The sequence below is a fragment of the Mercurialis annua genome, linkage group LG3, assembly GCF_937616625.2.
Source record: "Mercurialis annua linkage group LG3, ddMerAnnu1.2, whole genome shotgun sequence".
Taxonomy (NCBI): domain Eukaryota; kingdom Viridiplantae; phylum Streptophyta; class Magnoliopsida; order Malpighiales; family Euphorbiaceae; genus Mercurialis; species Mercurialis annua.
In genome coordinates, this window is record NC_065572.1 from 6,844,919 (window position 1) to 6,968,115 (window position 123,197).

At 32.7% G+C, this 123,197-nt stretch overlaps 17 protein-coding genes, 4 long non-coding RNA genes and 1 other non-coding gene across 37 annotated transcripts; 13 read left to right on the top strand and 9 right to left on the bottom strand.

Annotated features, from left to right (window-relative positions):
- Window positions 1-5,717: 5,717 nt before the first annotated feature.
- LOC126673548 (ketol-acid reductoisomerase, chloroplastic) lies at window positions 5,718-9,514 on the top strand. Its single transcript, XM_050367737.2, has 10 exons — window positions 5,718-6,125; window positions 6,227-6,319; window positions 6,849-6,914; window positions 7,035-7,175; window positions 7,569-7,796; window positions 7,888-8,005; window positions 8,096-8,235; window positions 8,341-8,508; window positions 8,610-8,765; window positions 8,878-9,514. Exons 1-10 carry the CDS (start codon window positions 5,805-5,807, stop codon window positions 9,241-9,243), a joined length of 1,797 nt encoding a protein of 598 aa, XP_050223694.1. The 5' UTR covers window positions 5,718-5,804; the 3' UTR covers window positions 9,244-9,514.
- A 117-nt stretch (window positions 9,515-9,631) lies between these two features.
- Window positions 9,632-16,652, top strand: LOC126673549 (putative disease resistance RPP13-like protein 1). Of its 3 annotated transcripts, none has more exons than XM_056104924.1 (4): window positions 9,632-9,725; window positions 9,871-13,972; window positions 14,171-14,293; window positions 16,109-16,652. In XM_056104924.1, exon 2 carries the CDS (start codon window positions 9,894-9,896, stop codon window positions 13,911-13,913), a length of 4,020 nt encoding a protein of 1,339 aa, XP_055960899.1. In that variant the 5' UTR covers window positions 9,632-9,725; window positions 9,871-9,893; the 3' UTR covers window positions 13,914-13,972; window positions 14,171-14,293; window positions 16,109-16,652. The 3 variants fall into 3 exon arrangements, with proteins under 3 accessions (XP_055960899.1, XP_055960898.1, XP_050223699.1); XM_056104923.1 differs by lacking the exon at window positions 9,632-9,725 and adding an exon at window positions 15,679-16,025 and having other exon boundaries at window positions 9,732-13,972; XM_050367742.2 differs by lacking the exon at window positions 9,632-9,725 and adding an exon at window positions 15,679-15,717 and having other exon boundaries at window positions 9,732-13,972.
- Window positions 15,734-16,307, bottom strand: LOC126672189 (senescence-specific cysteine protease SAG39-like). Its single transcript, XM_050366135.1, has 2 exons — window positions 16,085-16,307; window positions 15,734-15,945 (listed from the first exon to the last, which is right to left on the bottom strand). Exons 1-2 carry the CDS (start codon window positions 16,305-16,307, stop codon window positions 15,734-15,736), a joined length of 435 nt encoding a protein of 144 aa, XP_050222092.1.
- Window positions 16,653-24,585: 7,933 nt separating the features above from the next.
- On the top strand, window positions 24,586-28,971 carry LOC126673550 (uncharacterized). Of its 7 annotated transcripts, none has more exons than XR_007639316.2 (5): window positions 24,586-25,380; window positions 26,022-26,130; window positions 26,782-27,339; window positions 27,571-28,330; window positions 28,435-28,971. It is a non-coding gene; the product is annotated as an uncharacterized LOC126673550 (long non-coding RNA). The 7 variants fall into 7 exon arrangements; XR_007639314.2 differs by having other exon boundaries at window positions 24,594-25,380; window positions 27,571-27,943; window positions 28,042-28,971; XR_007639312.2 differs by having other exon boundaries at window positions 24,595-25,380; window positions 27,571-27,943; window positions 28,055-28,971.
- Window positions 28,972-34,420: 5,449 nt separating this feature from the next.
- Window positions 34,421-36,741, bottom strand: LOC126673552 (uncharacterized). The gene is made up of 2 exons (XR_007639317.1): window positions 35,591-36,741; window positions 34,421-34,743 (listed from the first exon to the last, which is right to left on the bottom strand). It is a non-coding gene; the product is annotated as an uncharacterized LOC126673552 (long non-coding RNA).
- A 1,298-nt stretch (window positions 36,742-38,039) lies between these two features.
- LOC126673554 (uncharacterized) lies at window positions 38,040-47,252 on the bottom strand. Of its 3 annotated transcripts, none has more exons than XR_008790265.1 (6): window positions 47,132-47,252; window positions 45,866-45,956; window positions 45,503-45,654; window positions 44,769-44,872; window positions 44,475-44,564; window positions 38,040-39,519 (listed from the first exon to the last, which is right to left on the bottom strand). It is a non-coding gene; the product is annotated as an uncharacterized LOC126673554 (long non-coding RNA). The 3 variants fall into 3 exon arrangements; XR_008790264.1 differs by having other exon boundaries at window positions 45,866-46,007; XR_007639319.2 differs by having other exon boundaries at window positions 45,866-47,252.
- Window positions 47,253-49,178: 1,926 nt separating this feature from the next.
- Window positions 49,179-49,264, top strand: LOC126676054 (small nucleolar RNA snoR114). Its single transcript, XR_007640229.1, has one exon. It is a non-coding gene; the product is annotated as a small nucleolar RNA snoR114 (small nucleolar RNA).
- A 6,475-nt stretch (window positions 49,265-55,739) lies between these two features.
- LOC126674815 (uncharacterized) lies at window positions 55,740-56,107 on the bottom strand. Its single transcript, XR_007639628.1, has 2 exons — window positions 56,042-56,107; window positions 55,740-55,962 (listed from the first exon to the last, which is right to left on the bottom strand). It is a non-coding gene; the product is annotated as an uncharacterized LOC126674815 (long non-coding RNA).
- Window positions 56,108-56,724: 617 nt separating this feature from the next.
- Window positions 56,725-57,815, bottom strand: LOC126672190 (protein FAR1-RELATED SEQUENCE 5-like). Its single transcript, XM_056104993.1, has 2 exons — window positions 56,792-57,815; window positions 56,725-56,738 (listed from the first exon to the last, which is right to left on the bottom strand). The coding sequence occupies exons 1-2, from the start codon at window positions 57,813-57,815 to the stop codon at window positions 56,725-56,727; spliced, it is 1,038 nt and encodes a 345-aa protein (XP_055960968.1).
- Window positions 57,816-57,934: 119 nt separating this feature from the next.
- Window positions 57,935-59,794, bottom strand: LOC126672191 (protein FAR1-RELATED SEQUENCE 5-like). The gene is made up of 3 exons (XM_050366137.1): window positions 59,767-59,794; window positions 59,132-59,570; window positions 57,935-58,157 (listed from the first exon to the last, which is right to left on the bottom strand). Exons 1-3 carry the CDS (start codon window positions 59,792-59,794, stop codon window positions 57,935-57,937), a joined length of 690 nt encoding a protein of 229 aa, XP_050222094.1.
- Window positions 59,795-62,009: 2,215 nt separating this feature from the next.
- LOC126671234 (U-box domain-containing protein 7) lies at window positions 62,010-65,502 on the top strand. Its single transcript, XM_050364985.2, has 2 exons — window positions 62,010-62,524; window positions 64,477-65,502. Exons 1-2 carry the CDS (start codon window positions 62,115-62,117, stop codon window positions 65,336-65,338), a joined length of 1,272 nt encoding a protein of 423 aa, XP_050220942.1. The 5' UTR covers window positions 62,010-62,114; the 3' UTR covers window positions 65,339-65,502.
- Window positions 65,503-66,794: 1,292 nt separating this feature from the next.
- Window positions 66,795-78,947, top strand: LOC126674858 (uncharacterized). 3 transcript variants are annotated; one of them, XM_050369386.2, is made up of 5 exons: window positions 66,795-67,079; window positions 67,187-67,262; window positions 77,946-78,045; window positions 78,117-78,351; window positions 78,425-78,947. In XM_050369386.2, the coding sequence occupies exons 3-5, from the start codon at window positions 77,950-77,952 to the stop codon at window positions 78,874-78,876; spliced, it is 783 nt and encodes a 260-aa protein (XP_050225343.1). In that variant the 5' UTR covers window positions 66,795-67,079; window positions 67,187-67,262; window positions 77,946-77,949; the 3' UTR covers window positions 78,877-78,947. The 3 variants fall into 3 exon arrangements, with proteins under 3 accessions (XP_050225343.1, XP_055961214.1, XP_050225342.1); XM_056105239.1 differs by having other exon boundaries at window positions 66,795-67,262; XM_050369385.2 differs by lacking the exons at window positions 66,795-67,079; window positions 67,187-67,262 and having other exon boundaries at window positions 77,768-78,045.
- Window positions 68,208-75,600, bottom strand: LOC126674856 (uncharacterized). The gene is made up of 9 exons (XM_056105237.1): window positions 75,455-75,600; window positions 71,262-71,377; window positions 70,428-71,176; window positions 70,269-70,356; window positions 69,796-70,191; window positions 69,324-69,710; window positions 69,144-69,242; window positions 68,971-69,063; window positions 68,208-68,894 (listed from the first exon to the last, which is right to left on the bottom strand). Exons 2-9 carry the CDS (start codon window positions 71,373-71,375, stop codon window positions 68,289-68,291), a joined length of 2,532 nt encoding a protein of 843 aa, XP_055961212.1. The 5' UTR covers window positions 71,376-71,377; window positions 75,455-75,600; the 3' UTR covers window positions 68,208-68,288.
- On the bottom strand, window positions 71,532-74,423 carry LOC126674857 (uncharacterized). The gene is made up of 3 exons (XM_056105238.1): window positions 73,083-74,423; window positions 72,546-72,992; window positions 71,532-72,454 (listed from the first exon to the last, which is right to left on the bottom strand). The coding sequence occupies exons 1-3, from the start codon at window positions 74,233-74,235 to the stop codon at window positions 71,616-71,618; spliced, it is 2,439 nt and encodes an 812-aa protein (XP_055961213.1). The 5' UTR covers window positions 74,236-74,423; the 3' UTR covers window positions 71,532-71,615.
- On the top strand, window positions 76,205-77,144 carry LOC126672192 (uncharacterized). The gene is made up of 3 exons (XM_050366138.1): window positions 76,205-76,310; window positions 76,449-76,525; window positions 76,611-77,144. The coding sequence occupies exons 1-3, from the start codon at window positions 76,205-76,207 to the stop codon at window positions 77,142-77,144; spliced, it is 717 nt and encodes a 238-aa protein (XP_050222095.1).
- A 422-nt stretch (window positions 78,948-79,369) lies between the features above and the next one.
- LOC126672262 (UBP1-associated protein 2C-like) lies at window positions 79,370-82,294 on the top strand. The gene is made up of 2 exons (XM_050366212.1): window positions 79,370-80,624; window positions 81,945-82,294. Exon 1 carries the CDS (start codon window positions 79,454-79,456, stop codon window positions 80,621-80,623), a length of 1,170 nt encoding a protein of 389 aa, XP_050222169.1. The 5' UTR covers window positions 79,370-79,453; the 3' UTR covers window position 80,624; window positions 81,945-82,294.
- A 6,691-nt stretch (window positions 82,295-88,985) lies between these two features.
- LOC126671082 (uncharacterized) lies at window positions 88,986-91,951 on the top strand. 2 transcript variants are annotated; one of them, XM_050364781.2, is made up of 5 exons: window positions 88,986-89,132; window positions 89,912-90,084; window positions 90,312-91,014; window positions 91,120-91,202; window positions 91,307-91,951. In XM_050364781.2, the coding sequence occupies exons 2-5, from the start codon at window positions 89,974-89,976 to the stop codon at window positions 91,727-91,729; spliced, it is 1,320 nt and encodes a 439-aa protein (XP_050220738.1). In that variant the 5' UTR covers window positions 88,986-89,132; window positions 89,912-89,973; the 3' UTR covers window positions 91,730-91,951. The 2 variants fall into 2 exon arrangements, with proteins under 2 accessions (XP_050220738.1, XP_050220739.1); XM_050364782.2 differs by having other exon boundaries at window positions 89,933-90,084.
- Window positions 91,952-93,334: 1,383 nt separating this feature from the next.
- Window positions 93,335-99,258, top strand: LOC126673879 (uncharacterized protein YNL011C). 3 transcript variants are annotated; one of them, XM_056105186.1, is made up of 14 exons: window positions 93,335-93,613; window positions 93,685-93,801; window positions 93,886-94,018; window positions 94,265-94,361; window positions 94,708-94,751; window positions 94,891-95,047; window positions 95,311-95,382; window positions 96,018-96,101; window positions 96,670-96,771; window positions 97,444-97,491; window positions 97,635-97,760; window positions 98,196-98,288; window positions 98,755-98,856; window positions 98,955-99,258. In XM_056105186.1, the coding sequence occupies exons 1-13, from the start codon at window positions 93,409-93,411 to the stop codon at window positions 98,764-98,766; spliced, it is 1,290 nt and encodes a 429-aa protein (XP_055961161.1). In that variant the 5' UTR covers window positions 93,335-93,408; the 3' UTR covers window positions 98,767-98,856; window positions 98,955-99,258. The 3 variants fall into 3 exon arrangements, with proteins under 3 accessions (XP_055961161.1, XP_050224148.1, XP_050224147.1); XM_050368190.2 differs by having other exon boundaries at window positions 93,336-93,613; window positions 98,670-98,856; XM_050368191.2 differs by lacking the exon at window positions 96,670-96,771 and having other exon boundaries at window positions 98,670-98,856.
- An 80-nt stretch (window positions 99,259-99,338) lies between these two features.
- LOC126673880 (senescence-specific cysteine protease SAG39-like) lies at window positions 99,339-101,417 on the top strand. The gene is made up of 2 exons (XM_050368193.2): window positions 99,339-100,335; window positions 100,715-101,417. Exons 1-2 carry the CDS (start codon window positions 99,885-99,887, stop codon window positions 101,302-101,304), a joined length of 1,041 nt encoding a protein of 346 aa, XP_050224150.1. The 5' UTR covers window positions 99,339-99,884; the 3' UTR covers window positions 101,305-101,417.
- Window positions 101,418-109,465: 8,048 nt separating this feature from the next.
- On the top strand, window positions 109,466-111,243 carry LOC126673881 (senescence-specific cysteine protease SAG39-like). Its single transcript, XM_050368195.2, has 2 exons — window positions 109,466-109,983; window positions 110,519-111,243. Exons 1-2 carry the CDS (start codon window positions 109,539-109,541, stop codon window positions 111,106-111,108), a joined length of 1,035 nt encoding a protein of 344 aa, XP_050224152.1. The 5' UTR covers window positions 109,466-109,538; the 3' UTR covers window positions 111,109-111,243.
- Window positions 111,244-114,474: 3,231 nt separating this feature from the next.
- LOC126674843 (senescence-specific cysteine protease SAG39-like) lies at window positions 114,475-116,094 on the top strand. Its single transcript, XM_050369366.2, has 2 exons — window positions 114,475-115,087; window positions 115,392-116,094. The coding sequence occupies exons 1-2, from the start codon at window positions 114,652-114,654 to the stop codon at window positions 115,982-115,984; spliced, it is 1,029 nt and encodes a 342-aa protein (XP_050225323.1). The 5' UTR covers window positions 114,475-114,651; the 3' UTR covers window positions 115,985-116,094.
- A 49-nt stretch (window positions 116,095-116,143) lies between these two features.
- On the bottom strand, window positions 116,144-117,542 carry LOC126674844 (50S ribosomal protein L34, chloroplastic). Its single transcript, XM_050369367.1, has 2 exons — window positions 117,266-117,542; window positions 116,144-116,559 (listed from the first exon to the last, which is right to left on the bottom strand). The coding sequence occupies exons 1-2, from the start codon at window positions 117,489-117,491 to the stop codon at window positions 116,309-116,311; spliced, it is 477 nt and encodes a 158-aa protein (XP_050225324.1). The 5' UTR covers window positions 117,492-117,542; the 3' UTR covers window positions 116,144-116,308.
- Window positions 117,543-123,197: the final 5,655 nt, after the last annotated feature.

The window sequence follows — 123,197 nt, forward strand, 5'->3', positions numbered from 1 at the left end:
ATTACATATAAAATCACCACCTTTACACGAAATTGCAAAAATAACACGACCTTTAAAACGTGGCAATTCAGGGCACCACCTTTCATTTTTTTTTCAAAAACAACATGGACACATTTTTAATGGCATTTTTGCTGACGTGGCATGACACGTGGCACTCCCATTGGGTGTCCAAGTCAGCAAAATTTTATCTAAAAACGTGCCCATGTTGTTTTTGAAAAGAAATGAAAGGTGATGCCCTGAATTGACACGTTTTAAAGGTCGTGTTATTTTTGAGAATTCGTGTAAAGGTGGTGATTTTATATGTAATTAACCCTTTTATATATAAACAGCAACAACTAATCAAATATCACCAAACATGTATGATCTATCAGCTATCAGCTACCAGCCAACAACTAACAGCTATCAGCAATAGCTAACAGTAACAGCTACTAGCTACAAGAAACAGCTGAACCAAACAGGTCCATAGTCTTGTATAATTAGCGGAAATTTATCCAATTATCATTATTTATCTTTTATAATTACTCACTATTTCCTAAAAGCTTATTAGATTTTGTCTTACATAAATATCAGTTTAAAAAAACTATTTATGAAAAATAAGGATTGGTTTTTAAAAAATAAGCAAAAAATACAAAACAACCTCTGAGGTTTTTCAAAAGTACAAGACAGCCCTATTTGTTTTTTGGGGTACAATTCAGCCCCTCGGTTTTTTTTATTGAACAAAAACACCCTTCCGTCCATAATCACCGTTAACTGGTGACGTGGCACACATGGAAAAATTTCAAAAACATCCTTAATGTTTAAATTATTTACAGATTTTATAATTAGCTGAACCAAACAGGTTCATAGTCTTGTATAATTAGCGGAAATTTATCCAATTATCATTATTTATCTTTTATAATTACTCACTATTTCCAAAAAGCTTATTAGATTTTGTCTTACATAAATATCAGTTTAAAAAAACTATTTATGAAAAATAAGGATTGGTTTTTAAAAAATAAGCAAAAAATACAAAACAACCTCTGAGGTTTTTCAAAAGTACAAGACAGCCCTATTTGTTTTTTGGGGTACAATTCAGCCCCTCGGTTTTTTTTATTGAACAAAAACACCCTTCCGTCCATAATCACCGTTAACTGGTGACGTGGCACACATGGAAAAATTTCAAAAACATCCTTAATGTTTAAATTATTTACAGATTTTATAATTAGCTGAACCAAACAGGTTCATAGTCTTGTATAATTAGCGGAAATTTATCCAATTATCATTATTTATCTTTTATAATTACTCACTATTTCCAAAAAGCTTATTAGATTTTGTCTTACATAAATATCAGTTTAAAAAAACTATTTATGAAAAATAAGGATTGGTTTTTAAAAAATAAGCAAAAAATACAAAACAACCTCTGAGGTTTTTCAAAAGTACAAGACAGCCCTATTTGTTTTTTGGGGTACAATTCAGCCCCTCGGTTTTTTTTATTGAACAAAAACACCCTTCCGTCCATAATCACCGTTAACTGGTGACGTGGCACACATGGATAAATTTCAAAAACATCCTTAATGTTTAAATTATTTACATATTTTATAATTTTTTGTACCTTTTGCTAAAAAATTATAAAGATGAATTCCTTTTTTTCGAAAATATAGATAAAATATAAAAATATTTATAAAAACGCAATGTATTTACAATTGGTATAATTATAATATACATTGTTATATGGGTTAATTATATAAAAAACCATGATCTTTACACGTAATTTCATTTTAATCATGGCTTTAAATAGGTGGCATTTAAATACACGACCTTTTATTTTGTTTCAAATCTATCACCAAAGTAAACTTCGATGTATTTTTCATGAATAAAAATTTGTAATCCTATATACTACAGTTGAAAGATAATAAGATTTGGTGTTAATTTATAATTTGGGTCTTGAAAGACCCTATGGGGTATGGAAAACCGTGGTTTTTGAATGTGAATTGGAAGTTAAATTTTTTTTAAAGCGAAAATAAGAATTTAATAAGAGTTTAAGGGATAGAGGATTGAGACAAGAGATTTAGAGTGGTTCGGATCACAAATCGATCTTATTCCACTACTCAATCAAGGATTGAGATTTACAATCCACTAAATGAGATTCACAAGAAGTTTTCTAAACTAACTTCAAACTTAGTGCTTTATAAACTAAATATCAACTTGAGATTTTCCAAATCTAATCTCTAACTTACAAAGGTTGAGTTTTTCCAAAACTAAATTCTAACTTACACTTGATTTTTCAAGGCTAATCAAGAACCCACAATGAAAACAATAAATGCTCTAACTAACTAGAACAACAAGCAATCAATATGAAGAATTGATGCATAAATAAATTGGAGAGTTTTTGAGTTGTTGAAAGTTTTGAGTTTTTGTAATAATTGTTCTAACCACACATATGGGTTAGAGCAAGTCTTTTATAGGCTCCTTGATGATGTGTCAAAGTTCCATTGGTCCAAGCCATTTTCTTCACGTTATAATTCCTTGAGAAATTTCTGAAAATCAGCTCCCAGACATTTTGCACGATCGTTTAAATATATGCACGATCATTTATGTCCAACGGCTATGAAGAAATTTGTAATATGAGGATTTACATGATCGTGTAACACTTTGCACGGTCGTGCAAATTGTTTGCACGATCGTGCATTGATCGTTTACACGATCGTTTAGCTCGCAGTTACTGAAGAAGTGCTGAAAAATGATTTGCATGATCATGCAAAATTTGCACGATCGTGTAAATGGCTAAACTCATTTGCACGATCATGCAAAAGGTTAAACTCAGAAAACAATTAAAATCTGCGTAAAAACTTAAGCAAAACGTTAGAAAACGATAAATGCCAATTGATTGAATATATCAAAATAAAAGGTATAAAAACACATGGTCCAACAGGTCTTTAATTAATGTTTTAATGAACAAGTTAGTCAACCAAAATACACTAAAATGATGAATTTGGGAAAAAAATTAAAAGGTCGTGCCTTAATAAGTTTTAGTATATTTTAACACATACTATTTGTACATTATTTATTTAATTCTAAAAATATATCGGAATCAAATTGATTAATTTTAAAATATTTTAAATTTATGTAATATGCCATGAATATTTATATATTTATTTTATGTAAATATATTTATTTTATTTAATATATCATACGATTTCCTCGTCCATTTACATCTACTACACAAGTTATCAGGCCGGGCCCATATACAAGCCCATGGTTACCCAGGAGTCCACCCTTTCCCCAATGATGCTGCAAGTATAATCAAGCCCAATAAAGCGGCACTGTTTTGTATGTCATCTTTTCTTTTAAATAAAAGGCCAATCTCTAGGGTAAAAGCTGTGCAGCATTTTTTTATGGCTAAATCGCAATATGAGGAGCCAACTTAAATGTTTTATTTATACTTTAATATTTTTCACTAAATAATATTTTTTGTATCAAATTTGTTTTGTTTGCCATGTGAGTTTTGTAGTCTAATAGCTGCAATTCTTGACTTATGACCATTGGATTTTCTTGTCTTGACAGCCACACGATTGTAACTATTTTATTATCAATTGCATCAGTCTACGATTCTCCATCTATAATTATAATATTTTGAATTTACTTTATAATAATATAATATATTTTATTTATAAAATTTTACCTTTATTCAAATAAATTTACAAACAAACTATTTGAAAACCGCTTAAACTCTCCCCCTCTTTGCCCCATCCTACACCTTCCCGCTAACCAAAAATCATGTTACTGAGGATGAAGAGACAATGCTATCCGTTTTAATGCCAAAAGAATTGGTATTTTCGCCCGTATATGCATATATATCTATGTTATTTTTATATATTTTCTATGAATAATTTTCTGTTGTAGATATGTTTGTGTTTGATAATTTTAGTTTGTGGGTTTTTTATGATTTTATATTTTTAGTTTGTGCGGGTTGAGTCGATCTTTAATTTTGTTGACCGTTTAGTGTTTATTCGAACTCCAGTTATAATTTTTTTGATAAATCTGAATTGTGATCGTATTATTGAAGAGTATATTTAGAATAAAATAAATTAGAAGTGGAAGTACTCAAATTCTTTATGGATATGTAACGTTACTATTTCATTTTCAATTTTATATTTTATTTCTGTTTATACATTAGTTGTCCGTTTATTTTGTTGTTTTGATTTTTTTTATAAGAGTTGATTTATAATATTCTTCATGATTTTGTCAAGGTTTTATTACTTAAAAACCCATAAATTTTAGGATGTTTTGCAAATTTAACACGAATTTTTAATTTTAGTTATTTAATACATGAACTATCAGTTCTTTTTTGTAATTCTAGACATCAGAATTTTTCCGTCTTAAAAATACTGATGTGTACACCATAATAACATTGTTCTGCCGTTTATGTCAACATTGCGAAAATTGCAAGTTCGTGTTAAATTCGCAAGACACATTAAAATTTGTGATTTTTAAGAAATTATACCTTTTGTCAATATAATCTATCCGATTTAAAAAAAAACAAATAAAATCACGTGATTGTAAGGTAAATATTTACCAAAACATGCAATTACCATTAATTCATTAAATAATAATTAAATTATTATATTTTTAATATCAGTCAAATATATTTATCTTCTTCAATAAAATCTCTTAAAGTTTTATAACTTGAAGATATTAAATTATTATAAAATAATAGTTTAAATATAGGTTTAATTACATATAAAATTATCATCTTTACACGAAATTGTAAAAATAACACGACCCTTAAAACGTGGCAATTCAGGGCACCACCTTTCATTTCTTCCAAAAACAACATGAGCCTATTTTAAGTGGCGTTTTTGCTGATGAGACATGACATGTGGCGTTCTCATTGGGTGTCCAAGTTAGCAAAAATTTGTGTAAAAACATGCACATGTTTTTGAAAAATAAAATAAAAAGTGATGCCCTGAATTGACACGTTTTAAAGGTCGTGTTATTTTTTAGAATTTATACAAAGGTGGTGATTTTATATATAATTAACCCTTAAATATATTATAGTTATAAATTAAAATTTAATTGCTTGAGAGCATGGTTGTCAAACCCGAACCGGACCGGCCGGTTCGACCGGAAAACCCTCGAACCGGTCATATCAACGGTTCGGGTTGCACTAAAAACCCTTATAATCACAAACCCGCGGTTTTTAATCGAACCGGCCGGATAACCGATGAATTGGACCAATTAACCGGTCAAGTAACCGGCAAAACCCGGTCCGGTCAATCACTGAAAAACCAAAGCCCTTATTAAGAAAAATAAGGAATTTAAATGTTATTACTGGGATTTGAGTCTTGGTTGGTTAGTATTTAGTGGAAGCATTAAATACCATCAAGCTAACTTGCTATTTGTGTCTATGTTTCTTATTATATAATATATATAATTATTAATAGTAATAATTTTTATTTTTTTATTTTTATAATACGGGTTTAGTTTCGGTTGAACCCCGGTTGAATCTTTAACCTTTGACCCTCTAATCTCATCGGTTTTATCACCGGGCCGGGTTTGACAACCATGCTTGAGAGATAGTGAAGAGAGAAGCTCAGAGAGACTATGCGGGTGATTAGGGTTTTACACGTCACATATCTAAAAAACAATCAAAGCAAAAAAAAAAAAAAAACAAACCGACGCCGTTTCATGCGCACGTGACCAAATCGCAACAGAACTTAAATTCTCTCTTTAAACAACACATACAGCACTAAGCACTTCCACTTACACATATCGCCTACCTCATCTCTCCCATTTCCACCTCCACACAAAACTACACTCCAACAATGGCAGCAGCCGCCGCCGCCACCTCCGCCGCCACCTCCGCCTCCATCGCCGCCACTGCCAAGTCAGCACTCTCTCCACCCTCCTCATCCCTCAGCAAACCCAACCTCTCAAGATCCTCATTAGGGTTTATATCCACGTCAGCACCCGCTTTAAAACCTCTCCTCTCTAGCCTACCCGCCAAACGAAATGTCCCATCCAATCAAAAGTCTCCACTTGTCGTTCAAATGGTGTCAGCTCCGTCGGCTGCTCCGACGATTTCTCTTGATTTTGAGACCTCTGTGTTCAACAAAGAGAAGATCACTTTAACTGGTCATGATGAAGTAATCATTTTTATTGTTTAATTGGTGAATTGATTTGTTATTTTATTTGGGTATTTGTTATTTTTGTTGGGTTTAATTTGTTGGTTTTGATGTTGTTGCAGTATATTGTAAGAGGTGGGAGAGATTTGTTTCCTTTATTGCCTAGTGCCTTGAAGGGGATTAAGCAGATTGGTGTCATTGGCTGGGGCTCTCAGGTTTGTTTTGTCTATCGATTTGGAGTTTATTTAGCTAATTGCTGCATAGTTTGGCATTCAGCTGATTGTTGCATACTTTGAATTGTTTAGTTAGTCAATTGGAAATGGTTTGAGTATTAAAGATCAGGTCTTTCGCCTTCATTTTAGGCTTTTGAACTTATTAAACAGTTGTTTCAATTAGCTCAAATTTCCCTGTGGACATGGGATATTTGGACACAGAAACGGCAAAAAGGTGTTATTTTAAGATTTCTATGTAAAATATGAAGTTTCTTGTCCGAAATGTCAAGTGTCCGAACCGTTTTTGAAACGGGGCACGTTGATTGAATAAAGTGTCCTACGTAGCATTTAAGTGCTCAAATAAATTGACTTTGCTGAGCTGACTGCTGGAGTCTAGAATAGTTCTTTGTTTATATTGCAGTGGAAAATGCTTGAATCATTTCCTTAACATTATTTCTTTTCTGGGTCTTTTAACTTATTGTGAAGTTATTTTACTGTTCTTTTGCTTAATTTACTTTTTGTGTCTTTGTAGGGGCCAGCTCAAGCTCAGAATTTGAGGGATTCTCTTACTGAGGCAAAATCTGACATAGTAGTGAAGGCAAGTTCTTCTTAGTTCACCATGCATGTGGTTTTAAGTTTTTTACTTTGTTTAAGGTGTTCCCTGTTCTTTTTCTGAATGATTGTATTAAATATGACATTCTATTCTCTTGTGTTGTAGATTGGGCTAAGGAAGGGATCAAGCTCTTTTGCTGAAGCTCGTGCAGCTGGATTCACTGAAGAGAGTGGAACTCTGGGGGAAATTTATGAAACTATCGCTGGCAGTGATCTTGTCTTGTTATTGATTTCAGATGCTGCCCAGGTTGGTAGATAGACCTTGTATATATTACGTCTATTTGCTCTCTTTTCGTGCTGTGGGATAGTTTTCGTTGTTACATCCATTTAACAACATACTTCATTACACTTTTAGAAGGAACTTGTATTCATTTTTTTTTTGAGGTACTGTAGCAGTATAGGCTATAGCTAAATGCAACTGTAGTAGTAGCAGTTACTAGCTACTTCAATTTTTCTAAGATCTTTTTGCTTTTTGATGTTTGTTACCTTTTACTTCATAGCATTGTACTTTGGTTTTTAACCTTGAAATATTAATGTCATTACTCAGTAGCATGAGAAATAACTCTGCATTTATTGTGAAGAAACTTGGGTTCATAATTGATTCCTGATTTCTTATTTTTATTCAAATTGTGTGCAACAGGCAGATAACTATGAGAAGATATTCTCTCACATGAAACCAAACAGCATCCTTGGTCTTTCCCATGGTTTTCTTCTAGGACATTTGCAATCATTGGGACGTGATTTTCCTAAGAACATAAGCGTTATTGCTGTTTGCCCTAAGGGGATGGGGCCTTCTGTACGTAGACTCTATGTTCAGGGAAAAGAAATAAATGGTGCAGGAATCAATTCCAGTTTCGCCGTGCACCAGGTATTTCTCTATCTATCTGTTCTTTGTTCTCCAATTGACTAACAAGATTTTTTTGACAAACTTACTGAAATGCAATTTTTTTGCTGAGCAGGATGTTGATGGTAGAGCTACTGATGTTGCCTTAGGATGGTCAGTTGCTCTCGGGTCTCCTTTTACATTTGCCACCACATTGGAGCAAGAGTACAAGAGTGACATTTTTGGGGAGCGTGGTAAGTTCAATACTTCATTTTGTCTGTGTTAGTCACATACTTAAGAATTAGTGTATAGGTGTCTTATCATCAGCCTCTTGATTGTTTTAGGCATACTCCTGGGCGGTGTTCATGGAATTGTTGAGTGCTTATTCAGAAGGTATACTGAGAGTGGGATGAATGAAGATTTAGCTTACAAGAATACCGTTGAATGTATCACCGGAATTGTATCAAAAACCATTTCAACTAAGGTTGGTTTCATCCTTTCCCCATCTCTCCATCTCTGATGAATTCACATCTAATTGAAATTTAATATTTTCTCCAGTAGTGATTGTTTCCATTTTGTTATTTGATAGGGTATGCTGGCTGTTTACAACTCATTGTCAGAAGAGGGCAAAAAGGACTTTGAAACTGCATACAGTGCTTCATACTATCCTTGTATGGACATCCTATACGAGTGTTATGAAGATGTTGCCAGTGGTAGTGAGATTAGAAGTGTTGTTTTGGCCGGGCGTCGATTCTACGTATGTTGAGGCTACATGCTGGAACCTACATGATTGTTAAAATTGCTGATTCCGATTAAATTCATTTTCTATACTGATGTTTCTCTTTTATTTGTTTATAGGAAAAGGAGGGTCTACCAGCTTTCCCAATGGGCAAAATTGATCAAACACGGATGTGGATAGTGGGTGAGCGTGTCAGAGCAGTACGGCCCAAAGGCGACTTAGGTCCTTTGTATCCCTTCACTGCTGGGGTGTTTGTAGCACTGATGATGGCTCAAGTATTGACCCTTTATAGTTTCACTAAATCTTTCTTTATGCCATTTTTTTAAAATTTTTGCATTATGTGTTCCCATAAACTAACTCACTAACTGGTTGTGTGTTAAATATCAGATTGAGGTCTTGAGAAAGAAGGGACACTCATACTCCGAGATCATTAACGAGAGTTTGATTGAAGCTGTCGATTCGCTGAATCCATTCATGCATGCTAGAGGTGTCTCATTCATGGTCGATAACTGTTCAACCACCGCCAGATTAGGATCAAGAAAGTGGGCACCTCGCTTTGACTACGTCCTTACCCAGCAAGCCTTTGTATCTGTGGATGCAGGCACTCCCATCAACCAGGACCTCATAAGCAACTTCATGTCTGATCCCGTTCACGGGGCTATTAAAGTCTGTGCCGAGTTGAGGCCAACTGTTGACATCTCAGTGCCTGCAGATGCAGATTTTGTTCGCCCAGAGTTGCGCCAGGGCAATTAGAAATGAAGAAATTCAGCGTTGTATGGATTTCATGAAGATGTTTGTAGGAGTGATGCGAGATGAGTAGAAAGTAATCTAGTGTAAGGTTGAGCATCCTATTTGGATGATAGATTACTCGGTTATGGTGTTTGCTGTGTTGTTTTATTTCTTTTGGTCGAGTTATGCAAGAACTTTGAATGAGCTGTACTAATATTAGTCTCGGGTTGCTTAATTTTGTAAGAACTTTTCTCTCAATCTTATGTTCTTGTTGCAGATTAACTGCATTTATTTATATTTTACGTATTGCTTTTTGTTTTTAAAGTAGTTTTTTATTATTTTTAAAAATGTATAGTTAGCTTAAATTTAAACCTTATTGGCACCCCTTAAGAATGAACTCAACAAAAAACAAACTAAATGTTTTTCCAATAAATTCCCTTGAGATACGATGGATTTTTGGACTGATTGCTCATGACCCACTTTGTGAGGTGTGGAATCTTTGACAAGTGAGAACTGACCATTTTCTTTTCGGCTGTTTTTCGTTTGTTTTTATTTGAATTGTCAACTTCAACTGAAGAAATTACCATTGCAATTTCCGCTTCTGTCTGGTTCCTAATTTATCTTTATTGATCTCATTGTTGTGCTTTGCAGTTTGCAGAACAGTGAAATTAACCATGGCTGGGGTATTAGTAGGAGGATCAGTTCTTTCTTCTTTACTTAATGTTTTGTTCGACAGGTTGGCTTCTCATGAAGTTCTGGACTTCTTCAATGCCCGAAAACTCAACGATAGGTTGCTAATGAAGCTGAAAATAACTATGATATCTGTTAATGGATTGCTTGAAGATGCAGAAGAGAAGCAGACAACCAAGTTACCTGTCAAAGAGTGGGTTGCTGAACTCAAAGATGCTTTTTTTGAGGCTGATGACTTGTTAGATGAGATTGCTTATGAGTCTCTGCGATCAAAGGTGGAATCTGGGTCACAGAGTTCGGCCATCACAACTCAGGTATGGAATTTCTTCCCTTTTCGGGATTCATTTGGAAAAGATATGGAAACAAATTTAGAGAAAATCATTGGTAGGCTAGAACATTTAGCAAAACAAAAGGATGTTATTGGTTTGAATTTAGCTGAGGGTATTGGAGAAAAATCTTTATCCCGTAGAATACCGACAACTTCTATTGTGGATGAACATGGTTTTTATGGCAGGGATGCTGATAAGAACACTTTAATTGAGTTGTTGTTGTCTGATGATTTAAATGGGAATGATCTTGGAGTTGTTCCTGTAGTGGGCATGGGTGGTATCGGTAAAACCACTCTAGCTCAGCATGTTTATAATGATACTAGAGTGCAAGATTGGTTTGATCTTAAGGCGTGGGTTTTTGTATCAGAGGACTTTGATGTTTTCAAAATAACTAAAGATATTTTTGAAGAGGTTTCTTCAAAGATTCCGAAGGCTAACTCTTTGAACAAGCTTCAGGTTGAACTTAAAATCAGATTGAAAGGGAAAAGGATTTTACTTGTTTTAGATGATGTATGGAGTAATAAGTACGAAGATTGGGATATTTTACGAAGGCCTTTGGAAGCTGGGTTGAGAGGAAGTAAGATACTTATCACAACTCGCAATCAAAGTGTAGCATCTGTTATGTGCACTGTTCCGCCTCATCATCTGAAGGAGTTAACAGATGATGATTGTTTGGTCTTATTTAAGAAACATGCCTTTAGGGATGGAATTACTGGCTCACATTCGGACTTAGAAGATATTGGTAAAAAAATAGCTAGAAAATGCAAAGGTCTACCTTTAGCTGCAAAAGCATTAGGGGGGGTATTACGTTTCAGAGGAAATGCTAAGGAATGGAAGAAGGTGTTGGAGAGTAGCATCTGGGATGTAACAATTGATAACATTCTTCCGGCTCTGAGATTGAGCTATCATTATCTTCCGTCCCATTTAAAGCCTTGCTTTGCTTATTGTGCATTATTGCCAAAGGATTATCAAATTCGAAAAGAGAAATTGATATGTTTGTGGATGGCAGAGGGTCTGCTGGAACAACCTAAAGGATGCAAGGATATGATAGAAGTAGGCGAGGAGTACTTTGATGAGCTTTTATCAAGGTCATTTTTTCAAAAATCAAAACGTATTCCTACTCAATTTGTTATGCATGATCTAACAAATGACTTGGCTAAATTTGTTTCTGGAGAATTTTGCATCAGATTGGATGATAGTACGTCCAAGGTTACCACAAGAACTCGTCATGTATCATATTTACGGACGGGGTTTGATGCCTTAAAGAGATTTGAGGATATCTATGAAGTTAAAATGTTACGGTCATTCCTACCAGTAAGTTTGTTACACTACTGGGTTCATGAAGATGTTGACAGCAAGGTATTGCATGATTTGTTGCCTAGACTTACACGTCTAAGAGTGCTATCTCTATCTCATTATGATAATGTAGTTACATTACCTAATTCAATTGGCAAGCTGAAACATTTGAGATACTTAAGTTTTGCTGGAACATCCATTAAAAGGCTACCTGAATCTGTGACGAGTTTGTACAATTTGCAAACTTTGATCTTGAAGAAGTGCAAAAATTTAGTTGAGTTGCCAACTGACATGGTGAAACTAGTTAACTTGTGTCATCTTGACTTTACTGATACAAACTTGAAGGAGATGCCACCAAAGATTGGGAAACTTACGAGGCTCAGAAAGTTATCTGATTTTTTTTTGGGAAATTTATGTGGATCGAGCATTACAGAATTGGGTGAACTTCAGCTTCTGAAAGGAAAGCTTAGTCTTTGGAATCTTCAACATGTCATGGATGCTGGAGAAGCTTTGCAAAGCAATATGAAAAACAAGGAGCACCTTCAAGGGCTGCAATTTAGGTGGGATGGTGACACTGGTAATTCATTTCACGAGAGGAATGTTCTTGAGCAATTACATCCTCATAACAACATAGAGAGTCTACTGATTGTTGGTTATGGGGGTACAAGATTTCCAGATTGGGTAGGGAGCTCTTTATTCTCAAATGTAACGTCCGTGGAGCTTGGCAGATGCAAGTTTTGCTCATTCTTACCGCCACTTGGCCAGTTGGTCTCTCTTAAAATCCTGAAGATCAAAGAATTTGATGCAGTGGAGACTGTTGGTCTTGAGTTCTATGGTAATTGCACAGCCATGCAAAAGCCATTCGGTGCTCTAGAAACTTTAAGATTTGAGAAGATGCTACAATGGCGGGAGTGGAATTCTTATGGGGTAGAAGCATTCCCTCTTCTTCGAAAGCTTTCTATTAGAAACTGTCCTAACCTAGTCAATACATTATCCCATAGTCTTCCTTCATTGTCCATATTGGAGATTGAGGGATGCCATCAGCTTCAGGCTTCAGTTCCAGTGGCTCCAGCTATTCTTTCTTTTTCACTAACAGACGAGACCCGTAACTTCTGGTTCAGAAAGTTGTCTTCTGGGTCGCGTAGACTTAAAGCTGAAAGGTTTCATTTATACCCTCTTGATTCTGTACTTGAGCAAATGGGAGGTCTATCAGCTATTTTAGACGAAATTGAGATCTTAAACTGTCATTCATTCAAGTGTTTTCCATTGGAGCTCTTCCCCATGCTAAAAACACTCTCCATCTGTGGCTGTCCAAATATTGCATCACTTTCTACATCTAAAGGACCTTTGAAGAACTTCACATGTCTCAATTCCTTGGTAATCAGTAACTGCCCCAGTTTAGTATCTTTTCCCGTAGGAGGATTAGCGGCGCCGAATTTAACCAAGCTCGAGTTTCGGGATTGCTCAAGTCTGAAGTCTCTACCCGAACATATGCACTCGCTTCTCCCTTCTCTTCTGGATATGAGGCTGTCTCATTGTCCCGAACTTGTTTCCTTTCCAGAAGGAGGTCTACCTTTGAAGCTGCAGATTCTTTGGATCCATCACTGCAATAAAATTATTGCTGGTCGCGCAGAATGGGGCTTACAGAGGCTTCCCTCTCTTTCCGTGTTTGTTTTTGGCACAATAGAAGATGTGCCGGCGTTCCCAGAAGAGAAACTGCTTCCTTCAAGTCTTACCTCTCTCACAATCTCAAGTTATAAAAATCTGAAATCTTTGGACAACGAAGGACTTTTTAGTTTAATGTCTCTTAGAGAACTGATAATAAAAAATTGTCCAAACTTGACAGAGCTGCCTGGAAGCATACATTTCCTTCATTCTCTTGTGAAACTGGTGATCTTCAATTGTCAGGAACTCGAGTCTTTGCCAGCAGGAGGTATGCCTTCCAAATTAGAATCAATTTTGATCCAGCGATGCAGAAAACTAATTGCTGCACGCTTGCATTGGGGTTTGCATAAGATTCCTTCTCTTTTGAAGTTAAATATTGGAAAGGATAAAGATGTGGAATCCTTCCCAGAGGAAATGCTTCTGCCTTCCACTCTTACCTCACTTAAACTCATTGAATTTCAAAATCTGAAGTCTTTGAACTACAAGGGGCTTCAACAACTTTCTTCTCTCAGAAAACTAAAGATCAGGAAATGTCCTAATGTTGAGTCCTTGCCATCAGAGGGGCTGCCTTCATCTCTTACTTCTCTAATTATAACTGGTAGTTCTATGCTGAAACGAAGGTGTCAGCGGGAGAATGGGGAAGATTGGCCCAAGATTTCTCACATTCCATCCATAGAACTGGATGGTGTCTTTATCTCTAATATGACAGAATAGCTTCGTCTGTTCTTTCAATCCAGCAAGAGTAGATATTACATATGCTACTGATGACACTGGTATGAATGACCCTTTAGTATAACTTATTCCAACTACATTTTCAAATGTTCAATGTCTTTCTTTGATTTTTCAATACGTTTTGCTTTGCCCTTTAACTTTCCTGGTCTTGAAATTCAATTTGCATTTTCCAGATTTTTGAGTTGAGTGTCCATGTTTATCAACCTCAGGTGGAAACCTGATCGTTTTTTTTTCAACAGGTTGAGCATCTTTATTGAGTTGATCTTATTCTGAAATCAGTTCATATCACCGCAGAAGAAGTTTTATTGGATACCGCTGGCACATATACTTGATAGCTCAATCCTGTTTGTGCATTACTGAAGGTAAGAATTCTGTCAAACTCACTTATTTCTTTGCAATCTGATAAAAAAATTTATCTTTTCAGTTGAAAATGCCTATCATTTTATCTTTGCTGTTTCTTTTGCCAGTCCTGAACTTTTTACTTAGCATGCAAAATACTTCATGGCTACATTACAAGATGAATAAGAGGAAAAATAGATAGAAGACACCTACAAACTTCACAATTATTTAAGTTTTGTGCTATTGACACATCTTGTCTATAATTTAGAAAGTTAGCAACCACTTCACATATTTATGCAGTTGGATAAGAAGCATCTATGGCAATCCAACATAGGCCCTCCTTTGCACTAATGTTTCTCTTCATCCCCATATACCTGCTTTTGCCCCAGTTGGTACCCCATGAATTCTTTAGCAACCAGTAGTTAGTTTCGTCACTGCTAGTACCATAGTTGTCAAATCGGGATTCGAATCGAGAATCGAAATACTTGGTTAGTGAATCGGTGAATCGAGAATCTCAGCGAATGGTAAGATTCGGTTTATATATGTAGTATCATTTATATAAAAATTATACTCACTAGCTTTAGCCTACATGAATGAAATTTCATATATATTCAAAATATGAACTATATAATTGTTTAACAATAAAAATGTCTTAAGAAATAAAATTAGAGTACTTTTAACAAAAGTGCTTAACAAATTACCTACACTTTATCTTACAACATCCTTTGATAAAATGACTAACTTGAAAATAAAATTACAACATCCTTTGTTCTAAATTACTATGATTAAGCTCCATATGTGTTTCTGTTACTTATTCTGTGGTTTGTTTTGAAGTTTGAAGTCGTGAAATGGTTTTTACTTTTTAGATTCTAATTAGGTAAGTGGAAAGTCTCTTCAAATTCATTTATTTTTTTCCTTTTCTATTTGTAAATATTCTCCTTTTTAAAATGACAAAGTATAAAAAGCACAAGTAACGGTTTTTGTTTATTTTTATCTTTTAATTATTTTTTTGTGAATCGCGGTGAATCGCGCGATTCACTGATTCATTACGATTCACTGTCGAATCGATAGATTCGGCACCGACTCAGGCTACTTAGCGATTGCCTTAAAGATTCGTATCGATTTATAGGTGAATCAAATTGTACGATTCGAATCGCGAATCGTACGATTATGACAACAGTGGCTAGTACCATATCCAACTGCAGAAACAGCATGGTCTGGGCAGGTGCTACAATCCCCATTAAATACACCACTTCTATAGAATCCAATATCTTATCCACTAGCATTGATAGCAACAGAAATTGGTTGGTGTGCCACCGCTTGCAAGAGAGCCTTTTCGCTGGAGGCTGGCACATCTTCATGCCCAGTTATTTTAACTGCTGGAAATGCTCTCTTCTTTGTGTTGCAGGTGCTATCTGTTCCTCGGCAGGGATAATTAGCTTCAGTTGTGAGTCCTTTGTTTCTTATGATATATCAAAAAGTGATGACATGTAGGAATAATTAGCTTCAGTTGTGAGTCCTTTGTCTCTTATGATATATCGAAAAGCGTTGTCCATGTCACCACCATCACAACCTCCATACTCTCTTGTAATATCACGGTCCACAAGCTCTTGTTCTGATAATGACATTAGCTTACCCGTTTTGAGTTTTTTAATTCCTTCTGTTGCTGCTACTGCTGAATAGGCCTAACAACATCCTATACATCGATAAGAATGAACAATAAGCAACGTTTTAGGATCCAAATTGTTTGAAATGGTATGATGTAGATTCTTAACTATTGAGTTGTACTATTCTTATTATCTTCGCTTACTTACCACATGAGCCTTGATCTTTGACAGGGGTCACAACACCCGCCTTTCGCCAATCTATTGTAGCTGGCACAGCAGTTACATTCATATATCTGAAAGAAAATCCGGAGCTGGAAGCAGACATCAACTTAGAGGATGGTCTCATGTTACCGTGATGCATAGAGCGAAATTTGTCATCAGAAAAGTCAGAAACTTGTTCACACCAAGCTTGTATCCTGGTCCACGCCATTGTTAAAAGCTTCTATATGTCGAACATTCTCCTTAAACACCATGTGTCGTTCTGCTTCTCATGTGCATCTTTGCAGAGACGTCCATGTTGAGCCAACCATTCGTCGTGATACTTCAATAAGAATTCTTCATCAGGGGGATGCGGAAGTGTTTTTGTAGCCGATATGGCATAAGGAGAGATGACAAAATTGTAATTTGGCTTTGTTTTCTATCCATTGTAAGCTGGTGATCTGTTCATGTCCTCTTGCCTATATGTTAGAGAAATTCTGACTCAACTCAGACTACAAAAGTTAACAAGAATTCATCATCTTCAGCAATTTTAAAAGATTTAGCATATGAAAATCAATATCTGTATGCATTTAACATGGTAGTGTCACAAAACTAACATCCGTTAATAATAATCATAGCATTTTCTCAATTTCAAAATCTGAAGTCTCTGAACTACAAGGGGCTTCAACAACTTTCTTCTCTCAGGGAGCTAAAGATCTGGAAAAGTCCTAATATTGAGTCCTTACCGTCAGAGGGGCTGCCTTCTTCTCTCACTTCTCTAATTATAACTTGTAGTTCTACGCTGAAACGAAGGTGTCAGCGGGAGAATGGGGAAGATTGGCCCAATATTTCTCACATTCCATCCATAGAACTGGATGGTGTCTTCATCTCTGATATGACTCTGATGACGCTGGTAAGAATGACCATTTTGTATAACTACAGTTTCTAATTTGTTATGCAGAAAAATAGCTCTGAAAATTGGATAGAATTCAAATTATGTCAAAGAGATACTCTGGTGATCAGTGGTTCAAATACTACCGATTTAATTTTTGCTTGGTTATAAGGACAGCTATGTTGAATGAATATTCTGAATGCATTGCTTAAATAAATCAAGTACAAACTTATTATTATGTAAATCAAAATAAATAATAGGGTCACAAAAGTTACCTATTGCTTGTTAAAAAAAAACACATAACTACTAACTAGGTTGAATCCAACAGCTTCGACTTTGTTCCCAAACATTGGGTGAAAAATAATCCATTGATAAATCACTGTCGAAAGTATGATATTTACTTGTATCAAGTGAATAGAATATCATTCTGTCAAGTTTGTCGAATCTTGGAAAGTATATCTTGTTCTCCATTCCTGAAACTTTTGCCGCCATAGAGAAGCATGATGAATCATTAACGAACAACATTTGATGTCCCAAACTTTTTACTTCGATCCAAGACTTCTTACACTGATCCAATCGAAAAACTAGCACTTTTCTTCCCGATTGACCCACAAAAACGGAGAGAATCTCTTTATCACATTCTAAAAGATAGTTACGCTCAGAATCTACGCAAGGGCTATGAGGTTTGATAAGAACCTTCCACTGACAACTATCTTCTTTGATTCTAAATGTAGCTAATCTTCCCTTTTTATCTAAAAAATAGAACAAGTCATTTTGAACAACTGGAGTGTTGTTGCTTGGAATAAAATCTGTACCTATGGGACGGCGATTCCATCTATTATCCGCCATACAAAAATATAAGATAGAGTAGCCATTTTCCATGAGATCAGTAATGCCAACAAATGAGCACCTGGAGGAAGTTGGTGGGTATGAAAATCCCATGGTGTGCAAGAAACCAAATACAGTTCTGTCAGGAAGTTGGTGAACAATCTTTTTGAAAGGATTGTAGCAGAAAACATGTTCTACGCCTTTCGTCATAAGCAGCCATCCATCCTTGGAGAAAACGATTGTGCTACCCGACAGTGAGTCTGGAATTGCATCTTCCATATAGTATGTTTCGGTCCTCTTCATGTCGATGAGGTTGATAGTTCCACTTTTGAAAAACATGAAGCATGGATAAAACATTTGACTGCTTTGTAAATCTATATCATTGGCTGTCCAGTGGAGCGGAGGAGTTACCGACAGAAAAGTCTTACAAACTCGACGGAAGCATATATAATCGAATAGGAAAAGGCGTTCCCAAACAAGTGTTAGCACTTCCAATGGCAAATCAGTAATCAAACTTTTTCCGTCTTCTTCTTCTGCTCTTTGCTCGATGACTGTATTTTCTTCTGCATAATCGGTATTAAGCTCCTCTAGAAGTACTTTGCATCTCTGATCCAATCTGAAATCTTCCGCAACCATCCAATACGGTGCAGATTTTTGCTTTGTTACATCATTGCAATAAACATAAGTTGATCTACGTTGTTTTTCCAAGTTATAGCAAAAGACCTTATCTCGTATGATGCAGTAAATGCATCCTGCTTCAATTCCTTTATGATCGTCAGTCACTGAACACGACGTTGAGTAGTCGTAGCTCAAAAATAAAGCTCTATCCTCTAAACTTTCCACCTCTAGCCACTCCATTTTAGAGAAATCCAATTTAAAAACATCTACATCTTCAATCGCTGTCCAACCTTTTCCACGAAAGTACAAATTTACGTACAAAAGTTGACCACATGATTCCACTATAAAAAATCCATTATACATTATTTGGCGAGTTTTTGGTAGTTTTAGTTCTAAATCCTGTAGAAAAAACTCATCTATAGGGCTTATCCCTATCATGAAGATCTTTTCGAAATAACAAGTGGCAACATATAATATCCCGTCACACATAGTAATATGTTCAAAACCATCTTCACTTTCAGATGGGACCTCAAAATCATGTGTTGTCCACTTATGATCTTGAGGTCCACAGAACACTATGCGCAGATGCAAATCATCAATAAAAATTATCTTGCTTTGGGGATGAGTTGGCGGTAAAGTCAGAATGGCTTTGTGTAAATTTGAATCGTGTTGAAGAAAGGGTAGCGTGATGGTTTCAAGGGAGACTGGATTCCACAAACTATATTGATATTCGTCATCTTCCAACAGCGACCAGCCGAAGTAACTCCCCAGGATGGACTTATAGTGCAATTCTGTAATATTTCGAGCCTGATTTGCGTTGGTTTCTAAATTGTAAAAAGTTTGATTTTCTGAATTTTTGTAATCGATCAAAACGAGCCAAGGGCTTGCTGCTGGCAAAGGAAACGGAATCCTTAAATTCTCTTCTACATCACAGACTTCCTTGTTCTTGACTTTACTGCATCTTCGTACCATGTTGTGATAAAGAAAAAGAATTTATAAGGACAGAAATTTTGTACAACTTTTACTATGAAATAGCAGCTTGTCTTATAAAAGACCGATAGTTTTGTTATTATGAAGCAGCAGCTGATTCGTCGATTTTTATATAAGGCTACTTTGTGTTTCAGTGTCACGATAGGATTTCAATTCCTCCAAGGATAAGAATTTTATTTAATTGAATTAGGAAACAAGTTAAGAGTTTTAATTTTTTTTTTTGACAAGAATTGGGAAGGAATTAGAGTTGCATTAGGCTAATTAAGTTAATATTGGCTGCAATTCATATTTAACCAAGATTCATAATCAAATGGGAAATCCACTAATTTTATATTGGTGTGTATTTGCTTCAAGCCGAATCAAATTAATATTTTTTTATTTTTTTACAAAATCAAAACAAAGTTAACTGGTTATATATATTATTTTAGTATGATTCGTTTATTGTTGAAATTTTTATGATTTTGATTTAATCTTGCTATCAATGATGGCTAGAAACGTAGGCTACGGTGATGGTCCGATGGAGGAGAAAATATGTCTTATCTCTGTTTGGTCTTCAGGACCTGTTCATCATACCATATCTAATTGATGCAGTGTTTTTATTTTTGTTTTGGTGTATTCTTAGTGTTTTTAGGTGTACTTTTCCTTATGGGATTGTTGATATTGAGAATGGATGATGAATGTCTCGCAGGTTTGAAAGTGCACTTCAGCTGCTGAGAAAGCTGGACAGATTTGTCCAAAAAATGTCGAATTAGCTGTTCTACTTAAGAATGTGAAAATGGTGTCTGGAGCTCGTTATTGCGGCAATGATCTGTTCAGATCTGAAAGATACACTGAAGCTTGCTCTGCATATGGAGAAAGCCTCATGCTTGATCCTTGGAATTCTGTGCTCTATTGCAACAGAATAGAGCTTAATTGGATCAACATCGGAAAGATGCTTAATTTTGATGCATTTTTTATTTGATTCTATAGTGTGAATCTAATCTGATGTGTTGTTTCAGATTTGATGTTTTCTCTTTTGGAATAACGTGCATATGAAGTATGAGTTATATTTCCAATTTCTTCTATAATTGTAGCTTAGTAAATTGTATATGTTCCTTTTTGTGCAATCACTACCGTTTTGGCATCATGCAATTCATTTTCTTAGCCTTTTGAAGCTAATTTAAAGTTTCCTACAAGTCTTTTGCATTTTACCTTTCGGATTCAGCAATTGGTCAAGTATACTTGGATTCACATAAGTTTGTATGGAAATCGCTTTATGTTGTTGAACGATAACTGCAGCAAGGGGGGTGGAAAGGGTGGTTTGATGCGTAGCCCGCATACATTGCTTCTATTTACTCATTTTGGTCTAGGACGTGTCAAGGTTGGTTTATCTACTGGTTCTGGTGGAACCACAGGATTAGTTCGAGACAGTTCATTGATTTGAGCTAGTTCAATCAATACTGCAGATGACAATTTCCTACTGCAAGGTTTGATTCAGATTCTTCAAGTTTTGTTTTTTTGTTTATTTTTGTGTTTTACTTTCTTTTTTGTAGATTCTAAAGGTGCGTAATTATATGTTTTCAGGTTGGATGATGATCTTATGGAAGCTCTGTTTGGATATGTTGCAACCAACAACAAAAGATCACCTACGAAAGGAGCAGCAAGTGATTCAAAAAGTCAGTCAAGCAGCCCAGCATTAAAACTAATAACTATCCTTAATGCTCGATAATCGCAGAACATTGCGATTGTGCTCAAATCTCTCGGCATCTCTCGAAGGGAGTTTGCTTCATAGTTGTTTGTTTAGCTGCATTATTATTGATGTTCAGCTCGACTATGACTTGTGGTTTCAGAATAGCAAAGATGAATACTTATGTTTTTTTTTTTATAATTATGATAGAACTTGAACTTTTATTTCTTGCGTTTAAAGTTAAAAATCTACAGTAGGACATTCATTTTCTTTCTTATCATTGGAGACATGTACTTACTAAAGACAATTAATTGATCTCTTCTTATGTTATCATTCACAGTAAGTTCTATTACGGTTCGCTGAGCAAGTTCATCAACTAATTAAGCAATTTGGCTTGGAATCCAACTTTATAAACCTCAGCTTCTGAGTTCTATATATGTCACTCATTATTTTTAAAATAAGTAAGAAGATTTTAATTTAGTAACTAAGTAAAACTAACTAAGAATTTTGTTGCTTTTAGGATTTTAGTGTTTTTCAGGTGTACTTTTAGTGTTATTTGTGTTTTCACAATGTAATTACTCTAGTGTTTTTGGTGTATTTTTAATGCGATTTCAATATTTTTAATATTCTAAATATAATAAATATATGCAAAAGGTATTTATTTAGGAATATATTTATACTAGGTCGATGCCCGCGCGTTGCGCGGGTGATTTTAATAATTTTAAAAAATATTCTCTATATCATAATTTATAAACATGATAAATTTCATAAGTTTTAAATATAATAAAAATTCTTCAAATTTCATATATTTAATACATTAATAAAAATTCGTCATATTTCATACCTTTTAAACGTAAATTAGAACTATGTACTCATAAACTTTAAGGAAATTTTATTAAATTTTAACTAAAATTCATTAAATTTCATAACCAAAACAATAATTTTTTTTATTAACGTACTGTTTTTTTTAAATATAATTAAAAAAAATAAGAGATATGTCATATAAATGAATAAAAAAGACATTTGATGGAAAATAATTGTCAACCTTAAATCAATTCAATGCAAAACATAAAATCTTTTATGTGAAATTGTTTTGATGAACCTCATAAAATCAACATTATCATTGAAATCATATAATTACGATTGTATGGTTCATGTCTAAAATATATATATTCCAATGACATTCAATCCTCGTTTCTTTGAATTCTTTAGCAAGTTAGGTCACATGTCATTAAAATAAATTAAAATACAACAACAACAACAACCGTACACATAAACTAAACAATTTCAAAAAGATAGACGATACTTACTCCAAGCAGGGGCGGATCCAGGGGGGGTCGAAGAGGGTCGTCCGACCCTCCTCACCGGAAAAAATTAAAAAAAAAACAATTTTTTCATCTAGGGGCGGCTATAACCGCCCTAAACACCGCCCCTATAAGTGATAGGGGCGGTTTTTAATCATGTAGGGGCGGTTAACTAATAGTCATTAATTTTACACTGTTTTTACATTTGTTTTATTTCTCTAAATGGCCGAACTCGAAAATTTCGACCCTCCTGACTTGGACTCCTGGTTCCGCCCCTAACTCCAAGCGTACTTCATTATGAATGATTAAAATCTCTTTTATTGCGGGAAAAAGTTGCATGAGACAATATCAAATATGAAAAAATAAAAAAAATAGATATACAAAACTCTAAAAAACCATGTTTGTTTATAATTAAATATGTGTGCATGGATTTATATATATATACACTTATATATTTCATGACAAAGGAGTTGTAATTAATTAAAAAATATGAAAAGTTAGATGTTATACAAAATTTATTTTTAAAAATATGAAAAGTTAAAAAAAATTAATACACTTTGTTTCATAACCTATAAATGTTAATAATATTTAAAAATTCTTAATATTCTGTAACTTATAAACATAAATAGAAACTCTTCAAATTTTATAACCATCATATTTATAAAATTCTATAACTTTAAATTTTAATTAACTAAATTTAGTTTTAAAATTATTTATATTTTTAGCATATAATGAAATAAAAGTATTTTACTTCTCATAATTTAATTTTTAATTCTTATAATATTATTTTAAAATATTTAATATTCAATAGGATGTATTTTTAAATTATGAGAAATGAAATATTTTTTTATATTATTATATATTAAAAATAAAAAAAATTAATTTAATTTAATTTAAATTTAGACTTATAGAATTTTATAAATTTGATGGCGATGAAATTTGAAGAGTTTCTTTTTTCATGTTTATAAGTTATAAAATTTTAAGAGTTTTTCTATACTATTAATATTTATAAATTATGAAACAATTTAACTATTGCAAGTTTTAACTTTTTATATTTTATAATTTAAAAAATTAAATTAATTTTAAATGAGTAATTGCCACATGACAATTTGTAGTCGATCCACTTGTCAAAATTAATTTGGAGTTCAAGATTATATTATATTATAGTATAAATATAGATATAAATATAGATATAGATATAGATATAGATATAGATATAGATATAGATTTTAGATATTATATATATAATATATAAGATTTTATTTTCTTAATAAAAATTTAATTTAATAGAAATAGAAATCTATAAGGTCACATGCATTTGATAGTTATAAATTATCTTTTATTCTATAAAATTTATCTTTTTTTATGTCTAATTTTTTTAATGGTTATATGGTTAAAAATCGCAAAAGCAAAAACTCAAACTGTTTTAAATGGTTAATCGATTTTAACGTTAGCAAAACTTAAATATTTTAAATATTTTAAATGAAGTCTCAGTTTTCCATTAATATTTAATTAGCTAGAGAAATAGCAATAATTTTTTAAAATATAGAGAATAATAGTAATGTTTTAACATTATCTTACAGCTGATAGTAGTTATTCACTTATTTTGATAAATGATTGGTTATAATTGGTTCATTAGTTTGCAAAACTTAAATTTTTTACATGAATTCTTGAGTGTAGGTAATTTTCATTGATCTAAAAAAATTGTCAAAAAAAAAACGCTATAAGAAATACTAAATTTGATTGAAATCCATTTGATCCATTTAAAATCAATTTTTATAGGCTAATAATCACCCACGGCCCTTGAATTTAATCTTACGACAAATCCCCTGATAAAAAAAAACGATCAGTAAACTCCCTGGTCTTTGTGGCGGCGCTCGCTAAACTCCTTTTGGACGAAAATACCCCTGGCGCCATCTTTTGTAGTCAACTGACTTTCAAAAAAAAAAAATCTGACGGCGCCACGTCAGCTGACACGTCATCAGAAATTCATAAAAAATTAAAACACCTAAAATACCCCCATATTTAATTAAAAAATAAATAAAATAACTCAACCCAACTCTATCTAACCCAAACCATTCAGTCAACCCAACCACAAATAACCTAATCACCGCTACCCGACCAACCCGCCACCTGACCACGGCCGGAAATTTTTTCGATCATCTTCTCCGAGTCACCCATAACTTCAGATCTGTTCCAAGAACAGATCCATCGCCGGATCTGTTGAATATCAAGACATTTTTTTTAGATCAATGAAAATAATACATGTCATCCATCCATCCATCTCAGCACAAGTCGATCCGACGGCTGACATAATTCTTGAAAACGACTGAAGCGAGTTGTTAAATATCAAGAAAACATTCCAAATAAAACAATCACAAACAACATTTCGAAAACCTTTTCCTGTTTCAAGAATCAAAAACCTGCAAAACGTTTGATTAATTCTCTTCCACCAAACCCACCGAAATGGCAGACGTGGACGCTAATGATCTTCCACCACCGTCGATCGAATGCAGTCAATGTGGGATAAGAGTTTATACTTTAAACGAATTAATTCAACATAAAGTTTCTGCTCACGCTCCTCCAGTTAAAAAACCATCTTAAAATTAGGGGTTTTTTTAGGTTTTTAATTGTTTTTTTTAACAGTTTCCGTTTCAATTTTTAATTTTCTTTCTTCAACAAATTTCCAAGAAAATGATTGAGTTCATCCAAGGACCGCTCTTTGGATCATACTGGCCAGGGAGTCAGGGACGGTTCTTAGAAGAGAAGAAGGTCACCCGTACCGGCGCTTCTACAATGTACAATACCTCACTCGCTATAACGATGATGACTCGCCGCTGACTGAGGAGGTTCATGTTAGGGTTATACGGCCGATTCCACCGGAATTTGCAGGTTATCGGAGCTTTGAGTTTAATTATATAGTTGATGCTTATAATTACGACGTTGGGGCTCCTTATATCAGGTTTCATGCCGAGTGGTTTCCTCTTCCTTGTTATGTGTTCTGGAGGTACGCACTTTCTTTAATTATTTCTTGCTTTTCTTTAGTTTGTGCTTTCTTTGGTTGTTTTTGGGTAGTTTCTTTAAAATTTATTGTTTAGGTATTGTTTCTTGGAAATTTATTGTTTAGGTACCGTTTCTTGGAAATTTGAAGTGATTATTTCTTGTTCTTTAAACGAGAAAATGAATTGAGTTGTAGAATTGAGACTAAATTGAATGAGTAGGTAGATTGGTTCTTGGATAAAATGATAGAAGAATCAAATCGGACCGGCCGGTTTAATTGGTCAAAAGGGAAACTGGCCAGCTGATCCGACTAAAAATCTGTGCTTTTCTTGCTGTAGTCTGTGCTTTTCTTTATTTGTTTTGGGTATTTTCTTGAAAAATTATTGTTTAGGTTGTGTTTCTAGAAAATTTGAAGTGATTATTTATGTTCATTTGGGTTGAAAGACTGATCTATAAATGAGAAAATGATTTGAGTGGTAAAATTGAGAATTAATTGAATGATTAGGTAGATTGATTCTTGAATAAAATGATTGAAGAATCAAATCGGACCGGCTAAGTATTTCTTGAAAATTTGAAGTGATTATTTGATGTTTAGCTAGGTTGTTTTTCTTGAAAATTTGAAGTGGATATTACTTTGTTATTTTGCAGGCCAACTGATGAATACACTCATAATCAAGTAACTGATCCTCAACCCAGCGGAGATCAAGCAAATCGATAATCTACCGAGTGGTCCTCTTTCTTGTTATGTGTTTTGGAGGTACGTATTTTTTTGAATTCTTGCCTTTTTCTTTAGTTGTTTTTGGGTATTTTCTTGAAAATTTGATGTTTAGGTTGTGTTTCTTGAAAATTTGATGTTTAGGTTGTCTTTCTTGAAAATTTGAAGTGATTATTTGTGTTTCTTTCGGTTGAGTGACTGAACAATGATTTGAGTTGTAGAATTGAGGATTAATTGAATGATTGGGTAGATTGGTTCTTGAATAAAATGTTTGAAGAATCAAATCGGACCGGCCGGTTTAATCGGTCAAAACAGAAACTGGCCAGCTGGTTCAACTAACCTTTAAGAACTAAAAATCTGGTCCAACCGGATTGGACCGGAAGAACCGGAAAGTTAAAAAATACTGATTGCATTGAGACGGTTTCTTAGTATCGGACAATTTTCGCTTTGAATTCTTTTTGGTATTGAGCAATTTTGCATTGAATGTTTTGATATTGGGCATAAAAGTTATTAAAAGGAAGATTACCGTACAATATATGCCAATTATTTTATAATATAATTTCACTTAACCGGTTCAACCTACAACTGAAATCAGTGTCCAAAGAGATTGGGATTTTAAAATACTGGTTCTTGAGTGATTTGATTTGGGAAGATGAGTATTGAATTGATTATTACTTTGTTTTTTTTTTGTAGGCCAACCGATGAATATATACTTATAATCCAGTAATTGCTCCTCAATCCAGCAGAGATCAAGCAAATTGATAATCTACCAAACCAGGGCCACTGATATTATCATAGTCTCAAACTTTGCTTCTATTTTGATTAGTAGACTTAATATGAAATTGTATTGCTTTGCTAAATACTTAAATAGGGCTTTGGCATGTTAAATCTATACTACACTATAATTCTGAACTCTACAAAACTTTTAACACCGTTCTAACAAACATGTGGACTCTCCACACCTATTAACTCTATCAATCAGCATTATCAAGCTGGAAACTTATGCAGACGTTACGCCTTCACCAGCAGATTCGTCTTCCATTGCTCTTCAAACCTTACACGACAGTACAAACAATCAACTTCAATGAAATCCAAGCTCAGATATGCAGCACCATGTAAAATCAAAAGAACCGAGTTCATCATCCAAATAACACCAAAACCCCATTTGCCTCTTCAATCTTCCTTAAAACTCGGTTGTACCAACCAAATTTCGTCAACCCAGAATATGGGATCGGAAAACTCGCAACAAAGGTAATGTTTAGTTTTGATATATAATGCACCCACTGTAAGGCTCAGATTATGTTTAAAACATATCCTCAAAATAGTGATTATGGCGCTAATAATCATACTTGTATTTATTATGCAAAATTACATCATCAGTTTTCATTGTTTTGAATGCATTGCTCTGCATAAAATGATATAGTTGGATTTTTCTTTTGACATTTTTGCTTTTCTAACAGAGTAATGTATCCAACAATGCAGGATTTCTATTTAAGTCCGCATAAAAGAGCTGCATAGCCAATAGGCTATAACTTCTCTGCAATATTAGTCGCTGGTAACGAGAATTCCATTTGGTTTGTTGATTAAAGAAAACCCTGAATGGCCCTTTTCTTTCATTTTGGCCGCAAATTGCGCTCATTAGTTCTTCATTACATGTCTTTCTCTATTTATATCTTTATTGGTTTTGTTCTTTAAGACTTGAATGCAGGAGTTGATATTCTTTCTGTGTCAGTGGTTTAACGGCAGAACTGTTGCTTACAAGAACCACGCAGTTCTACCTAACGCTTTGGAGATATGGAGTTTGGAATTGCTTCTACGAGTACATGTAGAGATCACTAAGATGATTGATGTGGAGGTAAGATTGTCAAATCATCACTGCTAAGATTTTCAAACAGAGTCCTGTATTAACAGAATTTGCTCTGCCATCAACAAAGTTCTAATGCCGTCTTTTAGACATGCTAAACAGCTGATTCATGAGTTCTGCTGTCCAAACTCGGTTGTTCAAGTGTTTGTTAATTCAGCGAAAGTTCTGCTGTCCGATTCGACTACTGAAGAGAAGGAAGAAGAAAAACAGGAGCAAGAGGAGGAGAAAAATGATGTGAAACTTGAAGCAGATCCAACGCAGCCAAAGATTATCCGAGTGGCAAATCTATGTGTTGTTGGTGGACATGCTTAGTAAAATGGGATTTCTGAGATTCACAGCAGAACAGAAAAATATGAAGTTCTCAATAAATTTTATAAGGTAACATGACAAATATAATGCCATTCTTGTGCTCTAATTTGCTCATGTCAATGAGGTTGTTTAAATTACATCCATAGTCTTTTTGTGCAATTTTGCCTGAGAAGTTTCAGAATAAAACAAATGGAGTAACACCAAGAAGAAGGATTTTCTTTTTCAATCCAGATCTGAGTATTCCTGTCCCAATGGAGTGGAACAGATGATTAGGTACTCAATATAATAACTTGGTCCTGTTCCATTGGTGTTTTTGGTAGCGCTTCTTTTCAATTTGTGTAGTAGTTGAAAATGATGTGCACAAGTTTATTGGAAGCATTTTAAAGCTATTCACTAAGCATGCAGAGAAACGACCATTGATGGCTGAGGTTGCACGAGAATTTCTTTCCGTAACCTCAAGAACTCAGCTTCCACATTCATACTCATCTACTTTGGACGAGATGTCCAGTTCAAATGTGGAAGGAGGGATTACCCCATTATTCTTTTAAGGTTCATCTATTTGTATGTATAAAAATGCAACTTCATTTCACATATGTTATATTCATATCACTTGAGCGAGGAAGTAAATGTTTGTATGGTATTCTCTGTTGGGTTTGGGTTTTTAGGCTATTGATGAACATGTATAAATTAAGATTAGCAAGCATTTCATATATTTTCCATACAAAAAGAGCGCAAATTTAAAATTATTGCCGGAATAGCAAAGGAATCATGTTAGCATACTTATTGGAAAATTTGAGTTGTATCCTATAATGTACTTGATGTTTGAATATTCTAAAAAAAATTGGCATTACGCGAAGTTATAATATCAGTTGGCAGTATATAATATTGAAAGGATCGAGATGTCTTTCAGATAACTCAGAAATATATTCCTTGGCGTTGAGAAAAATATTTGAAATCCATATAAAAGTCACGAGTCAAACAAACAACTGTCTTTTCACTAGAGTCATGGTTACTAACGAGCCAGTGTGGCTTCCATTGGCAGAAGTCATTCCTGAATTAGATTTATCAAACTTGTAAGAGAAGTGATGTTTGATGCATCATAAGCAAGACGATCCATATATACTTATCTTGTACAAGGATGTCTGAAAATAAAGCCAATTACTATGTACTGACTTGAACCGGATTAGTGATTTCACAGGGAGTCTTAGTAAGATGTCAAACAATAGTTCTGGCGGAAAATACGAGTCCATCTTTTCCTTTGACAAAGCTTGAAACTCCATTGTCTCACTCGATCTGCAAAAAGAATTGGAATTCTCTGTACAGTTCAGGTTACAAAATGAACAGATATTTGCTCCCACTAATTAGATTTAACTGAGACTAGTACTAGTTGACCAAAAGGATGGTAGCAGGACACGAACACAGAAAATGGGACACTTGAACACGAACACCCCGAAACGGCTTTATTCTAAGGTTTCCTACGATAAAATTGAAGTTTCTGACTGAAACGCCACGTGTCAGACACGTTTCCGAAACAGAAATTATTGATTGAGCTATGCTAGGATATTGGTATGCATAAGAAAATCAAATGCGAAATTCAATAAATTTAGGTAAAAGGCCAAATTAACAAAGATGCAGTATATGCATGGATATTAGATAATCTTTGAGGTCATTTAGTTAACTAATTTATTCTGCAGAAGAAGGATCTTGAAGTAATAAAGCAGCTCAGAAGAATAGCTCTGAGAATTGGGATAGTCTTAAAATCATGTCAAAGAGATTCTCTGGTGATCAGTGGTGGTTCAAATACTACCGATTTAATTTTTGCTTGGTTTTAAAGTCAGCTATGTTGAACGAATATTTTGAATGCATTGCTTAAATAAATCAAGTACAAAGTCATTATTATCTAAATCAAAGTAAATAATCGGGTGACAAAAACTCATTTAACAACTACTGCTTTTCAAAATAAAAAACAAAACTACTAACTAGGCTGAATCCAACAGCTTCGACTCTGTTCCCAAACATTGGGTGAAAAATAATCCATTGATAAATCACTGTCGAAAGTATGATATTTACTTGTATCAAGTGAATAGAATATCATTCTGTCAAGTTTGTCGAATCTTGGAAAGTATATCTTGTTCTCCATTCCTGAAACTTTTGCCGCCATTGAGAAGCATGATGAATCATTAACAAACAGCATGTGATGTCCCAAACTTTTAACTTCGATCCAAGTCTTCTTACACTGATCCAATCGAAAAACTAGCACTTTTCTTCCTGATTGACCCACAAAAACGGAGAGAATCTCTTTATCACATTCTAAAAGATAGTTATGCTCAGAATCTAAGCAAGGGCTATGAGGTTTGATAAGAACTTTCCACTGACAACTATCTTCTTTGATTCTAAATGCGCCTAATCTTCCCTTTTTATCAAAAAAATAGAACAAGTCATTTTGAACAACTGGAGTGTTGTTGCTTGGAATAAAATCTGTACCTATGGGACGGCGATTCCATCTATTATCCGCCATACAAAAATATAAGATAGAGTAGCCATCTTCCATGAGATCTGTAATGCCAACAAATGAGCACTTGGAGGAAGTTGGTGGGTATGAAAATCCCATGGTGTGCAAGAAACCTAATACAGTTCTGTCAGGAAGTTGGTGAACAATCTTTTTGAAAGGATTGTAGCAGAAAACATGTCGTATGCCTTTCGTCATAAGCAGCCATCCATCCTTGGAGAAAACGATTGTGCTATCCGACAGTGATTCTGGAATTGCATCTTCCATATAATATGTTTCGGTCCTCTTCATGTCGATGAGGTTGATAGTTCCACTTTTGAAAAACATGAAGCATGGATAAAACATTTGACTGCTTTGTAAACCTATACCATTGGCTGTCCAGTGGAGCGGAGGAGTTACCGACAGAAAATTCTTGCAAACTCGACGAAAGCATGTATAATCGAATAGGAAAAGGCGTTCCCAAACGAGTGTTAGCACTTCCAATGGCAAATTAGTGATTATACTTTCTCTGTCTTCTTCTTCTGCTCTTTGCTCGATGACTACATTTTCTTCTGCATAATCTGTATTAAGCTCCTCTTGTTCAACTCTAGCATGATGGGGAAGTACTTTGCGTTCCTGATCCAATTTGAAATCTTCCGGCATCATCCAATACCGTACAGATTCTTGCTTTATTACATCATTACAATACACATAAGTTGATCTACGTTTTTTTTTCCAAGTTATAGCAAAAGACCTTATCATCTACGATGTAGTAAATGCATCCTGCTTCAACTCCTTTAAGATCGTCACTTACTGAACACGACGTCGAGTAGTTGGTGCTCAAAAATAAAGCTCTATCCTCTAAACTTTCCACCTCTAGCCACTCCATTTTAGAGAAATCCAATTTAAAAACATCCACATCTTCAATTGTTGTCCAACCTTTTCCTCGAAAGTACAAATTTACGTACAAAAGTTGACCACATGATTCCACCATTAAATATTGAGAATACAACATTTGGCGAGTTTTTGGTAGTTTTAGTTCTAAGTCTTGTAGAAAAAACTCATCTATATTGTTTATCTCTATCATGAAAATCTTTTCAAAATAAGAAGTGGCAACATATAATATCCCGTCACACATAGAAATATGTTCAAAACTATCTTCACCTTCAGATGGGACCTCAAAATCATGTGTTGTCCACTTATGATCTTGAGGTCCACAGAACACTATGCGCAGATGCAAATCATCAATAAAAATTAGCTTGCTTTGGGGATGAGTTGGCGGTAAAGTCAGAATGGCTTTGTGTAAATTTGAATCGTGTTGAAGAAAGGGTAGCGTGATGGTTTCAAGGGAGACTGGATTCCACAAGCTATATTGATATTCGTCATCTTCCAACAGCGACCAGCCGAAGTAACTCCCCAGGATGGACTTATAGTGCAATTCTGTAATATTTCGAGCCTGATTTGCGTTGGTTTCTAAATTGTAAAAAGTTTGATTTTCTGAATTTTTGTAATCGATCAAAACGAGCCAAGGGCTTGCTGCTGGCGAAGGAAACGGAATCCTTAAATTCTCTTCTACATCACAGACTTCCTTGTTCTTGACTTTACTGCATCTTCGTACCATTTAAGGACAGGAATTTGTACAACTTTTACTATGAAATAGCAGCCTCTGTATTTATATAGAAGGCAGACAAGAATTTATAGTTCTGTTATTATGAAGCATCAGCTGGTTTGTCGAAATTTTTTTAAGGCTAGTTTGAGTTTCAGTGTCACGATAGGATTTCAATTTAGAGTTCAAATTGAATTAGGAAATAAGTTAAGAGTTTTAATTGAAGTGGGAAGGAATTAGAGTTGCATTAGGATAAGTAAGTTAATAATAATTTCACATGTTAATTGTTAAATAGTATTGTTTAATCAAGGTACGTATAGCTATTACTCTAGTTAATTGCAGTTTAGTCTTATTCTTCTTCTGTTAATATGCACTAGATCCTATGAGTTCTGTTTTTTTGAATTATCAACTCTAAATTCATTTATTATGTTATGAATTAACTGATATGATATGCAATTCAGTTTTAGGTTTAACTTAATTTTGGTTTTAATATGGAAATAGATTTTGCAGTTTATTTTGTATTTTTATATGTAATACTGTGTGCAAGTTGAATCGGAGATTATCTAATATCTATGCCTACACTGCATCTTTGTTAATTTGGCCTTTTACCTAAATTTATTGAATTTGGCACTTGATTTTCTTATGCAAACCAATATCCTAGCATACCTCAATCAATAATTTCTGTTTCGGAAACGTGTCTGACACGTGGCGTTTTAGTCACGAAACTTCAATTTTATCATAGGAAACATTAGAATAATGCCATTTTGGGGGTGTTCGTGTTCAAATGTCCCATTTTCCCGTGTTCATGTCAGTGCTACCCTCCTTTTGGTCAACTACTACCAATCTCAGTTAAATCTAATCAGTGGGAGCAAATATCTTTTCATTTGTAACCTGAACTGTACAGAGTACGTATTGGGGAATTTTCTAAGCAATAGAATTCCAGTTCTTTTGGCAGATAGAGTGAGATAATGGAGTTTCGAGCTTTGTCAAAGGAAAAGAAGGACTCACGCCAGAACTATTGTTCGACATCTTACTAAGACTCCCTGTGAAATCAGTAATCCGGTTCAAGTCAGTACATAGCAATTGGGGTTTTCGATTCCATAGATGCTAAAGTAATAGCCATTCCAAATACATTTGTAAGTGGTATAAGTTATCTTGAAAAACAGTATGTCTACTGAGCTACATGAATCTTAGCTAGTGAGCTAACATTGTGCAGTGCTTCCCTGCAGACCTGCTGCTTGTGATGATGAATCCTGTGAGATTAAAGAATCTGCTGCAAGCTAGTGATGAGAATTGTTCGAGTTTCGTGAAATGAAATCGGTCTTATACTTGGTTTGTTTTGACACGCTTTAGATAAAAAGATCGGTCGGATTATTATTGTTTTCTTTTCAATATCTCTGATAGATACAAACAGATTAATGGTTTTCATGAAACCATATTTGTGAGGCAAACTGTGGAGAAATGGTTGATTTTGTTATTCTCTTGGTTACTCTAAGCTAGCTCATACATGAAACAATGTATTACATTTTCTCTATTTGATGGCTCTGCATAAATTTATCTATTTTTCTATACATTTATATATTTTCATCACCTGACTATAATTATTGATTTTGTTTTATATATTTTGTATCTGATTTTGAAAACCAAACTACATATTTATAATTTTAAATTCTTATGTATTCAAATTGTGTCAATATAACTTAATTTCTTTTAGAAAGTATTATTCTTTATCGGTTAAACCGAAATTGAACCAAATTTAAATTGATAACTGGATTAAATTTTACTTCTCTTTAATCGGGTTTGGTTTTATTTTCTTCAATATTGATTGATTTTAAATATTTTTTTAACTGAACCTTAACCGAAGATGCACACACTTTAGCAGGCTATTAGTACCAGCTCCTTGGAGCATTGCCTAGGCCTGTTGCACTGCAGTGTTACTTCTCTAATTCAAGAGGTGAAATCAACAAAAAATGAACTGAATTTAAACCGAAAATCAAAAACCGAATTAAAAATGCTAGAAGAATCTCCATCTCATCACTTTACATAAAATTTTAAGAAACCACAATACAGTCCACAGTGTCCACTTGTATCATTATTCAAACAATAGTAATAGCTAGTATTAGCAACATATCAGAGTAGAAACATGAATAATGTTTTTGGTTTAGGCATTTAATCACAATTTAACATGCCAAATTCCTAATTAACTATTTAGCAAAACAATATAGTTTCATATTAAGTCTACTAATCAAAATAGTAGCAGAACCTGCAAAGTTTCAAACAACCATAATATGTTCTTCATCAATCAGTGGCCCTGGTTTGGTAGATTATCAATCTGTGGCGCTGGGTTGAGGATCAGTTACTGGATTATGAGTATATTCATTGGTTGGCCTGCAAAATAACAAAGTAATAATCAATTCAATATACTCATCTTCCCAAATCAAATCATCAGAACCAGTATTTTAAAAAACAAATCTCTTTGGCCACTGATTTCAATTGTAGGTTCAACCGGTTAAGTGAAATTTTATAAAAACATTGGCCTAAATTGTACGGTAATATCTTCCTTTTAGTAACTTTTATGCGCAATATCAAAAAATTCGATGCAAATTTGCTCAATACCAAAAAATATTCAACGCAAAATCACTCAATACCAAAATTTTCCGATACTAAGAAACTGTCCCTATGCAATCAGCATTTTTTAACTTGCTGGTTCTTCCGATCATCCGGTTGGACCGGATTTTTAGTTCTTAAAGGTCAGTTGAACCAGCTTGCCGGTTTCTGTTTCGACCAATTAAACCGGACGGTCCGATTTGATTCTTCAATCATTTTATTCAAGATCCAATCTACCTACTCATTCAATTAATTCTCAATTCTACAACTCATATATCGTCTTGCATAAAGTTCAGTCCCTCAACCGATCAAATAACACAAATAATCACTTCTAATTTTCAAGAAAATACTCAAAAACAACTAAAGAAAAGCAAGAATTAATTAAAGAAAGTACGAACATCGATTCTACAACTAAAATCATTTTATTCAAGAACCAATCTACCTACTCATTCAATTTATTCTCAATTCTACAACTAAAATCAATTTCTGGTTTAAAGAACAACAAATAATCACTTCAAATTTTCAAGAAACACAAATAATCACGTCAAATATTCAAGAAACAATAAACTTTCAAGAAATTACCCAAAAACAACTAAAGGAAAAAACAAGAATTTGATAAAGTACGTACCTCCAAAACACATAGCAAGGAAGAGGAAACCGCTCGGCATGAAACCTGATATAAGGAGCTAACCGTTCGGTCTGATCAAACAGCCTCACAAGGTGATGATCAAGATTCTCAACATTTCAGATAACTGTCCCTGCCTGCCAAGCCCCGATGTCGACTATATCATTCAACTCAAAGTTCCGATGACATACAAATTCCGGTGGAATCGACCTTATAACTCTAACATGAACCACCTCAGTCAGCGGCGAGTCATCATCGTTAAAGCGGTGACCTTTTTCTCTAGAGAGAACCGTGGCTGGCCAGTACGACCCAAAAAGCGGCCCTTCAAAGATCTCAACTGTCTGATTCTCGTGATATACGTTCATATTCATTTTCTTGAAGATTTGGTGAAGAAAGAAAATTAAAGGGGGAAGGTTATGGTGGTTTCTTAATTCTTGAAATGGCAAAAGGTACTCAAAAAAGGAATGAAAACACTAAAAAACATAAAGAAAGAAAACCTAATTTTTGGTGGTCTTTTTAACAGGCTGAGGCGGGTGAGCAGAAGCATGGTGTTTATTCAATTGGTCCATCGTGAAGACCTTTTTCTCACACTTACTGCAGTGGAATGATGGAGGATTTCCATTTTTATCAACGTTTGGCATTTTTATCAACGTTTGGTGGGTTTTTGAAGTCAGGGAAAAAGAAGGAAAGTTTTGGTTGATTAATGATTATTGAATCGGGAAAAGCTTTCTTGATTCTTGAAATGTTGTTTGTGATTGTTTTATTTGGGGAGTTTTAATAATCCGCTTCAGTCCTTTTCAAGAATTGTGTCAGCCGTCGGATCGACTAGTGTTGAGATGGATGGATGACACGTGTTATTATGACTACAGCTGCTGCATGTTGATCCATCCAACCTTTAGGATGAGCCAGCTGCATCTGGTGCATCTGTAGCTGATCACCGCTCCGTCTTAATCTTCCCGCCATTTCTAACTAACTTTCACTCTTTAACATTCCTAATTCCTTTGCACAATACCGTTGGGGATATATTTGTCTTTCGCCCTTCCATTTTTTGTTCAATTCTTTTCATATTTATAAGTGAATGTATTATAGAATCAAATTTATTTTACATAGATTTCTGTGTTTTGTGTTTTAAAAATAGCTTGATTTTAGATGGATCAAATGAATTTTAACTGAACTTAATATATTTCTTACAGTGTTTTGCTTTTTTTTTTATATATATTAAAAGACAATTTTTTCATCATTGAAAAATTACTTATATTCTAGAATTTAAATAATTTATTAAGTTTTGCTATGAACCAATTTTTTTCTCTACATTTTAAAAGATTATTACTATTTCTTTAGCTAATTAAATATTAATGGATAACTGAAACTTTGGGTAAAACTCGAAAGAAAACAAACGTGAAAACTTTTTCAGTCAATTTCTCCGAGTTAATGATGACCGGAAAGAAAATATGTCATCAAAAAAGGAACAGATCATGAACTGATCCGCCATGGATCTGTTCTTAAGGAACAGATCTGCAGAATATGTTCCTCAAGAACACATCCACGTAGAATATGACCGGAAAATTTTCCGGTCATCTTCAAATCGGAGAAGATGGCCGAAAAATTTTCAGGCGGTGCTTGGGTGGCGGGTGGTTGGGTGGGAGTGGTGGTTGGGTCGGTTGCTGGGTTAATCGAATGGTTTAGATTAAATTGGATTGGTTTGGTTTTTTTATTTTTTTCTAAATTAAATTAGGGGTATTTTGGGTGTTTGAAAATTTTAAGGTATTTTGCTGACGTGGCGCCATCTTTTTTTTTTAAGAATGACAATTAACTGAAAAAGACGATGGCAAGAATATTTTGGTCATATTTGGAGTTTAGGAGATTTTGTGAGCGCCGCCACAAAAATCAGGGAATTTTGTGATCATTTTTAAATATCAGGGGGTTTTGTAATTAAACCCTCAAAAATCAGGGGCCATGGTGATTATTAGCCTAAATTTTTAGTATATATAAAAAAAATTGATATGTAACATAAAGATTTCAAATGGATATAGTAAAAAGTAAATATTGCAGAAAAACAATTTTTATATAAAGAAACCCTTATACAAATGCTAAACGAGCCAAGTTCGAGCTTAGCTCGTTTAGCACGCAGATGATTGAATATGGACTGGGCTCATACTGGACTTGTTAAGCATCTTACGTATGAAACGAGCTTAGCTCGATCTCTAATCATCTTTAGAAAATATACAATTTTAATTAAAATAAATTAATTATTTTTAATGAAAATGCACAAAAATTATTTGAGAGATAATACATATTATTTAAACAAGAATAATTTTTCTATTATTAAATCAGTTTTTGAGCAAATAATCAACTTTACATACTACGAGCTCGATTTTGAGCTCCCAATTGAGCTCATAGACAAGCTAGCTCACAAGTTTTTAATCAAACTCATATACATGCCATCTCGCAATTTTATAATCGGGTTAATATAGGAGCAAGCTCGTGAGCTCTTAATTGAGCTCATCAATTACGAGCCATCTCACGGGCTCTCAATCACATTTATATTAACAAATGTTTATATTAACAGTTATTGGAAAATATTGATGGTTCTGAAGAATTTGATTCATATAACTGTGATGTATAGAGCGGAATTCGTCATCAGAAATATCAGAAACTTGTTCACACCAAGCTTGTATCCGCGGTGGACGCCATTGTTAAAAGCTTCTATATGTCGAACATTCTCCTTAAACACCATGTGTTGTTCTGCTTCTCATCTGCATCTTTGTAGAGACGTCCATGTAGAGCCAACCATTCGTTGTGATACTTCAATAAGAATTCTTCATTGAGGGGATGCATAAGTGTTTATGTCGCGGATATGACAAACATAAGGAGAGATGACAAAATTGTAATTTGGCTTTGTTTTCCATCCATTGTAAGCTGGTGATCTGTTCATGTCCTCTTGCTTATATGTTAGAGAAATTCTTACTTAACTCACACTACAAAAGTTAATAGGTTAACTGCACTGTTAATAATCAAGAATTCATCATCTTCAGCAATTTTAAAAGATTTAGCATATGAAAATCAACGAACAAAGGATCAATGCACCGCCTTAATTTGGCACGAACTATCATAAGAGTCATTTTAAAGGCTTTTGGGTCAAACTAACCCGCAATTTGTATTTTTGTATTAAAAACACCCAAAAAAAGTGAGTTATCACCCTCCCCTCCCCTCTTAAAATATGTAAAACTAAGTCAATTTAACCCTCCACTCACACCGAAAACCGTTGTCGGAATATTTTTTTCACCGGATTTTTTTTAAACTGAATTTTTTTATTTTATTTTCGTTGAAGGAGCAGACCCAGATGGGTCTGCTCCTTTCACGGCGGAGCAATGCTCCTTGGACGAGGAGCACCAGAGAGCTCCTCGTTGAGGAGCAACAGCTCCTCAGGTGAGGAGCAGTGCTCCTCCCCTGACGAGGAGCTGAGGAGGAGAAATTTTTGTAAAAAAAAAATTAAAGTGTTAATTTTTTATTGTTTAGGTATTAATTTGTAATTTTTTAAAATAGTAAGGACTATTTTTGACTTTTAACCAGGAGAGTGTGTTTCAAATGCAGATCGAGAATGGGCGAGGATGGAACAATGGCCGATTTAATGCACTTTGACATAGTTGGGGGTCTGTTTGATCCAAAATCATTCAAAATGACTTTTTGATATTTCGTAAGGGGGTAAATTGATCCTTTGTTCGAAAACCAATATTTGTATGCATTTAACATGTTGGTGTCATATAAAACTAACATCGATTAATAACAATTATAGCATTTGATTATTGTTTCTCAATTGCTATCATAAGAAATTTGATTCAAACTTTCCATGGATTAAACAATTTACCATCAATGAACATATCGCAATTACTTCAAACTTTATTCCAGCAAGAAACTTTTCCACATTGTGCCTAAAAAACATCAACCATAACAATTAAAATAAAGGCAATGGGTCGTTCCTTTCTTAAATTTATGGAACAAATTTATATAAATCAAACTTGGTCTAGCTTAACAATTTAATTCACAATTTTTTTGAAGAAAGTCTGATCATATCAACTTGTGTATTTTTAGAGTGCGTGAAAAGTAACCGCAAATATATTAAATATAAAAAATTGGAGTTCACAGAAGAAATTATACAAAAAATATTTAGTATTGACTAAAATATTAAACAAACGGTTGCTTGCCATATGCTTTAAAATTGCATATATAGATGAAATTGATCGAATTTTGAAGAATACTAGTAAATCAAATGATCAAAATATATAAAATTTGATTTATACTAGTCCGGTCCATAAAATTAACGACCGGAATAATCACTTATTAAAATAAAATGCAAATGACGTTGAGATTCCTGAGTTATACTATAATTGAAAACTTGGCACTTCTTGTTTCAAAAGTCACTCAGTTTTAATTTCGTTAACTGAGAAAACCTTTTGTTAATTTGGGGGACCAAGTCGTTTAACGGAATTGAAACCGAGATATCAAATTGTTTAAAAGTGAAGTACCAAATTATTTAATAAAATTAAAAGTTAGGGACCAAATCGTTTACGAAATTAAAGATGGAGTACCAAATCGTTTAAAAGTAAATGTCAAAATTAACAAAGGGACCTAATAATTAACAAAATTAAGATTAAGGGACTTTTAAATAAAATTTTGAAATTACAAATATCAAACTGTTAATTATATTATACCTTAGAAATTTCAGCATAATTTGCTCTAAAATAAAAGCTAGTATATCTAACTAAAGATTCTGTAATGTCATCCCTGCAAGTTAAATCCAACTAAAGATTCTATTAATAAACACAAGTACCAATCTATCAAAAAAATTAAAATAAACACAAGTACCACATCATAATTATTTTCATGCCAAGAAAATTTTATTTTCACTTGGGAGCAAATTTTAGTCAGTCAAGTTATAGCACCATTTTGTCATTGTGAACAAGATTTTGAGGTCTTCCAATCTAAAAGAAATGAATTTCATAAGATGTTTTTCAAAATCCAAAATTTTGTGATTGGAATTATTAAAATTTAAAAAAAGTGTTGTTTTCGATTACGCTTTGTTGAAAAAAATGGAGGAAGCTGATATCAACAACAGACCGCACCATGGAGAAATATGTTATATATTGACATGACTCATTTGTTGCATGAAGTATTTACTCTCCGATAAATATCATAAATGTTTTTTTAATTGTTTAAAACTCAGTTAGAGATACATTGTTAAATACAAGGCAAGAGAAATATCATAATTACTTGACGAAACTAGCTGCTGAAGCTAACATTTTAATCCCTATTTTATAAAGTCTGTAATCAATCGAATTACAGACTGGAGAAACTCATGCAACACAAATTCTCAGGTCTGGACAGTATCTATAAAAAAAATTAAGAAGCCTTTATGTTTCTAAATTTTTATAAATTTGATCAATTCTATGTTTTTGATGTAGTGTTGCATGGTTTAAAAGGGGTTTATTGATGGAGTTGAAACTAGGGGTGTCCATTCAGTTTTTAGGTTCGAGAATAAAATTATCAAAACCGATCAATTTTTTAAAATTTTAAAAGCCACACCTAATTTTAACAAAAATAAAAATTGGTTCGGTTTTACCAAAATAGGAAAAAAAATCTTCTTTTTTAAAATTTAACTCATAAATAATTAAAAAATAAATAAAAAATGTTAAATTAAACAATAAAAATTAAGTCAAATTATAATGTCTTATACACGATAGCAGTTAAATATAAAACAAAATAGTATAATTTTTTAAAAAAGTTATAAAAATTAATGATAAATTTATATATGTTGGGTTTTTGGTTTTCTAAAATTTAAAACCGAACAGAAACCGAAATGTTTAAAAGATCATAAAATTGAGAACCGAACTGGTCATTTTTCGGTTTCGGTTCGGTTTCTACACACCCCAAATTAGAACTACATGGTTGGATTAAACTACACGCAACACCATGAGATGAGATGAGATGCCTGCAATTCGATTGATTATTTTCTTTCTATTAAGGTTTACTCAGAGTCTATCCTAATTCAATTATAACTTTAATGTATTTCCTAATTCAATTAAATAAAATTCTTATTTTAGGTTAATACTTTTAGGTTAAAACTTGGAGGAATTGAAATCCTATCGTGACACTAATATTCAAACTAGCCTAGTATAAATATAGACAAACCAGCTGCTACTTCATAATAACAAAACTACAAATTCTTGTCTGCCTTTTATACCTACGGACAAGCAACATGGTACGAAGATGCAGTAAAGTCAAGAACAAGGAAGTTTGTGATGTAGCAGAGAATTTAAGGATTCCGTTTCCTTCGCCTGCAACAACCCCTTGGCTTGTTTTGATCGATTGCAAAAATGCAGAAAATCAAACTTTTTACAATTTAGAAACCAACGCAAATCACTCTCGAAATATTACAGAATTGCACCATAAGTCCATCCTGGGGAGTTATTTCGGCTGGTCACTCTTGGAAGATAATGAAAGTCAATATTGTTTGTGGAATCCAGTCTCTCTTGAAACCATCAAACTACCCTTCCTTCAACCCGATATAAATTCACGCAAAGCCATTCTCACTCTACCGCCGACTCATCCCCAAAGCAAGTTAATTCTTGTTGACAATTTGCATATGCGCATAGTGTTCTGTGGACCTCAAGATCATAGCTGGACAACACATGATTTTGAAGGTGAAGCTGGTTTTGAACATATCTGTATGTGTGATGGGATATTATATGCTGCCACTTTTTATTTCGAAAAGATCTACATGATCGAGATCAGCCATACAGATGAGTTTTTTCTACAAGATTTAGAACTAAAACTACCACAAACTCGCGAAATATTGTATCCTATATATTTTATGGTGGAATCATGTGGTCAACTTTTGTACGTAAATTTGTACTTTCGTGGAAAAAGCTGGACAGAGATTGAAGATGTAGATGTTTTTAAATTGGATTTCTCTAAAATGGAGTGGTTAGAGGTGGAAAGTTTAGAGGATAGAGCTTTATTTTTGAGCTACGACTACTCAACGTCGTGTTCAGTAAGTGACGATCTTAAAGGAATTGAAGCAGGATGCATTTACTACATCGCAGATGAGAAGGTGCTTTGCTATAACTTGGAAAAACAACGTAGATCAACTTATGTGAATTGCAAGGATGTAATAAAGCAAGAATCTGTACAGCATTGGATGATGCCGGAAGATTTCAAATTGGATCAGGAACGCAAAGTACTTCGCCATCATATTAGAGTTGAACAAGAGGAGCTTAATACAGATTATGCAGAAGAAAATTCATTCATCGAGCAAAGAGCAGAAGAAGACGGAGAAAGTATAATCACTGATTTGCCATTGGAAGTGCTAGCACTTGTTTGGGAACGCCTTTTCCTATTCGATTATACATGCTTCCGTCGAGTTTGCAAGAATTTTCAGTCGGTAACTCCTCCGCCTCACTGGACAGCCAATGGTATAGGTTTACAAAGCAGTCAAATGTTTTATCCATGCTTCATGTTTTTCAAAAGTGGAACTATCAACCTCATCGACATGAAGAGGACTGAAACATATTATATGGAAGATGCAATTCCAGACTCACTGTCGGATAGCACAATCGTTTTCTCCAAGGATGGATGGCTGCTTATGACGAAAGGCGTAGAACATGTTTTCTGCTACAATCCTTTCAAAAAGATTGTTCACCAACTTCCTGACAGAACTGTCTTAGGTTTCTTGCACACCATGGGATTTTCATACCCACCAACTTCCTCCAAGTGCTCATTTGTTGGCATTACAGATCTCATGGAAGATGGCTACTCTATCTTATATTTTTGTATGGCGGATAATAGATGGAATCGCCATTTCATAGGTAAAGATTTTATTCCAAGCAACAATACTCCAGTTTTTCAAAATGACTTGTTCTATTTTTTAGATAAAAAAGGAAGATTAGCCACATTTAGAATCAAAGAAGATAGTTGTCAGTGGAAGGTTCTTATCAAACCTCATAGCCCTTGCTTAGATTCTGAGCGTAACTATCTTTTAGAATGTGATAAAGAGATTCTCTCCGTTTTTATGGGTCAATTGGGAAGAAACGTGCTAGTTTTTCGATTGGATCGGTGTAAGAAGACTTGGATCGAAGTTAAAAGTTTGGGACATCACATGCTGTTCGTTAATAATTCATCATGCTTCTCTATGGTGGCAAAAATTTCAGGAATGGAGAACAAGATATACTTTCCAAGATTCGACAAACTTGACAGAATGATATTCTATTCACTTGATACAAGTAAATATCATACTTTCGACAGTGATTTATCAATGGATTATTTTTCACCCAATGTTTGGGAACAGAGTCGAAGTTGTTGGATTCAACCTAGTTAATAGTTGTGTTTTTTTTTATTTTGACAAGCAGTAGTTGTTATGTGACTTTTCTTACATAACAATCAGTAGTTGTTATCGACAGTGATTTATCAATGGATTATTTTTTAAGCAATGTATTCTAAATATTCATTCAACATAGTTGTCTTTATAACCAAGCCAAAATTAAATGGGTAGTTTTTCAACCTCAGAGCTATTCTTCTGAGGTGCTTTATTACTTCAAGATCCTTCTTCTGCAGAATAAAGTAGTAAACTAAATGACCTCAGCATAATTACTAAAGCCAACATGGCTTGGTAATTTAAAATAATTTTAAAGTTTATGATCATTAAAAGCATATGCGCTCACACTATGGCTTGGTAATTTATGAAGTTCTTATGACACCTATGTGACAATTTTCCAGAATGAAAAAAACCCTTGGTAAACATGTAGGTAAGTAACAAGGTCGACCTGGAAGTACGAAGAAATACTTATCAAAACATGAAGGGAGAGAACAGCAATGGATCTGAAAGTGCTACCTGAAGGGAGAGAACAGCAACATTGGTAATGATCTCCTCAGAACATCCAAGTTGGTGGGAAGATGATATTATTTTTGAAATCAATGGATCCTGACAAAACATTCATAATCAGCAACTTAATCATAAGTAACAGAAGTCGAGCATTTACATAACTTTGAATAAAAACCGAAAAATAACTCATAGATTCAGTCATAATGAACCAGATAATTATAGCAAAACATGAATAAAAAGGGAAAACATTGTAGGGAATAGAAGAGAAGGAGCCTGACAAAGGAGAAATGAAAATTATGTTACCTTCTTTTTTCTTTTTCTTTTCTCAATGGAAAGAAAGGCCATTGCAACTGCCAGGGCATACAGCCACTGGAAACTCATCCATCATAAGCCTGAAATGCCCTGTTCTGAACCATACATTACAAGGTCGACTTTTCTCAAGGAACAGACAGAAGCAAGTTCAATTTGATACATTTATTCAATGTATATTCTCGAGATAATCGGAAGGAGTACTAAAGAGAAGAGATTTCCACACGTCCACTTTTGTGTTAAGTAACAAAATATCAAATTGAAAATAGAAGAGCTTCATTACATATATACTAGAATACAAGGTTTTCCTGCATTTGGTCATTTCTCTAAACCATATTTACTTCAAAGAAGAAGAAAAACATAAAAGATTATCTAACCATTTTCATTGCATTCAAACCACCATTAACAAGCTATCCATGCATCAAGATCAAAATAGTGATATAGAATGCTATAAGAAGCTTAAAGATTGCAAATTTTTAACAGCAAGTGTTTGTGGCATAGTAGTGTAATCTCTCCTATTTGACATCCAAATGGTGAAGTCTAACTTCAATGCACTTACTCATCTTTCTCAATTTATTTACTTGAAAGAGAAAAACACAAGAGTTGATGTTTATCTCATTCAAAGCACAATTGCCAAACTATCCATGCATCGAGGTTATAACAGTGATATAAGACTCAATAAGATGCTTAATAATACAATATTTTAACAGTAAGTGTTTGTGGCATACTAGTAGGATCTCTGCTGCTTGAGATCCAACTGGTGAAGTCAAGCATCATCATCAAGCACACCCAACAAATAAAGGAATTAAGCGCTCGAATCATTTCTTCAAGATGCCGGCCAATCAAAGCCTAGTATATTGTCTATGCCCAAGGCTTTAGGCTGCAGTATCATAATGATGCTGCAATTAGTATCTAAACAACGAAGGAGACAATTTATTCTATATGTGCAAGATTTTATTAAAAAAAAAACCATAAAACACAAAGATCTTGCACGCAAAGAACCATATAAGTTTCAAAAATAAAAGTTATTGACTTGAACAAAACACTAAAATTGTGCAAAAAAATATTGAACCAAGGATAAGAATGCTCACTGAATTACGGAGGATACAAGATTTGACTGCTGCATCTCATGGATAGCCACTGAGTAGCCATCTCACTAACAAAGTACTTATCTGTATATAACTCGGTTGTATACAATAAAATATCATCAGCGAGCAAGTGGAAGGAATGCACCTGAATCATAGAGGAACCAAGGATAAGAATGCTAACTGAATCACAGAGGAAACAAGATCTGACCACTGAGTCTCATGGATACCCTGAGTAGCCATTAACTTGGATTGAAAGCTCAAATTTGGTATCTAAACTCCAGCAATAGATTTATTATCTCTGAACTGTCTACCTCTAGTGGGAAATTTAGATTAAGTCCTATAATTTTCAGTGAGACTATATGCAAAAGGGGGCACTATAGAGGATAGTATCTTCCTGGAAGAACTAGAGCCTCAGAACTCTTTAAGCAAATTGCTTTCGCGTCGAAGGTTGATGTTCTAACAAGTACCAACAAGGACAGCCCTAAATGTTTGTTCACATGCAAACTCCTCCCTGAGAGAAGAATGATAGCCAGATGCATTGGCATAACATAAGACATTGCTAGTAGTAGTGTAGTACACTTATCAGCCTGTTAGAGAAATTCGATAACTATTTCCTGAACTGATCATTGAGGTGAATTATGCAGTGAAGTTTAAATTAGACATATAATGACTTTCTATAGAACTAATAATTAAGTGCTGAATTTTAAGCAATGGACATGATAAATACCCCGGGGGTTTTTGCAAGGCGAAACTAAGTAATCTATTAGATAACTTTAAGTCATTATAAAACTATTAATTTTAACAAAATAACTGTAACAAAATATTATTTTACATAACTATAAAAACTTAAATTGATAAATCAAAATAATTTTAAAAGTGATAAGCTGGTAATGGACCTATTCGATTGTTATTTAATGTTACAAATACAGGTCTTACATCCTTATTAATTCTTGATGAGCAGGGTGAATGATGAAACTAGAAAACAAAGAACTCTAAATTCAGTAACTAATTGTGTATCTCAGTCAAGATCAAGAATGTATAATGCTATAAAACACATCCAAAAATTCAGGCTTAGGTCATGAAATTAGGAATTGGTAAACTAAATGTGTTGCCATTATAGGTACTGAAAATCAACTTAATCACCCAACGGAATTAAAAATTAGAAAATGCTAATTCAAACTATAAAATTAAGAAGAAAAGGCAAGGATTCAGCTGATTTTAAATTCAAATTATAATGCTTTATTACTATTTCAAGTTTCAGGATCTTACCCCGACCAGTAGCTAAGAGTGTTTCCATTCGAGGAGATGAGGCTTTGCTAAGCCTGGTTTCCTCATTTCAAAAAAAATGCGCCATTTTTTCACAACCATTTCAAGGTGGTGTTGCTTCAAATTTTATATTTGGCAAAATGAACTTTTCTACTTACAATTTTAGTGTTTTTACCAAATATACTACAATCTTTAAATTTTTCTAATTTGGCCCACATTATTTCGATCTTTATCAAATATACCCATAACTCGTTTGGAACTTATGTGGCGTGTACATGTACAAAATTTATCATACGTGGCGTATACAATTTTAGACCATGTCAGCTATAAATAAGTTGTAGATATATTTGACAAAAAATTTAAAAATGATATATTAAATTGTCAAGATTTAAAAATTATGGTATAATTGGCAACAACATTAAAGTTAGAGTAAATAATTTTATTTTGGCAATATCTCTAACAAAATTGAAACAAAGAAAGATTGTAGTATATTTGGCTATAAAGTTGGAAAATTGATTTATCAAAAAAAAGTTGGAAAATTGGCGAGATTTAAAAATTGCGGTATATTTGGCATCAAATAATATTTAGTTAACTAGTTTGGTCAATTTACTTTGAATTCGAACTTTATTTAACACTTAATAAATTGTTTTATATATCATTTATTTGCGATTTTGAGCACCATTATCCAAGTGAAAATAGTTCAATTTGATGTTTTAGGGAGTTATTGAAAGTTAAAAATATAAAATATGATAAGATTGACTGGATGCTATCCAAAAAAAAAAAGTTCAGTAGTTTTTAAAACTACTCCCTCCGTCCCGTAAAGATAGAAAAAGTACCCATTTTACAAGAATTAAGAAAATAGTTATTTGTAGGTAATTTGTGATAATTTGTCTAAATTACCCTTTATACTTTATTAGTTATGTACATTTCCCAAAGTCACTCTACTAATTATAGCACTTACAACTCATTTGTTTATCTTTTCAAAATATGCATTTAATATTTTATGATAAGCATGTAGGGGTATTTTGATAATGAGTATTTATTCCATGCAACCGTTGCGCCACGTCATTTTTACATCAAGCCAATAAGCATTTGCGATAGAGAATCTTTTAATGATTACTTATTTTTTTTATCATTCAATTTTCCACATGGCTAACGCATAATTGGTTTGTTACACGAATGACATGGCGCAACGGTTGTGTGCAATAATTTTTCTTTGATAATTTTTGACTTAACTAATTTTACTTTTTCTATTTTTATGGGACAAAAAAAGGTGGTACTTTTTCTATCTTTATGGGACGGAGGGAGTATTAGCTAAAAAGATGGATTACTAACATAAACTTTTTAGATTTTTAGAGATTTGATATAATTTTATCTTACTTATTTCGCTCTAAAAATCCATCTGTTTTTCTCTAAGGTTATGTATGGTTCATGGAACGGAATAATCTGAAATTTTAATTTTTAGGTCAATTAGATCCGCAACTTTTTCAATTTAGACCAATTAACCTCAAAAATCTATAGTTCAAATGGGAACTTATTTGATCTTGAAATATAAATTTAAGGATTTGGTTGATTCAAAAAGTTAAAATGAATTTATTTGACCCGAAAATACAAATGTTTGGTCTAATTGACCCAAAAAAAATAAAATGAGCTTTTATAATTCCGAATTACAAATTTAAAAACTGATTAAAAAAATTATTTAAATTTATAGTTAGAGTTTATTTAAGAAGAGACGAGGACCGCGCCACAGGGCGGTACATTTAATTGAATGGAAAGATACAAAAGTTGATAAAATTTTATTTTACTTTATGAATTTAGTATTTTAGTTCGTTTTACCTCTTTAGTTCAAATAGTCCGACAGATTGCTGTCGTTTCGATTTTAATTTGTATATAAACTTTTCAATTATTTTCGGAAGATGCATAATGAATTTTGTTGATTTCATAATGTACGATTGAACAAAACTAAGATACAATGACATCAAATCTCAAGTGGTCTGATGGTAGGCTTATATCACGATGTGCAAGTGCAAGCCAGGGTTCGATCCGCATTGAGCTATGAAGATAACTGCGCCTTGGTGATGGAAGGGTCCATCACTATTGTCTTATTCAAATATGATAACTGGTGCTGCTGAGCTCTTTTTTTTTTGTTTTCTTTTGGTTTAATCACCAAAAAAAACCCGATTTTTTAACCCCTTTTCACTTGCATCCTGACGTTGCAATTTTGTCTATATCACTCTAATTCGCACCTTTCATTTCCAATTCCACCCTAAAAAATTAAATTGGCCCCTTTTTACTAGAAAAAATGCCAATATGATCCTTCACTTTTAGTGAAATAATGTCAATTTGATCCTTCACTTTTAGTATACTAAATATTTTTCCGAAAATAAATTAAAAATGAAGGATCAAACTGGCATTTTTCTAGTAAAAAAAGGCCAATTTAGTTTTTTAGGGTGGAATTGGAAATGAAAGGTGCGAGTTAGGGTGATATAGAAAAATTGCAACGTCAGGGTGGAAATAAAAAGGGGTTAAAAGGTCGGGGTATTTTTGGTGATTAAGCCTTTTCTTATTGTCACGTCTTGTGAAACCCATTCATCTAAAAATATCTAAACTTATGGTAATTATAATTAAAATTAATATTTTATTATTTTATGATACAATTTAACAAAAATAAAATAATAAAATTTGTTGTAGATAATTTAAATATTTAAATGTATAATCAAAATGGGCAGAAAGTTTCGGATGATTATTTGTTTGAGTTTTCCGTTTCTAAAAAATTTGAAAACAGAAAACACTATCTTTGTCAAAGTTTTTGTGTTTCTTAGGGTAGGATAGTACCATGTCACAATACGATCTTTCTGTTTACTGGTCGGTGCATATTTTTCTAATTATTTTGATAAAATCCTAAATCGTATTGATCAAATTCTATTTTCGTATTCTTCCTTCTAATTCTTTGATATGAATCCGAGTTCCAACTATCAACTTGAGCATTGCTATTTTATATAAACCATAGAAGGCAGCAGCTCTTTTTGTTTGGAAAGCACAAAGAAACTTAAATTGGCAAGAGGATTTGATCCTAACTTATTCTTTTAGAATGTGTTTATAGACCTAACAAAAGAAAAATGGCTGAAAATCAGTATTTATTACGTTATTGCACTAACAAAAATGACAAATCTTTTGGAATTTATGTACAAATCTAAAACAAATATTTTCAACTAGTATCAGATCCTTCAAAAATTATTAGGCACAAGTTGGCGGAAATTATACGTAGGCCATTGAATTTCAAAATATGATCTTATTTTTCTATAAGTTGAATAAAATAATTCCATCTTGAAAAAGGCCCACGTCAAAGTATTGAAATTGAAACTCAAAGTCTTATCACTTTAAATAATTAAAGCTTCATTTAGCCCCCAACGACCACGAAGGTGGACTTGCAGAATTCAGGTATGAGCAGCTTCAAGCAGCTATTTGTCCAACTGCTTACCATAGTGGAGCTTTTGCTCTTTTCTATAAACCATAGTGCATCAGAATTAAGAATTATTTTTTAAAAATAAATAAATAATATAATTAATAAAAATTAAATAAAATACTTTTATGACAAATTAGTTTAAATTCTTTGAAAATAATAATCATAGTAAAGTAAAAAAATATAAAAAAAACATCTATAAGTTTCTTAATTTTTATTGGGTGTCTTTTTTTAAATTAAGGACTAATTTATTACAAAAATAAGTTAAAGGACTGAAAATAAATTTTATTTTATGATTTATACTGTTTTTTGACTATTTGTAGCTTGGATAATTAACAAAAATCATAAAATTGCTTAATCAGAATGATTTTTTTATTCATGTAAACTAGTAATTTTAAATATATATTAATTAATTTTATCAATATTTATAATTGTAGATGATCTAATCATCCTATAAAATAGTTTTTGGTTTTTTTAGGTAATGCTGGTGTTGATTGTTGACATTCGCTTTTTTAACTTCTTTTTCAGAAAAAATATAAGATTAGGATGTATAAAAATTGAACCAAACCGAACTGATAAATTTAATTTAGTTCGGTTTAATGTTATAAATTTAACTTGACATGAATAGTCTTTGCTTTTTCTGATTTTTTTAATTCAGTTTCATTTTATTAAGTTTATTGTAAATCAAACCAATATAAGTGAACCATGCTGAAAAACCGACAACACTAACCAATTTAATTCATTTTAAAATTTCCATTTAAAATATTTCAATTTGACTCGATTTTATAAGAGCATCCACAGTGGGATGCTCTTACCGGTTAATAACCGGTTAACATTGAGTCTTTCCCATTGTGTAGCTAGGGGAAAGACTCAATGAGAATTGAGCGGTTGGTACTCAATTATGGACCCCACTATTTTTTTTTTTGTTTTTTTATTAATTAAATAATGTTTAACACATTTAATTAGTAATTTCTATATGGTTTTTTAATGTAAATTTTTATTAATTAAATAATATTTAAAACATTTAAAAATTTACTTTTAAATAATTAACATAGTTTAATATTTTTACTATTTAATATTACCATTTTATATATAGTAAATTTTTCTTGAATTTTATTTAATCAATTTTTATTTTATATAAGATATTTTTGAAAACAAATTTATATCTAACATATAAAATAATTTAGAATTTATATTTTATGTAATGTTAAGTCTATGTAATTTTTATTTTATCCACCTTTAATTTTTATATAGCGAACCGACCGAATGCTCACGTTTAGTAGCCGTTGTAAAATTTTAGCGGTTATAATATTTTTTAAAAATAATTTATAATTTATACATAATTATTTATACATAACTTTGCAAAAATATATATAAACATAATATGTTTTTTTATAAAGAAAATAGTATGTAGTTAGCAGTGGGTCATTTGTCAGTTTACTTTATAAGTCTAACCATTGTGAGAGATTGTATAATAAATTTGAGTTTAATGGAAAGCTGATGTGGCATACTCATCAGACTCAAAAACAGTCTAACGACTGTGGATGCTCTAAGAGAGGACGTTTATAATTTGATTCGGTTTGAGCGGAATGCACACCCTTAGTCAGGATTGGCATTCTTCAATGTTTCTTCTTCATTATTTCCTATCCTATCCTATGTAGTGTTAGTGGATTTCCCATTTTAAGTTCCATTATTAGGTTCTATTTTATCATAAGCTGCTTCTAGCTAGGCCTTGTTGGCATGCCAAGTGGGGTTCTTAAGATGACATGGGCAATGTAATGAATCTTGATTTTGAAGGATAAATAGCAATAGAATTAGCAGCCAACATCAACAACACCTCATCTAGACACCAATTTGTACTTACGTTTTTGAGTTCAACACTTACCAATGGCATCAACCATATTACTATTGGCATGGTTAAATTGGATTCAATCTTTGGTGGAATTTGACATGTAATATTAATAATATATATCTCATCCCCAATAATGCAATCTCACCAATATTGGTGATTACAAAATGGAAACGGACTGACTCGTTGAATTAGTTAAACCAAAATCCGATTAGTTATTCTATCCAAATGACATTAAAAATCGGAGTAGGATCAATTGTATTGGCTGATCAGGATTTAACCGACAATTCAACTAATTAAATATAAAAGTATATAAAAATTATTTTTTATAAATAATTATTTATTCCTTTTGGTTAAACAAGTCGAACATATGACTTCACTGGTTAAATTTTTTGAATTTTACTTCCTTTTTGACTTAATAAAAAAAAAACGACACCATCCATACTGCAACATCTTGATTGCTCTCCTGCATAAAAAAATCACTTACACAACAAATATTACTCTATATAATTGAATAACTATAATATTTACTCTTAGATAACTTATATATAATTTAATTTATAATTCTTATATATAATGATTTTTTTCATTTGGTATAATTTATATAGAGCTGATAAATATTTATCTTTCTCTTAATCCTAAATGATTAACAATGTGATCATAATATAAAATTATCTTCATAATTATTTCAGAGAATCAAATTAATAAACTAAAAAGAAACCGACTATTGCAAATTGCTAACCCCTATATCTTTGGTATCAATTTTTTGTCCAATTAATGTTCTTAGTTAAACCCACATGTTATCAGAAACATTATTATTTTCTGTTTATTATAAGGTTTCTGATAACTAGGTTGAATCCAACAACTTCGACTCTATTATTATAATACGTTCATCTGTTTTCAACCATAAATAATTTTAATTTACTATATACAAATATTATCAGAAACCTTATTATTTTCTGTTTATAATAAGAAAAATAAGTACGTTTGTGTGTCCTTCTAAGACACCAAACGTCTTTCATTTGAGAATTATTTGACAACCATACCATGTGTATGCTTTGATGAAGTTATAATTAAAAGGCCTAATAGTCTAATACACCATAAAATGCAAACATTTTTTTATTTTTTTTACAATTTTAACAAAAAGTTTAAAGTTTTATAATTTTGGTCCAATTTTAAATGTTTAGTAATTTCAGACAATTCGCTTTTAACTAAACTAAAATTTTAGCTAGAATCACAAAAGGTCAAAAAAGAATTTATGTACTCCATATCGGGATGATTTTTTGATAGCATGAAAACCACGTATAATTGAGCACACACTATTAAATTGATTGGACCGAATTAGCTGAAATAATCGCAAACTTTTTAAATTTTTCGAATATTATAAAATTTTGAACAAAATTGCAAAATGTCAATTTTTTTTAATTTTTTTTGGTCCATTAGGTTTAACTAAAAAAAAGCTATATATCTTCTTGATAATGTATATAAGAATTGAGCTATAATTCTGAGACATAATTAGAAAGGGTAATGTATTAAGATCTACCCGTTCACGACACTTCATAATCAATATCAAAAAATTACTAAAATCAAGGTCAATTGATCCCCAAATTTCTATTGATTTAGCCAGTTAGAGAATGCAAAACCTAACACCAAATTAATTATTGCAAGGAATATAGGCATATTGCCACATTGTCTTGTGGACAGGAAAATTACATATGTTGGCTTGTTCCCTTTTTTGCTTGCCCAAATCTAGATTAGCTCGTCATAAATCAGGCATTTTCATGTTACTGTATTTCATCAATTTAAAAAATAATCTTGACATTTATTAATTCACAGTCCAACATAATTGGTATTTTGTTTTTAGTTGGATTAAATAACTGATTGTAATTTCTATAGTTTTCTATTATTGATTCTCCTTTGTGAAAAATAATTTTTCCAACACTTCTATCCATGTGGGAATATCGAGCCAGTAGGAAAAATTGGGGATACAAATTTTTAAAATTATTAATTAATCCAATTTCACTGTATGAATGGCACGTGTGCAAGAGCAAAACCTAATTATTTGTTGTTGAGTAATTATCCCACACATCTGATGTGCCACATCAAATTTGCAACAAATCAATCTCTTATAGACACATGACTTCTCATTCTCTTTCTTCTTTTTTTTGAGAGGAAAGATTGAACTTTATTAATTACGGAATTGAATTAACAAGTTCATTGACCGGGAAAGGGATTTCACCGTCACTAATACAATCTTTACCGAAAAAAACACCCCATTTAGCAAGCGCATGGGCTACTTGGTTACAATGTCTTCGAATATGCTTGAAATGAACATTGTGAGGAGCCGTTTCAGCCAGGCAATCCTCTATGATCAGTTGGATTGGGTCGATCGCTTCATAATGGCTAGAAAACCTTCTTATAACGTTTGCTGCATCTGATTCTATCAGCAGCTCTTCACAGGGAATATCAGTTGCAACTCGCAACCCAAACAATATCGCATGAGCTTCAGCAGTTTCCACCTCAGTAATTCCATGCAAAAGAGAGACACCCCACCGTTTAACTGAACCTGTACTTTCTTCATTATGCATTTAATGATTGCAAGTGGTGGGACCCTTATTTTTATTTTTATTTTGAGAGAGGGACCCTTATTTTTTAGAAGACCAAAAATAATACCGTATTGTTAGTATTTTCTGGTGGGTCCCATATTTTTTAAAGTACAAAATAATTACCTAACTAATTAATTTCTTTTGTCTAACAAAATTTAATCTGCATCCAACCTTTCCCATTTTTTAATCCGTTACTATTTTCTAAAATCCAATACCTCTATTAAAAAACTTTTTATGTACTTTAATAATATTATACGTCTTAATTATTTTATTTTTAATCTGTTTATTGATTTATTTATTTTAAAGTTAAAAAATACAAATGATCAAGTAGTTTATATATTATATAGGAAGTATTATAATATTATGATTTTTACTTGCATAATGCTATTTATACATTCAAAATTAATCAACAGTGCAATAATTAAATATAAAAAACTCATCTAATTTGCTAAAATGAGTCTCTATTATAATATTATAATCTTTAGTTTTTATGATGCTATTTTTATATTCAAAATTAGTCAACAGTAAAATAGTAAAAAACAAAAATTAATCTAATTTTCTAAAATAAGTCTATGTTGTAATGATAAAATTTAAATTTGATATACAAATGCGTCAGATTTTTTTTCTAACTCAAAATTACAATATAAACTCAAAAAGATGAAAAATATTAAACTATTTGTCAAATAATATTCCTTAATAATCCAAAATGTAAAAAAATTCTTTTTAAATGAATCATACTTTTTTCTTCAAGACATAAACATGATGAATCAAATAATTTAAAAATATCATAACATTTCCATAAATAACAAAATGATTAGATTTTTCATTTTTTCATATCATCAAATATGCTCCCTCCTGCTTTCTTAGCACCCATTCCATATCATTTGTTGTAATTACAGTTCAATCTCAACTTCACCTGTCAAATATAATGTTTAGTAAAAAATCAGAATCAGTTGGCTCTTTTAGGCCTTTATCATTAAAATAAAAACACTTACTGAATCATTCAAATTTGACACTGTGTTCATAATTTGCAGCTTGTTTGTAAGTGGAATATTAACGTCTTTATTTATCTATCAAAATAAAAATCAAATTTAATTTATATCATGCATAAAAGCTGAACATATATTTGCTAATTTTTACAAGTAAAAATACCTCTGATGATGGCATGATGGGAGGAATTGATGGTTGATATGGTATGTAAGGAACAATTGGCAGTGAGTTCTCTCCCAAAGTTAAATTAACCTTTTCAAAAAGAGAACAAGATATCGTTAATAAAAATATAAAAAATGAAATTTAAAGATATGAAAATAATTTATACTTGACTCGTAAGATCTTGAGCGGTTGCAAATAGCAATTGTGGAGAGCATGAATCAAGTTGTTTAGATTGTTTTACAATTTTATCTGAGATAAAATTAAAAACAAAAGAAATTAAATTTACAACATAAATCAATAAAAATTGAACCAACAGTAATATCAACAAACAAATGACAAAAAATCATATACGAGAAATTAATATAGTAAATAATAAAATAAAAACACTTACTCGAATTTTTCTTTTCTTTTCTTGCTTGATTTTTGCGTTTTCTCTCAAAATGTCCTTTCAATCTACAATTTGGAACACCTTTAGTTTTTGTAATTGGAGGGTTCACAATAATTTTCTTCATGTTGTCCAACAATATTACTTTCTTTTGCCTGCATTTCATCTCCCATATCATTTGTATTTATTGTCATCTTAGCCAACATACTCTCTATTTGTGCATTAGCCTTACATAAAAGATCACGACAAGCTTGTCTTGTAGCCTCATTTCCTTGACTTTTTAGTATAAGGCTATATGCACTTCGAACCATAGAATTTCGAAACATGGTCTCTGACTCAATGGCTGAATGAGCAGGAGATTCTACTTCCTTAAAATCAAACAATCTACTTTTTGCATCTCTACTCCACCTATTTAGTATATATTTTTCAGGAATTTTCTCCATATTCCTGATAATATAAACTCGTAGAGCATGTGAGCATAAGATTCCCATGGCTTCAAACTTTTTACAGCTGCAATTAATTTCCAAAGTTTCCATATTGAACTGAACAATTCGTGTTCTTGAATTTTTATGTTGCCCTGTCACTTTATAAGTGCAAGTATTATTGCAATAAGAAATTTCTTCTGAAGTTGTCGCAACACTATTAAGAAATTCTTGCTCAAACATCTTGAAAATTCTTATTGTATAGATATGGGCAGCATGATTCAAGATAGAACTAGTTTTGACTACACAACAAGGCACTCCTTGTTTGCAATCAAAATCTAATGACGCCTCAGCTGAACGCCAATCGGCTACATGATTCTCAAAAGCAAGCACAAATTTACTTAAAGATGTTGTTTTGTTTGATAAACCATTGAGTACATGATTGGTGCTTTCACTGCGTTGGGAAGCTTTGATTTCAGCTGAAAAGAAATCTCTGTTCAAACCCGTGCACCATTTTTGTCGATCACCGTACAACCTTTGTAGCCAAGAATGCTCCCGAAGATCAAACTTATCCATCATTTCATCCCATGTTTGCTGAAACTCTACTTCAAACTCACATCCTTGTAAGCATTTGTGAAATAATCTCTGAAATTCATCATTTGAGTTCAAGCTACCCAAGTGAGATGGAGCATTTTTTGCAATGTGCCACAAGCATAAACGATGACTAGTATTAGGAAAAACCTTTCCAATTGCATTTGACATAGCTTTATCTTGATCTGTTATAATTGTCTTAGGTGCCCTACCTCCCATTGATTCCAAGAAAGATTCAAATAACCATATAAAAGATGAAGTGGTCTCATTTAATAAAAAAGCACATCCAAACATTATATTTTGCCAGTGATGATTAACACCAACAAATGGAGCACAAATCAAGTTGTATCTATTAGTCCGAAAGGTAGTATCAAAAATAACAACATCCCCAAAAAATCGTAGTCTATTCTTGATCTTGCATCTCTCCAAAAAAAGTTAGTCATTCTATTTTCTTGATCTACTTGTATCGTATAAAAAAACATTGCATCTTCTGCATTTTTTTGCTTAAAATGATTAAGTAAACTTTGAGCATCCCCGGCTTCAATCAATGTCATCTTTTGCCTATTCACATAATTGTAACAATCTCTCTTTGGGCTAATAATCACCCAATGGCCCCTCAACTTTAGGGGTACGGGCGCTAAACCCCCTGATGTTTAAAAACGGGCGCTAAACCCTCTGAGCTTTGTGTCGGCGCTCACTAAACCCCTTTTGGACGAAATATGACCAAAATACCCCTGGCGCCGTTTTTTCAGTCAACTGACATTTTAAAAAAAAAAATTCTGACACTGTCATATCATCTGACACGTCAGAAATATATCTTAAATACCCCTAATTTAATTTAAAAAAAAAATCAAACCAATCCAATTTAATATAAACCAATCTATCAACCCAAAAACCGACCCAACCACCACCCCACCCGCCACCCGACCACAGCCGGAAAATTTTCCGGTCATCTTCTCCGAGATGACCGGAAAATTTTCCGGTCATCGTGGAAGAACGACGGATCTGTTCTTTCACGAAGAACAGACCCATCTGGGTCTGTTCTTCGTGGAAGAACAGACGGATCTGTTCTTCCACGAAGAACAGATCCAAGGTCTGTTCTTCGTGGAAGAACAGGCCTGGGATCTGTTCTTCCACGAAGAACAGACCGGCCGGAAAATGTTTCGTCCATGGCGGTGGTCGGACGTGGTGGCCGGAGAGCGGTGGGGTGGTGGTTCGGGTGAAAGTGGTTTGGTTGGATGTTATTGGGTTGATTTGATTGGGTTGGGTGTTTTAGGGGTATTTTAGGTGTTTTAATTTTTTAGGGTAGTTTGGTGACGTGGCGGCTGACGTGGCAGCACTATTTATTTTTTTTTTTGAAAAAAAAAGTCAGTTGACCAGGAAGAACGGCGCCAGGGGTATTTTGGTCATATTTCGTCCAAAAGGGGTTTAGTGAGCGCCGCCACAAAGATCAGGGGGTTTAGCGCCTGTTTTTAAACATCAGGGGGTTTAGCGCCCGTACCCTTAAAGTTGAGGTGCCATGGGTGATTATTAGCCCTCTCTTTGTAAATCCCACATTATCACTTCCTCCAATTTCAGCAGACATAAAAGCATAAGCATCTCTAGTTCGTAAACCAGCATTGATCATTGTATCAAGAACATTAGCTCTCTCTAAAGACACATTCCTGCTAGATTTAAGTAAGTGTCTTTCAGATGGTGATGCAAATTCATGATTATGAGTTGAAATGAACTTTGTCACTGTCCATACACCATCTTTAACTGTAAATCGAATCATTGCTTCACACCCACTTCTCGTTTGTAATCTATTTCGATGTTTAGTATCATAAGGATTTCTTTCATCTCTAACACCTTGTTTTGAGCAACAATATTCTTTTTGAGAAATAGTTTTTGTTCCAACTTGATATCTACTTATGGATTTTCTAACATTAAACCCTATCCGGATTGCATACTCTTTATAAAGATTATAAGCTTCTTCTTCATTGTTCACAGTATTTCCAATCAATTGTCATTGTCTTTTTCTTCCCGAGTTACATATGTAATAGTTTCAAAATCATCCTTTTCACATATAACTACAATACAAATAATAAAAAAGACTATTATCATATTAGAACATGCCAATTCTCACAATATATTTGCAAAATAATTAATTAGTAAGTGTTTGATACAATACCTCTATTAAAATTCTCTGAATTGTCCATGTGAAAACATTAACCTGTCAAATAATACCCATATATGAGATATTATAAATAAATAGTTTAGACAAATATACTTGAAAAACAAAAATAAAAATCTAAAAATGAATTAAGCCTTACAATTTAGGCACTGTGTAGAAAGTAGTATAATTCGTGAAGACTGCAGTTCTGCAATAGTTGAAAAGGACAACACTGCAATAGTTGAAAAGAAACAGTAATATCAAACGTTTTTTAACTCTTTAAAAAAATAAATAATAAAAATGTAATGAATTTAAGAAGTACTAACGGATTAAAAAGAAGAAATTAATTAGTTAGGTAATTATTTTGTACTTTAAAAAATATGAGACCCACCAGAAAATACTAACAATACGTATTATTTTTGGTCTTCTAAAGAATAAGGGTCTCATCACTTACAATCATTAAATGCACAATGAAGAAAGAGAATGAGAAGCCATGTATCCATAAGAGATTGATTTGTTGCAAATCTGATGTGGCACATCAGATGTGTGGAATAATTACTCTTTATTGTTTCTTCAATCTTTGAGAGTACCTAGAAAGTTCTATACTTGATGATAGTGAACTATTATGAAATGTGATCATGCACAATTTGATTTGGTTGGTTAATTAAAAGGCTAAATAACCAATTAGAGATTGTTCATGTTAAGAGAAACAATTTATTTAGAACTCAAAATTTTGTAAAAAGCATTAGTCTAAACCATTATTTTCAAATTCGAAATAGCCAAATCGACCGAATAACAGGGAACCAAACCAATTTCTGATATAACTATTGAAATCTTTTAAATCGGTTGATTCTGATGGACTTCCGATTGAATTGCAAACTCTTCAACTTATTCTATCAACTGGTCGAACACTAGACCTGATTGAATATTATTGATTTAATGGATTTAACTAACTTAATTGTATCTGAAGTAATGAGTTTCATGATTTCAAGATCAAATAAAATTTGTTTGAAGGGTCAAAAAAGGTCTTAGATTTTTTTTTAGGCTAAGAAAGGTCTTAGATAGCTCAAAGCACTATAATTTTTGGTTCCTCCATGAAACTTCCTCAAAATGGAGTTAGTTCAGAATCCCCTGACCAATAAAACTGTACCCTTAACTAATATTAATTGGATTACTGTTAATCCACATGTCTCACTAATCCCATAGTCAAATCCCCATTTCTTTACTAATTAAGCCCCATAAAACATGTGCACCCATTAAGGGTGTCTTCTATCTAGGGTGTGCTAAAGAATCCAACCAAATAACCGACCTGACCAATAAATTTGATTATAAATCTGATATTCTAATTTGTGGTCCGGTTCAATCTTAGATATAAACTTTCTTGATTAAATTTTACTATAAACCGTATTAATTTAACCAATATTATGACATTATAGGGTGGGCCCTTGTGGTTGCCAGCTGGAGGCTGCAGCTGCCATAGCTTATGGCCAGACCGAACCAAAAATCAACGAACAATTATTGGATAGCCGTTGCATCATGTCATTCATGCAACAAACCAATCATGCGCCAGCCATGTGGAGAAATTAATGATAAGAAAAATAAGTGATAATTAAAAGATTCACTAGCGCAAATCCTCATTGGCTTGTTGTAGAAATGACGTGGTGCAACGATTGTGTGGGATAAACATTCAAAATCAACTATTTTTAAATTTATTTATTTTGGATAATTGAAAAAGAAGAGCAATTATAGGAGGAGTCGAACCCGGAACTCATAGAATTACTTTGTAGTGCTTATCATTTGAGTTATATCTTACTGGTTATATTATTTATTACGTACGATCAAACTCTTAAATCGTTATAATAATATCTGAAATATAATGAGTTGTTATAATTATATTTATTTTTGATAATTCTACTTGATTGAGAATACCAAATTTTACCTAATTAATATTATTGTTTAATCAGATCGTTCAATTTTTAAAGGCAATGTGTGACATAAGTTATACAAGCAAAATTAAGTCTCAATTCAAAAAATGAAATAATTATAATAAACCTTAGCTCTAGGATAAAAAAAAATCAAAAAAAAAATCAAAATCAATTAATATCATAAAATTCGATCTTTTAAAAAAAATCAAACTAATTCAATTCGGTTCGATCAGAATGCAAAACCACCTAATTCTAACTACATAACCTCTCTCTTATGTGGCCTTAATAAAATAGTCAAATCACTCAGATCGTGTATATATAAAGGAACATCGTCACTGTTCCCTTGCATGTGCACTTAAAACCTCTTCTTCACTCCATTAAAATCCCTTAAAACTCTTATTTCATTAATTTCCTTTTAAATCTCAAACCCTAACACCAACCATGTCCACTTCTTCATCATCATCATCATCCAATCTCTGGTTAGCTTCCTACACAAAACTCCAGTTCTTCAAACGAATCAGACGGTTCTTACGGTCCAAAACTTCACAAAAAATCAGCCCAAGAACCAAAGTTTCGATCCATAATAATGAAGAATCAGTACAAGTTGTTAAAGAAGATGATTCGATTGTTTTGCAGAGATCAGTGAAGAAGCTTCACTTTGGCAGCTGGGAGGAAAAAGAGACGGCGGCGATGGAAATCGGAAGATTGGCTAAAGAAGATGTTAAGACGAGGAAGCTGATGGCGGAGCTCGGTGTTATTCCGGTGTTGGTTGATATGGTCTCGTCGGAGGTGGCTTGTCGGAGACTGATTGCTGTTCAGGCTTTGATTGAGCTTGCTAATGGAACTTACACGTAAGTTTTTATTAATTTTATTTGGTTTTAGTTATTTTATTGGTTAATTGTTAATTTGTCATTTTGACTTCCATTAATTTTTTTAATTTGAGGATTAATTTGATGATTTTAAATTTTCAAGAAAGTTTGAATTTGGATAGTTATTGGGTTGGGGTTGGGCGATGGAGATCAGATTGGAGAGAATATATTAAATGAGCAAGTTGTTAGAATTTGGCAGCCATACGTGTTATCATTTTTCATTTGAGCAAATGATTGTTTTGGTCCTTCAACTTATGGAACTATATAATATAAATCAAACTTGACTTATTTTGATAATTTAGTCCAAGATAATTATAGTGTTGTCAAAGTCCATATAAAGCAATTGCTTTTAATCAAAATAAAGCAATCGCTAAGGTATTAACCATAAATATATTAAACTCGACATAAATACAAAACACAAATTACAAATATATTAAAATTGACATAAAATATTATTTTTATGAGCTTTGGAAATACGTGAGTAGATATAATTGATATGATATAGTATTACTTTTTAGAATTATGGACTAAATTATCAAATTAGTTCAAGTTTTAACTTACATGACATCAGTTCATAAATTAAAGGACCGAGATAACATTTTATTCATTTTCGTTTGGTGGTTTTGGAATCAAAATTAATACCTTACTACTTGTAAAATAGTACTATCCAAAATTAATTTATTTTTTAAAAGTTCAATTTGATGTTCTACTCATCTTAATTTGATCCTTATAGGCCCAGCTTCTGTTTGACATTTTTCTAAAAGAATAAAGGGGCAGGCAGATTAGATAGCGAGAGGGCACGTGGTAGTTGGTGTTTGAGGACCATTTTGTCAACTATTTTGCTTTGCTCAAAAAACTAAACAGGCTCCCATTATAGGGGACCCTTCTAATGGGATCCTTTTAATTTACCATTTTAATTGGTTTTATACCAGTAATAATACATTTTAATTACTTAGTTTTAGTTGTAACATGGGCATTTTTTAGCAATATATTTGCTCTTTGGTTGATTGATAATTGGGTAAATTTCCTAATACTATCAGCTGATATATGCAAAATTTCTCATATTCTTTTTTGAATGATTTTTTTCTCATATATGTAGTTGACTACTCAAAAAATGAAATTTATAGTAGTTTATAAGTTATAAAATTTAAATGAAATGAATTTATAATAAATTCCTAAGAATTTCTATTGTAGACAAAAATAAAAATAAAGTTGGATGACTTTATGGGTATTATTTTTCAAGTGGGGGGGTCACACTTTCCCATCAAGAAGAAGATGGTGAAATGTCAGATATTTTTGTCATTTCATCATTGTGCCATTTCTTAAAATTGATTCTCCATTTTAATTCAAGAATCCATCATTATCACTTCAAAGTTCAAACTAATTAATCAATGAATTAGTAGTCCACAAAGTACACCGGTGTTAGCTACTAATAAGCTTAGAAGAGACAATAATGTATAATGATTAGACATTGTTGTCTTAAAATAGAGATAATTAGGTTACAACTGCTATATAAATTCGATTCCCTATGATCTTTTGTTCAATTAGAAAATTCATTTGTTGACTTCCACATTTCCACATGGATCTAAATCTTGAAAATCTCATTGACTTTCTTTTCTCATATAGTACATTTTTGTATTAATTTTTAGGTGTAGGGGTAATGCACAAACCAAACCAACGGAATAATTGAACCAAATTAATAATTTTAAGGTTTAATCACAAAAAGAATATCTAATTTTTTTATATTTGTATATCCCAACTTTTCAAAAACGTCAATTTTGCCTAAATGAACCCATCTATGCAATAATGTGCAACTTTTTATTTTTATTTCACATCATTATTACCTTAATCATTACTCTAAATCTTGATTAATCTCATCTACTTATCTTCTTTTTTACAATTATACTTAATATTCTTTATTCTTTTGTTTTCAGGAACAAGGCTCTTATAGTAGAAGCACAAATACTCTCAAAACTACCAAACAACATAAAAATTACAGAAGAATCAACAAGGCAAAAATTTGCAGAATTGATTTTATCACTATCTTCTCTAGCAAACACAGAATTCCCAATTTCCTCATCAAAAATTTTACCATTTCTAGTAGAAATTCTTGAATCAAGCACAACCCTAGAAACCAAACAGTTATGTTTGGCCACATTATACAACATCTCAACCGTCTTAGAAAATGCCGGACCGTTGGTTTCTAATGGTGTAGTTCAAACTCTTTTAGGTCTAATTTCAGTGAAACAACTATCCGAAAAATCCTTAGCCACATTAAGCCATTTGGTAGTTACCGTGATGGGCAAGAAAGCTATAGAAAATAACTCAATGGTACCAGGAAGTTTGATTGAGATATTAACATGGGGAGAAAAACCAAAATGCCAAGAATTATCAGCTTATTTATTGATGATTCTCGCATATCAAAGCTCGGTTCTTCGCGAAAAAATGGCGAAATCGGGGATTGTACCGGCTCTCGTCGAAGTTTCATTGCTTGGAAATTCATTAGCACAGAAGAGAGCTTTGAAATTGCTCCAATGGTTTAAAGATGAGAGGCAAATGGGTCCACATTCCGGACCACAGACAGGGCGAATTGCGTTAATGGGGTCGCCAGTTAGTCCGAGAGCGAGTCAAGAAGGAAGGAAGATGATGAAGAATTTGGTGAAACAAAGTCTTTATAAGAATATGGAGATGATAGCAAGAAGAGCTAATAATAATAGTAATGATTCTTCAGAGGATTCTGATTCAAAGCTTAAGTCCTTGGTGATTAGTACAAGTTCTAAAAGCTTGCCTTATTGAAGATTTTTTATACTAATTTTTTTTGTTTGTTTAAGGTGCTTTGATTAGGAGAGAAATGAAATGAACAAAACTCCTCAGGGAGAGTAATTATTATGATGCATTTCTTGTGCAGCATGTATACTCAATTGTACATTTTGTTAAGGAAAAGAAACAAATTTGATGTTTTTTCTCCAAATGATTTAATGAAACTGATTATATTTAGAGTTATGAAATTGAAAATTCAGATGGGTCTATTATATATTTAGGACTTACAAATTTCCATGGTTAAGCTAGGGGGTATGTCAAATGTGGACTCCAATTAAAATGGGAATGGCTTCCCTCAAGTTCAAAATCCCCTCCATTTCTTTCAAGTTCACTTAGATGAATGACACATAAGCATATTTTAATTTAATGTGATAATTTCTTTATTATTTTGCTTATGTGTCATTCATCTAAATGGACTATAGATAAATGGAGGAATTTTAAATTTGAGAAAATGATACCCTATTGAAAAAAGAATTGCTTAAAATAATAATGACGGAGGAAAGAGAAATACTTGTGGAAGGAATTAAACAAACAGAGTTAGTATATTGTTGTCTAGCACTTGCCATTTGAGCTGTAATTCCCATTGATAAAAATATTATTGTTAGTTGATTAAAATATCTTAGTGAATCATTTAACCCAAAACCACAAGTTGAATTGATTATTAACAAAAGTTCAACGTGGCTCTCAAACTGGTGTCTCATGGTTAAAAAAAAATCAATTTTAACTTAAGTTAATTGTTTAAAACTTGTGTTTTGAAGATCAAATCAGTCCATTTTGACGTTTTGGGTCAATTAGACTCAAAACTCTCTTAATTTAGGTCAAATAATTTCGAAATCGTACACCTCAAGTGTGGACTAATTTGACTCCAAGATGCACATTTGGGTGCCTAATTGACTCAAGCGACTTATTTGATCCAAAAATATAAATTTTGGGTCTAATTAGCCCAAAAGGTTCAAATGAATTTATTTGATATTGACACACCAGTTTGAGGACCGCGTTGACCCTTTATTCAATTAATTATTATTTTTGTTAATTTTTTTTAATACACCCCTAATTTAATTATCTAAACATTATCAACATCATCATTGTATATTTTAAAAATAAAAATTGCATCTTGAGATTAAAAATAAATTTTAAAAAATTACACATATTTTTTATGTTGAATAAAATTACTATTTATAATGATCAAAATAATGTAACAAATATAATCAAAATTTTGATAAAAAGTAACATTAACATTTATTTCAATTATTAAAATTAAAATTTATTAAAATTTAAATATATTCATAATATTAGTTTTTTTACTTTTATAAAACCAAACGAGTATTTATTTATAAATTTTATTAATTTTTTTATGATACTAAGGGTGTTTGATAACCCTACTTATTGATTAAATTAATTAATTCAGCACTTAATTGTTTTAAGTCCATTTGATAATCACAAATATACCAACTTAACTTATTCAATTAAGCTAAAAGTCACTTAAAATAATAAGTTTGAAATTTTGACTTAAAATTTCTACTTAACACGCTAAGTTGTAAGATTTTGAAAGTTTGAAATTAAATTGACTTTAATATCCTCATTACCCTCAAATTATTACCCACGTACAAATCTGTTCTCTTCTCCATCACAACCCTATTTTTTCTCTCATAAACAACGTGTGATTGAATTGAAGACACTCAACTAGTATTAATCACTTCAAATCCTTTTACTACAGGTATTAGTATTGTTATCAAAATTGTTATTATGTACTCCTTCTGAAATATGATTTTCTTTCTCGTTCATATTTAATATTGAAATCATTGAATTGTTTTTGGTGTTCAGTATATTAAAAAAAATTAGAAGGCTCCATCATCTCTTTCGTCTCAAGCTTTATTGGGTTGATTCAATTGATAATAAGGTATATTATTTGGTTCCTTTTATATTTTTTTACTTTACATGTTCAAATACTAACTATCTGTATTTTATATTTTGAAAATTAAATTGAATTCGCCATATTTGTTAATCTAATTATTATAATTTGAGAGATTATTTAAGGGTTTTTCTATGTTTGCATTGGACAATAAATTGGGTATTTAATAGATGATTGTCGAATTAATTATGATTAGTATTGCGGGGATAGAACTGAAAACCAGACTTCTAATCATTAATTATGATGATAATGGAAAAGTTAGAGCTGAAATTAGTTGAATTAATTCATTACCTATGCTAATTAGTGTTGTATGGGATAATAACTATGATTCGATCATGATGAAAATGTGATGCATGATGTTTATACATGTAGAAACTATGATTACGTATTTACTATTCTTATTACAAGATTGATTTAACCATATATACATTACTAGTTTGGAAAAAGATTACTACTGCAATACTATAAATGGGGGGTTATTATGATTATATGTTGGGTTTTTTCCCAAATAATTCCTACTTAAAAAACTATTTCCCATTTAGTGTCTCTTGCTTGAATTCGCAAGTCATACTTGCGGATTGACCCATGAATCCGCAAGTCAGACTTGCGGATTCAAGCAATAAACCCTTAATCACCCGATTAAGGGTGATTAACCCTTAATCGAGTGATTAAGACACCAATCATTGGGAGACAATTTTGTCTCCCAATGATTGGTGATTGGAATTAATGATTGGGCATTTAGTGCCCAATCATTAATCCCATTATATCAATTAAAAAAAATTAATTTATATATTATTCTATTTTAACAAATACCTACTAATTTAAAATTGATAAAAATATTAAACATTAAAAATTAAATACGCTTAGTACTAAAACTATTAAAAATATTAAAAATTAAAAATTAAAAATATTAAAAATTAAAAATATTAAAAATATTAAAAATTAAAAATATTAAAAATTAAAAATTAAAAATATTAAACAATATTATTTTAAAATTGTTTACAAGTACTAAAACTAGTCACGATATCGAGCCGGTTTCCGCATGCGGGTTCTCATGTCATAGCCCTGCTGAGTGCGTCGGTGACGTGAGGTATCAGTCACAGGGTTATAGTCGCCACCGTCACCCTCGTCACTGTTATCAGAATCGTCGTTGTCTTCTGAATCGTCACTGTCTTCGTCTGCAGACTGGTGTGGCTGTTCAATAACTAGAGCTGGAGTAGTGTCTCGCAGATCCTGCGAGGTGATGTCCGGATACAGGGTAAAACCAGGAGGCGTAAAATGCTGAAACCGATCACCGGAAAACGGATCAGCAGACAGATCTGCACCAGAGCACCACGGCTCCGTAGTCGAGAAATACATCTGCGAAGGATCTTGAGCCTGAGGCGACCCAGAAGGTGGTACCTGATGTGACGATGACGCCTGACCTGCAGTAGGTGCGGCGGGATAGTAGAACAACTGTTCAATGAAATCGGACTCTGTCGACGTACGCCATGGGACATCTGAATGCGTCGGCGGTGCAGGCCATGACTGATCTGACTCTGGCTGAGCCGGCGTACCTAGTGGAGTATATCCCATCTCTCCCAGATATGAATGGAAAGACGGAATCGGCGGCTGGCGAACCTGAATAATGAATTGATTAGATTTATAAACTGAAATAGAAGATTATAAATTACAAATATAATAAAATAGGTCGAACCTGTGAATCAGATGGCGCAAAAGGATCTCGAGTGTTGGCAAATGTCGTATGTCTAAAAGATGAGTCACTATACGGCATCGGCGCCGGGGGGACCTGAACAACGTAACTTATTAAATTGTAAACTAAAAATGTAAATTATAAATTAACTACAATAATAATAAAGTAACTCAAACCTGTGACTCAGATGGCCCTGGTCGATCCTGAGTGGTCGTAAAGGTCGTATCTCCAAAAAATGAGTCAACATACGGCATCGACGCAGGCGGGACCTGAAACTATAACATCGGGTAGCACTAAGCGTAAGAGCATAAAATACGAGTTAATCAAGTGAAATAGTATATTAAATTGTCTCAAACCTGTGGATATGATGCTTGGGGTGTCGGCCCGGAGGTTGACCCGTAATGTTGTCTTTCCCAGTAGTCCGGCTGCGGTATGTCTGAGGTACCCGCCACCTCCGTGTGAAAAAATAATGGCTCTGGGATAGGGTACACATGCTCTGGACGGGGCTGTGGAGGCATTCTGCGTGGCTGTCGACGCCGCCCTCTAATAGAGCTTAAATCGACCTGACAGGGAGGGAGCGGAGGCAGCTGGTATGGTTGGTCCGCTGGCTCAGGAGGGGGAAGTGTGACGTCCCTGCGATCCTCCATGGTAGCAAGCTGAGAACTTCGTGCAGCAAACCTAATCCTGCGAGCGGCACTCGAACTGGCCTCCCCCGTAACATGGGTTCTCTCCTGCAAATCGCGCTGTGACAATATACAATAAACCGTCACTAGTATTATTAATGAAAATTAATTAAATGTAAATAGTTTTAATTTACAAAATACGTACACTAGTGCCAGCCTCTGCACCCTGAAGTGTAATCCATCTCCGGCATCGACGCCTATACCAGTCCATGTACTGGGAATGGTAATGGGGTGGGTGCTGAAGCTGCCGGCCCTGAACTACAAACGCGTTTCTATTGTTCCAAAGTTGCACCCAGTAGTCCATCTCATATGCGAAGCTCGAGGAACCCCGGTAGCGGACGTTGTGAAGCTCCTCAGTCTGCAAGGGGGGCAACGGAATAGGCTGAACTAGGCCGAACTGCTGAAGCACCCTCTCTGGCTGGTGCCACTCCACAATGTTATAGTAAATGAGTGGGACTCGCGCACGCCAGAGATGTGCCCCATCGAGGTACTCTCGAGGGATCGAGCTGAGAATATCGTCAGAATATGGCTGCCAGTGGATCTGGACAATAAAATCGAACACACTGTCAAAATGTGGTTAATTATGTAAAATTAAACTGAAATAACTACAAAACTTACATCCTCGTATCGCAGGCCATCCAAAATTAATCTCACAGCATGGATGCTGTGCCTCGGGACTGCCCGACGATCCCTACGCCCGCCCCACCTGTTAAAAAATACATTGACGAATAAATACATTGATTTACAAAAACATTATAAATACTAGTAAGTACGCACCTGTCACCCAAAGGTAGATCCTCTGCTATTATTGGGGTCAGCAGTTGGGGTCGAAGTGGCCTCAGTCGCTCGAACGCCCATAGCTGTACAATCCACAGAGGACCTCCTATGTTACGTCGGCGTTTGTGCATCCGTGTGGTAATGCACATCTCGTGGTATAAATGGGCCAAAACTGCAGATCCCCAGCTGATAGTCCGTAAATCATGTAAATTTGCTAAAAGGGGTAAAATTCTCAAACCCAAATGACCACTGTTCAGGTCTGGGAAGCACAAAGTCTGTAGAGCAGCCCATAGGTACGCCCTAACCGCCCATTCAACATGTTCAGGTGTAGCATAGGCCGGTAAACTAGTAAACTCGCCGAACTCACTATACAGCCACCTGGACCCAACCCAAGATGTACCCTCTGACTGAGAAAGCTCTAACGGTCTCCCTAACAGGGCAACACCCCTATCCTGCCAGTCGTCCACCCTGTCTCCAGTCACAGTCGTCCCATCAATGGGGAGTCCAGTAAGGATTGCAATATCCTGCAAAGTGATCGTGCACTCCCCATCTGGAAACATGAATGTATGCGTCTCAGGCCTCCACCTCTCCACTAATGCTGTGATAATGGACATGTCGAGCCGATATTGTCGCATCCTGATGAAACCAGAGAGCCCTGTCCGGCGGACTCCTTCCTGGATGCGTGAATCTATCGAACCAAAGGAGGGCAACCCGTGACTTGTCCGCGAACCTAGGACACTTACGTCCTCCTGAAAGAAAAATTGTATACAAAGTCAGAGTTTCATTGAGCACATTACCAAATTAATATGGAAATAATAAAATAGCATTACTTACAGGGTGATCCCAAGTGTAAGACGATATGTGATTGTATTGTTGAGTCAGAAGTTCGTCATTTAAAGGTCCAGGCTGAAAGTACTCAGGCTGGTAGTGACCACCGGGGGCAGCCATTGCTGCAAAAAATATGGACATAATTGATATCATTAACTACATAAACATGCCACAAAGGGGATCTTCATTTTAAACAATCTGATTGTTGAAAATAATGACATTACATTAAGAAAAATAAATACATTAAATTAACAACAAATTAATGACATTACATAAAGGGAAAATCGTGAAATTACATGAAGGAAAAAAAACAACATTACATGAAAGGAAAATAATGACATTACATGGCAGATTATCATTTTAGGCATCTCTAATCCTATTAGTGCAAGTTCTGGCATTATGGCCCCTATTTCCACATTTACTACAAAAATTTGGGCTACGGTCCTCTCTATAAGTTTGATCCATTTCATTTCTAAACCGTTGATTTACTGGTCGTCCCTTCTTTCTAGCCCAGCCAGGATTTGGCACAAACGGGAGGTCGTTCGGTTTTATCCAACGCTCACGGTCACGTAATGAATGAAAAACGTGACTCCAAGCTTGGATTGCGTTTTGGTTCCGATAGTGCGACCCAATGTAGTCATGAGGGTTCAAATTCTCCTTTAAGCACACCGCCATAGCATGAGAGCAAGGCACCTTCAGCTGCTGAAACTTACCACACGTGCATTTTTTTTTATGGAGGTTTACTGTATGGACATTTCCGCCGGCTTGATTATGATTATTCTTCTTAGTCACCACTTCACACGTCATTGTGGTCATGTCATACGGCTGGACAACATGAGTACGAGACTTGTCTCCTGCTTTTCGCAATATTTGGATGCAGATTGGCGTGTACTCAATGTCCTTGACGATCAATGACTTATAAAAATTCCAACGGGAAATGTATTTTTCGACAAGCTTACGGAAAATAGCTTCAATCATTGCGGTGATAGGCAGCCCTCTGATATTCTTGAGCGTCGCATTAACAGACTCAGCATAATTTGTTGTCATCGCATTGTGACGTTGTCCGTTGACGTCATACGCCCTTGCCCACTGATTTTTCTTCAATACTTCCTTATTCATCAAATATTTATACCCATCAGGCGATTTGATCTTCATAATTTTCATATACCGTGTGAATTTTTTTTTCTGGTAAGCACGTCCTGTACATCGCCAAAAAATTAATAAAAAAATTCAATTTTTCCATATTATCGCAATATACGAACATAGATTATTAAAGCGCAATGATTTTACCTGCTTTTTCTGCCAGTTTTTTCAAATCCTTATCTCTGAAATGAGTATTGAAATTACTCGCTAAATGCCTTATGCAAAACATGTGAGAAACACCCGCCCACTCCGGACGCTTCAAAACAGCTATTATTCCACCAGCGCGATCCGAAATAATTGCCACTTTTCTCTCCTTGATAACATGCTCCCGGAGATGACTCAAAAAATATTCATAGCTTGCTGCGCTCTCCGATTCGACAAGTGCAAAGGCAAGTGGCATTATGTGATTGTTTCCATCTATCGCCGATGCGATCAACAAGGTCATTGTGTATTTTCCATACAAATGAGTCCCGTCAACGAATAGCACAGGTTTCAAAAAAGGAAATCCAGCTGTCATCGGGTAGAAGGTCCAAAACATTCTGCGAAACATTCTCACTCGGGGATTTTGCGAGTGGTTTGTGTAAATTGGATCGCCTGTTTAATGGAATTTGAACATAATTAGAGACGGAACACAATTGTCTTGGCATGGACATAATAAAATACAGATTGTACTTAAAAATGTACCTTCTGCATGCCAGAATGATCCGGGATTTGTGACCTTCACATTGGCCATGAAGCTACAAACTTCGGCGAAAGAGTCCTTCCAGTTTCCGTAGGCGCTGCATATTGCCTTCTCCTTAGCTAACCAAGTTCTTTTATAGGTAGGCATTACAGAAAATCTTTCCCAAATACCAGCCATCAGCGTCTTGATGCGAATGTCGCGTTGTTCCAACACCAGGTCCTTGATAAATTCTACGATTTGATTAGACTTAAAGTTTCGATGGTCGCGACCTGTCATAAAATGATCGCACGTGTGTGGCCCTATATATTTTGTCAGGGTCCATGTATGATTTGCCTGTAGTTTGGTTGCTCGCAACCACCATCCGCAGATTTCGTTGTGTCGGCAAACAAACACGATTGTCTTGGGGGTAGTCCGATGAAACTGGTGCTCCTTCCCCATAGCGATTGAATAAGCGGTTGCACAGGTCTGAACAGCATCGCGACTTTTGAAGGTCATCCCCGTTTGAAACTCCATTCCTGGCTGCCAAGTAAAATTCGGGGTCTCACCCTCATTCAAGTCAACTACGAAATCGTCAACATTTACACGACTAACGTGTTCAGGGAGCTGCGACTGGTAATGAGTTTGTTCTCCCGAATTGGCCATTTCTAACTCGGCGTCGATTTCACCTGCATCATCTTCGTCGCTCTCATAAAAGTGTTCGTCTTCATCTTCGTCACTGCTCCTTACTGACTCACTGTCCCACTCTGACTCGCTCGAATCGCTTAACTCCAAATTATCCAGCGAAATTTCAGTTCCACCCAAAATCCGGTACTCAACGTAGAACTCCATAATTCGTAGATTCGGACATCTCATAGATTCGGTTAGTATTCCAAATAAATGGTTATTGTCCTGCACTAAAAAGAGTGCGTACGAATCTACTTCACCCCTTACAAATTTAGGCAGTCTGAATAAAATTTGTGTAATCTCCACTTCTGAGTTAGTAGAGTTCGGTCCGCTACAAACTGCCCTTTTACAAATGTTAACCAATTCATCGAAATTCATTCGTTCACTGAGTGGCATCTCCACTCGACAACCACCGTGATATTCTACTCCACGGGGGGAGTTTACAATTTGCCCATCGAACCATATCAGAAAGGATACATTGAGTGTCGACATTACTACACATTTTTTTACAAAAAATTAATTATCTATATTTAATATTTGTCCATAAATTAAGATAACAAATTCAAATACAAAGCATCTTTTAATTACATTTTACTAGCACTAAATAATTATAACAATTATTTCTAATATTTAATTAACAATATAAAAATGAGTTCACTTTTAACTATTATAATTTTTAAATATTTTTAAAAGTTAAATAAAATAGAAAAATTCTTCTAAACATTACTAATCCCTAACATTTTACTAAAATGTAATTAATTTTTATTATTATCTATTATACTATTTCTTTAAATCATGCCATTTTTTAAAATTATACTTGATTCTAGTATTTTATTTAATAATGATAATACTTACTTACCATTTTACATTATAAATACTATATAATAAATCAATAAATTCACAAATAGGATTTTCTAATTTTTTTAAACATTAAACTAACATACTAAAATTTTGTTTATTATTTGACTAATTTTTAATTTTAATATTCACAGTTATAATAAATACTCTAAAAATATCAATTGAAATTAATTATTAACATCTAATTAACAATTTATATTTAAATTAAAATAAAATATTTACTAACCTCTTGTAGTCCACAAGCAATAACACTATCCGTTATTAACGCCTAGCTCCGATACGCTGTCCGTCGTTAACGCCTAGCTCCGATACGTTGTTAATTCCTAGCTCCGATATTTGTAAATTATAGAATTGTAAATTTAAATCAAAAAATTAAAAAGGTTTTTTTTAAAAAAAAAATAACATACATTGTGGCATCCGGGTGTGTTGAAAATGCACACCCGGAGTTCTTTATATACAAATATTTTTCTAAAAATTACAAATCCCTAACATTTTACTAAAATGTATTTAATTTTTATTATTATCTATTATACTAATTTCTTTAAATCATACCATTTTTTTAAATTATACTTGATTCTAGAATTTTATTTAATAATGATAATACTTACCATTTTACATTACAAATTTTATATAATAAATCAATAATTTTCACAATTAGTATTTTCTAATTTTTTAAACATTAAACTAACATACTAAAAAATTTAATTTTTTATTATTTGACTAATTTCTAAATTAAATATTCACAGTTATAATAAATACTCTAAAAATATCAACCCAAAATTAATTATTAACATCTAATTAACAATTTATATTTAAATTAAAATAAATTAAAATAAATAAAATATTTACTAACCTCTTGTAGTCCACAAGCAATAATACACTATCCGTTGTTAACGCCTAGCTCCGATACGCTGTCCGTCGTTAACGCCTAGCTCCGATATTTATAAATTATAGAATTGTAAATTTAAATCGAAAAATTGAAAGGATTTTTGAAAAAAAAAATTAGCAGCTAATGGGTTTTTTTTTTTAAAAGAAGTGTGGCATCCGGGTGTGCTGAAAATGCACACCCGGGTGCTAAATATATCTAAATGTATCCGCAAGTCAAACTTGCGGATACATTTAGTCTGATTCCCATGTGGGAATCAGACATGTCTGATTCCCGCATGGGAATCAGAACTGATTCCCGCATGGGAATCAGACAGGTCTGATTCCCATGCGGGAATCATTACTGATTCCCTGTGGGAATCAGTTTGACCCGTCAGGGTCAAACTGATTCCCACAGGGAATCAGTTAATGACCTCCTTAATTACCATTAAGGAGGTTTTTGCTTGAATCCGCAAGTATGACTTGCGGATTCAAGCGGGAGGCACTAAATGGGAAATAGTTTTTTAAGTAGGAATTATTTGGGAAAAAACCCATTATATGTTTCTTTAGCAAGTTTTTGGACACCTGCCAAATTCAGTGGACATTGCTCGTATTTACATTTTTCTTAAACACAACCTATTAAATAACAGTTTACTATTAAGTGCTCACAAGATTCCAGATCATACAGTAGAATTTTATTGAGTCTTGGATTGATTATTGTTAATATTTCATATATAGAATGGCATCCGATGATTATACTAGAGCCAATTGGAAGGATCCTGTTTTAGTTAAATTTTTTTTGGACTTATGCATTGAACAAGTGAGTGATGCTGGAAAACAAGGGAGTAGTTTAAAGAAAGATTCCTGGCTAAAAATTATAAAAGCATTTGAAGAAAAAAAGAATCTCAAGTTAAATCAAAAACAAATGAAAAATCAATGGAACTACTTGAGATAAAAATATACTATATGGTCGAATATAGTAGGAAAAAGCGAACATGGATTCGATCCTGTAACAAATACAGTTAATTGGAGTTCTGAAGAATGGGATGAATATATAAAGGTACTACTTAATTTATTTCTATTAGTAATTTAAATTTTAAATATGAAGTGGTTAATAAAATTAATATTAATTTATCATGTAACAGAGAGTTCCGGACGCAAAACAATTTCGATATGTTGGATTGCAATATGGGGATGAGATGAAATCATTGTTTGATGGTATAACAGCAACTGGTAAAGATGGTTGGGGTCCTTCTAGAGAAACTATGCCTGAAACGGTTAATTTAGATGACGTAGAACCTTCATTTGCTAATGAACCAACGCCAGTAAATCTAGAGTCACCTATTGATGTTGATCTTGATTCACCCAATTCAGCCGGATTTCTTGAAAAGAAAAATGGAAAACGTCATAAAAAAGGTAAAGTTGATGATATTGACGAACAATTGATGGCCGTTCTCGAAACTCTAGGTGAGTCTGATGGACCTACAATTGAAGAGTGCAATATGAAATTGGATGAGATGATGACATTGACAATGGATGATCCTTTATATGTTATTGCTTGTAGTATCTTTTGTGAAAGTAAGGCATATCGAGAGCAATGGTTGATTCTTTCAAAGAAGTCTGAAGACGTTAGAATTAATTGGATAAAGATAGTTGCTAAGAAATTAGGATTACTTTGAATGTTCAACGTGTAGATTTGACTTATTTTATTTTTGTTTTATTGGAGAAACATGTGGAAGATACAATTAAATTTTAATTATAATATATTATTTATTTATATTTTGTTGATTTATAATGTATCATAGAAAAGAAAAAAAACATGAACTGCCAAGATACAAAAATATAAATTGTTAGGATATGATGGTGTATTTTATCTCCCTGTCTATTAAATTCACAAATGTAATGATAGAATCTAATCGTATGTATCTAGAAGGCATAGATGGGGATTACTGGATTAAATGGTGTCTCTGCTTCTTTTACCATTTTATTGTAGTTTAGTCATTTATATGGATAAAATGACATTATGTAAAACACGAATACATTATGTCTATATTTTTTATTATTAATGTTTACTTTATTTTATGTTTTACACTATATGGCAGCATGTTAACCGACAAACAAAGAAAAAGTTTAAAACTGCTTGCAATACTTCTTATATATAAAAAGTTTACAAGACGTCGTATTGGAAGAAGGCCAGATACAAACTCGTCTCTTAGCGGAAGTGAATATATACAAGAAATATTGGATGGAAATTCTGCTCATTCTCTAGAAATGTTAAGGATGAAAAAAGAAGCGTTTTTGGCATTATGTGATAATTTTAAAGCTAAAGGATGGTTGCAAGACAGTCGCTATATTTCAGTAGAGGAAAAAATGGGAATATTTTTATTTACTCTCAGTCAAAATCATCGAAATCGTGCCATGAAACGAAGATTCAACCATTCAACTCAAACTGTACATTTTTATTTTCACGAGGTTTTAAGGGCAATGCTGAAGTTCGCAAGAGAAATGGTGGTACCTACTACTTTTAATCCAGACTTGGATCAAGTCACGTATCATCAACGACTTCGAAAAATATTCAAGGTAAAATAAAATAAAATAAATAAGATTTTCAATTATTTTACATATTGATAAAGTTAAGTATTTTTTTAAAGGGTGCTGTTGGTGCACTTGATGGAACTCTTATCCGCGCTTCTATACCACCTGCCCAACAAACACCATATCGAGGTAGAGGAAGAGGAGATTGCTATCAAAATGTGCTTGCTATATGTGATTTTGATATGATTTTTACATTTGTTTGGGCTGGATGGGAAGGAGTAGCACATGACTCACGGGTATTAACTGAAACTATGCGAGATCCAAATAATAATTTTCCTTTTCCTCCACCTGGTAAGCTTTCAAAGTTATATAATTAATATTTAAGCATTTTTATATGATGTTTATTAATAATTTATTTTTTTAGATAAATATTATTTATGTGATGCTGCATATCCAAATACTAGAGGATTTATGGCTCCTCATCGCAACACGCGATATTGGTTATCGGATTTTCGAAATGATCGTCGTGCAAGAACAAGAGAAGAAAAGTTTAATCATGCTCATGCTAAATTAAGAAATGTCATTGAGCGATCTTTTGGAGTTTTAAAAGCAAGATTTCCTATTTTGAAGATAATGCCACCGTATCCATTTAATGTGCAAAGAAACATTGTTATTGCTTGTGTTGCTGTGCATAACTATCTTCGCAGGATGAAAGTTATGGATGACTTTTTTGAGCAATTTGACAGAGCCGAGGTGATCTTTCAACAACCTCATAGAAACTTTGCGCAAGAAGGCACACAAAGACAAGCAGATCAAATGTTTATGACGAATTTAAGAGATCAAATTGAAAATGAGCTGATGAATAGAAGAGTTTAGATATTCGTTATAATAACAATATTTTTTATTGTATTAATATTTTTAATGTTTAATTAAAGACTACATTTTTGTTATTCATGTATTATTTATTTATATTTTTCACAAGTTAAAATAATTTAATAAAACTGTAGTTTAAATTATAAATAATTGATATTCAAAGGTTAAATTGGTAAATTTAGCAATTTCATACTTTTTATTAATTATGATTATCAAACGGACTTATTTGATTCAGCACTTAAAAAATTCAGCAATTATTATATTCAGCACTTAAAATTCAGTACTTTATTTCCAGCACTTAATTTTCAGTTTTATCAAACACCACCTTAGTATTATCAAAGAGGAAGTATTTTCTTTTTGAAAATCAGAAACATTAGTTTCGGGCTTAAAATTAAATGGGCTTATTTGATCCTTAAAAGGCCCACAAAATTCGACCGCCCAAACACAAATCATATCACACTGTAAACAAAAAAGCCTATAAATTCCCTGAAGTGCAACTAAAACCACAAAAAATCGTACAAACACAAACATCTTCTTCAACCTTTCGTATCTTCATCTAGGTTTTCAACTTTAAATTCCAATGGATTTCACAAAAAAACGCAAAGCCGACGAAAACGGCACCGTCGTCACCTCTCCGTCAAACGGCGCCGCCTTATCCCCACAAGACATCCGCAAACTAATCGAACCATTCACAAAAGAGCAGCTTCTCGAAATCGTCCAAACCGCCGCCGCACAACACTCCGACGTACTCGACTCCGTCCGAACCCTAGCCGACAGCGACGTCTCGCTCCGAAAACTCTTCATTCGCGGCCTCTCCTCCGACACAACAACCGAAACAATCCGAAATCTATTCAGCAACTACGGCGAACTCGAGGAGGCAATTGTAATATTCGATAAGAATACAGGTAAATCGAAAGGGTTTGGTTTTATTACGTTCAAACACGTGGACGGTTCCTTAATTGCTTTAAAAGAACCTAGTAAAAAAATTGATGGTAGGATGACTGTTACTCAATTAGCTTCTGCTGGTTTATCTAATAATAGTAATTCCGGTAGCGTTAGTAGCGGCGATGTGTCGTCGCGGAAAATATATGTTGGGAATGTTCCGTATGATATTCCTTCTGATAGATTGTTAGGGTATTTCTTGAATTTTGGTGAGGTTGAGGAGGGGCCGTTAGGGTTTGATAAAACTACGGGGAAATCTAAGGGTTTTGCGTTTATTATATATAAGAATGAGGATGGTGCTAAGGCTGCGATTTCTGATCCTGTTAAGATCATTGATGGCCATCAAGTTGTTTGTAAAATGGCAGTTGATAATAATAAGAAAGTTAAGACTCATCATGGTGATGGTAATGTACAAGGGCAGCAATCGCAGGCTCAGCCTTTGCCACACCAACAACAGCAAGGATCGATGGGTGGGAATCAGTACGGTGGCGGTGTTCCCGGGAATATGCAACCTTATGGAGGGTATAGTGGAAATGGATATGGAATGAATTCTTCGGTGCCGGTTGGTGGAGGAGGTTATGGCGGTGGTCCGTATGGGTATGGAGGAGGTCCGAGTTCTGGTGAGTTTGGTGGAATGAATAATGCAGGGAATTCAATGTATAGGATGAATCCTGGTTCTGGTGGAATGGCTCCTGGAGGATATTCAGATGGTGGGGCTTATGGGTTATCGCAGTCTCATCAGCCTTCATCTTTGCCCCCTAGAGTTCCACCTGGAGGGATGTATCAGGGCATGCCACCATATTACTGAGGTAAAAATCGTTGGTGTTTGATTTTCTTATGGTTTCTGTCACATGCTTACTAATTGCAATTTATATGGTCAAGGATTGAGTTTTTTTTAATTTCTGTTTTGCCTTTTGTTTAAATGGGGTTAATTGGTAATTGAATGTGAATAGATGGCTGCTTTCTTCATGTGTGTGTCATAATATATTTTCTCTTTTCAGAAATATTTTATTTGTTCTAAAATTTTAAGTTTTCCATAGGTGGACTTTTCATGATGGGTTCCTTTTGTTGTTGTTCAATCTTAGGTTCGTTGGCTTTTTGATTTTCTTACCGCTACTGGTTGATTGAGGGACTTTGTTGTGTATAGTTTGATGAAAAAGCCATTTTTAGCTGTTTGCTTCTTATTTTTTAAAGATTTTTGGGTTGCTTTTTGTTCTTGGCTGTATCTGCTAGCTGTCTGTTTCTTTTTCATGTTCTTATTTGTGTATGTTTTGCACCATGTTTTATTGGTAGATATTATCTCTTTCCGCTATGGTAGTAGTAGGTTCAATAGATATGTTGTTTTGTGAACCACAGCTCAGTCGTCCTTCATTTATCTTGAGATATTAAGTTTTAAAATGTAATGGGCATGGGTTGCATTGTTCTATGCTATACGTCTAATCCCACTGATCCATATTTTTTAATGGTGGAGTTGTTTAGTCTCTCCAGTTTTGAGGTAGGCAAATTTTGAAATTTGTCTATTGTCGGGTTATGTTTTTCAAGTTGAATTTTGAATTTTGTCTAATGTCTGGTTATGTTTTTTATTTTCTGGTCTTTATCTATATTTGGTATTTTCCGAAGCAATGCTTTGTAACACGGCCTTGATAATGGCTCTATATTCCTTTTAATGCCCTTGCTTTGTTTGAGTCATGCACGGCTGAATGGTGGGTTTCTTATTTCTTCCCCTAAGAACTTGCAAATGGAATAGGATTTGGGCATACATGTTTCTTTGATGTATTGGTGTTGGAGAACAGTTTTCATTGCATAAATAAAAGCTTACAACTTTCAAAATTGTGTTTTTGTCAAACATATAGTAAGTACAGGATTTCCAGTTATATGTTTCCTTTTTTATCAAGGATGTCTTAAAGAACTAAGAGCTTGTTTCGAAATTCAGCTTTGACATATGTTAATCAAAACATGCTTAACAAGCACAAGTCACCAGAAAAGTTTTATTCTCATTTGTTACATGGTTTTCTTCACTTTTTTTTTTACTTTATGGTTTTCAAATTCTCTCTGAGGCTGCTAATTTTTGCTTTATTTAGTATATTTCTGTTTTACATGTTTTATGATCTGATGGGTGTTTGGTTCAGGTGTATGAGAGCTTCTGGACACAAATGCTTTAAATGGTTATCGTGATTTGGTGAATGCAGACAATGAAATCTTTGGTTTAATTGTGTGGACTGCTGTGCTTTTGTTGCTGCTTCATTTCATCTACTTCCTTGAGTTGTGGTTTCTCTTTGTGATAGATGCTACTTGATTTTGTAGTAGTTAGTTTAGTGACTAGAACAGTATTATTTCCTTCTCTTTGGAAGCATTGCAGAACTGTTGTGGTGTTTGATATATTTGTCTTTAGTTGTTGGAATTTCTTAGCTGAATGCTGTTACGTTTTTGTGCTATATGTGCTTCCTCAAGCTAATAGTCGATATTTGAGATTGCTCTACTTCACTGTGTATGGGAAATCTGCTGTTTAATCAGCGGCAATGTTATTTACTATTCTCTTGTGTTGGTGAATAAATGTTATCTTTGTTCATAGTAGTCGAGGTCCTCAGTTGTCAGTTTGTCTGACTGTTTTCAATGCCATTATGTTCTTTTCTTCAATGGGGAAGCTTAAAGACTTAAACTTGTTTTGTATACCTCTTTTTTTTTAACTAAAGGCCAGTTCTCTTTTATTGAAAATAAATTTTTCTTAAAGGTTTATCAAGTTTTCCTTTAATCTTTTTCATAGTAATGGAAAATGTCGCATTTATCTGAGTTCTTCGCATGACTTTTTCTTACAGTTCTTTCTCAATTTTGAACCATAATCTATGCCCTATTTGTCTTTAAGATATGTCTTATAGTTTAATTAATTGAAATTTGTACAATTGTGAATGAGCTCAAAGTGAAAGGGTTTTGGTCATACCATGCAACACAGTGCAGTGAAATTTTCAGTGGAATTTTCTTTAAAAGGAATGAGTTCTGTGTTAGCTTCAACTTTTTGACAACTGACTGCAGTGAGCCTTGACATTGATTCTTGTATATAATTTTGTGGTCTGACAATGTGACCCTGAATCTTTAACAAAGCATTTGTAATTAGGAAACCCTTTATATGTGAATTGGGTGCGGAAACTAACTAATGATTTTGGCCATTTTCTTCTTTCCTTGGTTCATGTTTGGAGTGGTTTATTCGGGTATTCTGCGCTAATCTTCTCTAGACTATCGTCTCTTTCCTCGAACTGTCCTTGTATTTTAATTCGTACTCCAACTTTCTCTAATCTTGTATGTAATTACTTGGTTATCGCTACTGTTACTCGTGTGCGGTTTCTGTTAGTGTCAAAAGGTGAAAATCTATGTGTTCATATAGGATTTTCATTTGGCAACAAGTAATTTTAAGTTTTAGGGATAGCTCGAACTGTACTTAAAATTGCCACATGGCATCGTGTGTCAAAATGTAAAATTTTACTCGATTACATAAGATTTTTATTTGGGAAGTTGCTTCATTAAAATTGATGAAAACAGTGTAAAAATAATGCAGTCTCAATTTAGAGGCAATAGGAGTACGAACTAAAATAGAGATGGTTTGAAAATAGAGACGATAGTTCAAGAACAGTTGGTGTAAATTGCGCGGTTTATGCCGTCACATCTTCGCTTGTGGCATTGAGACAGATGATTTTTTTACAATGGAGGAGGCAACAAAGACTGATATTGTAAACTGATCGTGACCTATAGTGTAATTTTGTGTTTGGTTCTTAATAAATTTGATTTGGAAATTTATATTATTTGTTTTTAGCTTAATTTAATATTCTAATTTTATGAAGTTATATCTTGTTTTATTTCTAGCATTACGGATATTTAGTGTTTATGGGTTTTTAGTAGTTAGATGTATATATAAATACATAGATATATGTATATAAAGTAATATTAAATGTGAAGAAATTTCTTGTAAAAAGATTATTTGAAATTAACATAATTACTATTGTTTTTTGTAAATAAAAAATAATTTATCTTGAAGCAAAATAATCTTTAGGACATAATTTGAATAATTATAAGGTTTGGAACATTTATCACGCTCATTATAAAGACCTTTATGTTGTTAAAAATCTCTTATTTTGGAAGTACTTGACTTCAAAGTTAAAATAAAGTGGCGGTAAGAAAAATGTATCTGATATTTGTGTATTCTCAGGAAATATCGATTCGGCTGGGAATTCAGCAAAATTGACCAACTGAATTTTGAAAAACTTTTAGACTGAATTGAATTGAACTTTTAGTTTTAGCAAAAAAAAAAAAAAGCCATACTGAACTAAAAAATTAGGTTTGATATGGTTTTCAGTTTGAGTAAAACTTAATTTATTTACTTTTTTTATTTTATATTATATTAAAATTAACTTGAATAATAAAGATTTAATAAATTTATATATATGTTGTATAAAATTTGTTAAAGATTTCCAAAATATAAATATTTCTATATTATGCTTCAAAAATTCATATTGTTTTATAAAATAGTTTTTTTTTCAATATGCCCAAACTGAATCAAAAACTGAGCATCAAATTTTATCTAAACAGAGTTCGAACAAAATGTTCTCACCGAACAACTGAACCAAGCTATGAATTTCAATTTTGTTTAGTTTGTCGTTCTGGTTCGGTTCTTGTACAATTGTAAACATAACCCTTTACATTGTAAGGGAACTATTAATGTGGATACAACATTTATAATTTTATTTAAATATCTTTCAATATTATAGTGATCTCCCATTTTTTTTATAATTATAGTAATCTCCTTTTCATTTAGAAAGTTTATCGTCGACTTACAAGATGTAGATCATATAGCATACATGTTGAATTCTCTTAAGGTGGCACGATGTCCTGATAAAAAAAAGGTTTAATTCCTTAAAAAAATTCCACCTTATATTTTTTTTCGTTTATATTCCGACCTTGTAAAAACACCATTTGTACCCAATTTTGAGTTTTCATGATTCATCTCTACACAAAAGCATTAAATTGTACATTTTTCATTTAAAAAAGAGTTTAAAACAATCCTTCATTTTTAACTTATATACTAATTAGATATTAATATTATTAATAATACAAAAATGCCATCTTCTTCAAAAAATTAAAAATAATAATTTGTTTTTTAATTTTTTTTAAAAATATTTTCGATTTTTTTTAATTTTTTTAAAAAATATTTTCGATAAAAAATTAAAAAAAAATTAAAAAAATTAATTAATTATTTAGATGTATTTGATTATTTTTTAAGTTTAAGGATTTATTTGTATTTTTGAAAATAGAAAAAAGTATGTTTTAAACTCTTTTCCAAATGAAAAGAGTACAATTTAATGCTTTTGAGTAAGGATGAAACATAAAAACCCAAAATTGGGTACAAATGGTGTTTTTACAAGATCAGGGTATAAACGAAGAAAAAGTGCAAGGTGAAGGTTTTTTAAAGAATTAAGCCTAAAAAAAAGTTTCATTATATTTTATAAAATTCTACTTAAATTATCTATTTTTATCCTTTTATTATATTAGTATTGAAAAATATACTACTTTAGTTGGAATAATGTACTTGAATTCTTTATTAGTTTGAACTATTTTTATTATAGCCAATGTGGGCCTAATTTAAATGGCCAAGGCGTCTCTAAATGCATTAAAATGTTGTGGGTTTGAACAACGCATCGGTAACTAAAAAACTAACAATTAAGACTCCAAAGAGTTGATTACCATCTTTGACAAAAAAAAACTATTTTCATTATATACTTTTTGTTATAACTAATTATCATTGTATCCCAATGCAAATATAAATAACAAACTTTTTTACAAAACTAATTTTTAATTCCAAAAAATAATTAGTTTTCTTTAACATATATTAAGTAGAATTTCAAATATTTAAATAATTAAATTAGATATATAATAGGAAGTTAGCTCAAAAGTAATTTATTTAATTAATATTTTATAATGGCCTAATGCCTTTAAAAAAACTTGACTTTATAGCCCCTTTTCGATCATATCCTGACGTTAAAAATTTGTCAATTTTACCATGTTTCACATTTTATCGTTTTAAGTTTACCCTAATTTTTGTCAATTTTTTTATTTAAATGATGAAAACATTCAATCAACCATGTTTAATATAAAATTAAATTCATTTTCACTCAAAAAAATACAAATATGTCCTTTATTTTACTAAACTAACTAAAAAATATAATCAATTAAAACTAATTTAATTTTTTAATTAATTTAACAAAATCTAAATAAATTTTAAACATGTATAATTATTATACGCTAAACATGGAGAATGTTTTTGATTTTTTTCTCAAATGAAAAGGACGTCAATTTAATATTTCAGGATACAATTGAAACGGTAAAATGCGAAATAGGGTAAGATTGATAAGTTTTCAACATCAGGGTAGGATCGAAAAGAGCTTATAAGGCCGAATTTTTTTTAGGTATTAGGCATTTTATAATCTATATGCAATCTATTTATATTTGTTTCTTGGGATGGAAAATAAAATTTATTGGCAAGTATAATTTTACTGTAATTTATAAGAATAAAATAAGAACAAGAATAAAAATTGTAAATATATATTTCCATATATGTAAAATAAAAATGTGAGTGGATTTTTTCTTTTTCAGATTTCATAGTTGATTTTTTTTAATAGCAATTAAGTCGTTTTTTCTCAAGGAGTATATATTTTTTTTGTAAGCCTATCCGGTTTTCAGGGCTTCGCCCTGACTAATCCGGATCTGACCCGCGTCGCGCACCTGACATGGTGGGTGAGTCTTTCAGTGGGGATTTTTTGTATTCACAAGACTCGAACCCGAAACCTTGTTTAAGCGATATCAAGCCGCTTATCATTTGAACCAATCCTCATTAGTTCAAGGAGTATATATTGCAAAAAGATTAGTGATGGATACCGAATCTTACGATAGTTACAATGGAGCCGAGTAACAGGAGATCCACTCTCAAGTGATACCGGACTCCCCATGGAAGATCTGAATATATGAGGAAGGCGGCCGAATCCCTTGAGATCCGCCGATACATCAATGAAGACCGAATCCCTTAGGATCCGCCCAAAGCGCGTTAATCCGGGATTCGGATAGATCGCCATGATCTACTATAATATCTTGAAGTATCTTCCTACTTGGACATAATCTCCAACATGGAAAGATAAGCTCTATCTTATAAAGACGAAACTATTTAGAAAGACGTTTCTAAATAGGGCTCATGTCTGAATAAGGTAGATCACGCTAAATCAGGGTGAATCCCTACAAAAGTAGGAGTCACTTTCCTACTATGACTCTATAAGGTATGCATTCATCTACTATAAAAGGAGCATGAGGTATGCCTAAAATCACAATTACATTCATATACTCAAAACGCTGTTCAAAGCTCTAAACTGACTTTAGCATCGGAGAGTTAATCGGACCACCACCGTCCGGTTAGCTTCTACCCTGTTTTGCATGTCTCATTCACTGGTTCAGAAGACAGACTCCATCAGTTAGTAAATGAAATTTGAGATAACAGAAAAAATAAGATTAAACCAATTAAGAGCTAGAAAAAGAATAAGAATTTAACTATTTCCATTTGAACTTTCAAATTTCAAATCAGTCTTCAACTTCTAAATTTTATTTGCTATCACATATAACAAAAATTATTTAAATTAATATAGAATTTGTGAGATGATCTTGTAATCTTAACAATGTTCTGCTCATGAGTTTTTTTTGACAATTTAAGGAAGGAGAAGAGTTTGCGGGAGGAATCGAACCCACAACTTAGCAGCTTGCTGTTCATCGCTTATACCATTTGAATTATAGCTCATTGGTTCCGTTTATGAGTTGGGTTTGATCCATGAAAATAACAATGAATAAAGGGTCAACGCGCCCCCTGAACTTGTGACACGAAATCATCTAATCCAATTTATACTTTTTTAAACAACTAACCCCAAAACTCTACATCTTTGGGTCAAATAATCCTATAATCCTATAATTTTATTTCAAAAAATAGATTTAGGATAATTATATCGCAATAATTAAGGAAGTATTACTTTTTTGCATCTCTTACCTCCGATTTGTATTTTACGCATTTTAAAAATACAATTCTAGGGCTATTTGACCCTAAAATGAAGTGTTTTGGGGTTAGTTGCTCAAAAAAGTATAAATTGAATTAGATGACTCCGTGTCACAAGTTTAAGGTGCGCGTTGACCTTTGTTAAAATAACAATTTGTATGTAAAATAAACACCGAATACAAAAAATACTTCTTTGAATCATAATATTTTATTATTTTTAAAAAGAAAAATTAGTTCCTAATATTTGTCAATAGAGCATTTGTTGTTATTTTTTTAAAATTCTTCAATAAAAAAATTATTTTTATTAATAAATAATTTGACGAGACTAAAAATATTAGACAACTATAAAAATAATAATTAATATAAATAATTTAGTAAAATTGTATACAAGATATATTTATTAATTAATCTGTGTAAAAAAATTCAAAAATATTACGGTTAAGCGGGAATAATAATTATTTTACTGATTAGACCAGATTCTCATTGAATGTCAAATTTCAAGAGGACATTTTGCTCATTCTTCTATTCCAAATTAGGAAGCAGAAGAAAACCAAAAAAAAAAGCAGAAAATATAAAAAAAATTCTCGATTTTTTTTAAAGTACAAATCAGCCGTTTTATTTTTTGGATACAATTAAATCCTCATGTTTTTAAAATTGAACAATTAAACCCTCATTGTTTTAAAATCGAATAAATAAACTCTTTTAATTTACTTTTGGAACACTTACCCCTCGAATTTTAGTAAATATTTTAAACATTAAAATTCATTTTTGATCTTTTTTCCTATATGATTATGGGAGACATGTCAGCCATTAACGAGTATTCTTAATGGTGTTTGACGAAAGGAGTTGTTTGTTCTATTTGAAAACAAAAAGAGTTTAATTATAACAAAAAACATAAGAAGGCTGATATGTATTTTTGTGAAAATTAAAAGGGTTTTTCTCTAACTTTTGCCAAAAAAATAATAATAATAAGAAACAAAAGGTTTGTCGTTTTCCCATTTAAAAATAAATAAAAGCAAAAAACATATTTAACATGCGGTCTTCTAGCTTTCAAACTCTGATTGAAAAGGATTTTAGTTTTTTTTTGGGTGTTTGAGTTTGTATTTTGTAATAGTAATTAGTCATTGGGTCTCTCTCAAACTCTTTTTTTATTCCGTATATATAAAACACTTTACTGAATTATATTAATCTTTTTTTTGGTTGCATAGAACATAATTTTCTGGCTATCTGAGTTGAGCTTCAAGTAAGTTGTCATACTTCTAATTTTCTTACACTTTAATTTTTTCTAACTGCTAATGCATGCATTATTATAATCTCTGTCGCATGTTTTTTGTAATCGTGTGATGTGTCTGAATTGTGTTTCACAGTTTTATTTAAGAGAGATTAATTATTCTTGTCATCAATATTAGTACCTAATTGGTTGAGACATTGGAAATCTTTGTTGTTATGAGAAATTACACCACAATTTCAATACATTACTACGATTGATTGGGAAGAAAAATTTATATTTGAATGATATATTTGCTTGCTCTTTAATTTGATTGTGTGCCTTTTTGCTATTAATTTAAGCCTTAAACATAATACACAGCATTGGTTAATAGGGTGAGACAAAAACCAATCCGAATCGAGAAATTCGGTTGGGTTTGATAGTATACAAAAAAAGTTGGTTTTTCGGTTCTGTTTTGGATATAACAAGAATTAGTTAAGTTTTAGTGTAGAGCGATTCGGAATAACCGAACCGGCTAGTTTGGTTTAGTTACAAAAACAAAATTTTGGTTTTGTTCGGTTTAAACCGAATGTGTACCCCTATTGGTTAGAGGAATATGGTTTTGTCTATTTGTTTTGTGGCCAATCTCAAACATTGATTAAGTTGAATCAGTTGATAATAGTGCATTAATTTTTCTGTTGTCAATTTGTTTTGTTTTGATGCTTTACTGAGAAAGTTTGGTGTTTGTAGTAGTATTGTGACAAGGTTTCTCAAGCTTGTTGACCTGATGACTCTGATTCGTTAATTGACTGCAGCCTTGTTAACTTTCTGTTTAGTTGGCGGTTGAGCAGCCGTGTTCGGTATCCGAAAGACATAAATGGATAAGCGTAGTAAAGGTATGTCGTGGCTGGGTCGTATGTACAGCAAATTTGAAGATACTGTTGAATCTATGTGCTTAGGGGTGGAGGATATCTTGCAGCAGCAGCAGGTACTTTAAAATTTCTCTGATTGACATTCCTGAATGCAATATAATCCAATTGTTCGAGATGGAGAAATAAGAAGGCAGATTTCTCCTGCAACTATATGTAGTTTTGCTGTTTGCAGGGATGTGTTTGTTCCCAGTTGCCCACTTCTTTTGCTAATCTAAATATATAGTATTAACTTGCTGGTGCTCCTATCAATTCTCTCACAAATTTTGATTGCATTCTCGGACAGGAAGGATTGGAGTACGTCGAGAACAAGTTGCAGACAGTGCGTGCCAACGTCAAGCAAATTTGCTCAGAGATTGTACAAGAGATTCTCCCTATCTCTGAAAATTCAGTGGAAACTGAATACTCTCTAGCACAAGAAAGTGATGATTCCGAAGAAAATGAGGAAAAGCAGTTTCAGCTTCTTACATTCAATAGTGTCGCTGTCACTTCAGATAAGAAAATTCCCGTTCTGCCAGCGTTGTCCGCAATCTCAGAGGACATACTAAAGAATAGCTTCTATAACGAAAAACAACCTAAGCTTGAAATATCGATCAGCGACACTTCAAACAACGAATATCCAAGTTCTTCAATATCATCCACAACCTCAGAAGACATACAAGATAGTAGCTTTTATAAGGACGAGCAACTTCAGCTTGAGATGTTACATTATATCACTTCAGACGATGAAAATCTAAGTTCGTCGGTATCTTCTCTAACCCTATATAATCAACTAGAGTTATCTTCGCTACACCCAGATGATCTACTAGAGTATTTCAGAAAGAAGTTCCCTTTGGGCTATCAATCTTCAGATTCTGTCAGTTCGCTTCAATCTTCAGATTCTGTCAATTTGCTTCGTTCTTCAGATTCTGTTAATTCGCTTCAATCTTTTCAAAGTGCGTTCTGGGGTTCAGAAGATGACCATAGTGATGTTTCAGATGAATTAGTTGGTTAGTATATCACCATATTCTGATGTGCCTTGAGCATTAGCCTTTTCTAATTGAATTTGAGCTTTCCTGTTATGATTGAAATATTTTTTGTTTGGTTTGTTATAGAAAAATCAGACAAATCTATTGATGAGACGAAGCTTGATGAAAGCTGGATTGTAGGAGATAGTAGTGAGCTTTCGTTCGAGGAGGTTTGATATAATTATGTCTTTGTGTATCCAACTTAAATTGCTATTATTATGGGAATGCTGTAATTTTGTGTAATTGATGCTTTTATATCATACTTCTCATTTAGGAAAAACTCGCAGCTTTGACCGCGAAAGAGGCGTATGACAATGAGCATGCTGCTGCTTGTCGGGAATTTGAATCCTCTGAAAATGAAGGGGAGGGACATGATGAATGCGAATCCGGGGAGGGACATGATGAATGCGAATCCGGAGAGGGCCATTATGAATGCGAATGCGGGGAGGGACATGATGAGCGTAAATCTGGAGAGGGCCATAATGAATGCGACTGCGGGGAGGGACATGATGAATGCGAATCCGGAGAGGGCCATAATGAATGTGACTGCGGGGAGGGCCATGATGAATGTGAATCCGAGGAGGGCCATGATGAATGCGAGTCCGAGGAGGGCCATGATGAATCCAGGGAGGGCCATGAAGAATGCGAATCCGACGAGGGCCATGATGAATCCGAATCTGATTGGGTCATTGTCTAAGATGAAATCTGTGGCACTCTGGCAGTTCAGTATGCAAAATATAAACTGAGAGGATGAAGATAAAGGTTTTGTTCGTTGCTTGTTAGTGTGATTTTGTTCAGAGATATTTAGATAAACTAATTTTTGTGAGGCCGAGTGTGTGTACTCAAGTACTAAAACTGTTTTTTTTTCAAATACTTTGCATAGATTTCATTAAACTTCAAAGAAATTCACTTTTGTTGATGCACAGTCGCTTCAATGATGGATAGTCTTTTACCCTTAACTGATATGAATCATATTTTCAAGTATTTTAAATCTTTCTTTTCCTAATACATTTACATGAACAAAAATGCAATAAAATTTTTGTAAATGGAAATTCTTTTTGAGAATACTTATTTACATGATGAACAATCTTACATTTTCATCTACTTAGCTTTGTTCTTATCGTTCTTCTACTTCCGTTTTCGTCAAAATTTAATAACGTGAAGGAAATTATAGTTAGAATTTAATCTATTTGTTTTCTTATCATAACATATATCTTAATCCATATATTGTCACATTTTTCACGATCGAGTCCCTATATTAAAAAGAACGTCCATGTTGGATTCCTACACCATCAATTGCAAACACATTGAATTCTTCCGTCCATTCCCACTAGATACTATGAAATTAATATGTTTGCATGGACGGAAATATACGGAGATAAAAAATAAAAAGATTTAATTTGGATGAAATTAACAGAATAAGGACCCAATGCGACATTTCTGAAAGATATAATTTCCAAATGAGTGAAGGTTCAAAAATCCCCCTGAACTTGGCACGAAGTATCAAATAAGCCCAATCTCGCAAAACCGGATCAAATCACCCTACAACTTGGCAAAACCGGATCGGCTTTACCCTTTTGACCAAAAAATAGAGTGGAATAAGCTGATTTTAAAAATTAATCCTAATTAACTCTAATTAATCTTAATTAAAATACTAATTAATCCATTTAATTTAAAATTTAATTAATGTATAATTGGGGGCCTTTTCTACCTTTTTTCTAATCACTCTCATAATCAATTAAAATTAACCCTAATTAAACATTAAAAATACTAAACCAGCCGCCGACCACCTCCGGAATCAATTCCGGCCACCTCCCCGAACCACCTCCGAATTCAAATGAAGAACAGATCTGCCTGGGATCTGTTCTTCATTTTATTCTTCGTTTTTGAAGAACAGATCCCGCGACGGGATCTGTTCTTCGTTTTTGAGCAGTGGAGGCGACGGGATCTGGAGCGGCGGCGGGTAGGTGGCTGATTGGAGAAGAAGAAGTTGATGATAGTTGAAAAAGGTATAAAAAGATCCCTTAGTTTTTATTTTAAAATTAATTTGGTTTTTAAAGTATTAAAATGTAATAGTTATAAATGTATATTAAATGTTAAATTTGTGAATGATATAAATATTAAGGATTATTTTAATCTTTTAACCCTCTAAAACCACCTAAAGTCATTTAAAACCGGAGAGTGTGTTCACTTTCTAGGGTGAGAGTGGTGAAGGCGGTATTTGATACGTTTTTGCATAATTATGGGTTAGTTTGATTCACTTTTGGAGGTTGTGTTTTCAAATTCTGTTATCTGTTTATTACATTTATATAAACATTGAAAAAGCTAAAAAAAGGAGAGAAAAACAAAGTGAAGAGAAATAGCGGGAAGGGAACAATGGCGGACGTACATTTAGGACCGTCCATCAATTTTAATCCAATTAATCCATTTCTTCTCCACACTCCAATTCTAATCAATTATTTCAATCTCATCTCAAAATCAAAATCAAAATTCAAATCAATGGCTATTTCTTCTTCTTCTTCAGTTCAATGCCCTGCTTCAAACCCTAGGCCCAAACAGCCTTCGCTTCTCGTATTCTCAGGTCAATTTTTTTTCTCTTTGATTGGCTATTTAAATTTCTGCTTTAAATTCTGATAATGTGTTGTTTTACAGGCGGAACTGCTTTTAATGGAGTAGTGGAAGAGCTTAAGAAATTAACCACACGCGTTGCTCATGTTCTTCCTGTTTCCGATGACGGTGGAAGTACTGCTGAAATCGTTCGCGTCCTTGGTACATTTCCTGTTAATTGCCTTATGCATAATTGATTGTGTTAAAATGTGTTAGATTTGATAAAAAATGTTTATGTTTTTTAAGGTGGACCGGCTGTTGGAGACATTCGGTCTAGATGTTTAAGATTGTCGGACGAAAGTACTTCTGAGGCTCTTGCTGTTCGGAATTTGCTTGGTTATCGTTTACCTCTTGATGCGCCTCTCGCTAAATTAGAATGGTATGTATGTGTATGGAGCCGTTCTCTAATACTTTAGTGACTTTAGCCGCTTAATTTCATGATGATAGATAGGATATTACATTTAGATTATCTTAAATGTTTCTTAGTTGAATTATCTATTGCCTGAAGTGCTAGTGTTTCCTCTCTGTCTTTTCTGATAGTGTCCTGAATGTTTCTTATTTACTTGCTAGGTATAACTATGGTGGGGATATTGAATAACAGTATGCTGAGTTGGGAATTTGACAGGTATAATATAGTGGAAGGACAGCATCCTTTGTGGAATGGTGTATCAAGACCATATAGAGAAACAATTCAAGCTTTTCTTGTTTATTTCCAAAATGAGGTATGCTCGTACTGAATTAACTCCATTGTCAATTTATACTTATGGTTACTTGGATGGTCATCATCTTTGAACTACTATCTACTTTCTTTTACGTTGTTAGCCTTAGCCAATTATAGAAGAACTTCTATTTTATCTGAAGTGAAATAGTGAATTAGGTATAAGAATTTAATGTTAAGTTGACAAGACCTGGTATTTGACTGGTTAACAATTTGTAACCGGGCCTTGCAAAATGGAAACAATCTTTAAAAATTGTTGGAATGTGTATTGGTTTGTCCTTCCATGCCCTACTTGTAGAACTCATTATATTGCGCTCAGTTTTGATTAATACAATATCTCATTGACACAGATCCTGCGCCGGCCTAATGAATCATTTTGCTTTAGTAATGGCAGGTAAATAAAGGACCATAGAAAGTCCGTACATGAATCATGATAGTAACAAGAATATTATCATATAAAATTGATCTCCCTTTTCTCATCATTGTGCAATCAAATAATTGGCGTTATCAACTGACATCCATCATATGTGCAGCATTGGGAATTTTTTCTTTGCAGGAGCTCGCATATTCTTTCAGTCATTAGATGCTGCAATATTTTTGTTTTCACGTGTTTCAGATATTCCACCAGAAAGTTTGGTCCTTCCTGTAATTTCAACAAATGACAGGCTCACATTAGGATGTGAATTATGGGTATGACTGTCTGTTTACATTTCAATACCCGTATGGCCTGCTCAGCAAGCATATACAATGTTAGTTCTAGCCTATGCATTTTTACCCAGAGTTCTTCTTATGCTTATTACCCATTTGACCTTTTAGTATTTCATGAGATTTTACAACGTGTCGAAAATGTTTTAATTAATTATCTGATGAGATGTTTTTTGTTTTCCCATAGTTTTGCATGACAACCAATTGTTTTACCGTTTCTTTTAATTTCTTATGGAATATGCATGTAGGATGGGACCATTATACGGGGACAGAATGAAATTTCTCATCCAACGAATGGTATCGGGCAATCAGTTAATAAGGTATGCCAACATAGATGCGATGGTTAAATTCCGAAATTTGATAAGTTTTCGTCTAGTATTTACGGTAGCTTATACTCTCTCCTCCATCTCATTCTAATTGGCGAAATTTCCTTTTTAAGATGTCCCATTTTAATTGACAATTCCTACTTATTTAATTTTAATCTTTATTCTTCCCTTTTTACCCTCTTTTATTATTAGATTTAGAAAAATTATTGCACACAACCGTTGCGCCATGTCATTCGTGCAACAAACCAATTATGCGTTAGCCATGTGGAAAATTGAATGATAAAAAAAATAAGTAATAATTAAAAGATTCCCTATCGCAAATGCTCATTGGCTTAATGTAAAAATGACATGGCGCAACGGTTGCATGGGATAAACACTCTTAGATTTAAGATGAACTTCTTAGTAAAATGTGAATCATTTACTGTAATAGAAGGATAAAAAAGTTAAATTAGACTCTATTTAATGAGTTTTCTTAAATATTGTGTAGAAAGATTCTTGACAATTAGAGTGGGACAGAGAGAGTATGTCTTTTGAATATTTTATACAATAGCTTTTCTTTTTTAAATAACACGATTTTCCCTGCTTTTCATAGTCAATCTCATTGGAAGAAAGTTTCATGGTATTGGCAGGTATGTCACTCAGTTCCAGCTCTTCCTTCAAGAATAAAGAGGGTGTTCTACATGTCAAGTGAGGGTGGAAATTTGCTACATGAGGTGAATGATACATGTCTTTGTTTCCATGTATGATATACAAATTTATTGCTGTTGCCTTTTCATGCCTTTTTGTGCTGCTATGCTCAGCCACATAGCCTCATTTAGCACACCTGGATCATGTTGCTAGACCCTGAAACCCTGGGACTGCATAGCTATATATGTTTCCTTGTGCAATTTGTTCATTTACACTCATTAGTCATTATTTAAGCATGTCAAACGTGAACCTTGATTTCTTTTATGGCAGGAGATTTTGCGTTCACATTACGAATTCTTTTATTTCATCATTATATTGAAAAATTCCAAGACCTGATAGCCATAACTGAATTTGTCCCTGAACACAATACTTGCTTTGAGTGCATTTAGAATGTTTGACAGTGTCGCTATTACTTTGTGCCTTATTTCAGCTTGAAATTTTACCGACTGTCCCAAAAGCAATTGGGGGAAAGTAATATACTTTTGGATTGTTTTTACGTTTCTACTTTGACATACAGTGAAGCCATTTAAATATTCAGTACCTGATAAATATCCATTCTGATGTTTAGAAAAATTCATTTTTCTGATTGATTAGGTCTTTCCCATTGTTAACTCACCGGTGCTGGATCAGTTAAGTAATGTGGATTGCGTTGTATATGCTATGGGGTCTCTCTTCACTTCCATTTGTCCATCTCTGGTACACTTCACAACCATCCACGAGCATACTGCATTCACTTTCTCCTCTTTTTTTATACACCATGTTATTTATGCCTTATGCATCTAAATATATACTTGATTTAATATTTAGGAATTTCTTTCTTGTTGGTTAAAGCATAGTTGCATTTGAGGGATGTAATTCTTTATGAGAAAAAATAGCAATATGTTCCCTAGAGACAGGGGGGAAGCTGTCTAGGCTATAAGCAGGACCTTTTTTCTTAGAGAATAAATGATTGCACATTTTATAACGCTTCAAACTGCATAGAACAATGATCAATGAGTTAGGCCTAGCCGTACAAGCATTTATATAACCACGAAAATATGGCAGGTCAACCTTCACGTTTACATGTTTATTCTGCTGTCTCTCGCTGTAGTATTTTAGCACATGTAACCAATCATAAATGCAGAAAAAGAAATTACAACCTATATTTAATTTCTCTTTTATACATTGACAGGCTTGCTAGACTTCTTGTAGAATTTGAAGAAGCTTGCATTCTGTAGCCTTACTTTTCTCTCAATATCTCTTGTTCCAGAACTTAATTAGATCATGCAGTTAAATGTAACAGTCATCTTGTTAATTGTTGCTTTCCTGTCTGGCCATTAGATGGATGCAAGTGATTTTTGTTTTGTATTAACTATGAACCATCTTTAGGTGTTACGTGGAATTGGGGAAAATATATCTTCGAGAACATGTCCCAAGGTACCTCTTCTTAAAGCTAGGAGAATTGTAATTAGTGCAATATTGCTAGTTAGTTTACACAAAATCTAATGGAATTGCTGATGCTGCTATTTAAATTTAGTATTTTAATATTAATCTTAGAAATTAGCTTTCTCCTCTGCTAGGTACTTTTGCTGAATGGGGCTCATGATCGCGAAACAAGTGGCTTTTCTGCCTCTTGCTTCGTAACCGCCATCACGGATGCTCTAAATAGAAAGTATGGAGATCCTCATAAATGTCTAGAAAATTCTGTAAGTGGTCATACAGAAATTTAGTTTAAGATACAAAACGCCCAAGGGAGTTTATGATAAATGTATGATAAATGTGTTGTGAGACGTTTTTTTGTTGAATACAATGTTGAGAGCATGCTATATCTTCCAAACTTGTGATTTTGCTTTAGAAAAAATTTTTCTATCCTTAATATCTTCAAATGTTAATGACCTACGAATTCCTGAACTTTTCCCCAATTTGCAATTTTATGCTCTCAAATTTAAGCTAACCCTTCGTATCAGTTGTGCTCATGTATAGCCTGCCCACTAAAATGCATCTAATCTAAATGCATACAGACGGAGAAATTAGCACATATACCAAGTGAAGTCTTGAAATGTTTTTATGACAAACTACAAGCAAAGATAATAGAAGGAATCATGTTATTCTTGCAGCTGATTTTTGATGTTTCTGTGCAGCCAAACCAGTATGTCAATACGCTTTTAGTTCCAAAAGACGGAGAAATTTCTATAGATGTTCATTGCTTGGAGTCCCAAGGAATCTTTGATGTGGTATGGTTAACTGTCAAAATCTTTCTGAACTGTGCTATATAGGTTGCATGTGCTAAAGCAAATTTTATTCTTATATTGTAATCTTAAATTCAACTGTCCGGATATCCTCAACCGTTCCACAACTTTACTCTTTCTAGGATTATGTCCTTGTGAGACAATCTTATTCACTATTGTTGCTTGTGATGAAGCTATGCAATGGTCAAAATCTGAAGACATGTATGATATGCATGTCTATCATTTAATACTTTATATCAAGGATTTTGATGCGGCCCTGATTGCTACTCGGAATAAGAAATCCAAGCTGCAATGTTTTTTATTTACCTTGGTGCTAAGATGCTTTTTTTTTTTCCAACGTCACTCATAAATATGTGTTTGGTGCAGATTTTTGTTGATTCTATTCGTGATCCGAAAGTTGGTATAATATTTAACCCCCAGTCATTGATAAATGCACTCGCCAACGTGGTAGGCAGATACATGAGCACAATTGATTTGTCGGATTAGCTAAAATTTGAGAGCAGAAATGATATTCAGCAACCATTATCTTCATGTGTTGGATTGTGCTTCTGAGGTAATCATTCAAAAGTATCAGATGTAAGCTAGATTTATTCAATGCGCAATTTCTTGCCTATCAATTTTAATGTTTGAAACTATTGTGTGATTTTGCAGAAACATTTTTTGACACTTCGTGTTTCAAATACATGGTCTTTGATTCAAGTATATGCAGAGAAACCCGTCAATCCATTACCTCGAAGCAACGGCTGTGGACAAATGCTGTACAAAGTAACATTCATTCTTTTTTTTTTGAGAGACATTCATTCTTCTTTTTATTTCTAAAATTAAACAAGAAAAACGCATGTTTTTCACTTTTACTTTTTACTGGGTAAAATGATAGCTTCGATCCTGTATTCCAACGTTTAAAGAAAGATTCACAGTCCAGGTGAAATAAGTCATTTTTAGCCATTTTGATTAATTAAGGATAATATATAATTTTTAGGTCAATTAAAGATAATAATTTTTATCTTTTAAATCAATTAAGGACAAAATTGGATTACAGGTTCAGAAATTGGGTTGCACTTTTATTCTGATATTTAAGTAGGTGGTTTTATTAAACCAAATTTGTCTGATTGTATTGATAAATTGGAGCTTTCCTTTAATCTGGGGTTTAACCAATTTTGTTTTTTAGAGTTTGATATCTAATCGAGTCGAATTGCTAACCGGTCCGAATGACCACTCTGGTTTTAAAACATTGGGTTTTCCAGCATTGGTGGGAACCAAAATTACAGTCAAAGAAGGGACAATTGATCAGTCTTTCACTAACGAAGATGGTTTAGATGAACTCCCAAGAAACAGGAAATACTACAAAAGAAACATAATATTAAATCTAAACTAAATACACAACTTGCCGAATCTATCAGGTACTTAACTTTTATATTAAAGATTAATAAGATCATAATGTGAATACAATTTTGGAGAAATATTTTAACAGGAATTTCTAGTTCTATAAATACTGTATAGATTTGTTGAAGGTAAACACATCATAAAAATTACTTCTCCTCTAATCAATATTTCAAAAGCAAAAGTACTCAACTTCGTACAATGGCTAAAATTCTTGAAAACAAACTATGCGTTGTAGCATTTCTAGTACTAGCGCTCTGGGCTTCCAACGCCTTGTGCCGCTCCCTGATACAACCCGATGCAACCATGCACGAAAGGCACGAAACGTGGATGACAAAGTACGGACGTACGTATAAGGACGGTGCTGAGAAAGAGAAGCGGTTTCAGATATTCAAGGAGAATGTTGAATTCATTGAGTCTTTTAACAAGGCTGGGACTAAGGCTTACAAGGTGGGAATCAATGCATTTGCAGACTTAACTAATGATGAGTTCAAGAGCTCAAGAAATGGATATAGAAGTTATGCTAGCTATGGGCCATTGATGATGAGATCATCATCATCGTTTAGGTATGAAAATGTCACTGCAGCACCTACTTCCATGGATTGGAGACAGAAAGGAGCGGTTACTCCAATCAAAGACCAGGGCCAATGTGGTAATTAAGTTGCATTATCCATTTTACAAAATGCTATCTTCGATCTCTTACTCATTATCTACATTGCAAGAAAACTTGTTTGTCAAGTAATATGTTTTGGCTTTTAAACTATATTTTCGGAAATGATTTTGAAACTAGAAGATCTAATTTTTATGACATAGTTTATTTGATAAAAAGAATCATCTTGCCGTTTCAAGTTCAACATAAAATAATAAATTTAAATAATCATAACTATAGTTTATTTGTCAAAAATAACATTGTAAGGCTAGGCATATGATTTTTTTTGGTAAAAAACACAAAAATACAGGACGTAAGATTTAAACATCGTGATATATTATTTCGTCGTGTAACAATGCACGGAAAAATTGCACAACTGCAGGATGCTGCTGGGCATTTTCAGCTGTGGCGGCCATGGAAGGCATCACAAAACTCTCAACTGGAAAACTAATCTCTCTATCCGAACAAGAGCTAGTCGACTGCGACACAAGCGGCGAAGACCAAGGTTGCGAAGGCGGTCTAATGGACAACGCATTTCAATTCATCAAACAAAACGGAGGACTAACCACCGAAGCCAATTACCCTTACCAAGGAACAGACAACACCTGCAACTCGGGCAAGGCAAGTAACAATGCAGCCAAGATCAATGGTTACGAGGATGTGCCGGCCAATGATGAAAACGCACTCCTAAAAGCCGTAACCAAGCAGCCAGTTTCGGTTGCCATCGACGCTAGTGGATCCGCATTTCAGTTCTACTCCGGCGGAGTGTTTACCGGAGATTGTGGAACGGAGCTGGACCATGGTGTAACGGCGGTAGGGTATGGAGAAATTGATGGGAGCAAGTTTTGGTTGGTGAAGAACTCGTGGGGAAGTTCATGGGGTGAAGATGGATATATAAGAATGGAGAGAGATATTGATGCTAAAGAAGGTCTTTGTGGAATTGCTATGGAACCTTCTTATCCTACTGCTTAGAACTTTCTACAAATGATTTAATTTGAAGATGGTGCGAAAAATATAATTAAGTTGTTTAATGTTATGTAACTGGTTGTAAATATGCCCTTCATAATTGGCCCGTAATCTAAATATATGTGTTTGTATAAACGAAGTTTTTTAGATATACTCTTCGCATTTTAAAATGTTCAAATACGTTTTTTATGTCTGTAAAAGTTCAGATATCACCACAACATCATAAAAACTGCTCTATAAAGTCTATAATTACCTTTATAGGCATTGCATGCTATTATGAATAGGAAAGACAGTAGGGCGGATAGAGGATGGGGAAGCCATTCCGATTTTCATCTCCGTTTTTGAAATCCTCATCTTCATCCCAATTTAATTAATGGGGATAAATCCATCTTTGTCTTTGGTCCATAGGAATTCTTGCATTCATGTGGATTTTCAGTCTCGTTTAACTTTTAAATATAATTTTTTTTTGTCATTTTATGTTTTTAGATTAAAGATTTAAAGTGTTCTAATAATAATTAATATCATTATTGTCTATCTATTGAAAAAAAAAAAACTATAATTTTAATTATAAAAAACATGTCATTTTTTATTTCACTTTATTTCATATGTCATTATTTTGTTCATCACTTTTTATTAGTTTTTCTAATAATTTTATTCTATCTAGTCAAAATTATTTTTGATAAAAATGTATTATGTTTTTTATAAACATATTTTTTATTAATTGGCATGATTTTTATCATAGCATTAAAAAATTTCTAAAAAAACACGTAAAATTTATAAATTTTGGCTAAGGCAATTTGATTTTACTTTTAGATCTAATGTAGTTTGCAGTATAAATATATTTGGTATTGGAGAATAGTTTGTCTAGATTAAAAAACTATGTATTATGTATTTTTCTTTTAAAACTCATATTAAAAATACATAATTGTTTGATTTTATTAAATCTATTGGTCAATTTCATTGATAATTATTAAAACTATATATATATATATATAATAGTAATAAAAAATATAAATAATCTTAAAAAAATAAAAAAATTATTTTATGGCTACTTTATTTTTAATTTATTTTATAAAAAGAAGATACTATAAATATTTTATTGTTAAAATAATAAGCTAACTGTAAAAGACATGTTAGATTAATGGCTAATAGGCTGAAAAAACCCTGACCTTTGTTTTAGTTTTCAATTCCACTCCGACGTTGCAATTTTTTCAATTTTATCCTATTTTGCATTTTTAGCTTTCAATTGCACCCTGAGACATTCAGTTGGACTCTTTTCATTTGGCTAATATTCAAAATAGATCCTTTATATTTATCAAAAAATCTAAATACTTTTTAAAATTATAAATTATACAAAAAGGCCCTCTTCTCAATAAAATAAAAATAAATAAATCAAATTTAAATTAATTTTTAAAAATAATTTTTTTTTAAATTTCCGGAGGAGGAGCAGCTGCTCCTCCGGATGCTCCTTGCCAGAGGAGCAGATGCTCCTCTTCCAAGGAGTTGTTGCTCCTCGGAAGAGGAGAGGTTTTGACGGTCAAAAATAAAAAAAATATTTCTTTTCCGGTGGTTTCCGATGGTGGATGATAAACGGAGTTCGGTCGATTGGTCCTGTGATGGTGGGTTCGATGAAAGCGAAGTGAGGTGTATTAAAAATTAATAATTAATTATAATTAAGATTTTATTATGGATTTATGTGGAACTTTTTTAAGATTAAAGATTTATTGAAATTTTTCCATATGAAAAAAAGTATGAAATGATCCTTCCATATAATTGTTTTATATATTTTAATCCTTATAATTATAAAATTATTTAATTTTTTTCATCTCAGTGTGCAATTGAAAACTAAAAATGTGAAATAGGGTGAAATTGAAAAAATTATAATGTTGGGGTGGAATTGAAAATCAAAAAAAAAGGTCAGGGTTTTTTCAGCCTATTAGCCTAAATTAATTCTATCTTGTCTAGAATTCAGCACTTTCAATTGAGACACGTGGACTTTAGACAAAAATGGAGTAATTGTTACTTGTAGATAGGGTGTAAATGGGCCAAGCCGAGTCCGAGTTAGGCCATACTCGAGCTCGAGCTTGAATGGACTTAAATTTTGAAGCTCGGGCTCGAACTCGACCAATAACCAAACTCGACTCAAATTCAATAAAATTACAATTAATAATTATAATTTATAATATTTGATATATTTTTATTCTTTTACTATAAAATATAATAATTAATCAATTAAGAGAATATAAATTTAAATTTAAAGTTATAAAAAGTCAATATAATTAAAAAAATAATTTTAATATTATATGTGTAGGAGGCTCATTTATACCCGTTTATGCTCGCGAGCTTCACGAGTCCCCTTATTTGATATTCGAGTTCAGTTCGAGATGAAGTTCAAGTAATTTGAACTCGAGCCCGGCTCGAATTTTTCGAATCGATTTTGAGTTTTTTCGAGTAGATTTCAAATAGCTGCGAGTAGCACAATTCATTTACACTCCTATTTATAGACTATAATTGTTTCATTTTTAATGAGATTCTAAAGTTCTTTTTGTGAATGTCAGAAATTCTTTTTTGTTTTAAAGTGAGAATCGGATTGTTTGTAGTAAGTGATTTTGGAGGTAACATTATCTTGGCTAGATTAGAATTTTCTTTTCACTATAAAATTAGGGTTTCAATATTTGTGCAAGAGTTCGTATAGTCCTATATCAAGAGGCATTAGTATCACCTGAAGTTAACAATGAAATCGAGTAGAGTCAAATGAAACACAATCAAGTTCGAGATCGGCTCCATTCTCTAAAATTTAAAATTCGATACTTGCTTCAAACTCGACCGAATTTCAGCTTAAATGCTCAAACTCAATTTCATTTAAATAATTGAAATTCAACCTCGACTCGACTCGATTATTCATATAAGTATTTAAATATTAAATATTAAATAAAAATAAAAACATTGTTATATTAATATATAATAATAAAAAAAATATTATTAAACCTCGATTAGGCTCGCGAACTTATTGAGTCAACTCAAATTCAATTTAATAATTAACTTGAATAGTTTGAATTCACACTAGACTCTTTATTAGTTGAGTTGAATTTGAATATTTATTGAGTCAATATCAAATAGCAGCATTTTAAATATGAAAGACCAACTTCAAATAGCAGCATTTTAAATATGAAAGACCAACTTGATCCGCGGAATAATGTGAAAGTCATGTTATCTTTTTTTCTTTAAAACTATTATCGTTTTGATTGAGTATAAAATAATGGATTTTAAAATATTAAAATTGTTATCATAATTCATCATGAATTAAAAATGACGGGTTTCAATTTTTCCACCTTTTATTATAAAAATTTCATAAAAAATTATAGGATGGTGAATTTTCTAACATTTTATTATCATAATTAAATAATAAATTTTATTTTTAAAATTCTTCGAACCTAAATGATGCATTGTTTTTTTATGTTTTCATTTTCTACCAAGTACCAAACAGAGGAGGTAGAAATCCAAATTTTATTTGGCAAGATCATGAACTGCGCCGTAAGCCTAATGCTGATAAGAATCTCAAAAAAAAAAATCTGTTCAATTCTTTTTTCCATGACCGAAGAATAAAATTCTTATGCAAAATAAAGAATAATTTTTTTCCCTTTGCTCTTAAATTGTCTAACTGAAGTGTGATATAAGTATTTTGTTTAATAAAAGACTAGTTTATTGTGGTAGGGTACAGATAATTAACAATCAACACAAAATTTGCATTTAGACCTAATGGATCCAAAATAGTGCACTACAAGAAAAGAGATTTTTAACGACCAGTATATTGCGAAGGGCTCTTATTCCAGTCGTAATTTGGGTATCAATAAGGACCGTGCAACTGTCCGGTCCTCAAATGAAATTATACACTTTACTTTGCGACCACTTTTATAATCCTTTCCTAAAAAGAAAATAATTCCCGTCCCAATTGTTAAAAACTAAGCCTAATCACTAACTTAATATTTCTGAACGTTGAAAAATAACAAAAAAATCGTATGAATCCTAAACGCTGCCGCTAAACCTAAACCATTGCTATCAATTGAAATCTAAACGATGTTACTAAACAATTGCTATCAACGGAAACCTAAACGATGTTGCTAAACGATTACGCTGCTGCTATCGACTGAAACCTAAACGATGTTGCTAAACGATTACGCGGCTGCTATCGCCTGAAACCTTAACGATTACGCTGCTGCTATCGCCTGAAGCCTAAACGATATCATCGATTGAAATCTCTGCTATTATGGATTTGCTTTGTGATTTTTGATTGTAATTAAAGTTCTAATTTCACTGTGAATTTTTGATTTCTTCTTAACTTAGGGTTTTGATTGTTGATTTCTTCTCAACTACAGCAAATCATCATCTCATTTTGTTATGTGGTCTATAATTTCACTATGAATTTTTGGTTGAATTTTGGGAGAGAATGAGAGTTTGATGGAAATTGTTGATTAATTTCTGTAACAAGCTCATTGATTTTCGTTTTATTTTTCTGTTTGTCATTTTTTAATATCTCTATCATTTTCCACAGCAGACAACGCTTCTCATTGTGGCTATTCACTTACTCTCCTGGCTGCAATCATCCTTACAATTGGTAAAATTACCGTTCTCAATTTGATTTTCTTAGATAATGTCATTATTTATGCAATTTTTAGTTAGTATTTTCATTTTATTTTTTAAATGTTATATTGTAATTGTTGGAGATCCAAAATGAGCTATATGCTTGAATGCAGACTATTATGATTAGGTGGAATCAAATTATGATTTATCAAATGGAGTACTAGTGTTCAAATCATGCTCACTTGTTTTTAGGACATCTATAGAATAACATTTTCTTTAGTATTTTGGCCATAATGTGTTGCTATTTTCTTCTATTAATGGTTTTATATATATCAGTTGCTGGGTCATTTTCTAAGATCCAGTGACTGATATATGCAGCTTATATTTGATAAAACGAGTGTTTTTTAAGCAAGAGAGTCCATCATCACTATAGTAAATTGAATTCCCTGCATTCTAGTAATTGAACATATAATTCTTTTGCTTTTTGTCAAATTTTTGGCTTCATCTTTGATAATATCAACTGACATGGATTAAAGTTTTTATGTTCAAGCAAATCTTTCTAATTTTTAACCATTACCTCAAATGAAAGGTTGATAAAGTTTAAACAACATTAAATGTGGAGGATGAAATTGGTAAAACTGAGAATTATGTAATTTGATAATTAGTTTATTTGACCATTAGAAAGCAAATACTCATTGATTTAGTCAGTAATGCCTCACTGTGAAAACTAAAGGGTGAATATAGCTGCCATAACTTTATTTAATCTATAATGATTTTCAAAAGGTCAAGTTTTGGTAGATGTAGTTTAACTAGTGTCATGTTTATGTTTGTGTTTACTTTCAGTAACTAATATGTCTATAACTTTCTCTTTTTAGGTTATTTCGCTCTGCTTCTCTTCATTATCTCTGCGCCTCTCTTGTTCTCTTTCTTCACCTTCTTTGTGCCATCGTCTTGATCCATTTATTAGCAAATTCCGGACTTGTGATTTCACCAAAGGTATTCTTATTTCAATTTTTTATGAGTATTATTGAGTTAGTTTTTATGGCAGCCTGGATTATCTTATTTATAAATTTCTGAAGTTAGTTGTCTTGTTACTTTTTCTAGGGGACTGAAAAAGGGCAGCCAAGTGCTAACAATGAAGAACTCTTCATGGATGATGATGGTCTTCTACAGGTTATTTTTTAATAAGAATTATTTCAGCTTGTTCCGATTACAAGAGTAAATTTCTCGTTCTTTTTCCTATCAACATTACTATATTTGATATCAATCTAATGCTTTGGTGATTAATTTGTAGAGCAACACTAACACCGAAGGCTCTTCTATTTTGAGAAAATTAAGAACAAGATCAGGTATGACATTTGGAATACCTGCACTTTATTAGATTGCTGAATAGTACATTGTAATTGAACCGACGGCTTCCCCTGTCATATTAGTTGAGTGAATGTCGGGTGATGGACTGCTACATTTTGGGTGTTTGATTGTTTTGTTTTGGGAACATTATTGTTTCAGTTTGTTGTTTGTGTCTTGCATAATTGTGTGATGGATTTCATTGTCTGTATCATAGTCCAAACATGCAATGTTTTGAATTTTGATGCAGTTTTGTTTTTTGCTTATCGAAGTTTTGAATTTGTTTGTGGCATATACTGGATTGTTTTGTCTAAGAGCTAGGTTGAAATTAGTTGTTTTATTTTTATGTTGATTTAGAGCCGCTGATTTAAAGTACTTTTGGCTGATCCTGACATTAGTGTATATACGTCTTTTAGGAATTTAACCCCTTATACTCATGAGATGCAACATAGGCTGCCAATAGTTGATAGCTTTGATACACTTGTTTTGGATATTGCTACTCTTTCTTGGTCGAACTGGATAAAAATTGACATAGAATTTAGTCATGATGCTGTTTCAGTGCAATTGTGGCCTTAATATCTATGTATATTGAATTTATCACATATTTTAGTAGTGATTGGGAGTAACATAGTTGGAAGTGGGAATCAAAATGAATTTTTGAACTTGGTTCACTTTTAGAGTTTCCTGTGTACTGAATTTATCAAATAATAAGTGTTTGATGTGTTGCTTTGCTTGTTCATGCATTTTGTTCCAACATTACCATTATTACTTGCTGGTTGCAATTTTGGTGCATCATGTTTCATTAATTAGAGATTCTTATTTGGTTCTTGTTATTTTTTGCAGTTTTTGTTTCGTTGTGCAAGAGAGGTTTCTACTCTAGATATGTTCATCTTTGCTTGAATCACTAACGGCCTTTTACAATCTCATTTTTAGCAGACTTTGTAGACTTTTATAATCTCTGTTTTAGTAGACAAGTATTGAATTTATGGTCTTTGTTTTAGTAGATTTTGTAAACTAAAACTTGTTCTTAAAGGTGGTTTGAGATTCTACTAGTATTAAAATTGTTTTGTGTCAATTAACATTGTTAGGATCTTTCTAATGTCAGGAATTATTTTGAAAATCATTTTAGTGCACTTTATACGGGAATTGTTGCTGCTTGTGCTTAAACAGCCCCCTTTTTTTGCGAAGGGATTTTGGTCGTAATTGGTTTTCAGATTGTGGTCGCAATTGCATTATATAATTACGAAGGTATTAATTGAATAACGGCCGGATTTTCCGTCGTTATTAATGTTATTTTAGCGAAGGGAAAATTTACCTTCGCAAAAAAAACTACGACCGGATACTTTTTTTCCGTCCCAAATACTTTTAACGGCGGAGCCTATTACGACGGCTTACGACCGGATTTTTCCCTTCCCAATATACATATTACGACCACTTTTAATGAATTTACGACCATTTTTCCCTTCGCTAATGAAGCAGTTTCTTGTAGTGGTGGAATTAACCATTAATTAGTTAACTTTGAACTTTGATAGAACCTGTAACTTTAACTCTTTCATACAACTTAAAAAAGTACAAAGTGATCCACTTGAAATTAAGGCCAAATTCATCTTAAGGTCTTGGACTTTAAATTTTTTTATTATCTGGTCCTTTTTAAAACTTTTATCTCTATCTATTCCCTTTGCTTAATTTATTTTGAATTTTAGGTATTTTTTGGACGGAAATAAAACGTGCATTGCACTCGCCGTGAAACGCATGTGAAACCAAATTTAATGTCAAACTAACTTGACACATTGGCAAAATATGTCAAATCATCAAATTTTAGGAGGACCGATTAAAAAATTATAAGCTATTAAATAAAACAAAATTGAAAAGGAACAAAATAAACACAAATTTGAGAGTATAGAGGCTTTTTGTCATTTCTGATGTGGAAATTGTTAATCGATCAGTTAACGGAAATTGATCACACGCTCACCACTTCCGTCAATAAAAAACATAAATATTAAACAAAAAACGCATAGCACATGGATCTCTTGCTTATAAAACTTTAAAGAGGGATCATATTAAAAAAAATTAAAAGTACAAAAGGTCCTTTTGATTGGTTAAGCATTAAATGAATAACGCAGCATCCACGGATCAAAATTCATCCGTCATCATCATATGCTACTTGCCTTATTCTCCAAGTAATCATCAGGTTGGAATACAATTCGAACAATAATGACTACCCATTTCCTACAAAATAATAGATATCTATCTCAACCTAATCAATAATAATCAACCCTACAAAATCTCAACTGTATTGCTCGGTTGATATAATGGCTCTCCTTATTCAAAGCAAGCTGGTCTTGATCGCAGTGCTATCCGTTACTCTCTGGGCTACGCTGTGCTTGTCGAGGTCGGTACATGAAGATTCCATGGAGGTGAGTCATGAAATGTGGATGAACCAGCATGGCCGTGTCTACAAAGACAATGCAGAGAAAGAGAAGCGGTTTCAGATATTCAAGCAGAATGTCGAATTCATCGAGTCGTTTAACAAGGCTGGGACTAAGGCTTACAAGGTGGGAGTCAATGCATTTGCAGACTTAACTAATGATGAGTTTAAGAGCTCAAGAAATGGATATAGAAGTTATGCTAGCTATGGGCCATTGATGGTGAGATCATCATCGTCGTTTAGGTATGAAAATGTCACTGCAGCGCCTACTTCCATGGATTGGAGACAAAAAGGAGCGGTTACTCCCATCAAAGACCAGGGCCAATGTGGTAATTATGTCGCATTATCCATTTTTTAATTATCAGTATCTCTTACTCATTATCTATATTGCATGAAAACTTGTTTGTCAAGTAATATGTTTTGTCTTTTAAATTTTATTTTTAGAAATGGTTTTGATATTAATTTTTTTTACTTTTATGACATATTTTATAGAAAAAAAAATACATTTTTCCGTATCTAGTTCAACATTTCCATAAGATAATAAATTTCTATACCATAGTTATAATTTATTTGTAAAATATAACTGTAATTTATAAACTTTGCTAGATTAGTCAATTACTTTTGATCTATCAAATGCGGTCACAACTTGTTTAAAACAAACGTGGCATGATATTATACATTTATCTTACTTGGCAAACAAATATCATAGAGCTAGACATATGAATATATTTGACAACAAACACAAAATTCGGGACATCAAATTATTATGATAAATATACTATAATTATGCATAGATTAATTCATTTTGCCTAAAAGATATTGTTTCATCGTGTAACAATGTATGGAAAATTCACACAAATGCAGGATGTTGCTGGGCATTTTCAGCCGTGGCAGCAATGGAAGGCATCACAAAACTCTCAACAGGAAAACTAATCTCTCTATCCGAACAAGAGCTAGTCGACTGCGACACAAGCGGCGAAGATCAAGGTTGCGAAGGCGGTTTAATGGACAACGCATTTCAATTCATCAAACAAAACGGAGGACTAACCACCGAAGCCAATTACCCATACCAAGGAACAGATAGCACCTGCAACTCGGGCAAGGCAAGTAACAACGCAGCCAAGATCAATGGTTACGAAGATGTGCCAGCCAATGATGAAAACGCACTCCTAAAAGCCGTAACCAAGCAGCCAGTTTCGGTTGCCATTGACGCTAGTGGCTCTGCATTTCAGTTCTACTCCGGCGGAGTGTTTACCGGAGATTGTGGAACGGAGCTGGACCATGGTGTAACGGCGGTAGGGTATGGAGAAAGTGATGGGAGCAAGTTTTGGTTGGTGAAGAACTCGTGGGGAAGTTCATGGGGTGAAGATGGATATATAAGAATGCAGAGAGATATTGATGCTAAAGAAGGTCTTTGTGGAATTGCTATGGAACCTTCTTATCCAACTGCTTAGAACTTTCTATAAATGATTTAATTTGAAAATGGTGTGTAAAAATATAAGTTGTTTCTTTCATTTGGGTGTAATTTTATATGTAAAGTTGTTGTATTTGGTGTTTCTACTTATGTATATATGTAAAGGAAAAATATATTAATGATGTAAGAACTTTGATGAATGTGTTACTTTAGTGTTTGAACTTTTTTATTTTTTTTAGCTTTTTAAAAACAAATTGTTTTAAAGTTAATATTTGCATAGTATACCTTTGTTTGGTATGGAATGAAGGTAGATGTCTATCTATCTAGTCAGACATCGGTACTTCTTAACTAGCTAAAGAGCTTTCTAAAATATCATTTTTACTTTGGTTAAAATATGTAGAGTCTATAGATGTCGGAATTCCACAAAATTTTATAGAGATGTGTGTCTCACTTTACCGAACATTTTGGTAAGGCTCGCTCGCTGCCAAACTCGCCGGAAAATTCAAAAACTATCGCTACCACTCAATTCCGACCACCATATTTTAACGATTTTTAATGCCGAAAGATGCTTGCAACGGTTTTTAGGGCTTTTGGTTATATTCACCAAAAAATACATGAAAATGGCCAAATCTCGTTGTCCATTTTGCAACTCGATTTACATTTGTAAATTCACCAATATATGGTTCTAGTATATAAAATTAAGTTTAGTAATATGTTTGCGAGGTGAAGAGGGAAGTTTATGGAAATTTTAGTTATCAATGGAGGTGTTTTAGTTGAGTTTTAATGATGGGAGCTAGGTAGATTTTGTCACAGTTACGGGTTGAGGATTAAAAACCAAAAGATTGATAATAAAATATAAGGGTTAGAAAAGAAATAGTCCACTCTGATAAGGAGCAGCGTGGATATTATTAAACACCCAATTTGATGATTAGAATGTTACTTGATATGTAATGAGTTTCTAAACTTTAAAATTTAATAAATTATGATCAACGAACTTTACCTCAAATGGTACAAGCGCTGGGCAGCAAATTGTCAAAATCGTGGGTTCAATTTCTCCCACAAGCTCAGAAGCGGATTTAAGTTTATGAGGATGGGGTCCATGGGCCCACCTTTTTTGGAAAAAATAAAATTACCTACGTATATATTAAAAATTCACTAAACTAATGCTACTATACATAGACCTATAAATTACTAATAAAAGTTAACTACATATATTTAAAAGATTCTTTTATCATATTTTTATCTTATATAATAATAAAATTTGATATCTGATGAAATATATAATTCAATAAAAATAATTAAAAAAACTTTTACGACCTAAATTATTCATATTTTAAACAAAAATTATGAATTTTACGTTAACGATCCATGAGCATTGTACAATTATAGTAAACTCTCTCCGTTTCAATAGAGTTATCCAATTTATCTTTATCGTATAATTTAAAAAAAGCAATCATTACTATGAATTTCGTAAATTTTTGTTTACTTTTTTTTATCATATTTAATATAGGATTCATTTAAAATTTCTTTGAATTTACTCATTAGTGATTTCAAATAGAGATGATATAGAAAATTGAATGTAAAAGTTGTTACTTTTGTAAGTAGACAAGAATTTTGGGACAAATGATTTTTTTTTCAAAATCGACAACTTTATTAGGACTCAAAAGTATATTATAAATTTAATTTTAAAAATAAAAAACGTTGAGTATACATTAATAGTTTAAGTAATTAATTTTAAATATTAAAATACATGCACTTTTTATATATATTATTAAGTGTTTTTGTATTTTTATGCATATATAAAATAGAAATATAGAGTATAAATTATACATAATTTTTATATATTTTATTTATTAGTTAATATTAAATTTCAAAGTTTGTTTAGGTTTGTTTAATAATTTATTAAGATTTTATATAACAATTTAATTTTATACATTTGATAAATTATGTTGAAATATAAAAAATAAAATTTATTCTCAGATAATTTTTTTTAATCTATCAATTTTTTTTAATTATCCGAGTTAACATTTGTACAAAGTACTATATGTAACAAAATTGACAAAGGGTAATTTACGAGATATAATGAGTGAGTATCTGAAATATATTTTAATAATATATATCAAAAAATAATATATTCAATAGTATGAGTAATTATTAAATAATTTCAGAAAATGAAAATTCATCAAAGATAATTATAAAATAATTATTTAATTAACAATCTAAAAATTATGACTTAAATTTTTAGTACACAAATGAACCTCACCATACGAGATTTCTGGATCCGCCACTGCCCATCCTCAATATAAAAAATAAAATATTATATATTTATTTATTATACTAAAATTACAATAAATTCATAAAATATATAATTAAAAGTGTACTAATTATATCAATAATATACTGATAATTTGGTAAAATATGGAGTACTACAATTAAAGTTACAATATTATTGTAACAGTCTAACAGAATACACATCAAAATAAAAATATATTTATAAACAAATAAGAAATATACTCATACCAGTATCATATTGATAATTCATTAGCAGAATACTAAATTTAACAAACAGTATACTAATAATATATACTATTTCTATTTTATTAACAGTGATATCACAATATATTAAAATTATATCAGTAGTATATTCCCCTGTGTTTTTATAAATATTTTCTTAATTTTTGATATTTCTATTAATTTTCAAGTCACCTTGTGTGAGGAAGCAAAACATTTTACTGCCCAGTGCTTATACCATTTGAGCTAGTTTTTTTTTGTAAGTCCCTTTTACTTGGGAAAAGAGTCATTTATGTCCCTATGGTTCGACTCAAGGATCAAGTGACCCCTTAACGTCTAGAAGGTTCAAATATGCCCCTAACATCTTAAAAAGTGAACATTCAGGCCCTCCGATGTTGACAACCAGACCCCTTATAAGTTAAAATAGGGGCTTGATTGTTCACTTTGTAAGACGTTAGGGGCATATTTGAACCTTTTCGGACGTTAAGGGCTCATTTGATACTGTAGACAAACTATAAGAGTATAAATAACCCTTTTCCCCTTTTATTTTTGCCATGATAAGAAAATGAAGCTCTTGCGAAAAAATAAAATATATTACATTTACATGTAAATTGTCTAAAATGAGTTATAAAACAGAAACAATTTCTTTAGTGACTACTAGTATGAACACTTTACAAACATATTTATGTATAAGACAAAAATAAGAACCAATACAGTATTTACATCTATGCCTAATATATCCAAAATAGCATAGTTTTTACATTAATCAGAACTTTGATAGAACCTGTGAATTTAAATTTAACTCTTTCATACAAGTTCTAACATTACAAACAGACTTAAAATGAATAACGCAGCGTCCACGGATCAAAATTCACCCGTCATCCTCATATTCTACTTGCCTTCTTCTCCAAGTAATCATTAGGTTTCTCACTGTCAAAATTGGAATGCAATTTGAGCAATAATATGATCACCATGTCCTATAAATACCTCTATTTCTCACAAAACTATATGTATCCAAGTCCTACTAAATCAAATAATCAATCCTACAAAATATATTAATCAGTTTGATCCAATGGCTCTAATTAATCTAAACAAGCTTGTCTTAATTGCAGTTCTATCTATTACTCTCTTTGCTACACTGTGCTTGTCGAGGTCATTACATGAAGATAATTCCATGGAGGTTAGGCATGAAATGTGGATGAATCAGTATAGCCGTGTCTACAGAGACGATGCAGAGAAAGAGAAGCGGTTTCAAATATTCAAGGAGAATGTTGAATTTATTGAATCTTTTAATAAAGCTGCGAATAAGCCTTACAAGGTGGGCATCAATGCATTTTCAGACCTCACTAATGAGGAATTCCGTGGCTCAAGGAATGGATACAAGATGTCGTCTCATCAAACCTCGCCGGTGATAAATTTCCGGTATGAAAATGTTACCGCGATTCCGGACAGTGTTGATTGGAGAACCAAAGGCGTGGTCACCCCAATCAAAGATCAAGGCCAATGCGGTAAGGATAACTTTAAAGAAATAAATTGAAGTTTAGTATCCTTTTTGAAATAACTTTAAAGTTTAGTAACCCCCAATGTATTTGACCCGTTATTTATACCACTTATTTGCCCAGAAACTAAAATGCTAAAACCGGAAACACCCTAATAAAAAATGGTAAAACTATAATTTTACAAGAATGTATTATAAATATAAAGTTTCTAGAATTTTAGAAAAAATTGCTGAAATAGAAATGAAATATGAAACGAGACTGCAGAAATTTTTGTGGAACAGAGATGATAATAAGTCAAATATACATATTGCAGGATGCTGTTGGGCATTTTCTGCAGTAGCAGCAATGGAGGGCATCACAAAACTTTCAACTGGCGATCTGATCTCTCTTTCAGAACAAGATTTGGTCGATTGCGATACAAGCGGAATAGACCAAGGCTGTGAGGGCGGTTTAATGGATGATGCCTTTGAATTCATTGTTTCAAACAATGGTCTTCCTACTGAAGCAAATTACCCTTATCAAGGAGTTGACGGAACTTGCAACACACAAAAGTCGGAAAATCATGCAGCCAAGATCACCGGATACGAAGATGTACCCGCCAACGATGAAGGGGCGCTGCAGAAAGCAGTGGCAAACCAACCTATCTCTGTTGCAATTGATGCCGGTGAACAAGCATTCCAACATTATGAAAGTGGAGTATTTACAGGAGAATGCGGAACTGATTTAGACCACGGTGTTACAGCAGTAGGGTATGGAACAAGCGATGATGGCACAAAGTATTGGTTAGTCAAGAACTCATGGGGTACTAGCTGGGGCGAAGATGGTTACATACGAATGGAAAGAGACGTCGATGCTAGCGAAGGCCTATGTGGCATTGCCATGCAACCTTCTTATCCAACTGCATAAGCTTTTCTTGTGTTTCTTAATATTAAATGTACCTTAAATACGCTCTTTCTTTTCACTTTGTACGCTTGTGTATTTCTGTTCATATATATATGAAGTTTCTGCTTTCACATTAAAAATGGTGGTTACTTTTTCTAGTTAATTAAAAAACACATCAAAACACAAAAAAATAGTCAGTAGGCTGCATTTTACACATGAAAAATCAGAATAGTACCGATAAAACAAAATATGGCAAACTTAACAATGAGATTACAAAAAAAATCAGCAGGCTTTGAATTTGCTTACATCAGCCCATTGTACTGACTCAAAGGTGAACAATCAGGCACGTTATTTTCCCGAATTAGGGTTGGTCTTGGTGCAGAGGATCTTTCTTCCCTTTGCACGTCGACGTTTCAATATCGCTCTTCCGCTGGTGGTTTTCATCCTTCGACGGAAACCATGAGTCCGGGCTAGTGACTTCCGCGATCTGCTCCTCTTTGTTTGGCAAAGAGCAGCCTTTCCAGCTCTCACCACAAGGCCATAGCCTCTCGCCTTTCTTAACGCAGTGCTAGAATTCAAATCCAATCCCAATGATAACCCTGCAATGGAGGACATCAAATACATACAGGCATATCAAGCTTCATCTAATTTTTTTAGGTTTGAATGATTTCAACAGAATCAAGCATGCTAGATAAGCTCTATTAGGGCTGAAGCACATAAAATCTGATACGCATTTTACGTTATTGCCTTCTTTTGAAAAACTCAATTGAATGCAGTTGGCCTTGTTATGCTATTACAAACAAGATCATAAAACATAAACATAGTTGTAGTACTCAAACCTACTGATGAATTCAACACTTCTTGTTTATTAGGACACACTGCAAATTCAAAAGAAACATAAAACTCTTGACCTATGTTGCACGAAAACTTTTCGTATCCTCATTTCAGGATTAAAAAAAAATATAATTCCGCCCTTTTACGCTCAAAGATTTTCATGTTTTAGCATTTCCTTAGCTCTATATTGCATAAAGTTCTTACAGAATCGTGTCATCTTTCAAAGCAACTTCAAAAGCCCTTTCCTATAAGTTAAAAGAATCAAATTCAAACAATTATAAGCTCTCCAAACATGAGAATTGGCTTCAACCAAATTACATTTTTGCAGTTACTTTCCCAACATCCATCAATTCAAAACAAACTCAAATTGAACCAAAATTCACAATTGACTCTACTGAAACTCAAAAAACATCAAATAAAACATACCCAGAAAATAAAATTCGAAATGTGAAATGGGTTTAGTAAATTTACCTGAGAAAGAAGATGGAAGAGACAGAGACGAGGAAGAAGATAAAAAAGAGCAGTGCAGCAACCCTGAGCGTGGCGTGGAGTTACTCATAACACTCGCTGAGAAATTGGTTCTGGGCCGTGTGGCAGTTGAGATAGATAAAGAAGCTGATGGGCTGCGAGTGGCTTGTTGAGTTCTGCTTGTCGACATCCATGGCGGTGGTGCTGTTGTTGACAGTGAAGCTGCCATTTTTTTGTATCTGTGTTCTTGTTGATTGTATTCTTATCCGTTTGAACCTGGTTATCCTCAGTTTTGCGGGTTTTGTTTCGCTGGGTTTAGGGGGCTTGATGGATACTAATGGGCTTATTGGTAAGCCCACTCATGGATAATGGTGGACTCGTCTAATCCGATGATTTCATCAGAAAAAACGGCCCATACTCGATGATCCAATTTCATATATATATGGATGTGAAAAAACTGATCAAACCAATTAGCCGAACCGAAATAGAAAATTGAGCTGGAAAAGATAATTAATCGGTCTAAAAATTTAGAATTAGGTAAATTATGGTTAAGAATTGATTTAGAATTTGAGATTTTAAAAACAAGAGTTGACAGATTAGTCAGTTTATAAGTATTATATATTTTATATAGGTTATAATTATTTATAACAATAAAAAAATAAAAATAGACAATTTTACTAGACTGCCTCTAAAATTTTATTGTCTGAAATTTAAATTTTATGAATTTATGGCTATGTGGTTAAAAATCGTCAAACTGAAAATTCAATCCGTTTTAAATGGTTGACTTTTATATTAATTTAGACGCGTTCCAAATCTTTTCGTGAGAAAAAGAAAGGGTTTGATTATGAATTATGAATTATCAGAACTGATAATAGTATTAGTCAATATAAGTAGGTGTATATACCGACTACTACGATTTAATCTGGCAGACAATAACAGAATTAGTACCAACCAAATTACCAAATTCTATTATTACAATTTGGCTGATTATCAATTTGCTGACATGGCAAGAATATGCAATTTGATTATGTACAACGACCATATCCGGATTAACAATCAGTCTAAGCTCAAAAGAAAAGTTAATTTTTAATTTTTCCTGAAACTGTAGTTTTTGGTTGATTATACCCTTACAATTAATCTGTGCGGCATGATAATGAGATATGTTGATGCCGATAGCATATGTGATTATGCTTTCTTAGACAAATGGAAAAAAGAATAGTGGTAGATTCATAATTCTGGTGATTTTCGGGTCGAAAGATTTTTGGTTATGATGTTTTCGATTAAATTTCATCGTTTAGGTTCTCAAATTCATTTTTTTCTATTTTAAATTAATATTTTATTAATTTTAATTTTAATTTTAGAATTCTTTTATTAATGTCATTTGTGATACTTCATTTGCTTCATGATATCTTTTATCTTAGACATATTTTAGGGTATTTTTTTATCTCAATTTTCGATATTAACTAAATTTTGATGTCTATTGAATTAGCATATTCATAAGACTGCAACTAAATCGCGCATGATTCAATAATTTATAGTACTTATTTTTACTTACAAAATTCTGCTACAATCAGATGAACTATTATATTTTAGTGTTACAAATTAAATATCCTTGAAAATGAATAATCATGAGTAATCTAATAATCTGTTAGTTTCACATAAATTTGACCTTAGTGATGTAAAAATCGAATTCCATATTACAAAAATGAATTTGATAGCAACACATAGAAGAAGAAAAAAACATTTTTCTTATGGGAATATGCTCATTTAAATATTTGCAAGCACAGAATTTATAGGAGCCAATGATTTCTGGATAGGGTGATTCCTAAGCGAAGCCGGATTATAAATAAGGTGGTCAATTGACTGTCTTTTTCAAATACTTTTCTATTGATTGTTTAAATTTTATATGTACTAAATTTAATTTTTGTATATTAATTAGTTTTTTATTTTATATTAAATTACAAAATATTATTCTTTTTTAAAATAGTTTATGGCTTCGCATTGCTAATTTGCAGCTTCCTTTACTGTAACTTTGTGCTCCAGAGTGGGGTTAGAGCACTTAGCATTATAATTTAAGTTTCAATTCAATCATTTGGACTTTAAATTCTCATATACATTTTTATAATTCTCTTAAGATTATAACACAAGTCTTATAACTACTAATCTTAGAATAAATTAAAACATAAGTTTTAATATGAAACATGACATGGCTTCAGCTCTAAGCAAAGAAATTGCACAAAATAAATTAACATTTGATAAAAATTATTTTAATCAACTTGATTGTACAATAATTAAAATGAAAGTTATGTGATGCATGAAATATGCAATACGCAACTTAGGAAAAAGCCATGAAAGTGGGCCTCCACGCAGCCCAATAGTGCCAAAAAACTGTAGCCCACCTTAGTTAAAAGTAGACGTGCTTTGACTTCTGACCCGTTGGCTTTTTATAGAGATAGTTTTCCTTTTGTCAATTTCGTCCAAAATCTACATCATACCCTCCCATTTGGTCCGCCATCTCTAACTACCGCAAGCTACCTAAACTGTGGGGATAATAATAACCATAGAATCTTTTTCAAGCTATTGGTGCCTCACTCAACCAAATTTTAAAATTGATTAATAGCTTGTTGATCGAAAAAGTATTTTTAATATTCTCGATTGATATATTTTTAAAATGTCAAACTATTAATTTTTTGAAAAACAAAGCTCAAATATTGAAAAAGTAAATCTATAAAAGTTCAAACACCATTAATGAATTTCTCCCTAGTTATTTTTAAATTGGAATTCTATTGAAATGGATAATCTAATTAGTTTGAAATTCTTATTCTCATTTAATAAAAAAGTTATCATAAATGAAAAGAGTAATTTCCATGGATGTTTGTTTTTTAATACCCATCGTAATCTCATTAATTAATAGACAATTGTGTCAATAACACCAAATTATGCTTTTTGCGCAATTTGCAAGTCAGTTATTAAAAGATGCCAAAAAGGGGCCCAACAAATTAAATTAATTAATGATGCAAACTTAACTTTAAGGAATCAATCGGTAATTATCATTAATTAAAATGATAAAAAGAGACATTTTGATTTGTTATTGTAAATGATTTGATGGGTAGTAGTGGCGGATGAATTTGCACTGAACAAATCTTATTCGTTAAACCTGTCTAGTTGAACATTAATAAAGCATAATTGGGTACATAAAATTATTAAAATTTTGATGCACGACCCAAAATTAATTAATTTGTAATTGCAAAAGACAGCTCAAGCCGCCATACAAGACCATAATTTATAGCACTAAACAAATTATATGAGCTGGTTTATCCTTGAAGCAAAATTAAAATAAAAAGATAAGGAGACACTCAGGCATAGAAAAATATATTTCTCAATCATTTTGTTCCTTCTTCTTTCTTTTTTGGTCAATTTAGTCCTCCTTCATTCTTATCTTCAAATTAATCTTTCTTAGAAAATTATTTCATGAAAAATCAAAAATTAAAGGCACTCTTAATCAATGAAATTGAAGGAAACCCCACATTGAGGTGCTTATGTGGGATTTTAACCCACAAGTGAGGTGATTTCACTAATTCAGAAAATGTTTTTGTTGAATTTTTATATTTATTATGAATTTGATTCTTCGATAATGAGATTAAATATTCGTTTAAAATAAAATTAGTAATTTTAAATATTTATATCAAAGAATAATTTGTATAATCTATTAAAAATTATAATCACTGATCGCCCATTTCCTTAGCTTTTGAAAGAAAAAAAAATGATTGATGATTGATATGGAGAATAAGTACCAAATGATCAACAAGTTTCAATTGTATATTACTTGTATTGAAGCATTATCTTCAAAGTGGAAAACAGGAATAATCTATTTTTATATCACATAATTTTTCAATGGTCCACCCTCATTAATTTTGTGTTTACATATAAATATACATATAAAAATGAATTTTTTATATGTGGTTCATATTTTTTTTATTGATATTAGTTTACTTGACGAGAAATATTAAATTTTCACTTTTTATTAAAGTTTTTGGTCTGTTTTATATGGTGCAATCTTTTAGACACCCTATATAATTAGCTTAATTAGTTTAGGGTTAAAAGCTTCCTTATATTTTCTTAAATTGAAGAACAAATATTTGTTATTCAATTAAATTACAAATAAGTGACACACACTGCATTTTCATATTAGAAATAATTATTATTAATTAGAAACTAATACCAATCAAGATAAAAATATTTCATATTCCATAGTTTTTTGGGGAAATATTCCATACTTAATATACTCATTTTGTGATTCCATATTCTTCTAAATAAGATTAGTTTTTTAATTGAGTAAAGGGATAATCCGATCCTTTAAATTGTAATTTGGACTCAAATAATTCATTTCAACTATTTTGATCATTAATTAAGAACAATACTCCTGGTTTTAAGGTTAAAGAAGGACAATATTCTCTATTTTTATGTCAATTAAAGATAAAATCGGATTATTTCGGTTTCTAAACTTGTTCAGATTGTACAATTGTATCCTTAATTAATCTAAAAATAAAGAGTATTAATCTTAATTGATCAAAATGACTGAAATTGAATTGTATAACTATGAATTGTAAGTTGAGGGACCGGATTATCCCTTTATTCTTATTAAATTTGTTAAAGAATAGAGAGAGAGAGAGAGAGAAGGGGTTCACCAACTTCATGGTTAGTGGTGGTGCCATAGCCAAGACAAGTTAAGTGGTGGACCCAAGTCGAGCCATATGACCTTCAATCCAGTGTCGTTTAGGCCCCATTTTGCCTCAGCTGATCAACTGCTTAGCTAAGTGTTGCTTTTTCAGTTTCCATTTTATTTTCATGTTCACGTCTGCTTTTGCCGATATGATGAGAACTCCAAAATCTGAGCCATTCAGAAGATGGTGGTGATGGATAAAGAATTAAAGAGGGAGAATCATATTTTAAATTCAGAGTCTTGTGAATAGAGGAAATAATTTTATTTTATTTATAGATTGATCGATTTGATTCAATTTTAAATTAATCATGTTATGTTATAATGTAGGGATAATTTAAAAAAAAAAGCTTAATGGCAAAAAAAAACTCAAATCTTTACGACTTGTTGCAATTATATCAAAATCTTTTAATTTTTGCAATAATATCCAAATTGCATTATTTTGTTGCAATAATATCCAAATTGCACTTTTTATTTGAATTATTTTGAGTTTTTTGCCATTTTGGGACTTTTACTATATTATTATACATCAAAATATAATAATAGCCTAATATTTTAATTGAAAACAATATGTTTAGCCATCAATTTGACTATTATTACTACAAAAAATGCAATTTGGATATTATTGCAACAAAAAAATGCAATTTGGATATTATTATAAAAATTACAATATTTGGATATAATTGCAACAAGTCGAAAAAATTTGAGTTTTTTTTACCATTAGGCCTTTAAAAAAATCACTAACTTTATATGTTTTTTCATAGCCTAATTACTAAAAAACTCACATTGTAACATTATTTCGTTTATACTCTAATATAGAAAAAAGTTCATTTTTACCTTTTTTTTATTTTTCGTTTTCAACTGTACCCTAAAATTTAAATTTTTGACAGTTTAATTAATTAAAGGATGCAAATATTAAAAACAATTAAATAGAAGGGTTATATTAAATCTTTTTCTACTTGTAAAAATACAAACAAATCCTTTAACTTTAAAACTATTCAAATAAATCTTAAAAATTAGTCGTTTTAAAATTTGTTATTTAAAAAACTTCTGACCCACCATAACTCTTTCGATTTACGAATCTGCTATCAAAATCGGATAAATATTTTTATAAAAAATAATTTTTTTAATTTTTTTTCCGAGCTCCTCCTCTAAAAGGAGCACCTGCTCCTCCTTCACATGGAGGAGGAGCAGCTGTGCTCCTCCTTCACATGG

What these genes read in the sequence shown, in the direction of transcription:
- LOC126673548 (XM_050367737.2), top strand. Translation starts at nt 5,805, where the DNA reads ATGGCAGCAGCCGCCGCCGCCACCTCCGCCGCCACCTCCGCCTCCATC. An exon ending in TGATTTCAGATGCTGCCCAG is followed by an intron (nt 7,176 to 7,568) that starts GTTGGTAGATAG and finishes TGTGTGCAACAG; the next exon opens with GCAGATAACTATGAGAAGAT. An exon ending in CAAAAACCATTTCAACTAAG is followed by an intron (nt 8,236 to 8,340) that starts GTTGGTTTCATC and finishes GTTATTTGATAG; the next exon opens with GGTATGCTGGCTGTTTACAA.
- LOC126673549 (XM_056104924.1), top strand. Translation starts at nt 9,894, where the DNA reads ATGGCTGGGGTATTAGTAGGAGGATCAGTTCTTTCTTCTTTACTTAAT.
- LOC126672189 (XM_050366135.1), bottom strand. Translation starts at nt 16,307, where the DNA reads ATGGCGTGGACCAGGATACAAGCTTGGTGTGAACAAGTTTCTGACTTT. An exon ending in CAAAGATCAAGGCTCATGTG is followed by an intron (nt 15,946 to 16,084) that starts GTAAGTAAGCGA and finishes AGGCCTATTCAG; the next exon opens with CAGTAGCAGCAACAGAAGGA.
- LOC126672190 (XM_056104993.1), bottom strand. Translation starts at nt 57,815, where the DNA reads ATGGGAGGTAGGGCACCTAAGACAATTATAACAGATCAAGATAAAGCT.
- LOC126672191 (XM_050366137.1), bottom strand. Translation starts at nt 59,794, where the DNA reads ATGGACAATTCAGAGAATTTTAATAGAG. An exon ending in TTCAGAGAATTTTAATAGAG is followed by an intron (nt 59,571 to 59,766) that starts GTATTGTATCAA and finishes TGAACAATGAAG; the next exon opens with AAGAAGCTTATAATCTTTAT. An exon ending in GTGGGATTTACAAAGAGAGG is followed by an intron (nt 58,158 to 59,131) that starts GCTAATAATCAC and finishes TTATGTGAATAG; the next exon opens with GCAAAAGATGACATTGATTG.
- LOC126671234 (XM_050364985.2), top strand. Translation starts at nt 62,115, where the DNA reads ATGTCCACTTCTTCATCATCATCATCATCCAATCTCTGGTTAGCTTCC. An exon ending in CTTGCTAATGGAACTTACAC is followed by an intron (nt 62,525 to 64,476) that starts GTAAGTTTTTAT and finishes TTTTGTTTTCAG; the next exon opens with GAACAAGGCTCTTATAGTAG.
- LOC126674856 (XM_056105237.1), bottom strand. Translation starts at nt 71,375, where the DNA reads ATGGCTGCCCCCGGTGGTCACTACCAGCCTGAGTACTTTCAGCCTGGA. An exon ending in CTTACACTTGGGATCACCCT is followed by an intron (nt 71,177 to 71,261) that starts GTAAGTAATGCT and finishes TTTTTCTTTCAG; the next exon opens with GAGGACGTAAGTGTCCTAGG. An exon ending in GTGCAGAGGCTGGCACTAGT is followed by an intron (nt 69,711 to 69,795) that starts GTACGTATTTTG and finishes ATATTGTCACAG; the next exon opens with CGCGATTTGCAGGAGAGAAC.
- LOC126674857 (XM_056105238.1), bottom strand. Translation starts at nt 74,235, where the DNA reads ATGTCGACACTCAATGTATCCTTTCTGATATGGTTCGATGGGCAAATT. An exon ending in ATCATTCTGGCATGCAGAAG is followed by an intron (nt 72,993 to 73,082) that starts GTACATTTTTAA and finishes TCCATTAAACAG; the next exon opens with GCGATCCAATTTACACAAAC. An exon ending in AAAACTGGCAGAAAAAGCAG is followed by an intron (nt 72,455 to 72,545) that starts GTAAAATCATTG and finishes GGCGATGTACAG; the next exon opens with GACGTGCTTACCAGAAAAAA.
- LOC126672192 (XM_050366138.1), top strand. Translation starts at nt 76,205, where the DNA reads ATGGCATCCGATGATTATACTAGAGCCAATTGGAAGGATCCTGTTTTA. An exon ending in TGATGCTGGAAAACAAGGGA is followed by an intron (nt 76,311 to 76,448) that starts GTAGTTTAAAGA and finishes CGAATATAGTAG; the next exon opens with GAAAAAGCGAACATGGATTC. An exon ending in AATGGGATGAATATATAAAG is followed by an intron (nt 76,526 to 76,610) that starts GTACTACTTAAT and finishes ATCATGTAACAG; the next exon opens with AGAGTTCCGGACGCAAAACA.
- LOC126674858 (XM_050369385.2), top strand. Translation starts at nt 77,836, where the DNA reads ATGGGAATATTTTTATTTACTCTCAGTCAAAATCATCGAAATCGTGCC. An exon ending in GACTTCGAAAAATATTCAAG is followed by an intron (nt 78,046 to 78,116) that starts GTAAAATAAAAT and finishes ATTTTTTTAAAG; the next exon opens with GGTGCTGTTGGTGCACTTGA. An exon ending in TTTTCCTTTTCCTCCACCTG is followed by an intron (nt 78,352 to 78,424) that starts GTAAGCTTTCAA and finishes TTATTTTTTTAG; the next exon opens with ATAAATATTATTTATGTGAT.
- LOC126672262 (XM_050366212.1), top strand. Translation starts at nt 79,454, where the DNA reads ATGGATTTCACAAAAAAACGCAAAGCCGACGAAAACGGCACCGTCGTC.
- LOC126671082 (XM_050364781.2), top strand. Translation starts at nt 89,974, where the DNA reads ATGGATAAGCGTAGTAAAGGTATGTCGTGGCTGGGTCGTATGTACAGC. An exon ending in ATATCTTGCAGCAGCAGCAG is followed by an intron (nt 90,085 to 90,311) that starts GTACTTTAAAAT and finishes ATTCTCGGACAG; the next exon opens with GAAGGATTGGAGTACGTCGA. An exon ending in GTGAGCTTTCGTTCGAGGAG is followed by an intron (nt 91,203 to 91,306) that starts GTTTGATATAAT and finishes CTTCTCATTTAG; the next exon opens with GAAAAACTCGCAGCTTTGAC.
- LOC126673879 (XM_050368190.2), top strand. Translation starts at nt 93,409, where the DNA reads ATGGCGGACGTACATTTAGGACCGTCCATCAATTTTAATCCAATTAAT. An exon ending in CCTCTCGCTAAATTAGAATG is followed by an intron (nt 94,019 to 94,264) that starts GTATGTATGTGT and finishes GGAATTTGACAG; the next exon opens with GTATAATATAGTGGAAGGAC. An exon ending in TTGTTTATTTCCAAAATGAG is followed by an intron (nt 94,362 to 94,707) that starts GTATGCTCGTAC and finishes TCATTGACACAG; the next exon opens with ATCCTGCGCCGGCCTAATGA.
- LOC126673880 (XM_050368193.2), top strand. Translation starts at nt 99,885, where the DNA reads ATGGCTAAAATTCTTGAAAACAAACTATGCGTTGTAGCATTTCTAGTA. An exon ending in CAAAGACCAGGGCCAATGTG is followed by an intron (nt 100,336 to 100,714) that starts GTAATTAAGTTG and finishes GCACAACTGCAG; the next exon opens with GATGCTGCTGGGCATTTTCA.
- LOC126673881 (XM_050368195.2), top strand. Translation starts at nt 109,539, where the DNA reads ATGGCTCTCCTTATTCAAAGCAAGCTGGTCTTGATCGCAGTGCTATCC. An exon ending in CAAAGACCAGGGCCAATGTG is followed by an intron (nt 109,984 to 110,518) that starts GTAATTATGTCG and finishes ACACAAATGCAG; the next exon opens with GATGTTGCTGGGCATTTTCA.
- LOC126674843 (XM_050369366.2), top strand. Translation starts at nt 114,652, where the DNA reads ATGGCTCTAATTAATCTAAACAAGCTTGTCTTAATTGCAGTTCTATCT. An exon ending in CAAAGATCAAGGCCAATGCG is followed by an intron (nt 115,088 to 115,391) that starts GTAAGGATAACT and finishes TACATATTGCAG; the next exon opens with GATGCTGTTGGGCATTTTCT.
- LOC126674844 (XM_050369367.1), bottom strand. Translation starts at nt 117,491, where the DNA reads ATGGCAGCTTCACTGTCAACAACAGCACCACCGCCATGGATGTCGACA. An exon ending in TCTTCCATCTTCTTTCTCAG is followed by an intron (nt 116,560 to 117,265) that starts GTAAATTTACTA and finishes CCTCCATTGCAG; the next exon opens with GGTTATCATTGGGATTGGAT.